The 144,179-nt window shown below is 36.4% G+C and overlaps 5 protein-coding genes across 11 annotated transcripts in view; 1 reads left to right on the top strand and 4 right to left on the bottom strand.

Annotated features, from left to right (window-relative positions):
* Positions 1 to 1,384: 1,384 nt before the first annotated feature.
* Positions 1,385 to 45,339, bottom strand: LOC123561571 (vacuolar protein sorting-associated protein 16 homolog). Its single transcript, XM_053553085.1, has 23 exons — positions 45,180 to 45,339; positions 38,109 to 38,197; positions 37,561 to 37,661; positions 35,041 to 35,169; positions 33,981 to 34,125; positions 33,214 to 33,332; positions 27,849 to 27,968; positions 26,633 to 26,688; positions 25,913 to 25,987; positions 25,028 to 25,122; positions 19,967 to 20,043; positions 19,347 to 19,472; positions 18,414 to 18,541; positions 15,811 to 15,955; positions 14,411 to 14,545; positions 13,480 to 13,588; positions 12,544 to 12,641; positions 9,482 to 9,586; positions 8,012 to 8,089; positions 5,649 to 5,818; positions 3,387 to 3,483; positions 2,561 to 2,664; positions 1,385 to 1,942 (listed from the first exon to the last, which is right to left on the bottom strand). Exons 1-23 carry the CDS (start codon positions 45,221 to 45,223, stop codon positions 1,795 to 1,797), a joined length of 2,493 nt encoding a protein of 830 aa, XP_053409060.1. The 5' UTR covers positions 45,224 to 45,339; the 3' UTR covers positions 1,385 to 1,794.
* Positions 45,340 to 55,423: 10,084 nt separating this feature from the next.
* On the bottom strand, positions 55,424 to 70,947 carry LOC123561569 (uncharacterized). Its single transcript, XM_053516915.1, has 9 exons — positions 70,713 to 70,947; positions 66,021 to 66,222; positions 65,567 to 65,666; positions 62,762 to 65,260; positions 62,040 to 62,323; positions 60,920 to 61,121; positions 60,246 to 60,338; positions 59,390 to 59,586; positions 55,424 to 58,509 (listed from the first exon to the last, which is right to left on the bottom strand). Exons 2-9 carry the CDS (start codon positions 66,141 to 66,143, stop codon positions 56,968 to 56,970), a joined length of 5,040 nt encoding a protein of 1,679 aa, XP_053372890.1. The 5' UTR covers positions 66,144 to 66,222; positions 70,713 to 70,947; the 3' UTR covers positions 55,424 to 56,967.
* Positions 70,948 to 76,001: 5,054 nt separating this feature from the next.
* Positions 76,002 to 101,291, bottom strand: LOC123561568 (uncharacterized). Of its 4 annotated transcripts, none has more exons than XM_045354040.2 (9): positions 101,225 to 101,291; positions 97,667 to 97,873; positions 97,132 to 97,237; positions 93,869 to 96,817; positions 93,442 to 93,725; positions 92,969 to 93,173; positions 87,798 to 87,890; positions 85,136 to 85,308; positions 76,002 to 79,405 (listed from the first exon to the last, which is right to left on the bottom strand). In XM_045354040.2, the coding sequence occupies exons 2-9, from the start codon at positions 97,787 to 97,789 to the stop codon at positions 77,531 to 77,533; spliced, it is 5,808 nt and encodes a 1,935-aa protein (XP_045209975.2). In that variant the 5' UTR covers positions 97,790 to 97,873; positions 101,225 to 101,291; the 3' UTR covers positions 76,002 to 77,530. The 4 variants fall into 4 exon arrangements, with proteins under 4 accessions (XP_045209975.2, XP_045209976.2, XP_045209974.2 ...); XM_045354041.2 differs by lacking the exon at positions 101,225 to 101,291 and adding an exon at positions 101,014 to 101,218 and having other exon boundaries at positions 97,667 to 97,868; XM_045354039.2 differs by lacking the exon at positions 101,225 to 101,291 and adding an exon at positions 101,014 to 101,218.
* Positions 101,292 to 102,907: 1,616 nt separating this feature from the next.
* On the top strand, positions 102,908 to 114,996 carry LOC123561567 (uncharacterized transmembrane protein DDB_G0289901-like). Of its 3 annotated transcripts, none has more exons than XM_045354038.2 (7): positions 102,908 to 102,998; positions 103,209 to 103,812; positions 104,124 to 105,566; positions 107,009 to 109,302; positions 109,543 to 109,720; positions 113,464 to 113,747; positions 114,812 to 114,996. In XM_045354038.2, exons 2-4 carry the CDS (start codon positions 103,236 to 103,238, stop codon positions 107,038 to 107,040), a joined length of 2,052 nt encoding a protein of 683 aa, XP_045209973.2. In that variant the 5' UTR covers positions 102,908 to 102,998; positions 103,209 to 103,235; the 3' UTR covers positions 107,041 to 109,302; positions 109,543 to 109,720; positions 113,464 to 113,747; positions 114,812 to 114,996. The 3 variants fall into 3 exon arrangements, with proteins under 3 accessions (XP_045209973.2, XP_045209972.2, XP_045209971.2); XM_045354037.2 differs by lacking the exon at positions 102,908 to 102,998 and having other exon boundaries at positions 103,090 to 103,812; positions 107,009 to 107,715; positions 109,064 to 109,302; XM_045354036.2 differs by lacking the exon at positions 102,908 to 102,998 and having other exon boundaries at positions 103,090 to 103,812.
* Positions 114,997 to 120,240: 5,244 nt separating this feature from the next.
* LOC123561566 (splicing factor U2AF 35 kDa subunit-like) overlaps positions 120,241 to 144,179 on the bottom strand; it is a 24,060-nt gene continuing 121 nt past the window's right edge. Inside the window, exons 2-8 of one of the 2 annotated variants that reach the window (XM_045354035.2) lie at positions 134,515 to 134,602; positions 134,156 to 134,222; positions 126,779 to 126,852; positions 125,307 to 125,378; positions 123,620 to 123,753; positions 122,819 to 122,920; positions 120,241 to 120,784 (exon numbers count right to left, since the gene is read on the bottom strand). In XM_045354035.2, the coding sequence (XP_045209970.1) occupies positions 120,670 to 120,784; positions 122,819 to 122,920; positions 123,620 to 123,753; positions 125,307 to 125,378; positions 126,779 to 126,852; positions 134,156 to 134,222; positions 134,515 to 134,602 (652 nt within the window). In that variant the 3' untranslated portion in view covers positions 120,241 to 120,669. Of the gene's footprint in view, positions 120,785 to 122,818; positions 122,921 to 123,619; positions 123,754 to 125,306; positions 125,379 to 126,778; positions 126,853 to 127,544; positions 127,622 to 134,155; positions 134,223 to 134,514; positions 134,603 to 144,179 lie in introns of both variants that reach the window. The other variant, XM_045354033.2, reaches the window with a different exon arrangement.

Here is a 144,179-nt window from a genome sequence, read left to right on the forward strand (position 1 = left end):
TGAATTCGTTAATGATTTCAGAATTGTGTTGACTTACACGTCAGGAGACATTTAAACCCCGCTTTGTTGACGATGCTATTAATCATCACCCAAATAACCGCTACAGCTAAATTTCTCAGTAACTTTTCAAGGTCAAATAGGTATCATCTTCGTTCAAAATAGTTTGTAGCATAGGTCCTGTAGTAAGGTCCTGTCTAAAGTTTTAGACGACGCCAAAGATACAAACAGAAATATCTTTAAAACGACTTCTTCACTTGTACTACTTGATTTATCTTTGCCGAACTTGGTCGAATGGACCTCATTTAGACTTATTCAAATGGTTCTGGTGGATCCCATAAACAAATTATACTTCTTCATATTAACGACCAGTGTATCTTCAACACAGCTGACTGGTAGCATCATTGTATGGATTGCCGTGTTTGCATAAATGTTTCAAATTACGTGACCATTTCAAAGATATAGGCTAACTATTATAGTCACTAAAGAAAACATCTACATCATTGAAATGAAAACCAAAAAAATAAAAGTCCATTTTGTAGAAGTTTGGCAAAAATTGAACCATGATTTCACATACATCAGACTATTTTCCTAAATCGTTCTTTTCACTCAACCAGGATCGATTTCTCTTGTTTGATACGATTAATTTATATGTTGGTCACTTTCGGTAATACGTTTTTCCAATCTTTATCCAAATATTACAATGTATTGAAACCACACATTTTGAAATTGGCATTTTTTGCGAAACTTCTATGCATTGGACTTTTAAGTTCTTAAAACATGAAGAAATGTGACAAAATAGCTCTCATATTTGAACAAGTGGGTCATGATGTAATATGAGCCACATGTTTAAAATGGCACAAAGATTTTTAAGGTTTTTTCCTATATAAGTCTATGTAAAACCTGTGACCCCAAGGGCAGGGCCTCTTTTCACCCCAGGGGCACAGTTTGAACAATCTTCACAGAGGACAATTAGATGATGTCACAAACCAAATAAGAAGGCTCTACGCCTTATGGTTTTGGACAAGAACATTTTAAAAAAATATCCTTTCGGTTGCCATGGCAATCAGAGTTCTGAAAGGAATTCAATTCTTTGAACAATATGAAAGGGGGCCACCCAAGGATCATTCCTGTGAAGTTTGGTGTAATTCTGCCCAGTGGTTTTCAAGAAGAAGATTTTGTTAGAAATTGTTGACAGATGGACGACGGACATTGAGCGGTCACAAAAGCTCACCATGAGCCATTGGCTCAGGTGAGCTAAAAATTCCAACTGACAGGACAGAAGAACATAATAAAGCATTACATTCAAATTTATTAAATATACATCCATACATAACAATATTGCACAAGTATTTTATGAAAACTGTTTGACATTACTTCTGACTAAAATAGTAAGCACTAGATGTTTTGTTTGTTTGTTTTGTTGAATTTTATTAATATCTATATGAAGGTCCTTTGGAAGCACAGAATGCAACCAAGCAAAATAACAGCAGACTCGGTTTGACTGAGTCTGTTCATGAAAGGTAATGGAAAGTGCAACACCCCTCACACCTCCTAGCACAGGCTTAAACGGAACTCTATTACATAGATATTGAATGCACTCCATGATTCACAGATTTTTACTAGTGACAGAAAGCCTTATGCTTCTTACATCCACTGACAAAACCAAATTTTGTACATCACAAATGTTCCAAAATCAACAAGACCTAATTTCCATCATAATCATAACGTTTCCATAGGTTCTAGATACATCTTTATAAATATGAAAACAGTGAAATTATAAAGAACTAATGTCCACTATCTCCTTCCCCCTGCTAGCTGTTGTTTATACCCCTTTATCTGGTCCTCTACTGCTCTGTCAGCTAATGTGCATTTTCTCAACACTCGGTTTAAATCATCCTCATTTCTATTCTCAAATGCTGCTTCTGCAGCTAGTCTGAGATCTCTGCAATTAAAATAAATTGTTTCTAAATCCAAATTTGCAACTTGCCTGAGACTATGTAAATAAACACCCGACAAAAGTGAAAATCAAATTTTCTTTTTCGTTTCAAAAGGATCTTTGTGCATGTAATACATTTTAAGGATTTTTCTATTTTTATCTCTAAAGGTTCATGTCAATATGTGTAGGTTTGAAATTTAGTTTCAGAGAAAATGTCTGAGTAAAATTAAAAACACAGGAAGATGGACCATCAACCTATATTAATTTGTTTGGTTAGGTTAAGAGTCACATCAACAGTTTGTCACATGGTGACTTTTTTCAGCTTTGATGGTGGAGGAAGTCCCTGGGTGACCCTCCTGGCCTTATTTAATCATGGGTGGGCACCTGGGTAGAACCAACAACCTTCCATAATAAAGAATTGTACACACTAAGCAGCTATACTAATAGCTCAACCTGAACCATTGTGAGCTGAAAGTTCAGATGTATTTTTACTTTATAATTGTTGATTAAAATTTTGGAAATATAAGTTTACCAACATTTTTATCAGTATTTCTTTTCATTAGGACTGTAGTCTTTCTACAAGAATTTAAACTCAAGACAGGAGTATTTCTGAGATTTACTTACCCCATTTTAATGAGACACTGTACTTTTTTATCTGGTACTACTCTAGGAATGTACTTCATAGCTTCTCTTTTATTACCATATTTTAAACACACTTCAACAAATGCCTGAAAATAATAGGTGCAAATAAAGTAACACCACCTTATCTTTTCCAGTCTGTAAGTCCGAAGTGCAAACTTACAATCAATTTCTGGTGGCATATAGAGTTGTTTTAACCATCCATCTGCAGCAGTTAAAGCTATAAAATTCTTTTAATTATGGAAAAAAGATCTGGTTAGAAGGACCCAGTCTATTTTCTTACTAAAAAAGATAAACATTTGACATTGTATTATGCTTTTGTCAGTTTGCACATCAAATGTAGTAAATACATCATAGCATAGTGCTGACAAAAGTTAAATTTTTGGTGGATGTCATTTTAGTATTGAAATATAAATTATCTCAGTGATTCTTTTTGCTGAATAAATTGTTTATTTTTTTGCCTTTCATTATATTACTTGAGCTGTGACATATTTCCCTCTAACTATGTCCTCAAAATCTAAGTCCTACACAAACTATTATTTTATCTATTGATAAAATCACTGTTTTGGATATATCATTTCTAAAGCAATAACCTTACATACATGTATTTCTATTTTTTTAATGGGAAAAAACATAATTAACCATACAAAAACAAAGTAGAATACATGATCAAACACCAAGAGTTAATAACTGAATTTCATTTATTCCAACTAGTTTCGATCTGTTTAAGCCCTTAATCAGAGTACATTTGAAAATAGCACTGAAAAAAATCATGTAATATCTCTGACTTGGTTTAATACTCTGTTCTTACCTCCATGCCTAACTGTGGTTTCTTTGTCTTTGAGAATTTGTCTAGTTCCATCCACTCTCCAGCCTCTGCCAGAGCATCAATTCTCAACCACCAGTACCTGAAGTATATTAGAACAAATTTATATAGCACAATTTTCATGATTAATATGTTCAGGTGCTTTACATTCATACATAAACACACTCAAGAGCATGAAATTCATCTGCTTCAGACCAGTGTCAATTAATCAACAGAGCAAGACAAAACCCTCCAGTACAGGGAGATAATCTTTTTTAGATAAAGGTTATGTCCAGCTAACTTAGCTTTGCCCTTTGTGAATAGAGGGCCTGGTTCTTTAGCATGCCTGGTGCAGAGCACTGACATACATAGTCTAGTTCCTGGGAAGAACTGATACTGGAGTCTTAGTTTGGTGTGAGACGCTCAAAAGCACGTCAGAATTTCCCAGTGTCTGGACACGTCTGGAATGAGACAATTGTGTTACCACTACACCACCAAGCTAGGACATATTTCTTGATTACATCATGTGGGCTTAAAGTATAACATAACAGTAAGATGTTAACAGTTTAGGATAAGCTGAACATACAGTCTGACTGGACAAAATAAAAATAACAATATTTGAAGTCCTATCATTCAAGATGAAGAACCTGATTGGGTTATCATAAGGTGTTAAATAACCTTTAAGGAAATCATATTGTTGATCTGAAACCAGTTTGCAGATTAACTGACTAACCTGAGTAAAGCTATAAACCCTATCTTCTTCAAACAAGAGGGTAATGATGACCCTGAATCGCTCACCTGGGTATTATGAGCCACATGTTTCAAATGGCAAACTGATGCAAAAGTATTAGAAAGTAGGTCAGTAGGTCAAGTTCATGGTCACTGAAAGTCAGTTTTGAGATTGGTGTGCAAAACTGTACATGTCATCCAAATTTCAAGGCTGTAACTTAAAAAACAAGGAAGTAGGTCAGTAGGTCAAGGTCACAGTCAAGTGACTCCTAATGACTTAGGGTGATCAGGTAATTATAATTAAACAGTCTAGGAAATATGATCTGATAATTTTTGAAGTATTTATTCCTATATAACGCACATTACAAGTGACCCCCAGGACGGGGCCTCTTTTCACCCCAGGGGCATAATTTGAACAATCTTGCTAGAGATCCACTAGGCAATGCTACATACCAAATATCAAAGGCCTAGGCCTTAAACTTTCAGAAAAGAAGATTTTATTTTTCCTATGTAAGTCTATGTTAAATTTGGGACCCCCAGGGCAGGGCCTCTTTTCACCCCAGGGGCATAATTTGAACAATTTTGGTAGAGGAACACAAGGCAATGAAACATATCAAATATCAAAAGCCTAGGCCTTGCAGTTTCAGACAAGAAGATTTTTAAAGTTTTTTCCTATATAAGTCTATGTAAAACTTAAGACCCCCGAGGCAGGGCCTCTATTCACCCCAGGGGCGTAATTTGAACAATCTTGATAGAGGACCACAAGGCAATGCTTTATACCAAATATCAATGGCCTAGGTCTTGCAGTTTCAGACAAGAAGATTTTCAAAGTTATTTCCTATACAAGTCTATGTAAACTTGGGACCCGTGGGGCGGGGCCTCTTTTCACCCCAGGGGCACAATTTGAACAATCTTCATAGAGGACCATTAGATAATGTCACATGCCAAATATCAAGGCTCTACGCCTTGTGGTTTTGGACAAGAAGATTTTTAAAGTTTTTCCTTTTGGTTGCCATGGCAACCAGAGTTTAGCATGGAATTCAATTCTTTGTACAATTTTGAAAGGGGGCCACCCAAGGATCATTCCTGTGAAGTTTGGTGAATTCTGCCCAGCGGTTTTCAAGAAGAAGATTTTTTTAGAAAATGTTGACGGGCGCACGACACACGACGGACATTGAGCAGTCACAAAAGCTCACCATGAGCCTTTGGCTCAGGTGAGCTAAAAAGGCACAGTGACAATCCCTCACTTAATACAATGTACTTATCATGCTGGACATAACTGATTCTGCCTTTGCAACCAGCGTCGATCATGATCAGCCTGCACATCCATGCAGTCTTATCAAGATCTGCATTGTTTCCCATTCAGTATTTTTTTTTGGTAAGCACCCCTTTTAACAGTTAATGGTACTGTTCAAATTGAAAGTATTTATGTCTAAATTTTCTATGTTTAGATTGCTGAAAGCCCTGGATAACTTTAGCATTCCACTCATTCCTTTGTAACTCCAAGCAATCCATGTTTTACTGTATTTCACATTTTACCTTTTTTCTGGAATCTTAAACTCTTTACGCAGTTGTTCAGCCATTTTGTTACTATTGTCCACAATGAGTTTATGTACTGTTTGATGTAATGATAGATCCATGTAGGGCCTATGAAGCTCTTCCTCGAGACGACGCTGATATTTCAATAGCTTTATCTCATCATCAACTTGCTGAAATATTTTATATAAAAAACCCTCTTGCATTAATACTATATGATTTTTAAATCCCTGAATAATTTAGTGACATTAAAAATCACTTCATAGCACTATTCAATTTTGAAAATCGCTTCTAAAAAAACAAGAGCCATGTTAGACATGGCCAATCCCCCCGCCGGGCATATTATAATTGAAGGCTAAAGTTCCTGGCAAGTTAGTGTCTGAAAGTATTAATTTTGGGGAAAACTTTGAAGAACCGTTTCGTTGTGGTCCGCATCAGGGGTTTTAAAGATGTGGAAGAAAGAATAAGTCAGTGGTGAGGTGGTTTACTGCTAAATTTTATTAATTTTCATGAACAGTATAGCTATGATGTTTTTCTATATGGCTACTGTAAAAAGAAGGAATGGAAAGCTAACAAGGAACAGGAGTGCCAGAATGTCACAATATACACCCGTCACAGCAAATTTCTTTTTGGAATTTTAATTTTGTGGTTGTTTAGTAATCATTGTAAGTCTTTTGTTTTTCTAAGTCCACAAAAAAACTCCTTACCAGGTAGAGATATCTTAAAATAGACCTAAAATTGGAAAGTAACATCCATGTTGTACCACAGAAAAGTGGTCTTGTTTTTTCCCTATGGTCAATTATAAAAATGTTACAATATAAGTTATTTATAGTAACAACTAAGGGAAGTTAATCTTTTAAAAAAAAAAAAAAAAAAAAAAAAAAAAATTGTAAGTCCACACAAAAACCTTTACCAGGTAGAGATTGGTCAAAATACACCTCAAAATTGGATGTAGCATGCATGTTGTACTACAGAAAAGTGGTCTTGATTTTTCCCTACAACTAGTAATGAAAAAGTTACAATAAAAGCTATTTAAAGTAACAACAAAGGGAAGTAATTCTAAAGAAGGGAACTGCGCATGACACTTCGTCTCATGATGGTGTATAATTGTGCCAAGTTACATCAAAATCCCTCCATGCATGAAGAAGAAATGCTTCGGACAAAGTCATTCTTGTATCTGACCTTTGGCCTCTAAGTGTGACCTTGACCTTAGACCTAGGGACCTGGATCTTGCGCATGACACTCTGTCTCGTGGTGGTGAACATTTGTGCCAAGTTATATCAAAATCCCTCTATGCATGAAGAAGAAATGCTCCGGACAAGGTTTTCATTCTTGTATCCTTTGACCTCTAAGTGTGACCTTGACCTTAGACCTAGGGACTTGGTTCTTACGCATGACACTCCGCCTCGTGGTGGTGAACATTTGTTCCAAGATATATCAAAATCCCTCCATGCATGAAAACGATATGCTCCGGACAATTTTTTTTAAGAAAATATGATAAAGGGGAATAACTCAAAAAATAAGCAAGGTAGAGTTATTGTTCTTGCACACTGCACTTCCTCCCAATATGTTCTATCAGTGTATGAAGTTTGAAGAAAATCCCTCCAATACTTTGGAGTTATGCTCCAGACAAATTTTTTTAAGAAAATAAGATAAAGGGGAATAACTCAAAAAATAGGCATGGTAGAGTTATTGTCCTTGCACACTGCACTTCCTCCCAATGTGTTCTATCAGTGTATGAAGTTTGAAGAAAATCCCTCCAGTACTTTTGGAGTTATGCTCCGGACAAATTTTTTTAAGAAAATAAGATAAAGGGGAATAACTCAAAAAATAGGCAAGGTAGAGTTATTGTTCTTGCACACTGCACTTCCTCCCAATGTGTTCTATCAGTGTATGAAGTTTGAAGAAAATCCCTCCAGTACTTTTGGAGTTATGCTCCGGACAAAGATCGTTGCGGACGCACGCACGCACGCACGCACGGACGGAGAGCATTTCTAATATCCCCTTCGCCTTTGGCGGGGGGATAAAAAAAAAAGAGCATGTTATAGCTCTCTTATTCCTTTGAATCACTAGATCATGTGAATTCAAACCTTGCTCCAAATGAACTGTGTTATATGATCAAGTTGGCTTGTTAACTGTTGACTGCTTGATCTAGATGCGCATTCAAGTGTTTTCTAGATAGTGCCTTACGGGAACTGATGCTTTTCCTTCACTATTACAACTTAATGCAGACCTTATGACATGCACTGTCTATGGCAATTTTAACTCAGAATAAATGTAAGCAGACATGGATTTTCATTTTGCTAATGAAAATTTTTCAATATTTGACAATACAACTGTGTGTAATGCACAGTAACAGATCTCACCTTTGCAGCAAATTCATTCCTGGCTTTGGTGTAACTTTCTTTGGCATTATTTAGCACTTGCAGACGGTCTTCTAATCTCTGGGGAAAAAACATAACTAAACTATATTGTTAGACTGTTCAAAGTAATAATTCATAACAGAATCAAATCTGGTTGTTTTCTCATGAAATCATGTATTAGTATAATCAGTAAAACAAATGCATAGATGCTAATTCAGTTAGAATGAAAGGAAGTGTCTCTATTGGTAAATGAGATCTCATTAGATTGTCACAAGATTATGGGAAATTTCAAAGTATGTTCTGTCGGAATTTCCAATCTGTTTGATTTCATGGACCTCTGGGTTTGTTGTTCAATTTTACCAAGTTAAACTATGCTTCCAAAGGATCTTTTAGGTTTTATTTACTAGGCATATTCACATATAAATCCACCAGAGGCAGGGGAGCAACTTACAAAGGCCCTTAAAAAATTCTTTTTTTTTTTTTTTTTTGATGGAGTGACCCCCAAAAACAGTAGGTGTCATCTACTCTGTAATTCCTATCATCCTATGAAGTTTGAAGGTTCTAGGTCAAATGTATCTCAAGTAACTGACCAGAAACGGAATTCCATGTTCTGTCCTCTGCAACCTTGACCTTCAACAGAGTGACCCCAAAATCAATAGGGGTCATCTACTCTGCATGTCCAATCGTCCTATGAAGTTGCAACATTCTGGGTCAAGTAGTTCTCAAGTTAATAATCAGAAATGGTTTTCCATGTTCAGGCCCCTGTGACCTTGACCTTTAATGGAGTGACCAAAAAACAATAGGGGCCACCTACTCCATAAGCCCTGCCACCCTATGAAGTTTGAAGGTCCTAGGTCAAATGGTTCTCCAGTTATTAATCGAAAATGAAGTGTGACATACGAACGGACGGACACAATATGTCTTTGTAGTATGCGTTTGTAATAAAAAGATTATTAGATGTGCATCAAGAAATATGCATTAGTTCTTTTGTGAAATGATATTGCGCTCCTAAAGTCTCCCAATATTTCAGCTGCAGAACTTTTGCATATTTCTCGATACAGATCTAATAATCTATTATTACAGCACTTTCACAATGCAGGTATTCAGTTTGATATTACATTCTTTTTAATTTATCTTTTAATGAAAATACTGTGGGTGAGAACGAGAGTAATTTATTAGGGGAAGGTAATCATGTATTAGTCACACAGCCATCCTATACTGCTCCTGTGTACTATCAGTTTAAAGAGTCCTGTAAAAACTTTCAGACATGTAGAAAGGACAACTGACTTTTGATATCACTATTTTCATTCAATCTTCATAAGAAACATCTGCTTTGCTAATGGATTAATCTAAAGACAAGTGGAATAGTTGTCCGTCACAGAACATGCTGTCTGGGGCATTCACATAACAAGAAGGATGCACATTCATAGCACCAGTTTTCTAGCAATCTAAATGAAAAAACATGTTACACACCTCTTGTTTAAAGCTCTTTTGCACCTGACAGGTCGCCTCATCCTGAAAATTATCCTCCTGATAAAACAGCTGCTCCATTAGCTCTGGATTCTGCTGTCTACAGTACTGAAACATACATCGTAATTACATACAATTGAAACTTGGTACCTTGCATTCCAAGGGGTCAAACTTTTTAAACCGAGATAACCAAACTTCAACTTCAAATAATAACTTGTGCACATGTTTTCAGGACGACATTTGAAAGCGTCTTCCAGATATCTGGAATTTTGAGATAAGCTAATTTGAGATAAAGAGTTTCAAATATATATATTTATAAAGAGTACACTAAGAACATCATCAAATGTTCACACAGACAAATACTACAATGAAGACTTTTTCATCAGTGTATTTTGTTTTATCTGATCATAACATAGAATCATTTTCAAATTTGGTGGACATGAAATTGTGTGGATAAAAAATTGTGTATTACGACCTTTGAATGGGAATTTTACTATCTCTTTGGGATTAAATTTTGTGGACTGAAAACACCATGAAAACTAGTCCCCTACAAAATTAATGATAACAGTATCTGAACATTTTCAAATTTTTATACATCCTTTTCAATCTACAGTTTTCATACTTCAAAGATGGTAATAACCACAACTGTAACATTATAACCAAATACTAATTTATAAAACAAGAGGGCCATGAAGGCCCTGTATCACTCACCTGACCTATTGACCTAAAGATCATCAAGATTAACATTCTGACCAAGTTTCATTAAGATATGGTCATAAATGTGGTCTCTAAAGTGTTAACTAGCATTTCCTCTGATTTGACCCAGTGACCTAGTTTTTGACCCCACATGACCCAGATTCGAACTTGATCTAAAGATCATCAAGATTAACATTCAGACTAAGTTTCAGGAAGATAAAGTTATAAATGTGGCCTCTAGAGTTTTAACAAGCTTTTCCTTTGATTTGACCTAGTAACCTTGTTTTTGACCTCACTTGACCCAGATTAAAACTTCACCTATAGATCATCAAGATTAACATTCTGACCAAGTTTTATTACGATATGGTCATAAATGTGGCCTCTACAGTTTTAACTAGCTTTTCCTTTGATTTGACCTGGTGACCTAGTTTTTGATCCTACATGACCCAGATTCAAATCGGACCTTGAGACCATCAAGATTAACATTCTGACCAAGATTCATGAAGATACAGTCATAAATGTGGCCTCTACAGTGTTAACAAGCTTTTCCTTTGATTTGACCTGGTGACCTAGTTTTTGACCCCAGATGACCCAATATTGAATTCGTCCAAGATTTTATTGAGGGTAACATTCTGACCAAGTTTCAATAAGATTGAGCCAAAATTGTGACCTCTAGAGTGTAACAAGCTTTTCCTTTGATTTGACCTGGTGACCTAGTTTTTGACCCCAGATGACCCAATATGGAATTCGTCTAAGATTTAATTGAGAGTAACATTCTAACCAAGTTTCATTAAGATTGGGCTAAAATTGTGACCGCTAGAGTGTTAACAAGCTTTTCCTTTGATTTGATCTGGTGACCTAGTTTTTGATCCCAGATGACCCAATATCGAACTCGTCCAAGATTTAATTGAGAGTAACATTCCGACCAAGTTTCATTAAGATTGGGCCAAAATTGTGACCTCTAGAGTGTTAACAAGCTTTTCCTTTGATTTGACCTGGTGACCTAGTTTTTGACCCCAGATGACCCAATATCGAACTTGTCCAAGATTTTATTGAGGGTAACATTCTGACTAAGTTTCAATAAGATTGGGCCAAAATTGTGACCTCTAGAGTGTGAACAGTCAAATTGTTGACGATGGACGACGGACACAGGGCGATCACAAAAGCTCACCTTTGAGCACTTTGTGCTCAGGTGAGCTAATATACCCTAAACAGAAGCTGTTATAATGCCTCTCTGACATTAACCCAAGTAACTAACTTTTTGTACACCAATAAATTAAAAGAGAATAAACAGGTCTGAATCACAGTGACAGCTGATCTAATATTTTGTTTTTATTGGGTTCTAAGTCACACCAACACAATTTAGGTCATATAGCAACCTTTTTTTAATTTTTTATTTGTGGAGCAAAATCACAAAAAGTGCTCCTCAGAGAATTGTTACAATAAACCTGCTGAATGACCGCCACACATAAGAGAATCTATACCCCAAGCAAGATCTTTGCTGAGTTTAATGTTACATTGACACAATTTAGGTCATATAACAATTTTTCCAGGTTTTGATGTTACAATAAGACCCTGGGTACCCACCTCCGAGCAATGCTTCAGCCTGAATAAAGTTAGACTGTAAACCAGCTGGATTGCTTCTTCACTTGAAATATTCTACACTCAAAGTAAGGTTCTAAACCTACATCAGAGGGGAGGGGAAGGGGGAGGGGGTCACATGCTTCATCAGAATGTGTGCATATTTGGGTGGTTCCTCCACAAGACAGTAAATAGTTTAAGTTGACCAACAATACAAGACACAGAAGATGCTTCAGCATGCTATCATGAACAACTTTAGAACATTTCATTAGATCCTGGTGTCATACTAAGACAGTATCAACACTGGACTACTGTGTCCGTTGCATTTTGACAACAGGATTCAATACTATGTAACGAAATTGACGACCTTTCACATTACTCCGATTGGTTGGTTCTGAGCTCAGTCTTGAAACTGACCAATCACACGGTTGCATTTTGACTGGTCTCCTATTTCAGTTTTTAAACCTTGGAGTCAGGACAGGTTGTAAATCCAGGAGGATTGTGCCTTGTAACATTTAAACCTTTACCCTGCTAAATTTCTTTAATGAACTTGTCCATCTTTCAATTTGGACAGTACCATTAAATGTTAAAAGGGGTGCTTACCAAAAAGATACTGACTGAATAACGAACTGTGCAGATCTTGATCAGACTGCGCAGATGTGCAGGCTGATCATGATCTACACTGGTCACAAAGGTAGAAGTAAGGACTTTCTTTAAACAAGCAAACAAACTATAGGGCAACTTCAGCACATGTTCAAACAACAGAAACATTGCTGACTTGTGCTTACCTGCAGAAAGAGTGAAAGAGCTACTGGTATATTTCTTATTGCCATAAAGAATTCTCCTTGTGGCATAGTGTCCTTCAGCCTCATTAGCACAAAGTATACTGAAATAAAAATATTTGAAATAATATAAAGATAAACAATAGGGCCATGATGGCCCTGTATCGCTCACCAGAGTTTATCTGGCCTACTGACCTAGTTTTTGACCCAAAATGACCCAGTTCCCAAATTAACCTAAAGATCATCAAGACAAACATTCTGACCAAGTTTCATACAGATTGAGCCACAACTGTTTCCTTTAGAATGTTCACAAACTTTTCATTTGATTTGACCATGTGACCTAGTATTTGACCCCAAATGACCCAGATTAAAACTGGATCTAAAGATCATCAAGACAAACATTCTGACCAAGTTTCATAAAGATTGAGTCACAACTGTGGCCTCTAGAGTGTTCATAAGGCAAATCTTGATGGACACCGGACAACGCACGACATACGACGCTCAACGGAGGCCAGACAATGACTGGTCACAACAGCTCACTTTGAGCACTTTGTGCTCTGGTGAGCTTAAAACAGTAGCAACAGACTTTATTTACATCAAATATCAAAATTTGATTTTTGTGCCCCCTAAAATTTTAATTTTTCTAGTATTTTTGTTTCCAAGACTTGATCTTTCAATTTATCTACAACAGTTTTGTTTTTTTTTCATTTAAAGTTTAATATGCTTCTTGATTATTTGTTTGTTTGTTTTGGGTTTAACGCCGTTTTTCAACATATTTCAGTCATGTAACGGCGGGCAGTTAACCTAACCAGTGTTCCTGGATTCTGTACCAGTACAAACCTGTTCTCCGCAAGTAACTGCCAACTTCCCCACATGAATCAGAGGTGGCTTCTTGATTAACCATCTAGTTTTAATCTATTTACTAAGATAGTAAAAACATACTTAAATCAGTGTCACCACTGTCGATGGCCTTGCTGAGTGCAATTTGTTCCTTCTTCATCTGTAGTAACAGTGGCACCTGTCGAGCAGCCTTTGGTTCATAATCCAACAGCTAAAAATATCAACGTTTTTTTGTAACACTTTTAATGCTGTTCATTCTGTGTCACTTTATATATTTACATAGCTCTATTTTCACTTAGGAACAGTTGCCACTGAACCTGTCAACGTTCCTTGAAGTCCTAACAATAACACAACTTAAAATATTGTTTAGAGTAATGTCTCAAATTTTTATCTATAGGTAGGAAGAACGATTTTTTACTTTAGTTTCTGAACAGAACACCTGAAATGTCAGTAAGGTGGATCGAAAACTAGAATTGCTAGTGTTATACTACCTATGAGATGGCATTGACAAATCAGTTGTCCATTTGCCTTTTAACATTCTTCCTTAAAACCTTCTTTTTGTTAACTGATGAAATTTTACTATAAAACTAAAAAAATATACAGTAGACAGGTGGCCCATATAAAACTTACCTTGGTAGATCATTTTATGCCTTGTTTGTTTTCCTCAATATAAAGAAAGTAGGCACTAAACTTGATCAAGCAAAACTTTTTCTGTGATATCTGTCACCTTACTGACAGGGTTGGCACAGATTTATACATCCAACTCGTTATAGATTGTAAATATCACAAATGGCATGTAGTTTCTTTATCTCTTTATAAGTATCAATTTACAGAGTAATAAACTATTTCATGCATAATGCTTTTTTTATAGATCTTATATAGAAAACATCAATTGTGGAGGAGAATTTCATGGTTAAAATAACATGTACATTGTACCTCTACTTCTATTTTTCTCAGCAAATAGAGGAGTCAATACTAAAGTACGTATTTCATGTTTCATAAGATGAATCAAACTACATGTTACGTTACATACCCTAATTGCTAGATCAGTTCTGCCACATTCCAAAGCCTTACTGGCTATATCCGAGTATGACACTCCCGGCGTGTCACCCATCTTGTCTCGTATGGCATAAGCAACCTGCTCATCATCTTCAGTTTTCTGCAACACCTGTGTTTGAAAAATTTAAATTTAGATATATAATATGTACATAATCCTCATAGTATTTGTAATAAGCTCAGCACAACCAATAGTCTACTACCTCAGAAAATGTGACTCTACCATACCCATTTGTTATGGGCAAGGAAATCTCACCTGGGTCTTCAAACAAGATTATACTATATTTTTGACTTCTCCTATACCTGCAGTGAGATTTCTCCAACATTACAACTTCTGACAATTATTTTTATGTTCAGATATTCTAGTTTGTATTTCAGAACTAAAACTCAGTTGCTGGATATTTTCAGAAATTATTTATGTAATAAATCATAATAAAACAGATATTTCATAAAGGTCTTGAATGCTTTTACACTGATGACCCTTGGTATAGCAGCTTTTACAACTATTGTCTGATATCAGAGTAGTTCAAAATTCATCCCATTACCTCAGAAATCAGAATGGACTTTTCCCTAAACACCCATGAGACAAAAACCATATATGACATACATATGCCCCGATGATGGCTTCTCAGAGGTGGCTGAAGATTTTTCATTTTTTACCAAATTCAATATTGTAGAGTGATTTACACGAAACGATTTTCAGCATCAATGTCACTATAACCTTTGAGCTAATTAGGAAAGAAATGTTTTAGTATTGACAGGCAATCATCTTATAGCCATTTTTATTGATCAAAAGCTATTTTTACAATATTAAGTAACTGTACCCACAGATACATTTACCATAATTATATCATTCAAAGTCATCTACAGACCATAAAGCTCTAGTATGGCAGCTGTAGGGCTTAGTGTTCTCCACTAGAAGTTAATCTGACTGTAATTGTTGACCTATATTAACCCTAAATAGATAATGGTTATCTTCTACAAAACAAAAACAAAAAACTATAAAGTTAGAGTTCTTTAGTTTGTGATCAGAAACTGTTTTAAATCTTGAGGTCAATGATTTTGACTCTAAAAGGAAAGGGAAAATCTACTGACTACAAGCAAATATCTTAAAGTGCACTAATAAAGCTTAAACATACTATGGCCCAGTAATGAATAATACAAATGCAGTCAACATGATCAAACATCTGTAACAAACCATGCATTTCGTGACATTTATGGACAATATACTCATTGTTTAAGCTTTTTTACCTTCTTGCATGGGCTTGGGCACTCACCAATCCTTTATGATTCTCCAGATGTTATAACAAAAAACAATATGCATTACCTCTCAATTATTACAATCTTAAGAATAAAATGAAGAAATTATTTCCCTACCTTATAGCAAGCCCAGTGGGCAAGAATCCTACTGGCTCCCTCAGACTCTGGTAGTTTTAGGTACTGACATATCCTAATAGCTAGGTAAAAGTATTTCCTCAACACAAGTCTATCTATCAATACAGGCATGGTCAGATGTTCTAACCTAAACACTGTTCAGGATTTTCATAATTTGTTTACAACATATTAACAGCCATCAAAGAAAGAGATAACTATAAAAATAGTCTAAGTGGAAGATTCTGAATCCTCAACAGATAGGCTTTTTGCTATTGTATTATGCAAATTGTGTTGATATCCCATAATAAAGACATAATTATTAAAGATAGATTGTGTGTTTGTTTCGTGTTGAAAACCATTTTTCAACAGTATTTCAGTTATGTAATGGTGGGCAGTTAACCTAACCAATGTTCCTGGATTCTCTACCAGTACAAACCTGTTCTCTGCAAGTAACTGCCAACTTCCCAACATGAGTCAGAGGTGGAGGACGAATGATATCAGACAATGTCTTTTATCAAATCGCCATGGAGAACATATGCCTTGCCTAAGAATCCAACTCACAAACCCACAATCATTAGATATGAGCTCTCTCTATTGAGCTAAATGTGCAGGCTGACATATTAAAGACAAGAGGACCATGATGGTCCTGAATCGCTCACCTCTTCCCACATGACCCAGTTTTGAGTATGACGTCGTTTTTTCTATTATTTGACATAGTGACCTAGTTTTTGAGCTCATGTGACCCAGTTTTGAACTTGACCTAGATATTATCAAGATAAAAATTCTGACCAATTTTCATGAAGATCCACTGAAAAATATGGTCTCTAGAGAGGTCACAAGGTTTTTCTATTATTTGACCTATTGACCTAGTTTTCGAAGGTACGTGACCCTGTTTTGAACTTTACCTAGATATCATCAAGGTGAACACTCTAATTATCATGAAGATCTCATGCAAAATATGGCCTCTAGAGAGGTCACAAGGTTTTTCTATTTTTATACCTACTGGCCTAGTTTTTGACCGCACGTGACCCAGTTTCAAAACTGACCTAGATATCATCAAGGTGAACATTCAGATCAATTTTCATGAAGATCCATTGAAAAATATGGCCTCTAGGGAGGTCAAAATATTTTAATAATTTTAGACCTACTGACCTAGTTTTTGATCGCAGTTGACCCAGTTTCAAACTTGACCTAGATATCATCAAGATGAACATTCAGACCAACTTTCATACAGATCCCATGAAAAGTATGGCCTCTAGAGAGGTCACAAGGTTTTTTTATTATTTGACCTACTGACCTAGTTTTTTAAGGCACGTGACCCAGTTTCAAACTTGACCTAGATATCATCAAGGTGAACATTCTCACCAATTTTTATGGAGATCCATTTATAAGTATGGCCTCTAGAGAGGTCAAAAGGTTTTTCTATTTTTAGACCTACTGACCCAGTTTTTGATCGCACATGACCCTGTTTCGAATTTGACCTAGATATCATCAAGATGAACATTCAGACCAATTTTCATACAGATCCCATGAAAAATATGGCCTTTAGAGAGGTCACAAGGTTTTTCTATTATTTGACCTACTGACCTAGTTTTTAAAGGCATGTGACCCACTTTCGAACTTGACCTAGATATCATCAAGATGAACATTCAGACCAACTTTCATACAGATCCCATGAAAAATATGGCCTCTAGAGAGGTCACAAGGTTTTTCTATTATTTGACCTACTGACCTAGTTTTTGATGGCACGTAACCCACTTTCGAACTTGACCTAGATATCATCAAGGTGAACATTCTGACCAATTTTCATGAAGATCTCATGAAATATATGGCCTCTAGAGAGGTCACAAGGTTTTTCTATTTTTAGACCTACTGACCTAGTTTTTGACCGCACGTGACCAAGTTTCGAACTCGACCTAGATATCATCAAGATGAACATTCAGACCAATTTTCATACAGATCCCATGAAAAATATGGCCTTTAGAGAGGTCACAAGGTTTTTCTATTATTTGACCTACTGACCTAGTTATTGAAGGCACGTGACCCAGTTTCGAACTTGAGCTAGATATCATCAAGGTGAACGTTCTAACCAATTTTCATGAAGATCTTGTGAAATATATGGCCTCTAGAGAGGTCACAAGGTTTTTCTATTTTTAGACCTACTGACCTAGTTTTTGAAGGCACGTGACCCAGTTTCGAACTTGACCTAGATATCATCAAGGTGAACATTCTGATTAGTTTTCATGAAGATCTTGTGAAATATATGGCCTCTAGAGAGGTCACAAGGTTTTTCTATTTTTAGACCTACTGACCTAGTTTTTGGCCGCACGGGACCCAGTTTTGAACTTGACCTAGAATTTACCAAGATGAACATTCTGACCCATTTTCATAAAGATCCCATGAAAAATGTGACCTCTAGAGATGTCACAAGGAAAAGTTTACGCACGGACGGACGGACGCATGTACGCACGGACGACGGACGACAGACACTGCGCGATCACAAAAGCTCACCTTGTCACTTTGTGACAGGTGAGCTAAAAACAATACTTTATAATAATTGTGTTACACTTAAATCAGGTACCATCACTCCTGAAGTGAAAGGATACTGTGAATAGGTGAGTGGAATTCCGATGCTAGGGTTTCGTACTTGATTCAGTATTCGCAACATCTGGCACATATTGAAGAATGGTTCTGGATTATAGTCAGTCAGAAAACACTTCCCAAATGAGGCTGCCTGTAAACATACACATCAAAGACACAGTCTTTTCACTGTTGGTTTGTTTTTTTTCTTCACAAAAATTAACTGAATGAACCTCTTACTTAAACAAATGACCACAGCACAAACATAATGCATGGGAATAATTTCAATTCTTTATGTACATAGCAGAGACATTATGTTTCAAAATGATACAGACATCTTTACTAGCTAGTTTTCAAGTTAAGGCTTCATTCTACATATTTTGTAAACAAAGCATGTAGTTATGATATAAAGGTTTGACTGTAATACAATGTGACTTGATTAGGCAATTATGTTTACATAATTGCTTTGAGCCTGGTATGAAATGTCATCAAAAATTAAGAAGAAAAATCAGATAAACAGAATGAGACATTAAGGTTGAAATTATGACCTTGAAAACTGACCAAGAATCACCATCTATCATCTAAAGAAACAAGTGACTAAGTATTCCAGTGGCAATACAGAGGTCCCCTTACAGTGACATTGACCTTTAAACAAGCATAGATCATAGATCATTGTCTCATCATGGGGAACGTTTATGTGAAGATAATCCATCAATGCTTATAAAATTTTTGGAGCAGAAACAATTTTTTTTTGTTTGACCTTCAATTACCAATGTATGTGTTGTATGGAAAAGATTCATGCAAAGCCTTATAATATGCCAAGTACTCATCAACAAACAGACAATCAAGAATTATGTAATTTGACTAAACAAACCAGCAAAAATTTTATTGTTTTAGTTTCAAATATTTACTGTTATGAATATAACCATTCCTTTTTGCTTTGAAAAATGAAAAATTACCTTCAGCAGTGCCCTTTGTTTAGACGGTTCTATTTCATGTCCAGCCGCCTGTATACACTGTGACACCGCTACATCTAAATTATCTTTGATTGTACGAATATACTCATCTGCCCGCTGACTTTCTCTCTGTTAAAACGTACAAATTGTCACGTCAGAGCAAAAACTGCATGTCATTTCTATTCATTACAAGAACTTTCCCTTTTAGAGAATTTTGAAGCATTGTAATCTATAAGCTTTAGTTCAAAACTTTAAAAAGTTAAGTACAATCTATGTATAATAAAACAGTTGCAAAATTTTATACTTCAAAGTATATGTTTTAGTAACCTTCTCTGACAGTTAAAGCTTATTAAAAAATCTTTCATATTCTGGGATTATGATTAACTTTTAAGAGAAATCTCTGCTGAACTTTAGCCTACAGGGCAACTCCTTGTCATCTGGATTACCAGTTTAATTTTAAAAATTTTACATTTACATGCATTGTGATAAAAAACCACAGGTGTAAAAAGAATCCATGATTTGGCTCTGCCAAGGTTGCCCTTTCTAAACAAGTTTGACAGTAACTTAATTAAACTGCAAAATTTAGCAAAGCTAAACTTTCCTTATAGAAATACAAAATATACCTCAAATTCTCTGGAAGCTTCAAATAACATAGCACCAGGTTCCATAGATGCTATCTTAAATATCTGCTCTGTAACCACTGAATTGGAAAAACATTTCAGTGAAAGAAATAATACAGTATTCTCCAATTAATCCCCGTTTAATTTTAAAGCAAGGTAAAATACAGTTAAATAGGAAATGGCTGAAAACCACGTTTATTGCTTGAGTTAGTCCTGGTACACAAGTCATCGATATGTCATGTCTCAAAGTGCTTCTAAAATTAAATCTTAAATGCATTTAAAGGTGCAAAATAAAGACAAATGAATAGACATAAATCTTAAACAAGAGGGCCAAGATGGCCCTAGGTGGCTCACCTAAGAAACACACCATAACAGGGTAAAACATGTTTGACCTAGTGATTTCATGGAAACAAATATTCTGACCAATTTTCATTAAGATTGGACCAAAAAATTGGTCTCTTGCGATAAAACAAGCATTTTCTTAGATATGACCTAGTTTTTGACCCTAGATGACCCATGTTCAAACTCGACCTAGATTTTATCAAGGCAATCATTCTGACCAAAATTCATGAAGATCAATTGAAAAATACAGCCTCTATCACATACACAAGTTTTTTCTTTGATTTGACCAAGTGACCTAGTTTTTGACCTCAGATGACCCATATTCAAATTCGACCTAGATTTCATTAAGGCAATCATCCTGACCAAATTTCATAAAAATCAATTGAAAAAAACAGTCTATCGCATACACAAGATTTTTCTTTAATTTGACCTAGTGACCTAGTTTTTGACCTCAGATAACCCATATTCAAAGTCGACCTAGATTTCATCAAGGCAATCACTCTGACCAAATTTCATGAAGATCAATTGAAAAATACCGCCTCTATCGCATACACAAGGTTTTTCTTTGATTTGACCTAGTGACCTAGTTTTTGACCCGAGATGACCCATTTTCGAACTCGGCCTAGATTTTATCAAGATTATCATTCTGACCAATATTCATGAAGATTAATTGAAAAATACAGCCTCTATTGCATACACAAGGTTTTTCTTTGATTTGACCTAGTGACCTAGTTTTTGACCCGAGATGACCCATTTTCGAACTCGGCCTAGATTTCATCAAGGTTATCATTCTGACTAATATTCATGAAGATTAATTGAAAAATACAGCCTCTATCGCATACACAAGCTAAATGTTGACAGACAGACAGACGACAGACGACGGACGCTGGACATCGAGCGATCAGAAAAACTCACCTGAGCATTAAAAAAACCTACACATTTTGTAATATAGTACTAAACATTATGATAGCCGTGCAATATTCCCTTGAAATCAACACAAGAAAAGAGAAACAAATGATTGTTTCTGTATTTTCTTAGACTGACATGGGGGGTCATTTTGTCCTACTTTCATGTTTATCGTTTTTCCGCAATCGGTTGGAAATTCTTCGGGATCACTTGATTTTAAAATTGTTTCAAACGAATATCCGTTTAAAGATGCGCGACAAAATAACTGTATTTCCATGATGGTAATTAAAAAACAACTTGCACGAAAAATATGAAATGTACAAAATTTATGTTTAAAACTGACAGTGATATATTAGGCCAAGACAATGTGTTTAATGTCTAAAATCTTATTAAATTAATGTAGCCATATGTACATAAATCAGTGTATTTAGGTAAATTTCAATCACATTTTGTTTCGGCAGTGAAAGACAGTTATTCATTTATATCCTTAAAACTATACTGAAAAGAGATTAACTGAAAACGTTTGCAGACGAAGTTGTAAAAACACTTTTATTCGGGAAGGGCCTGAATTGTCCTTCCGCAAACTTGTAGTATAGCTGTTTATTACCTGTATTATAAGAATGATTTTCACGAAGGTTTTGTGAGTTACAAAATTGTTGAATTACATGTGCAAAGTTTGTAAAAATCACGTTATCATTAGGGCATATAATATATTGTGCATCTATTTATAAATTATAGCCTCGTTTCGGAGGATTCTTCCGAAAAAATCCGAAGATGCTCGACGGGTTCGTAAGCAGTCGGAAAACATACTTTCGGTTTGACATAGGCAACATTTTTTGTTTATTTGTTAGTTATTCTTGAACATATTCATGACTATTTGGTCAGATCTGATGCAGTGAGCCATATTTTCAGTAAATAGGAAGTCTCAGCTACAAACTCTGGTTTTCATATAATACTCGTTCGGGTTTTAGTAATGGACCTTTAAACAATAAACATGAGGTAATGGTTATGATATTTTACCTGTTTCTATGACAGATGGTTATAGAAGGAAATGTGGGGTGGTAAATGAGCACACTGTAAGTGAGGTAAATGAACATAGATAGGTGAGGTAAATGAACATAGGTAGGTAAGGTAAATGAACATAGGTAGGTAAGGTAAATGAACACCTGGCGGGTAACTATTTACAAACTACAGTTTTATCAAAGCAGTAATGATCAAAGACCAAATTTGGCAATGCCTAGAAGCCTTGTGAAAAACAAAATAGGTAATTCTATGCATGTCCGGCTTAGATATCTTAAAATCCCAAATAACTCACGACAAGAAATTTTCAAGTTTGTCATTAAAAGCATAATTCCATAAAAATATTTTAACCATATAGAAATTTAGTCAACCTAGTGATTTCAATGCAACATGATGTTCTTTGCTTTGGATCTCCAACAAGTTTCCATAATGGCAGTCTATGGGAAAATTATAAATACATAAAGAATCATATACAATGTACTATGGATTTAAATGAGACTGTGTATGTTCTAAAATACACATTAACAAGAGCACCGCCATGCGGGTGCTGACACTCATCTGATTTTTTTGTATAATAGAAATATTGTCCTACCCATGATTTTCTAAGTCTAAAAAGGGCCATCATTCTTGCAAAAAGCAGGATAGAGCTATGTTTCTTGATGTACAGCGTCTGCTTATGATGGTGAAAAACTGTTGCAAGTTTTAGAGCAATAGCTTTGATAGTTTATGAGAAAAGCTGACTTAAACATAATACTCAACCAAGAAAACTGATTTTCTAAGTCCAAAAGGGGCCATAAATCTTGCAAAAAGCAGGATGGAGTTATGTTTCTTGCTGTACAGGGTCAGCTTATGATGGTGAACAAGTGTTGCAAGTTTCAAAGCAATAGCTTTGATAGTTTAAAAGAAAAAGTTGACCTAAACATAAAACTAACTAAGAAATCTGATATTTTCAAAGTCCAAAAGGGGCCATATATCTTGCAAAAAGCAGGATGGAGTTATGTTTCTTGCTGTACAGGGCCAGCTTATGATGGTTAACAAGTGTTGCAAGTTTTAAAGCAATAGCTTTGATAGTTTAGGAGAAAAGCTGACCTAAACATAAAAAATAACTAAGAACAAGAGTTGTCTCCGTAGGATGACACATGCCCCCGATGGCACTTTGAATGAATAGTTATGGCCGATGTTAGAGTTTAGGACCTTTGACCTAGGGACCTGGGTCTTGCGCGCGACACATCGTCTTACTGTGTCACACATTTATGCATAGTTATTTTAAAATCCATGCATGAATGACAAAGATATGGACCGGACATGCCCATCAATGCACTATCATGAAAAATGATCTTTAACGTCTAAGTGTGACCTTGACCTTTGAGCTACGGACCTGGGTCTTGCGTGTGACACGTCGTCTTACTGTGGTACACATTCATGCCAAGTTATTTGAAAATCCATCCATCGATGACAAAGATATGGACCGGACACGCCCATCAATGCACTATCCTTTAACATCTAAGTGTGACCTTGACCTTTGAGCTACGAACCTGGGTCTTGCGCATGACATGTCGTCTTACTGTGGTACACATTTATGCCAACTTATTTGAAAATCCATCCATCGATGACAAAGATATGGACCGGACACGCCCATCAATGCACTATCCTTTAACGTCTAAGTGTGACCTTGACCTTTGAGCTACGGACCTGGGTCTTGCGCACTGCACGTCGTCTTACTGTGGTACACATTCATGCCAAGTTATTTGAAAATCCATCCATCGATGACAAAGATATGGACCGGACACGCCCATCAATGCACTATCCTTTAACGTCTAAGTGTGACCTTGACCTTTGAGCTACGGACCTGGGTCTTGCGCACTGCACGTCGTCTTACTGTGGTACACATTCATGCCAAGTTATTTGAAAATCCATCTATCGATGACAAAGATATGGACCGGACACGAAAATTGCGGACAGACCGACAGACTGACAGACCGACAGACAGACAGACGGTTCAAAAACTATATGCCTCCCTTCGGGGGCATAAAAATGATTTTCTAAGTCCAAAAGGGGCAATAATTCTTGCAAAAAGCAGGATGGAGTTATGTTTCTTGAAGTACAGGGTCAGCTTATGATGGTGAACAAGTGTTGCAAGTTTCAAAGCAATAGCTTTGATAGTTTAGGAGAAAAGGTGACCTAAACATAAAACTTAACCAAGAAATCTGATATAAGTCCAAAAGGGGCCATATATCTTGCAAAAAGCAGGATGGAGTTATGTTTCTTGCTGTACAGGGTCAGCTTATGATGGCGAACAAGTGTTGCAAGTTTCAAAGCAATAGCTTTGATAGTTTAGGAGAAAAGCTGACCTAAACATAAAACTTAACCAGGCAACGCTGATGCAGACGCAGACGCCGATGCCGACCAAGTGACGACAATAACTCATTTTTTTTTTTAAAAATCAGATGAGCTAATAAAATGATGTTTTGTGTTATAATTATATACATGCGGTAATGTCAAGTTAACTGTAGAATACATGTATTATAAAATCATTTTAATTTGTCAACATTTTAATTCTTATATTTACATGTAACCTTTGGAAAGCCAGATACTTTGCCTGTTTTACCACTTAAGAAATATGTTGCCATTATTCTGTAGTACACTTTACATTTCTATATTCCTTAATATCTGGACTTCATATAAGGAATATAGAAACGTAAATTTATCCTGACAGAAGATGTTTCGCTATTACTTACAGTTTTCAAATGTGCAGAACTACCTTAACAATCTCAGACATGTTTCAATGAAACTTACATGGCACTTTACGGAAGAACTCGACATTGTCACGTCCTACTATACGTACACCATCTTCCTCTTCTACTAGACTGACTGCTGAGTCATTCTGGAATCTACGACAAAGTCAAGGCAACTTGTACAAACTGTTTTGTAATGGTATTCACCTTACCCCTTATTCAGACCTATATCCATTAATTATAAAATTCAAACTTTTTCCTCATCCTTTTGAATTAATCAGCAAATTTCATCTGTCTTTTCTAAGCTGTATATACCTTTATCACCTGTGAAACAGAATATTCTGAAGAAAAATATCTAGTATATGAAAAAATCTTATCTAGCATCCCTCTGTCTCACACCAGTTAGAGTTCTACCTTCACACTAACTGAGTGACGTTGACACCACACAGCTCTGTAAACATCAGTTAGTGTCCAACTCTCACATTGAGTGACGTAGACACCACACAGCTCTATAAACACCAGTTAGTGTCCAACTCGCACACTGAGTGACGTAGACACCACACAGCTCTATAAACACCAGTTAGTGTCCAACTCTCACACTGAGTGACGTAGACACCACACAGCTCTATAAACACCAGTTAGTGTCCAACTCTCACACTGAGTGACGTAGACACCACACAGCTCTATAAACACCAGTTAGTGTCCAACTCGCACACTGAGTGACGTAGACACCACACAGCTCTATAAACACCAGTTAGTGTCCAACTCTCACACTGAGTGACGTAGACACCACACAGCTCTATAAACACCAGTTAGTGTCCAACTCTCACACTGAGTGACGTAGACACCACACAGCTCTATAAGCACCAGTTAGTGTCTTACTCTCACACTAACCAAGTGACGTAGACACCACACACTCTATAAGAACGAAAACTGAAAAGGATACGATATATAATCTTTGTCTGGACCAATCACAAGCATCAACTTTTCCCACAATGCCACCACTGCTCCAGGTCCACTCCTTCAGAAAATAATATACTAACATTATTATTCATTACGAAAGGACAGTTTAACAATTTTTCCAAAACTGTCTTGATTTTCTGCCCCAATTTTAATTATTTTAAAACAAACTTTCCTTCTACTATGTAAAACATTACCTCTGTACCTGCTGTGCTATTTAATTTTGCTCTTAATTTAAGGAAAGGTTATTCTCTCAACCAAGATATTGATTATTCTCTTACTGAGTAAATAAGGTAATAGCTTTTTATGCTCCCACTCAAGTTTATCATTATAAATTATATATTCTGTATAGTGTTTCCTTTAACTGAAAAAGTCTGTGTGCAAATTATTGTTGAATGTTGTTTTTCTTTTTTCCAAAAAAGAAGGTTAAACAAAATTATGACAATTCATCATACTTCAGGTGTGGACCATTGTCACCCTGTCATATCTGTCCCTTTCAGATTGCAAATAAAAATGTGAGATAGACGACCTATTTGTCTAAAGCAGGCAAACAGTGATGACATTATCAATTTTTGAGTATTCAATTACAGGCATATCACTGATAATCAGGAAGTTTATACTAACGTAAAACTTATTTGGGACTATTTTCTCTGTTAAAAAAAATTGTGACTACTTTCTGTGAGCTAAATTTCAGGAGAGATCTTACCAAATGAATTGTGAAGGTCTCTGATGGGACTTAGTGTTGAATTCACAATACTTTTTCTGAAAGAAACAAACGATAAAGGTTAAAAAATGTAATTTTCATGCTCTGTCAACATGTTCTTGTCTTGAAATGACAATGCTACAAACATTAAACTTGTTCCTCTACTTAACTGAAAAAAGAATTCTTGTCAGTAAGTAAATGTTTTCTTCTTTAAAGAGATATTGCCACCAGATGAACATAAAATTTTCAAAACTCCTAAAACATATACTGTGAAATCATTAATATTCATGGGGGACTAATATTTGTGGATTCCGTGGTTGAGTCAATCCATGAAATTTAATCCCAACAAACAAGTAAAATTCCTATTCATTTTATGTTCAAAAGCTGAAATCCATGAATTCATATCCCCACGAAATTGCCGTTCTGACAAAAACCACGAAATTTCATGCCTAAGAAATTAAATGATTTTACAGTAGCAACTTACTTAGTAAAACATGTATTAAATAGCATTCTAGCATGGCTAAATTGTGTAATTCTATTGTCTGACTGAAATTTTTGGGAGCTTTTTGACATATTTTAAAGACTACATGAACACATTTTAAAATAAACAGATAATTGAATTACTTTAATTTAACTTTTATTAGCAGCTTTTACTAACACTGAAAACTCTGCTTGAATTTTGACAACAAGATCTAACAAGATTTATCAGAAGGCATGCCCCTGTAAACAAAATAAAATTACCAGGGTGACATGCTTTATCTAGTCATTTGCAAAAATCTGATTAAAAGCTGACACAAACCAAGATTACTTGCTTGTTAATTGTTACTATGCTGGACATGACTGAGTCTGTCTTTGCGACCAGAGTAGATCATGATCAGCCTGCACATCCATGCTGTCTGATCAAGATCTGCACTGGGTTTTTTTTGTAAGAATCCCTTTTAACAGTTAATGGTACTGTCCAAACTGAAAGATGGACAAGATTGTTATAGAAATTTAGCACGATAAGGGTTAAAAAGGGAATCTGGTTTGGTTTTATCTGTTGATTTGAAGTCACACTGACACAATTTCATGTTCAGCGGTGACTTTCCAACTTCTGACCGTGAAGGAAGATCCCAGGTGCCCCTGTTTTTACTTCAGGCCAGGCCAGCTGGATGGCTTCCTCATATAAAAGAATTCTACATATTCTGATTATTCCCTTTGTACAGAGAATTATAATTACCTTTAGATCAGCGGACCCTATCCAGACTATTCCACTCTCTGTAAACAGTGCCAGGTACTTGTTATTGAAAGAGATAGCCATGTCCATGATAGCCTCAGCAGGTACAGATACATCTATAGTCTGCAAGTAAATTATTTCAATTATACCAGCTTCAAAATGGAGATTGAGATCAACTTGTAGATAACATGAGTTCATAGAATATAGAATGCCCCGCTTGATGCATTCAGTAATTGCAAAAGGAACAAAAATCATTCGGTCACTTTGCACTGGATGTTTGACATACTGACCTCAAATCAATAATTATGAGTCATTTACCAATCATAAGTAAACTGTGTATCAAATGTGATCTTAGACCAAAGCATTCTCCATTTATCTGGCAAAAAAAAGTTCTACATGATCTTGACCTTTGACCTACTGACCTCAAAATCAATAGGGGTCATCTGCTGGTCATGACCAACATCCCTATTAAGTTTCGTGATCCTAGGCCCAAGCATTCTCAAGTAATAGTCTGGAAATTGTGTAATTGTTACAGGTCACTGTGACCTTTGACCTACTGACCTCAAAATTAATAGGTTATCATCTGGAAACCGTTTAACTGTTCCGGGTCACTGTGACCTTGACCTTTGAGGACCTGACCTCAAAATCAATAGGGGTCATCTGCTGGTCATGACCAACCTTCCTACTAACTTTCATGATCCTAGACCCAAGTGTTCTTGAGTTATCATCCAGAAACCAATAGGTCTATGGACCGACTGACATACCAACCGATATCTGCAAAACAATATACCCCACCTTCTTCGAAGTGGGGCATAAAAATTAAAACTGTTCTTACAATTTATTTCGTTGACTGAGGCAATCACAGAATATAAGTGAACAAACAAGAGCAGCTCCGGAGACACACATAAAGGCCTGTTTGAGATAACTGGGTGTGTAATTTTAAAAACAAGTACAGATATCTTGTGGCCTTGACCTTTGGTCTCATGACCCCAAAAATTATATAAGGTCATTATATCCTATGAAGTTTGACCATAGTATGACAAAATCCTATCGTATGAAGTTCAGCCTTTGTACTGAGCCCAATTTGGACAAAGTATTCTCTTCTGAATGGATCTACTTTTGGACAAGTACTTTTGCTTGTTGTTGGTCAGTCAGTCAGGTACACAGCAAGCAGGCAGACTGACTAATAATAAGAAAATCAACATACTTCTCTTTTTCTATGGGGATTCAAAATAAACAGTAGACAGTCTCAGTAGCTTAGTTGCTAAGCAGCCACTTGAAAGTTCAGAAGGTTGTACCCCCAGTTCCCTCCATAGCAGCATCATACCAAAGGAGTGAAAAATGGTGCCAGATGCTGCCTTGCTTGTCTCAAAAAGTGAAACTGGTTACTCTTATAACCTCATGTGCAATCACAAAATTTAAGTTTTAAGTTTCCACTATATACATACAGGGATAAGTGACCCCCACCCCTGGCGTTCATGTTTTTTTGTTTTTTTTTGACAAATTAGAATAATTTGAACAATTTTGATATTAGGTTACACAATAACTAATTTTGTTAAATTATGTCAAAATCCTGCCATCAGTTTCTGCAAATGAGAAAGTTTCCACTACCGGGTATATATATACAGGAAAAGTGACCATGCCCACTGGTGGCCATGTTTTTTTATGAATCAGAATACTTTGCACAGTCACTGTAGATGGTCACACAAAGACCATTTGTGTGAAATTATTCCAAAATAGAACCATTAGTTTAGTGGTTTATTTTTAGGAGGAGACGTTGTTTGAAGATTTTTATAGGTTTGGCTCTGCTGGCCCCTATGTGCAACCAAACGGAACCATTTGTAAAATTTTGATAGAAGACCACCTATGGAACATCCAGGCCAAGTTTCATCAACTTCCACCAAATGGTTTCAGAGGAGATGTTGTTTGAGAAAAGTGTAGACAGACGGAGGGAGGGACGGACAGATGACGGACAGTGAGTAGTAATAATAGCTCATCCTGAGCACTTTCTGCTCAGGTTAGCTAACAAGAGGGCGACGATGGCCCTATATCGCTCACCTGTTATCATTGCACTTGAGGACAAGAAGGTCCTCAGAAAAAATATCTAAGTCCAAAGGACAGGAACAACAAAGGGAAGAAATTTAACCAAAACGAAAAAAAAATCTTACAAAGTATTGATATGTTAAAATGCACCTAAAAATTGAAGGTACCATCCATATGTACCACAGAAAACTGGTCTCGTGTTTTCCCTACGGCCAATAATAAACAAGAGGGCCATGAAGGCCCTGTATCGCTCACCTGACCTATTGACCTAAAGATCATCAAGATCAACATTCTGACCAAGTTTCATTAAGATATGGTCATAAATGTAGCCTCTAAAGTGTTAACTAGCTTTTCCTTTGATTTGACCCGGTGACCTAGTTTTTGCCCCCACATGACCCAGATTCGAACTTGACCTAAAGATCATCAAGATTAACATTCTGATTAAGTTTCATGAAGATACAGTCATAAATCTGGCCTCTAGAGTCTAAACAAGCTTTTCCTTTGATTTGACCTAGTGACCTAGTTTTTTAACACACCTGACCCAGATTTAAACTTGACCTATAGATCATCAAGATTAACATTCTGACCAAGTTTCATTAAGATATGGTCATAAATGTGGCCTCTAAAGTGTTAACTAACTATTCCTTTTATTTGACCCCCGTGACCTAGTTTTGACCCGACATAACCCAGATTCAAACTTGACCTAAAGACCATCAAGTTTAACATTCTGACTAAGTTTCATGAAGATATAGTCAAAAATGTGGCCTCTAGAGTGTTAACAAGCTTTTCCTTTGATATGACCTAGTGACCTAGTTTTTGACTCCATCTGACCCAGATTTAAACTTGACCTAAAGATTATCAAGATTAACATTCTGACCAAGTTTCATTAAGATATGGTCATAAACGTGGCCTCTACAGTGTTAATTAGCTTTTCCTTTGATTTGACCCGGTGACCTAGTTTTTTGACCCGACATGACCCAGATTCAAAATTGCCCTAAAGATCATCAAGTTTAACATTCTGACTAAGTTTCATGAAGATATAGTCATAAATGTGGCCTCTAGAGTGTTAACAAGCTTTTCCTTTGATATGACCTAGTGACCTAGTTTTTGACCCCACCTAACCCAGATTTGAACTTGAGCTATAGATCATCAAGATTTGACCAAGTTTCATTAAGGTATGGTCATAAATGTGGCCTCTAGTGTAAACTAGCTTTTCATTTGATTTGGCTTGGTGACCTAGTTTTTTATCCTACATGACCCAGATTCAAACTGGACCTTAAGATCATCAATATTAACAATCTGACCAAGTTTCATGAAGATACAGTCATAAATGCGGCTTCAACAGTGTTAACAAGCTTTTCCTTTGATTTGACCTGGTGACCTAGTTTATGATCCCAGATAAACCAAATATCGAACTCGTCCAAGATTTTATTAAGGGTAACATTCTGACCAAGTTTCATTAAGATTGGGCCAAAAATGTGACCTCTAGAGTGTTAACAAGCTTTTTCTTTGATTTGACCTGGTGACCTAGTTTTTGACCCCAGATGACCCAATATCGAACTCGTCCAAGATTTTATTGAGGGTAACATCCTGACTAAGTTTCATTAAGATTGGGCCAAAATTGTGACCTCTAGAGTGTTAACAAGCTTTTCCTTTGATTTGACCTCATGACCTAGTTTTTGACCCCAGATGACTTAATATCGAACTCATCCAAGATTTTATTGAGGGTAACATTCTGACCAAGTTTCATTAAGATTGGGCCAAAAATGTGACCTCTAGAGTGTTAACAAGCTTTTCCTTTGATTTGACCTGATGACCTAGTTTTTGATCCCAGATGACCCAATATCGAACTCGTCCAAGATTTTATTGAGGGTAACATTCTGACCAAGTTTCATTAAGATTGGGTCAAAAATGTGACCTCTAGAGTGTTAACAGTCAAATTGTTGACGACGGACGGACGGACGGACGGACGGACGACGGACGACGACGGACGCCGGACACAGGGTGATCACTAAAGCTCACCTTTGAGCACTTCGTGCTCAGGTGAGCTAAAAAGTTACTAGAAAAAAAAAGCTATTAATAGTAACGTAAAAGAAAGTAATTAAAAAAAAAATTGCAAGTGGACAAAAGAAGGATCTGCCAAATAAATCTGTTGACATAAATGAAATTTCAGATCAGTATCTTCATTAGTTATGGAGATATAACAATTTTAATTTGAAATAAAGGGAGGTAATTTGACATAAATCAGTCCACAGTTATCTACCCTGATCATCTCAGTCCAACTATTAACAATAATGAAATTTCAAATAAGTCCTGTAAGTACTTACTGATATAAATCCATTTTGATTAAAATCAGGGGAGATAATCAGATATAAAATAACTCTGGAACCTATGATTGGATCTGATTTGTCATGGAATCCAAGATTTTTTGTTGTTGAAGATATTTTAGAAGTTTGTATTAAATAAAACCATAAATGAAGTCTCTATATGGCTGCAAAAGCCAAAATAGCCAATTCTGGACCTTTAAGGGGCCATAACTCTGGAACCCATGAAGGAATCTGGCCAGTTGAAGAAAGGAAGCAAGATCTTGTGGTGATACAAGTTTTGTGCAAGTTTGGTTAAAATCAAATCATAAATGAAGCTGCTATTGTGCAGACAAGGTCAAAATAGCTAATTTTGGCCCTTTTCAGGAGCCATAACTCTGGAACCCATAATGGGATCGGGCTAGTTCAAGAAAGGAACTGAGATCTTATGGTGATACAAGTTGTGTGCAAGTTTGGTTAAAATAAAATTATAAATGAAGCTGCTATTGTGCAGACAAGGTCAAAATAGCTAATTCTGGCCTTTTCAGGGGCCATAACTCTGGAACCCATATTGGAATCTGGCCAGTTCAAGAAAGGAACCAAGATCTTGTGGTGATACAAGTTGTGTGTCAATTTGGTAAAAATCAAATCATAAATAAAGCTGCTATTGTGCAGACAAGGTCAAAATAGCTAATTTTGGCCCTTTCAGGGGCCATAACTCTGGAACCCATAATGGGATCTGGCCAGTTCAAGCAAGGAACCGTGATCTTATGGTGACAGAAGTTGTGTGCAAGTTTGGTTAAAATAAAATCATAAATGAAACCACTATCGTGATGACGGACGAAGGGTGATCACAAAAGCTCACCTTGTCACTATGTGACAGGTGAGCTAAAAATGAGCTATCAAGAGTGATTAACACTAGCTTTAGAAACTTATCTCACAATCTACCTGAAATAAATTATGTATAATTTGAATGATTTCAAAGAATCCTAACAAAATTTACTTCAGTCAATGCAACATACTTGTTGTTGATACTGCCCACCATGGTCAACAAGGTACAGTTCATTTTGTTTGGCCACTAATGCCTGCGACTGACCATCCATAGTAATAATACCCCAAGCTGTTGGTGAACTGTTTAAACCTGTTAAGAATCATTAAGAAGTATTTAAACTCAAAACTAAATTGCATTAAAATAGTAAATTATATTAAAACATTTTTTAAATATAAAACTGACAAAATCCTGGATTATTCAACCATTCTGCCTACTGTCATGCGATATTTGAGGATCAGAGTTTTACTGTAACCATGTTTACATAAGTATCACAGCAAAATGGAGATTATTTTTTGTGTTCTGAATTAACAAGAGATAAGATGAATCACAAATGCGTTAATGTTACTGATCACTTGTTCAAACAATTTATTCTTGCAGTCACAAACAGTAAACTTCCAACCTCCATGAAGTTTGCTTTATGAAAACCATGCCTTTTGGTTGTCCAAATTTACCAGTATTGCTAAATGACACATTGTCTGGTATAATCTTAATACTGAGTAAGGCAAACAGAATATTACTGCAGATAAAAATTTTATGTTTATAACAAGATCGGCAACTTACTGTATTTCTGTAAATAAAATGACTTTTCTTTGGCAACTTGACTGACACAAAACTTACTCTCTTAATATTAATGAGTTCAAAGTACTAAGAAAAAATTTAGTTTAATCAAACTCTACATTGTATTGGCCCTAACATGCACAGCTACTTTAATTTATGCACTTTTCATGCAATGAATACCTGGTACTTCTGCGAGTCTCCTCACCCTCAAGTCATCTATACAGTTAACCATGAAGATTCTGTATGAACACGTTAGGACAGCTATACCCGTGCCTTTGTAACTCCGGAATATACGTACATCTAACACTTTAGTGTCCTTTGCCTCCTAAAAACACAATGTTTATATTTCCTTAGACCAAATATATATGAGACACATATTATATGCTTCATACTATATCGCCTATATATGTTTTTGTTCCATGCAAATCACTTGGAACAGGGAAGATAAACTCTAGTTCAAGCAAAACATCTTAATTCTTTAACCTTTAGCCTGTTGGCGGTAAGAGATTCTGCCTTTGCGATCTGTGCAGACCATGATCCTGGTCTACACTGTTCACTATTCAGTCAGTAAATTTTCAGTGAACACCCCTTTGAATAGTAAGTGGTTACTACCCAAATTCAATGATAGACCAGTTAATTTTAGAAATTTATTTTTGATGCAAAACGACCATCTTTGTTATATATCAAAATAACTTTTATGATAAACCGTCATTTTCGCATATTGACTTCAGCACAGTACAGATATCACAAGACTGCTTATCTAAATGCTGCAAGTTCAATTCATCTGCAAGGTTTAATGTCCTCCATATTAATCTGAGAATACCATAAACAACACATTTCAAATAACTTGTGCTCCACCCTTGCTTCAAGTATCGAAGGGGTAAGTTATTTACAGTAAGAACACTAGTAAGTCGAATTAAACATTTTTCCATTACTGGAATACTATTGAAATATTAGGACATGTTTTGTTGTTTCTGGGTTTAAAAGTTTAGAGTCATGCTGAGACACCTAAGGTTATATGGTGACTTGGTGGAGGAAGACTTAAAGTTACTTGTCCTGTTATTGATGTTATAAGAGTAGTCGTAGCTGAATGACTTCCTCGCATTAAGAGCTCGGCACCCAAGCAAAGTTTCAAACCCACATCGGTGAGGGACAAGTGAGTCAGCAACTTTACCATTTGGCCCCTGAAAAACTAGGATAAAACCATTTCAAACCCAGAAACAAAAGGTACATAACCTACCTGACCTAAACCAAACTGGCGTTTGAAATTGAGGAAGATATCATAAACAAGAACTACACCATCATCTTGTACACATAACAAATCCTCTGTGGTGGACCAACCCAACTTCTTTATACGTCCACTTGTCCACTGAAAGAGAAAATCATACTAGTTCCAGTCTGTGCCTCCCCTAGGTTCAGAACAGTGATCAGTTTCTGTAGATATTAGTGTTTAAGGCTGAACAACAACTTTTGTTGTCAATTCGTTAAAGCTAGCCTTTCAATATACAATTTTCAAGCAGTATGAATTTATCTTGGAAATAAATCAAATGGCACAGGAGGCGCTCATAAATCTAAATGTTTCATACAATAATTATAATACATAACATGTCAAATGAACCTTTTGCTCATAAAAATGTGTAGGTCATGAATTATTCATTGATAAAATGTGCATAGCAGCCTGATTGTAGCTGAGAAAAACTCAGATAAAGAGTGGTAGGTTAGTTTAGAAGGATGTAAAGACCCCTTCATTCAACCAACTCAGAAACTGATAAGTTCAGTCACCAGGACAGACTAGTTTTTAATCAATGTTTATAGCTTTATGTGTTATCTCCCCTCCACTGCTGAACAATGAAAGAAAGCTGCAAGAGACTGACAGAGAGAACAAATTAGTGCTAATAGCTGTCATTACTACTAAACTATTTGACTCATTAACTGTAACAATGTTCAATATAACTGGAAATATTAGATAAATTCTAATAAAAAAAAAAGATACAAAATGCAGAAATTTCATGAAAACCAGGTTTTTCAAACTATGCATAACACTATCATGTTCTGCTTAAAAAAGGTCATGTTCTGTTATACATATGTGACTGCATCCAATCTTGCTATTCAGAATTACAGATACAACATGCGTAGATGATGAAGTTCTGTTATGAAATGGAACATAATGAGGCTCTAGATTATGGTGCATATGATGTAGATTATGGTACACATTATGTAGATTATGGTACACATCATGTAGATTATGGTACACATAATGTAGATTATGTTACACATGAAGTAGATTATAGTACACATTATGTTGATTATGGTACACATCATGTAGATTATGGTACACATCATGTAGATTATAATACACATGATGTAGATTATGGTACACATTATGTAGATTATGGTACACATGATGTAGATTATAGTACACATGATGTAGATTATGGTACACATGATGTAGATTATGGTACACATGATGTAGATTATAGTACACATGATGTAGATTATGGTACACATGATGTAGATTATGGTACACATGATGTAGATTATAGTACACATTATGTAGATTATGGTACACATTATGCAGCCAGCTCTCTATAAGAAATAAATCAACATACACTCCTCACACCATTTAACTCAAGTTACTGAGTGGAAACTGTTTTCATATTTTTCAAAATGGTGACCCTTATCTTGACTGTAATGGCATCATATGCAATCCAAAACCTACAAACCAAGTTTCATTGCCATATGTCATTCCTGACAGAAGATTTTGTGCAGAAACCATTTTTCTACTCTTTGTTCAAGTGGCTTTGATCCCGATCTTTAATAAGGAATCCTGAAATTTGTCTCCATGCAAACTTTGTACCTACCAAGTTTCACTGACATGTCCTTCTGACTCAATCTCTGTAAAGTTATCTATGTACCAGGTTACTATCAGTCACTCCAAACTCGAGTTATTGAGCGGGCAACCAAAACCTGACACTGCCTATCTGCATACCCTGTCAATGACATTCTCAAATGAAATAACCAAACTTTTTGAAAACCTGGTTAAACAAGAGCGCCGCCTTGCAGGTGCAGATGCCCATCTGATTTTGTTGTCTCTGTTTAATAGAAATAATGTCCTACTCACTAGGTCAATGTCAAGGTCAAAGTTTTCTTTGGTACACGAAACTATGCATGTGGCCAAAAAAGGGCCATAAAAGCAGCACTGAGTTATGTTTCTTGCTATACAGAGTCAGCATATGATGGTAAACAACTGTTGCAAGTTTCAAAGCAATAGCTTTGATAGTTTAGGAGAAAAGTTTACCTAAATATAAAACTTAACCAATAAATCTGATATTTTCTAAGTTTAAAAGGGGCCATAGTTCTTGCAAAAAGCAGGCTGGAGTTATGGTGATTGCTGTACAGGTTTAGATTATGATGGTGAACAAGTGTTGCAAGTTTTAAAGCATTAGCTTTGATAGTTTATGAGAAAAGCTGACCTAAACACAAAACTTAACCAAGAAATCTGATTTTCTAGGTCCAAAAGGGGCCATAATTCTTGCAAAAAGCAGGATGAAGTTACGTTTCTTGTTGTACAGGGTCAGCTACTGATGGTGAACAAGTGTTGCAAGTTTCAAAGCAATACCTTTGATAGTTTAGGAGAAAAGCTGACCTAAACATAAAACTTAACCAGGCAATGCCGATGCCGACGCCGATCAACTTCATCAAGTGATGACAACAACTCATCATTTTTTTTCTAAAAATCAGATGAGCTAGAAACACATACTCTGAGCTGAGCAATAGGTCTCCCAGATGAAGTGAACACATGGATAATTGGTTTCACAGATGCAGATATATTTGGATTGTTGCTATCATCTCTCAACAATGCTGAAATATAATAGAAATTCTTGGTTGATCAGACAGACACACCTTAGCAAAGGAACTGCAAAAAGCACCTACTTGCTGTCTCCTAACTTTTATCATGCCATTATTATAACAACTGCATGTGAAAAGCAGCCTTTCTCAAGTCAATGACCTGAGGACACTTTACACTGTGCTAACCTATGATAAAGTCCATGGAAATTCTTTAATAATTTAAAGTACATGTATATGTACAAGACTCAAATAATTAAACATTTATAATTACCTGAAAATAGCAAGAACATCCTTTGTGTTACTCAGTATTAACAACATACATGTATTGTTAGCTTTAATATTTAAGCAATTCCTTTAGCTTTTTGAAAAAGTATTACTTAAATCTTCTGCATTATCATCTGACAGACTCTCTGGTACTGTAAATTCAGTAATAACTATAACAAGACATTATAACATTACCTACTGGTCCGCCATACGGAGCTGCTGCCACAATAAACTTAGACAGATCAATCTGGTCTCCCCACTCTAGAGAATATAACTCAAGCTTCCTGAAATTTGGAGGAGAAAAATGTGAATTCTGTTTATCTCTGATACTTCTACTATCAAACAAAAAAGTACCTGTGCCTAGAGTTACCAGACTTAGCCTTAAAATGAGCCCAAACCCTAACCAAAATTGTAAATTTTAGGGATATTTTGGCAACATATGTTTAAATGCATTCATTGCAAATAACCCTAAACACTGGTGTTTTTGTCAATTTAATGGTACGGGTAGATTTTCTGGAAGCACAGCTCTGAGCACAATACAGCTGATTATTGTGGAATCAAGAATTAGCACCCACATGAGAATGCACTAAAAGCACTAAAGTTGGACTCCTACTAATAAATCTACATTTACAGTATACAGTGTGTACCAAACCTCACTCATAATAAAAAGGAGAAGTGGGGGTGCATAAAAGTGTGTGGCTAAATAAAAGTGTGTGGGGAGAACATGGAAAGTAACACCACTAACTTTTAGCCAGCTCTTGGAAAACAACTGTGTGATATAAATTAAAGATACTGTATCTATACAATGCTGCTGGAGAAACATTTCTGTTCAGGTGGGGAAAATCGTCTTTTTTATAACATGACAAGAACAAACAGGTTGACACAATGATATTGGATTTCAGCAAGGCATCAGACACCATCCCCCACCATCGACTTTTCCTAAAGCTCAAGACCTATGGTATCCGTGGCCCTTTCCTTGACTGGATTGCCAACTTCCTCAAACAGCGTGAAATGTGCGTGGTAGTAGAAGGTGAGAAGTCCCAACATGTCTCAGTAGGCTCCAGTGTACCCTATGGCATGGTGTTAGGGCCACTGCTGTTTCTCTGCCACATCAACGACCTGCCCGAGAGGGATAAGTCTCACATATGCCTGTTCGCAGATAACTGTCTGTTATACAGAACCATTAACTCCTTCAACTTGACCTAAAAAATCTTCAACAACGGGAGACTGGGGCATGAAGTTCAACACCAAGAAATGCTATCTCCTCAGCACCAACAGAAGTCGCGCTATTTTCATACCATCAACGGCAAAATTCTAAAGCAATATCAAGAAAAACCGCACCTCGAAGGACCTGGAAATGGCCCCACTACAAGACAGAAGATGCCACTTGCGGCCGACGTTCCTATAGAAGTTGTTGGAAGGGCATGTACCAGCTATCAATACTGAACACTATTTAAAACCCCTTAGACCTAAAAGAACAATTAGACCTGAGCAATATGAGGACTATATATACAATAACATGACTGCAAACCAAGTGAACAATAATACAAAGTGCTTCCAATTAATCCAGGCAAAAAAGTGACACTTTCAAAAACTCTTTCTTTCCAAGAACATTGATTGATTGGAATAAACTTAGTGAAAGTATCGTGAACCAGAAGACCATTGAAAGCTTTAAATTGTGAACTAACATCATCAGTCTAATTTTTGGGCACACCTCCCTGTTGAATAAAAACCAGTATTGGTTATTTTTATGTATCAACTCAGATTCAGATGTTTTTAAACATATTTAAGTCCAAAACCGATCAGGGTTTCAGAAATCCCATGTCCGCAGCCCGTGGGCTACCAGAAAATTTTGTCAGGCTACTAAATTTTTTCAGTGCGTGCCTGCAAGGCTACCTTGAAACTCCACAACACGTAGCCCGGAAATCAATAATTTAGTCTTCAAACATTTTGATAGTTGTTTGTAATCCCCTTGTTTATCGTGAGATACACGCCCGAGGTTTAAATTGTCTTACCACCTACTGTCACAATCAGTAAACAATTAACCGTTTAATAGTACCCGCAGGCAAATGTTTACAAAACCATGTGCATGCACGTGAGATTTTAGACTGATCCAATAACAACAAAGTCGCTGATGGGTATAGTTCAAAACAATATGCAAAGCAGTCTTAAAATTACATCATTTTACCGCCACCTGGCAAAGTGTACTTTCAATTTTGCTGACCTCAATATTTATCGAGCAATCAGAAAGGACATTTGATTTGGAGGCTGCAGGCAATTTACTGCTTACACCGAGTTTATGCTTTTCAATTAAAATACTTGCCTAACATGCAAAAAAATCGACCATGATTTAGCAAACAAGAGCTGTCTCCATAGGATGACACATGCCCCCGATGGCACTTTGAATGAATAGTTATGGCCGATGTTAGAGTTTAGGACCTTTGACCTACGGAGCTGGGTCTTGCGCGCGACACGTCGTCTTACTGTGTCACACATTCATGCGTAGTTATTTAAAAATCCATGCATGAATGACAAAGATATGGACCGGACACGCCCATCAATGCACTATCATGAAAAATGACCTTTAACGTCTAAGTGTGACCTTGACCTTTGAGCTACGGACCTGGGTCTTGCGCACGACACGTCGTCTTACTGTGGTACACATTCATGCCAAGTTATTTGAAAATCCATCATTGGATGACAAAGATATGGACCGGACACGCCCATCAATGCACTATCCTTTAAAGTCTAAGTGTGACCTTGACCTTTGAGCTACGGACCTGGGTCTTGCGCGCGACACGTCGTCTTACTGTGGTACACATTCATGCCAAGTTATTTGAAAATCCATCCATCGATGACAAAGATATGGACCGGACACGCCCATCAATGCACTATCCTTTAAAGTCTAAGTGTGACCTTGACCTTTGAGCTACGGACCTGGGTCTTGCGCGCGACACGTTGTCTTACTGTGGTACACATTCATGCCAAGTCATTTGAAAAGCCATCATCGATGACAAAGATATGGACCGGACATGCCCATCAATGCACTATCCTTTAATGTCTAAGTGTGACCTTGACCTTTGAGCTACGGACCTGGGTCTTGCGCGCGACACGTCGTCTTACTGTGGTACACATTCATGCCAAGTTATTTGAAAATCCATCCATTGATGACAAAGATATGGACCGGACACGAAAATTGCGGACAGACTGACAGACCGACTGACCGACAGACGGTTCAAAAACTATATGCCTCCCTTCGGGGGCATAAAAATGGCTAGTTCATATCAGAAAGTATAGAGAATTTCGGACAAACATAAATTCGGATAAGTGAATACACAGTGCCAAGAAACTGAGAGACGTTATGTAAGCGGTTCTAGTCCTTTTATTTAAGGAAACGTTATAAGATATTTAGAATCAGACATAATTATTATGTCAACTTTAAATAATTTTAAAATAAACTACAATTCATACTGCTCTATTATGAGGTATTTGCAAGTTTATAAAAATTGTTTGGCATATTCTTTTTAAATTGCCATGTTGCAATAATTATCAGCTAGGAGAAGATTTCTCAGTTTAAATACATGTAATTTTATCTTTTAAAAGGAAAAAAGAAAAATGAGTAATGATAATTGCTATTTAAGAGAACAAAATTTATAACGGTGCGTACGGCTAAAATTATGAAACCCTATATAATTAATTTAATCATTTCATCCAACTGTAGTATAAAAGCACATTGTAAATAAACCAAAATGGTCATTGCAAAATAAATGTTCAGGCTACCAGACAAAAATATTGGTAGCCCAATGGGCTACCAATAAATTTGCAGATTTCTGAAACCCTGCTGATGCTTTTAAATTTGATGTTTAGCTTATTTAAGTCGTAATTCTTTTGGAAAATGTGTTTCATCATTTCTGTAAAACATATATTGACCACATTCAACTTTGGTATCTTGAGTTTTCATTAAAATCTTCAATAAAGTCAAGACTGGGTCTATGTGGACAAACTGATTTGATATATATGGAGTCTGTAATAATATATGCAGGCGCTCCAGTCATTTAGTGGTGTTCAACCTATGAGGACCTGCACTGCAATTATGCATTTAGGAATAAGGTCAGTAATTCGGTCGAAAATGTGCTTCCGTGGTGTAGTCGAAAGAAGTCCATAATAAATAGATCCTAATTTTCCCATTTTCTGCGCAAATTCGTGTAGAACGAGTGCTTTAAGGGGACGCATATTGCTACATTCACAGTTCATACAGAAATGCGGAAGGGGTGCATATTGAAGAAATCGATGGTGGGAAAATAAAAAACATATTCCTAAACTGATATAATACTGATGGACACCTGTAATATTCAGTATTTTGTGGATAAGGATGTGGTACTATGAATGTAATAGGAAAACAGAGGTGTTTGTGAAAGTACATTCAACACAAAATACTAAGCTTTTGTATACAGTGCTTTAGGGTATAGCGGATAGCTAACTAATTTTTCCTGCATTCCAATTCAAAGAAATGAAAATAGTAGTTTTTATTCAGTATATCAGACAGAAAACATCTATTCTTCTTAAAACAGTCAGATTTTCATAGAAATTCATATGTTTTTTCTCTCCACGCCATTGTTTACATATGAGCTGATTTAGGGTGTACAGGATAGCTTTGGTCATTTTTTTACATTATTAGTTTAAAATCCACATCTTAACAAACTTTCCAAGATTTCTTTAATATAAATCAGAATAATAATGTATTCTCTTTTCAAAAACATTCAGCTTTTTAAATTTCTATCAAATACTTTTCATTCACTGACGTTTTTACATATACACCAATTTAGTCTATAGGGGATAGCTTTATTTTACATTTGATGACATATGAAAAACAACACAACAAGAAAATATTTAAAATGTATGTCAGAATGTCTGTTTGCATGCCAGTAAAAGAATGATATGAAAATTTATACAATAATTCAAGTCTAAATATAAAATTTACCAATCTATCCTCTATACCCTAAAATCCGCTATACCCTAAAGCTCTGTAAGGAAAAAACAGGTTTTTTACAAAAACAGTGTTCCAAATAATGTTGAAGGGATGAGATTTTCTTTCTAACACACCAGGTTTGCTTAAACATGTAAAAATTTAACGCCACGTCATTTCAGCTCGGGATGGACACAATATTTCTCATTGATAAAAATGTAAACAAAAAAAATCTGAGTGGGATTAACATTGCAAGGGCATAACATGACATTCTACACAATGAATACCTTAGAACAGATATCTAAGATGCTACACAGGTCAGGCGGGTTAAATGCATAATGGCGATCACTTGAAATTCATCTTGAAACTGTGGTTAATTTTAGTTTATTTACATGGTTTTTAATTTTCCCACGACTTCTCGGCGATTCACTGCAAATGTATTACTGCGCCGGACGAAAGGTAACTCTAATAAACAACGGGAGACAACTTAGGTGTCAGCACGTGTACGATTTTTAAAAAAAACATGTCGATGGTTATAATTTCTTATCAAATAATGAATCCTATTCAGATATTCGTCTTTAATATTAGGAAATTATTCATTTCTGTGGACATTTGTCAAAAAATATTACTTACATTGGACTACTTTGCGCATCAAACTGGTTTCCGCTTCAGTTGTGAGGCACTTCCGTTATACTTTTTGACAACAATAACAAAACACAAAACGAATCAATAAAGTCACTTATAAACCGACTGCTACTTAAATCAGTGTAAGTAAAGTTGTTGTTACAACATTATACATGTTCGTTACGTTATGAGATAAAGTTTATCTTGAATTGCATATTCCATTAATTACGTTTAGATGATATTGCATTTACAACTTATTTGACCCCATTTTTTTACGTGAATGACAGCATTCTCGTGCAACTCGTGCAAACAGAGTTATGAAAAGTATGGTGGAGAATTCAAGGACAAAATATAAATGACATTAAAGTGAGGATAAATGTATATTCGTCCAGTTTTGATCATTGACATGCCTGCTGTGTATTAGTAACTTATGTGAACAAGATTAGAATGTTACTTTTGCACATAAACACATTGATTGGACCTCTGAACCAAATTTCATACCTTATTTTAGGGATTTTTAAGACAATACATTTTCAAAAGTTTGTTGAATGTGTTTTGATATTTAAGTGCATTGTAGTTCATGAATACCAAGTTAAAAATTACTAATGGCAACATTTCTAGGCCCTTATTGTAAGCCACTAGACTTCTGTAACGATAAATGTTTAATATATCAAGGGGAATATACTCTTTTAGATTTGGAATGTGGCATTCCTTGACCACCGTATCTTTTCTTATGCACTACTTTGTAAACAAACTAAATAATGTGTTTTAGCTTACATATGCGAAATGAAAAGCAAGACAGTGACCATATTTCACATTATTTCTTTAAATTAGAATCTGTAGGACATTGATAAATGTTTGGACAAGGTGAAGCACTATTATTTTCGCACCAAAAAGTCGTAATTGTTGACTTTGAATGTACACAATAAGTCTTATGTAATTCAACAATAACTTTCTTGTTTCAGTTTTCTCATTTTTATTTTAGTGAGCAATCCTTTGTGTACTTATAACAGTTGAAACAGTATCCACTTCATGTACCAAAACCTTGTACTTTTTTGCAGGTAAATTTTATCATACCCCACCCACTTTTTTCTAATTTCAAAGTATGCGTCCCCTTAATCACACTTTTTCGCTACTAGAATACATTCTGCATGAAATGAGACGGTTTTCATGTTCATACAACCCACATGGCAAGTTTTGCAGATCAAAACCGGGAGTAGGTGTTTATTGCGCGGAGGAGAGCAAATATGCACCATTTTTAGGGTAGCAGACCACAACTGACTGGCATTTCACTAGGAACTATTCAACCCCCTATTTTTTTTTCATTTTTGCATTAAATTGGGATTGAACTTTCATGAAAAATTGGTGTAGGAAAAAGTGATGTTCTGTAAAGATTCGTAAAGACGACATGAAGTTGTCGTTTTTTATATGAAACAAAGAAGGATTTGAATTACTCTAGGACGCTTTGTAATAGAGCGAGTGATAACGTAAGTTTAGCTGTGCAGTTTTATCATCAAACTTTTGTTTGTCATTCTGAGACTCTTTCGCTGTGCATATTTAAAAATGCATATTTAAAAATGTTATTGTAATTTTAGGATATGATCTATCCGATTTCTACAACACTTCTCGTAAACGTCTGAATTTACAAGGCAATCTGCATGTTTCCCGACACTTACTCGTAATAAACATGACCAAGAGGTAGCCAATTAGCTGAGGCCATTTTTCATTTTCTAGTCAATATATTTCACAAGATTTGTTCAAGATAAAGTTCATTCGCTTCCTCCCTTCGTATTTAATAAAGTCGAACTTGAGAAGCCTAAATGGTTACAGACGATCAATGCTTTATAGGCTAAACACTACTAAATCTGGCTTTTTTTCTATTTCATTTAAAATCCACGTTTTCTTTTTCGACATTTTCTTGCATATCAGATTTATAGAGACTTATATTCCCACAAATAGCCTAACTTTGTCGCTACTATAGAAAAAGAAAAAAAGGATCTGAACTTTTATATATAAGAGAACTACTGGTTGGGAACCATTTTCCGGACACATTTTCATATTTGGGCTCCATTATTCCCTAAAAAAAATATTTGACATAAATAAAGCTCACACTGCACAAACTTCAGCTCCTTCCACATCCGATGTTGTAATCAGCATCGCGTTGTGACGTAAGATATGGGTTCCATGGGGCCACAAATGGGGTCACTAAAATGAGTTATTTTTCCCGTCAGGTAAACCAGTTTCCGGACAAATATTTTGATAGTGTTTTGTTGTTAATTTGATATCAAAATAAGTAATTAAACTACTTCTACACATTTCTTTATCATTCATCTCTTCAAAATTGCGCACGAAACATAACTCGACTTTCAATAGCAGCTAAGTTATTAATAAAACCCGGCCCAAACCACGGAAATAGCCGATTCCGATTGTGCGGAAACCACCGGAAACTTACGGACGGAAGGCTAATATAATTATGAATGATATCAACTTACATATTTAGAATTTAGTAAAAAAAAAACAACACTGAACTTTGTGATGCCCGCGAGGAACTTCTTTGATGAATGGGTTAAAATTGCGTGTTCTTTCTGGTTGCAAAAACGTCTTAATATAATTTGTAAACTTGTACACAGGAAGTCGTTATACATAGCGTTGTTTTGACGAGCCTTCTAATTAGTTCCCGAAATTTTGTATCGTTATCATTATATACTATTTTATAATCACGTTTTGTCCAAAAAGTTGTTATATTTCGAAGAAAGGACTTCCTCTCGGGCCTCAAAGAGTTTTTGTTTCACCTGTGCATTCCCAAAGCCTAAATAATTCTTTGTGTCCGGTAACATGCCTAAAAATAAGTAGTAAATAGGCAGGATTTTTTATACTTTTTTATTCAATGAGACTTTATGGAAATTATTTTTATGTAAAAAAATGAATACGAACAATTTCTAATATCACTGTCAATTTTTAAAGAATAGAATGAGCAGTTTTTTAAGACTTTTATTAAAATGCTTATAATCTCTGAATAAACTGACTTACTTAAGTTATATTCAATTTAGTTCAAAACTATATAGAGTAGAATCGAGATACAAATTTTAACTTTTTTCATTTTTGTACAGATGTCTCGTAAACCGGAGGTCGCGGAATCGAATCCTGTCAGCGGATTTTGACCGTGACTCCAACAGTCCCTTCTTTCGGTGCGAGTACTGGTTGGTTTCCAGGAAGTAGTCATCGAGTGTATTTCACATTAGTTAGTGAACCAAAACTCAACGCGAAAAAGAAATCTTTTAAATGGGAACAAAATTACCATGTAACTGCACTCAGTATACAGAACGATTCACACTGTTTCGTGAAAAAAGACCAAGTAAAGACTTGTTAAGGTTCGTTTGGATATTTACCAATGTTCTACACTTTCAGATTATGAACTTAGATACTTCAAGATTAAACTTCAATGGTTAGACATATCTTGCAAAACTTTGCAATTTATTTAGGTTGATTTGATATATTATTATACACAGAATGCATTTTCAGTCAGTTTGCTAGTGCTCGGCATTTTTGATACATAACGACTGAAGAATCGTTTGAGCACGCTAATCATAATTATTTTACAAATAAGTCTGGAAAAAGCAAAATAAAACTTTGAATGAATCTTGTTTCTTCAAATCTCACAAATTTCTTCATTAAGATTTTTTTTTTTTTTTTTTGGTAAATTTATCAATATCACAATGTACTGCAGACGATTTACTCTAACATTGCTTACTTTATTATGGTCACGTGACCACACCGAAAGTGAACTGTACTTGTAGCTTTAATGCTGTCGCATTCTGAGACCTTACGTTTTGTGAGTTTTTCATTGGTAGAACCAAACCTATTGTAATTATGCAAATAAAACTATTGCTCTTCTTTTGTATACAGAGTAACTGTACGATAGTTTGCAATTTTTACGAGAGGTCTGAGTGTAATTCTCCAGCTAAAATGGTTTGTTAAACTGCCCATGTGTGGCCAAATCCATAAAGCATCTCAGAAAAGTTTTAACCTTACAAATTTTTTCAACTTTACGGTAAAGAAAGTGTAATGAGCGGGATTTTCCAAAAACAAATTGCATCCTTCATAACTTGTTTAAATAATAGTAAAAATTGATCTTCACCAGATATTACATTGTATTGAAAAGGTAACATTCGTACTCCTTCCGCAAATCGCGTCGAGAAATCACATTTTAGCTCAACCCTAAATATATATAGTTGTGACGTTTCTGTTTTTACGGAGATTTAATTTATTTTTGGGGTTGTCCATTATATCCGAAAAGTAATTATGTTTCATTTCTATATGTTTTCAGATGGAATGACTAAGTAGTGTGTTCTTTTTTTTTTCACAAATACAATTATGATAAAAAAATGTGAATTGTAATATGAGCGAAAAATAAACAGGGGTCTCCTTCTTCGTTTTCGCGGTATTGTCTTAATTTTCTCCTACCCTATTTTCACGCGCAGCTATTGCACACTCAGTTTTTACATACAAATGCTTGTATCTAAGGGAAAAATAAGTTAATCACCAAAAAACAACAGCATAAATTTCATTTTAATTATATTCTTATTTTGTTAGCCATTTTCGATTTCTTTCCGATCTTTATTGTTATGCGTGTATCCCTGAATACATATGTTACACGCAAAAGCGGCGTAATGAAAAACATAATATAGTACTTCTTACTAAACATTTTACTGATCGTTCGCCACTTAGTATGCATCTTTTATTTTCTGAAAATGTTCCTGAAATGTTTTTGAATGAATAGAATTATAAAACGACTACTAGGTTCATTTTCATGCTGCGGTGCTAGGAAAATTTTGTTTGATTGTGCATATCAAAGTCCCGACCAACTTAAAAGTCAGAATTAGCCGGGAAGAATTATTTCCTGTTGTGGCCTTTTAGGATTTTAAGCCCATTTTCGTCAACATTTTATTATACATTTACATTTTAAATACTAAACTCTTTCTCTACAGTAACTTACAATTGTCGCATTGAAAAATATTAGTCACGGATAGAGTTATTTCGAGGGATCACCCTCTCAGGAATACATTATTTATTTTATTTTACCAAAAAATGAATGAAATGGTTTTATTTAACATTAAAAAAGTTATTACTTACCAAATAATGAAGACAGAATTAAGGAGGCTTTACTAGTAAGCACTTAGAAACTGTCGCGACTTTGCTGTATAAAAATACTTTTTGATAGGTATGGTCTTGAGGTTACATAACGCTGTATTTATTGGCATACTTCAACAAAATCAGCAGCAGTAACATTCGAAAAACGGCGATAACTACGGAACATATAATGAGAGCACTCATTTTCTTAGTAGTTAGTAGTTAGTTAATTTCCAATCTGATGGTGATAGTTTCAGTTTAGTATTTGATGAAAAATTGTTTTCAAAATGTTGCATGTAGAACAAATCATTCAAAAGCAGAAAAGAAAAATAGGCCGGGTTCACACATGTATGAACACAAGATAAAGTAATTTAATCCTATGTATAAATAAGCGCATCGTCTTTTAATCAGTACGAAAGTATCGATCTCTCATAGGGAGACATGAAAATGTAATATCACATGCGCGGAAAAACAAAATAGCGTTGTTGCGCATGTGATATGAAATTATTGTTTTTATCATTAAATCTATATTTATAGTCCTTTCCATTGTTCTAGATGTAGTCACACGTTCAACGATAAAAAGTCGTATTTTCTCGAAGGCGGAGCCAAACACACATATTGACCTCCAGCTGTGACGTCCACACGTTATTACGTTAAAACAATGCGCCGTCGTATACAGTTAACCACGGAAGTTAACCTAAGGCTGCAGACATTTGTATCTAATGTTTATACTTATGAGTAGGCTGGATTTAATAATAAAACATTTGTCGCCTTTTATGTGTGGTCGATATGTGGATTTATCGACCCGTTAAAGCGATATCAAGTCGATAAATTCGCCCGAGGTTGATATTGCTTTATCAGGCCGATAAATCCACATATGAGCCACGCCATGAGAAAACCAACATTGTCTATTGCGATTAGAGAAACCGTTAGCAAACAGCATGGATCCTGACCAGACTGCGCGGATGTTGGTTTTCTCAAGGCGCGGCTGATATCGACCTCACCAAAAGGCAATTATTGTATAATATCACATGCGCAGAAATTGAAAATAACGATTTTGCGCACGAAATATAAAAACGCTTATGATATATTATTCAAATTAAACTAATGGGAAAATTGCACTGGACATTGTGTGGAGTATAATAATTTAACATTTGAATTGCACACATATGTAATCCATGCTTTAAAATGTTCATTTTAAAACAGTTAACATTGTGTAAATAGTTGTATAAGCGTAGCATAAGCATAGCTCGTAGTCCGACCGGACCGTTTTTTTTTTAATTCTGTGTTAAAAAGATATGCTAGTATTATTTCAAATATAAAAGAAAGAGAAATCAAAAATTAAATAATCTAAAAACAAAAATAACGTTAGCAGTAAATTGTTAAAACACGAAAGTTCATTGCTGTCACTACCCTCCCATCTCCATACATATCACCCGGTTTTGTTTAAAGCTAAATCATATGATTTATCATTTGAGCAACATTTTATGATATTTTTTTCTTCAGTTTTCTTGTATTTCAGGAACAAAGACCTATTACATAGAGTTATACCTCTTCTGGAAATGTTTACTTTGATATTTTTTTATGAAATTTTGTAACTGCCTCCCTTTAATATGAAAAAAAATGTAAAAAGTGGACTATTTTTTTAGCTTTTGATATAATTTATTAGTTTATTTAGTTTTATACTCAAATTTGAATACTTCAACAACCTAAAACAAATGGCAAGTATGAAAACAGCGCATAGCTTCGAAATTCATCTATTTTCGATCTATCTTGGTTGCGCAACTGAGATAGGCAAAAGGAGTATAATAATAATTTCATAAACTTACATTTCTAGTTAATTTTCGCAAAATGTGTACTTATCAATGCAAATTTTTGATAACCTTAATATAAGAGTGTTTATATTCATATGTTCCCTAAGGCAAGATATTTTCATTAAATTAATACTTAATATGCCAAAACGCTATCTTGGTCGGGCAACCAAATTTTATAAATACTTCCAGCGCACGGTATAGACCCCTTCGCCGTACTACACAATCCAATGTCACATCGTTAGGTGTGAAATAACGACGTACCTTTAACTAGCCTGTCCAGTTCTGTTGAAAGTATCCTGCAAACTGCTATCTCGTGTCTGTCCGGTACACAAAATGACACATCGACTGCCAAACGTATTACTTCTTTGATTAAGTGTGATTCAAATATCTTGTAATTTTAGGTCTTTGCTTATGTCAAGTGCAATACTTCATCAAACATACGTATCATCAATATTAAATACTTTGCTTCTACTTTTGTAATAATGAAATAAAATACACATACACTTGCCTTGATTAAGATGACGGTATCACCATTCGTAATTATATTAGCCTTCCGTCCGTAAGTTTCCGGTGGTTTCCGTACAATCGGAATCGGCTATTTCCGTGGTTTGGGCCGGGCCGGGACGGGTTTTATTAATAACCTTCTTAGGTTCGCTAAGAAAGCAAACCAAGGTTGACTATAAAAAACTCGATTTTCGTCTTATACGAATTCTCGATAATTCCAATAGATATAGAATAAAATTAGTGCAAAAATCGACAGTCATGCATCTTACGTAACTTTTAGCGTTAAATTAAAAGTAGAACATGTTATCAGCAGACAATCATTATGTAGTTTGATTATTTCTTCCCCACTTGATAACTCGGCATGTGTGAACTACTGCGCATGCGCAATGCTATCTTCATGCCCCGTTAAGACAGAAAGTTGTTTTGTAAACGCAGGTGAGTTATCATCAAAAACCCAAACATTATACAGCCTTATAAAATAGTGGTTTGCTGTAGACATGAAGAACAAACATCAAAATGATCTAGATGAAACAATTACATGAATAGCAACGAAATAAAGCGGATATTACATGTGTCCGGAAACTAGTCCTGTCCGGAAAATGTTTCGCAACCAGTACAGTTCATTAAATATACATTAGTCAAAATATTTCTAAAACTCGAAAAGTTCCCCCAAAAATCTGGAGATCTTTAGAAAGGCGAATAGTTTGGATCTTGCTGAATAAAGCCGAAATTTACGAAAAAATCTGTTTATGGATGTTTTAAATCAAACAGTTAGACAGATTTTACCACGTCAAAACAGTGAAAACTATCGACCAAAAAAGTTTATTTTTTATAGCTCTTTGATCGAACATAGAATGCCAAATATCATTGTAAATGCAAATGACAAATGAAATACCTCAATGAAAGTAGGTGCTAAAGCTCACTGGTACTGTGTTGCTATGATAATAATTGTATTTTGTCTCGTTTTTCAAGTCTTTAATGATGTTTCCTTATTGTTCTTCTTCCTTCTGCAGTCATTCGGTTATTGTGTATTTAGTTTATCAGGATTGTTAATCTCTCATTTTCTTCGTAACATGTGCGACAGAGTATCGGGTAGTATCCCATCTCTGTAAATCCCTTAGGTGAGAAGGTTGCAATTGTTTATTTACCTTCCCTTTCAACGGCATTTAAATAATGTATTAAGATGTACTGATATGTCACGGTATAGGACTAAAATATGAAAACGGGGAGAAACTGTGTTCGGTGGAGCATCGGAACGGTAATCTGAGGCCCAGGGTTCGAGTCCCGGTCTGGCTGCATATTTTTCTCACCCTGTGACATTTGGTGCGTAAAATGTAGTTACTCCGGGAGAACGAATTTCATATAGCGAGGGAGTGTATCACGGTATAAAAGTTTCTGCTTTTTCATTCCGACCTTTGTGCGTCCCTCGTACATTTTTTGTTTGAAGTATTTGTCAGTAAGCACTCACTGGAACTGAGCAAAACTTCATAGGAAGCTTTAAAAAAGGAGATGCGCATATTGTTCCGATCAGATGATTTTTCAGTGAGTTATCATTGCTCTTTGCTTTTTCAGCATTACTGTACAAGAGTAGGATTTATTGTCCGAAGTATTCCTCAGCAGCAATTGCTGGAATTTAGCGAAGCTATACTCTAAAGTGGAACTGCATAAATTGTTTTCTCAATCTGGTCGGAGGATTTTTCACTGAGTAATTGCCCATTGATTATTCAACATTACTACACTATAGCACCATTTCTTGTCTGGAGTGATCCTCAGCAAGAGCTTGCTAGAATTCATTGAAACTTCATAGGAAGCTTTACTCCAAAGAGGAGATGTTCATTCCTATTTTCTTTAGGCCATCTCGAATGAATTTACAGTGAGATATTGCCCTTTGATTATTCAGCATTAGTACAGTTCAGTGCCATCTTTTTCCGGAGTATTTCTCAGCAAACTTTAGCTGGAATTAAACGAAAATACAAAGTAAGCTTCACTTAGTAGAAGAGCTACTCACATTATCTTTATGCTCCAATAAAAGGAATTTTCAGGGAGTAATTATCCAATTATTATTCAACTTTAGTAAAATATAGCATCATTTCTTGTCCGAAGTATTCCTCAACTGTTTTCTGGAATTTCAGCGATTCTTCATAGGAAGTTTTGACATTCCCAAGAGGAGATGCACTTCTATCTTCATATTCCGCCGGTCGTCTGATTTTTCTTGATGGTCTGATTATTCAACTTAGTATACAATAATTTTATCATTTTCCGGAGTATTTCTCAACAACCTTTGGCTGAAATTCAGAGAAAGCTCATAGAAAGCTTCACTCTCGTGAGGAGATACACATGTATTTTCATGTTCCGGTCGGATGATTTTTCAGTGAGTTATTTCCCTTTGATCAACATTAGTAAACTATAGTGCCATTCTTGTCTGGAGTATTTCTCGATGAATTCCGCCTTTGTGGTTTTAAAATGCAGTTATCATAATTATTTTGGGGAGCATTCATCGATTTTACCGATATTTTCTTGTTTTTGGTCGAGTGGTTAGGGTTGCCGACTTCATATCTCTTGCCCCTCGAAATGAGTTTGAAACCTAACTCGAGGCGTATTCTTCATGTGAGGACCCCATCCAGCTGGCTTAGGAAAGGTCAGTGGGTTTAATACAGGTGCCCTGAAGAAATAATCCCGAGTGCGGAACTTGTGATCTTCCTCCACCATACAAAGGCCGAAAAGTTCCCATGATTTAAGTTTAATGTTGATGTGACTATACACCTATACACCAAACATAACAAAACAAATTGTCTTTCAAACTATGTTCGCTATTTCTTTATTTTTTTTATTTTTTTTTTTATTTTATTAGGAATGTCAAACTTCATAGAATGTTCGTGCGCAGTTAGAATATGAGCCCTGTTGTTGCGGATGTTTGTAGGTCAAAGGTTATGGTCAAAAATTAAAGTAACTGATATTAAAAACTCGTGTCTGAACAATATAGTTTGAGAGAGCTTAGGCCTGTTACAAATCAAATATCGTAGCTTTATTGTCTATGGTCAGAAAATGACTCCTATTATTTTAATAGGTCGAAAAGCAAGGTCACAGTGAACATTTTTCCGGTCACTTACAGGATAATGTTTTAGACTTTGTAATGGTCATTAAGTGATGGCTTGTTTTGGGGGTCCATAGGTAAAACTTCAAGGTCACAATGACGTTTAACCTGAAATGGTTTCTTATCTATGGTAAGTAAATGAACCTTATTGTTTCGTTGGTTTAAAGGTCAATGTCACGGTGGCTTTGAGACTAATTATAAGATGCTATATGATGAAAAATGGAAAACAAATACGCCTATAGCCATCAAACTTCTTAGCATGCTTGTCTAATGTCAGTAAATTTGGGTCAAAGGTCAAGGTCACATTGTAATTCAGACTGAAAACTACACACATAGTTACCTCAGGTATGACCATCACAGGGCAATGAATTTAAAAAAAAAGATATTGGTTTTGTGCAAAGCAAATTTAACGTCCCACACGACCTTAAGACGAATGGAAAGGAATTTCGAAACCTAAAACCTGATTTTACTGGTGGAAAATGTTCCATGACTTTCTGCTCGTTACATTTTTCGGAATTGGCTACAGATCAAATTTTGACATAAAAAACATACAGGAATGAATAATGAAAAGGCAAGATTTACTTTGAAGTCGGAAAAAAATGCAATTTATATAAACTAATCCCGTATTTATCATTACCCTGCTAAATTTCTATAATGAATTTTTTCCATCTTTCAATTCGGACAGTACCATTTACTGTTCAAAGGGATGTTTACCAAAAATATACTGTCTGAATGGCAAACAGTGCAGATCTTGATCAGCCTGCATTTAAGTACAGGCTGATCAAGCTCTACACTGGTCGCAAAGGCAGAATCTATCGTGTCCAGCATGATAAGGGTTAATCAACGTCTTAATGTTGGACAATATTATACATGTACTAAATTTTCTTTTCGCTCTGTCATTGTTACATTTTGATGAAAGGTATAGGTATTTGAAGTACTAAAAACTTCAAAATATACAAAGTCATTTTAATTTATTACCAACATAAAATACAATAAACATGATAAAAGAAATGACGTCAGCATCAAACGACTTCAAAATTTAATAAAGAATTTGGTGGAAAATTCATAAGCAGAATCAAAGTATGATACATAGATACTAGTGAAAAGCAGTGTAAATGCAATGGTTAATCAAAGACACCACTCGTAAAAACGAATTATGAAACGCAACATTAATATATGAACCGATGCTATGAAGAATAATCATTACTGTATTGCGATCTCAGAATGTCTCTTACAGCTGTTTTCAGGTATACAGCGCAGTCTGGATGGTATCCATTGTTCGCTAATGGTTTCTCTAATTGCAGTAGGCTTTAAAAGCGAACAGCATTGATCCTGACCAGACTGCGCGGATGAGCAGGCTGGTCTGGATCCATGCTGGTCGCACACCCACTATGTTGGTTTTCCCATGGCACGGCTCATATATTGTATAAAACAGATGCATATTAAAGACATTAATTCATTTCTTATTGAACGATACATCCAGAATGTCTCTTTTACAAGCTTTTTTCAAGGATTAATAATATCATAGGCATAAAACAGAAATCCTGGATGGTATGCCATTTGTGAGTCAAAATGTTCAGAAACGTTAGTAATTATTTCTGGATAACTAAACATTTATTACATGTTATTAAATGTACATCATCAGGCCTTACATTGTAAAGAGATGAATTAGCAGTACTAGAAAATGAACATTTAAAACGTGGGTACATCGACGTCTGTGATATTTACATACACTACCATTTTCTTCCTCAGTTTAAAATGAGCCAAAACATCTCGAATATTCTTATGTCTTTTTTAGGCAATAACATTTTTATAGTCATATAATTGTCTAACACTCTCAGTGTTGAGAATAGTCAGGCGATTCCAGTATTGGTTTATTATTAGGCAAACTCTTAAATGATCTGACATCAAAGCAACGTTTACGGGACCAGCACATACGCATTTGATTTGTATAAATGCAACAGGATAGGTTCAGAAGGAATAAAATTGAGCCGTGCCATGAGAAAACCAACATAGTGCGTTTGCGACCAGCATGGATCCAGACCAGTCTGATTAGGATCAATGCTGTTCGCTTTTAAAGCCTATTGCAATTAGAGAAACCGTTAGCGAACAGTATGGATGCGCAGGCTGGTCGCAAAGCCACTACGTTGGTTTTCTCATGGCGCGGCTAAAATTATAATTGAAGTCAATGAAGATCTCTGCTAAAGTCAGTCATCCCAACTCTGTACAAGTATATAATGCGCAACTAAACATTACAATAATCGCGAAAAAATCATGCAACTCTGTTCAAATAAATCGTCTGGAACATTCTGACGGTTATTTTCCCTAGTACTACATTAACTTTATTCCTTAATGTAAGGGGAGATCACTGTGGAGATTGTCCGGCAACATGCGTAAGTAGACTTGATACAGAAAATTCGTGCCAAGTTTGAACGTGATCCTATTGAGAATATAGACGTTTGTCCAGAGACGTAATTCGGGACATCAGGCAAATCAAAATGCATCCAACCTGAAGGAGGAAGGTGAGAGGGGGTACATATTTGGCCTAAATTCTCACGCGTTTAAATTTCACTCTACTGACGTTTACGCAATTTCAAAACTCATACGTGATATAGAAAGGGCCTCTGACAGTTTTAGTATGAATTTGCATGAGCATTTATGAAAATTAATTGTTCGCATGTTCTGTACATTTTGCATTGTATTGGCAAAGCATTATTTTCTGAAACATTATTTTCTAAAATGCATTCAATGCAGTTCTTTTGTGTAACTCATTTAAAAGAGTAGGCAGGATTTTGTACTAAACTGCCAGAATACCTTTATTGAATACAAATTTTTTAAATTAAGGTATACATTTTTTTTTACACATTTTACGGAAACAAATAAAAATACACACGTACAGTTCTTTAGGATCTTCTGTATATTTTAGGTTAAATATATGGCTTTGCTTTTATACGGCCAGTGCAGAAATGCCGTTACACGTTTTAGTTCCTGTGGATCTTTAGGTAACTGAGCGTAAATGTTAGAACTTATCACACGTTTATCTGTATCGCCAAGACTTAAGTACATGTGGCAGAGACAATTGTATACCCCTCTTGTATGTATTCTTTCAACTATGGCATCCACAACTCGCATCACAGGACGGAAAAATTCCAGCTGCTGTTGTTTCTTGTACACCGTATACATGGCGATGTAAATATCAAACATCGCCTCGTCAGTAAAATCCTCATTTGACGGTTGCTCGTCGTTTTTGCTGTTTGTAGAACGGTGGGATTTTGTATCTTCAAGCTTCTTCACAAAAAGTTCGTGGCAATGGTAAAGGATTGGGAGAATCTCTGAAAGTTTGTTAGTTTGGAAAAGAAACTTTGCGAAGTCGTGGCAAAATGCGCAAATTCTTGCCAAGAATTCAGCAGGAACCTCGGTATTTCCGTAAGATCCGACTACATCGGCTGGAAGAATGTCATTTATTCTGACTAGGTGCAAATCACCACATGTTTCCCTAACTAGGGACTTAGAGATTTGGCCTTCCAACTGCCTATCTGTGTAAGCAGAAAACCAGACCAGGGAATCAAGGTCAAGCCCGCTGACGGCTCCCGTAAGGAAAATCTGAAACGGCACTGAATCGTCGCATGTGCTGACTGACAAACGCTGCTGAAATGCCTGTGACAAAATTTCGTATCCTTGCTCCAACGAACGCATTCTGATGTAATAGTGTGCCGTATCAATTGTTGCTGGAATGAATACTTCTAATGTCGACCTTTTCAAGCTTTTATGCTCCTTGAACTTCGCAATATCATCGGAGATTTTGTCGATTACCGTATTTCCATGTGGCAGCATGAAAAGAGTCTCATTTATCTGCCGAAGAAACAATACAAGCTGTGATCGTAGCAGGATTACATGTTCTTCTATTTCTTTTAAATCCTTTTCCATGAGATGGTCTATCATATTATTATCATGAACGAAATAATTTGGCAGATCTTTTGCTCTTACATAGCGGAGCAACTCATTCAGCATATAAAATACGCATGCGCCAGGACAGGACTCCCAATATTCCGCAGGTATTCTCTCACAAGCGTAAAAGAATACGCTTTTAAAGTGGGATGAGCTGATGGACTTCAAATGGTGCATCGTGTGTGTGCAGAGGGCGTAAAACACAATGTAACAATACTTTTGGTACAGTGAAAGTGCATCTCTGAACAATTTTCTCTCGCAAAGAGTGAATGAAAACTGCCACTCAAGACTGGGACTTCTGCTTTCTTTATGGGCATTAGGCAAAAGTAAACATCCCTCGGATTCAATCGATGATATGCAATCCTTTGAAGGCCAACCTTCTCTGCGTACACGTGAAATCCATGATTTAGCACACTCCGGCCAAACTAGGCATCGTAATGCGCAATACTGATTCCAATAAAGGCTAGAAAGACTTTCATCGGACTGTGGCAAGTTAATTTCACTTGAGGCAAATATCTGGTTACAGAAAACTCCTGTATCCCTTAGTTGACCAGTTCAAACTAGTGTATAATATGAAATTTCAACAAATCCTATAAGTACTTATGAATACATCCATTTGACTACAATAGAGGTAATCCGATTCAAACTCTGCCACGATTGATCTGATTTGCATGAATCAACAAATGTGTTGTTTTCTTTGAAGTAGAACAAATTAATACATACAATGACCGTCTTAATGTGGCTCAATAAGCAGAGCATTTGGACCTCTTGCTATAATCTCGAATAAATAATCTGCCAGTTCAAAAGAACAAGCTGTGTGATAAATGAAGTTTGGTTAAGTAATAAATCATAGAATTTTTTGTGGCAGACAGTCATTATATTTTGCACAGTTCGGGTCTAACTTGAAGCCTTATGATTATGCGTTAACTAAGCTCAGATTGTATGCACACTTTTGTGATTGAATCAAATCAAAAATCTTGTAAAATAAATGCTAAATGAACCCTAAACATAAAAGATTATAGTGTCATTGTTAATTCTCTTGAATTGTCTCTTACAATCTTAACATAGTCTCATATCAAAAACTTATGTTCTGGTATTTAAAATTATTGTTGATGGTAAGACAGCTAACGATCTCCTCTCTTCAACATTTTGATCGATTCCAATCAAAGATATTTTCATGTTAAAACAAGAACCATATAATTAAACACTAAAATGCTTAAAAATGTTGCCAGATGATATTGAAGAGATGAACAAGTGAATAATTCCTGAATCAACCATTTATTACGAATAAGTTGCTATATCATTCACTTGCTTTATGATAAGACCAGTCAGGAACATGTCTCAATGCGGAATCTGTCGTAAAAATCAGAGTCTAGAATGAAAGTAAAAAAATGAAAAGTACCATTTGCGAAACTCTTACCGGAAACAGATCAGGATTACGTACGCTATCCATTCGTTGTGACTGCACGATTGCCGCCGTGTTAACCACTTTTACAGGGATGACATTTTTCAGTAAAAAGGAAAAGTGAGCGGACGGCAAATCGCTCCAGGTGTCTATATAGTCCTCACGGAACATCTCAACAGTCTCCGTACCTGCAATAATGTAAACTTTCTTATTTTGTGTGTTTGGTAAAGACTTTGCTGCTCTGAGCGCACTCTCGTCTATTAGAGATACTGCGCATACGGATTTCATTCTAAACCATTACCCTGCTTACTTATCCATCTTTCAATCTGGACAGTACCGTTAACGGATGTTAATGCAAGGATGTGCAGGCTGATCTTGGTCTGCACTGGTCGCAAAGGCAGAACCACTTGCCACCAGTAGGCTAAGGGTCAAAAATAGGATTTCTAATGAATGATTAACCTATTTTGTTAGTCAGTTTCTTTCTTTCAATACTAATATTTTCAGGTAAATACTTTGGTTTTTCAAAACATATTTACTAGCTTTGAATTTGACCATTAAGGTTAATCTTAATTGTATTTCTCCTATGAAAAACATATTTTTGTCATAATTTAAATAAATTGATAAACAATAATCACTAAATTCAAGACGTCGAATAGAAATACCGACATCAATATTTCTAAAATCATGTAAAAACTATTCCACCTCGAGAAAACAAGAAAAACAATAATTACGTCTCTGAAAGATAAAATTCCGTTAGATCAACCAATTCTACAATTAACTAAATTAACTAAATTAAAACCCATCTTATAGTCTAATATTATATTATTGATGTTTTACAGTCACCAACCTTCAAGTGCAAGCTGTTCACCGTCAAAGGTGAGGAAAAGATCTTCTGCTGTCGGAGATACTGGAGCTGGGACAAACGAAGTATTTCTGTCATCTGAGAGAAAGAAAAATACAAATTAAAAGTAATTCCGAAAAGTATGATAGTAATTCGTGTAACTAATGGCTCGCTAATTAGCTCCTTTCTTTCGTTGCCACAAAATATAACATCTCACTGCTAGAAATCAGAGACAGCAAGGCGATGTGTTCGAGTCAGAATAGATTTACATCTTGGTCATAAAGATGAACATGAAGTTGGTAAACATAATTTCCCAAATATAGAAACAAGGGGTATGAGAAGGAAATACAGTATATAATTACAATGCATGTTAATATGAGGTTATATCGTAAGATCACAAATAAAACACAAAAAAAGAAGAGTGTGTGTGTGGGGTCGGGGGGGGGGGGGGGACTGTGATACTATTTCGAGTGAAGATCACATTCTGTTCAAATAAAATAAAATAACATAAACTGAATTAACATTGATCAATACTTCGATCTAAATCTTTTTTAGAATATGGCGATTGATCTAAGGGATCAGTACAAATTTCTTTTGCTACTTTAGCTTAAGTCTATTCAACTGCTATCAATCTGTTATCAATACATTTTACGATTCCTATACTCGTAAATATGATATACCTGCTGGTCTAAGGCTTGTGTAGTGAAACTCTCCAAGATGACCTAGAACTAAATGCATCCCATCTTTAGAAGTAGCGGATGCTGGCTCAAGTACAGTATCACGTGCCTCTTCACCGCTAACGTTAATTACTTTTATAGTGTATCCAACGACTTCAACAATAGCTCGTAAACTCAAATGATCACCCCACTCCCCTTCAACAATCTACAAAATTTTTCGAAAGTGTCTTATCAAAGAATACAATATGATGTCGATTTAATGGCTGTCGGTGGTTCGTTATTTTATCGTGTACCTATGAACGTTTTATAAAAGAAAAAGTTTATTGATAATATCTCGATTGTACAACTGTTTTAGGCACATGTGCAACTTGCGACACAAGCCTGATTAATGTATGTTCAAACAGGCTGAAAGATCCGTTTGACGCATAGATTATAACCATGCAAAGAAATAGCAGGATCAGTTGAACCGAGTCTGTACATCGCTCTACACTCCATAGCAACAGCTTAAGACGGTGTGTAACTCTTCATGTATTTTATTCACTTAAATACTAAATTATTTTTGTCTTTGTTTATTACATTTAGAAAGTAGATAAAACTATGCATTTTTTGAAATGAGCTGCGTCATGAGAAAACCAACATAGTGCGTTTGCGACCAGTATAGATCCAGACCAGCCTGCGCATCCGCGCTGTCTGGTCAGCATGCATGCTGTTCGCTTTCAAAGCCTATTGTAATTAAAGAAACTGTTAGCAAACAGCATGGACCCTGCCCAGACTGCGTGGATGCGCAGGCTGGTCTGGATCCATGCTGGACGCATCTGCACTATGTTGGTTTTCTCATGGCGCGGGTCAAACGTCCTTTAAAATCTCTAGTGAGACAAAAGAAAACATATAGCAGAAGTTAACATCTTATGACTACTTAACAGGTATAGGTTATGAAAGGGAATAAAATTTCTCACAAATCATCATTTTTTTTCATCCATGGATCTGCGCTAAAGGTAACCCAGTATACCCAAACATTTTACTACATTTTACAGAATATTCCCTGATTAAGAGAATCGTATCAATGGTATGGTGACTGATTTCGAAATGGCAGAAATCAGCCACCATATATGACAGATCGTACCATTCTCTGCAGATAAACTCCCCAGTCTTCAGACAAAAAGCTTGAAAAGGGGGTACCATCATCACTATCTGGATGGTCAATTAGCCAAGAGACGGCGGCTTCCCGGAGAGACTTTGGTCCGAATCTGTAATCTCCATACAGCTGTAGCTGATCAACAACAGCAGCAAACATACAGTTACCATCTGGAATAACATCTCGTACTTCAAAACCAGCCTGCTTTGCCATTTTTATCATTTCTTTCATCTTCCTTATATTATGGCCTTGACATTCTGGGCTTCCACAAGCTGTGAGAAAGAAATTATCAATTAAACGTGGTTAGATACTGTTTTTATCAATTGTTGTATGGTTATGAGAATACTAATCGACAAAAACAAGAAAAAAACATCTTCAAAGGAAGTGCCCTATACAAATTCTTTTAGAGAAGTCGTCTGCATAATTTTGGTATTTTTGATATATACTTTAATTTACTCCAGATGTCTACTGCATAATTTATGTCAATCTCTGAAAAACATTTTTAGTCCATAGATATAAATTATTTTACGCTACGAATATACGCAAAGGAAAATATATGTCGTACTGTACTGTTTGCACGTTTTGTTAATGTACTATGTTTATGCACATGCCAAAGACACATTTCTGCTTATTTGCAAAACAAAAATTTACATTAATTTTCCTGATAACATGTAACCTGAAAACAATGAATAGAAAAAATGACTTCTTACATGTACATTTCAAATTGTCCTCTGATTGCGACGTTTTTAGTTTTTTGAAAGCTTTGTGTCTGTTGTCAGCAATTTTAAGCAGCGCCTCATGGTTCTGTATGCCACTCGAACCCGATACCGGAACGACTTTAGAATCATTATCTTCTGTATCTTCTTCACTGTCGAGTTGCTTATTTACTCCATAGTCATTAATCGAAGGATCTTTTATATCTTCAGTACGATGAGTCAATCCGTCAAAACATTCTTGTTCTTGTTTACTTACTGGAGACACATTTTTATTCTTATTTTTCTTCACCAGCTTTGGATGTGTAGCATCAGCTCCTCCGTCATATATTTTGGCTGTACCTTGTTTAGTCTCTATCGGTAAGTTACCAGATGTTACTCCAAAAATATCCCTGACCGCATTAAGAAATGAGATGGGTTTGTCATATGCATTGCCGGAACCAAGTTTCGACAATGCCCCCTGCAAAGATTTCCTTTCCTCTGCTCTTTTCTTTGCTTCTCTAGACTGCCGTAGAAGACGCATTGCTATCGGTTCCACCAAGTTTTCATCAGTATTATCAGCATGTTCCAAAGACTTACGGAAGAAGCCCACATGTTTTATCTGTCCCTGCTGTTTTTGTCTCCTCAGCAATTTCAATGCGATCGGCTCAACCTCTTTGTCATTCGTTTCGGATGGAGCCTGTAAATCAACTGGATGAGTATCGTGTGCACTAGCTTCCAGAGATTCGCCTGTCTGGTGCTGTGTATTGTCACCCTTCATGTTCGGGACGTTTGAACGAAAACCTGATTTATGGATTGCATCTGAGTGTAATGTTACTCCCCTGTCACTGTGCTTCTTTGTTGTGCCCCGAGCGTTAATTGTGTTACAGTTTTCTTCAGTCGTCAGTTGCTTCTCTCTAATGAATCTATTATCGTCTCTATCTGCTCGTTGATTTCCGTGATACTCATTTACTGACTTTTCTTCTTCGTCATTTACAAAGTCTACCTCTTTCGTATTCGCAAACGAAGCTGTTCTATTCTTTTTATCACTAATATGAAATGGTGATCGTTGGCTTTCAATGTCTTCATCTTTTTTTCCACACTCAGCACTAATATTCATAGCATCATCACATTTTGTGTGATCAGCTACATTAGATATTCTTTCTTCAACTGCTGGTCTTAAATCTTCGTTCCTATCAAATTTATTAGCAACTTTAAGTATGTCAGGGTTGCCTTGATAAATAGATTCGTTTCCAAAGTCAGCCGCTGCGTTACCTATTTCTTCTCCATCCTCCAATTTTACTTTTATAAGGTCTAATGCTACTTGTTGCCTTTGTTTTTGTTTGGCTCTCAGGAGTGTTTTTCCATCAACTGACCCAGCCATGATGAGAGCGTAGGGTATTTCATCATAAGCCGGAATGTCATCAAAATCATTTAAGTCTTCAATACTCTCAACACCAAATGGATCATGGTAAAATTCGTCTCTTTCCATCTGTGACGAAAGACGAACACTTTGTCTTTCGGTGTGAGATAAAGCCAACCAAGGTTCCCCTAGATCCTCTGCATTATAACTGCCATGATACTGTTGATAATTGTGTCCAGTAGTCGTAATCTGTCCTACACGGGTTGGAGGATACACTCCAGTTGCATTAGGGTATGTTATTGTGTTGTTATAAAATTGGCTGTTTTGCGAAAATGTCTCCGGAATTAAGTGAGTATTCTTCTGGGCAGGATGATTTGCATTGTTTTTCAAATATATTTCTGGCTTTTCTGTAACATTTTCCTGCCTAGCCTGGCTTGTGTTGCCAAAGAAATGAACATTTTGCAAGTGTGTCTCTGATTCTGAATGGAGCACTCCCTGTTCAGAATGGATTGCACTGTTCTGTAAATGTTTTCTTCTTGCAGCCACGGCTGAATCACTTTGATCTGCGTTTTTAAATGACTGTTTAATTGTATCATTTCGCTCATTACGATGTTTAGCCTTTTGAAATGCATGATGTTCTTTGTTCATTTTTGAAGAACGCAAACCCTGATTTGGTCTTTGTGGCATCATAGATCTTCTAAACAATGATCCAGTAAATACATTACCCATTGTCATGTCCTTCGTTAATGCTTTACCTTTGTTCTTTTCCGTAGTGACAAGATATATATATCTATTGTCTATTTCGTCTGACACGTCTGACTTCGAGCATAGACCTCGTTCATTTCGTTTTCCTCTAAAACGGTAAGTGTTCCTTAAACGAGGTTCCTTATTTTGCTTTGAAATGGGTTTAATATATTTTGCCTGCAGTTTTAAGTCAGATCTATCATGCAAAATGTTTCCGCCATTGTTCGGTACAGCTCCATCATTGTTTAAAAGCGACGTATGCGTGACGTTTTGAACATTCCGTGGTTTTACTTGTGCAACTTGTGGATGTTTCACAGGAGGTATAAGTGTTTGAAGACTTCCCTTTGAAGAAATGTTGCCTGTGTCTGCTCTTTCATTCTTTTTTTTATCATCTGAACTTAGTCCCTTCTCTGAAAAAGTAAAAGCAGTAAATTTAAGAAAGGTGCAAGAAGTGTCCCAAACTTGTAAAGACAGTCAGAGTAAGGTATCTCAACGTTGCATGTTTGGTTGGATATCCAGCTTACCAAAACAAAAGTGCAAACAAAGTGGATTATAAAGCAATGCAGAATATCAAAAAAATTGCAAGAAAGGACACGTGCACCTTTCACCCACACAATGGAGCTTAATGCACAAAAGTAACACCATATCAGAGGATAGACAGATCTTTGATTCAAAGTCAATATGTAAAACATTAAGTACTCTTAAAAGAGACATACTTAATGTAACTTCGTGCTCATCCGTCGCACTGTTGGAGAGTCTAGCTTCAGATGACAAATCTGGTTTCATGTCCCGACTGTAGCAACCGACACAACCTTTCTATAATAATTTTAAAGACAATTGTTTATTACTTATTATAAGGTTGCTGAAACATTATCAGATGTTTTAATTCAGACTTGCCTAATTAAATATTTGAAGCATCAGTACAATAAAGTAACATTGGATTATCGTGGTCAATAGAAGTCTATCATTACTTTAAAGTATAATTTCTAAATATGTTGACGTTCGCTGCATTTCTTCCTTCATACAAGCAACTCTCATGTTTTATGTTTTTTTAGGTTTGCCACGTCATATAGGTTAAAGAAAACATTCGATGACGGCTTAACATGGAATAAATATATTAAAAGTGTTTCTCATACACCATTCATTTTAAAAGTAACAGTCCAAACTTACACTGGTACATTTTGAGCATGCATTGCCTTCATGAACTGCCAGCTGACTAGAACCGACACCACAGGGGAAACAAGATGATCCGAATCCCGTCTGTCCTTGCTGAACAACCAACTTATCTGCCATCCAAGTTTCTATCTTGAAACCTTTCGTGCAAGACACTTGTCTTCTTTAAGTCTTTCTATACAAGTGAAACATCAATGACCTAAACTGACACAAATACAAAGGGATATAAGGCCCTGTGGTTTATATATATATAGATAAATTAGATGTGTGTCCATCAGACACTGGCACCTTCCGACCAACCCACCTCCATTTCCACTCACTACACGCTTATTTGTTATTTGTTGACAATGCAAGACTCACAAAACTTTGGTTGGGGTGTGAGTCGTGTGGGGACAGATACCACAAAACATCATAAAAAACAAGTAAAGATAAAGAAACTTTTAAAAAAAACATTTTCACTGGGAGTTAGGTAAAGGTGTGGGAAGAGAGGTGGTAGAGAGGTTGAACTGGGAAAACAGGTGCATAATTTCACATGCAGAACCATAGTTCTATTTGGTACTTTTACTCTAGGTAAAAAATTTTTTTATATAGGTGCGATACAAACATTTAAGCCCTTAATGTAGGAAATGGAACCGAACATACAAACTTCAAGTAGGTACTCCCTATCTTGTTCGACTTTTCACCATTATTGTTTCGATTTTCACCATCGTACTTTCGACTTTACACTATCGTAATGTCGGGTTTTCAGAATCGTAGCATCGCCCTCTTGTCGCTAAAGCGCCCATTGCAGAGGTTTGTTTACCATTATACAAGGATAACCTCTGACAAACCCAATGATTACAGAAAACAACTTCATAATTTCTCTGTACGTGTAACCTTCGTGGAAGTTTCTTTTAATAAATTCGTCCACTGTTTTCAATACTTTGGGCGTGTGTAACAGAAGGAATTAAGTCAAAACTATGATAATGAAAAGTCGAAAGTATGTTATTTTAGCTGAAAAAAATGACTGGGTCAAAAATTCGCATAAATGGAACAACTCCACTGAAACATTATTGCTGTCTTAGATGACTAAGTCTCTATTATCTCCTGTAAACCATGCTCTTTTACCTCTAGCTATGAAAAAAACATGCATAATTACTACAGTGGTCAGTGATCTGAAAAGACAATTATGTAAAGATGAAATCAAGAACTGCCCTGGGAAAAGTTTGACATCCTTGTACTGAAATTGTCAACAAACTTATTTCTAAGACAGTTTAAACCCACAGAATTTCATAGGGTAAAAACGGTTGAAAAAGCTACTGCTGGAAAGAGAACAATCTCTGCTACCTATATATATACATGTATGTGCGTCAAAGTATTGGAAAATATATAGATACATGAGAATTTCAAAGAAAGCAATTTCTGGGCTATTTGATGAATGACAGTGTTATCCTGTATTGCAGGTAACCTAGATAAATTACTTTTCCTTTTCATTGATGTAACACGGACAGGATTAAGATTGACAAACGATGTTCACCAAACTATTCTACTCTACAAATAGATTGTTTCCTTGTGTAAAGTGGTTATATGATTAGCCTCTACTTAATTTTATAGTTTTTACTAAGTCAAAGGTCATTAACTCCGGTCTGACCCGCCCGCTTAGCTCAGTAGGTAGAGCGTCGGTCTACAGATTGCGAGGCCGTGAGTTCGATCCTCGGGCTGGGCGTATGTTCTCCGTGACTATTTGATAAACGACACTGTGTCTGAAATCATTAGTCCTCGACCTCTGATTCATGTGGGGAAGTTGGCAGCTACTTGCGGAGAACAGGTTTGTACTGGTACAGAATCCAGGAACACTGGTTAGGTTAACTGCCCGCCGTTACCTGACGGAAATACTGTTGAAAAACGGCGTTAAACCCAAAACAAACAAACAAAATTAACTCCGGTATGGATCAGTGATACCTCGAACAAAACCCTAGCTCTCAACTTTACATACGGAATAGCAATCCTATCTGGTTACATGACAATAGGTGAAACACGTTTTGAGGTTCATGTAACACAAACTTTTAGGTCTTTAAGTCAAGGGTTATATCTCTAATTCTGGTTCCTTAAAGGGAAAGGCAATGTTGTTCTCGTGTTAAAAATATCTGCTAGGACTTCTTAAATCCTTTAAAGAAGTGAAATAATTTTCAAAATCGGTTTAAGAATGAGAAAGTTATGATCATTTAAATATTTTATCAAATCGGCAGCCATTTTGTTTCTATGGCAACAAAAACCAAAATGGCGGACTTATTAAATTTCTAAATACATATCTGAACTCTATTTACTTATTTCTATAAAATAGTTTCTCTACTTTTTCCAGCTATAATGGAAGAAATTACCATGTTTTACATCTTACACTCAAGAAACATATGAACTTAATCTATTTAAAAGGTTATTTGCTAAATAAAGAATTCAGCAGTGTGTAAATGACGCCATAAGATGGCTACCTCCTTTATCAGCCATTTTCTTAAATTTCAAACTGCCATATCTTTTTCAATAGTGATCCGATTTTAAAAATTCTTTTGACAGCGTTATGATAGGCTTGAGAGTGGTTTTCATATAAATTTAACTTACTGTCAGGCTTTCCTTGCTCTTTAAAATTCTAAACAAAACCCTGCATGCATAACTTTATATGCTTAATAACATACCTTAAAGGTTTGTACATCGCATTACCTCTCATGAACAGACTCAGTCAAACCGAGTCTGCTATTATTCTGCTTGGTTGCATTCTATGCTTCCAAAGGATCTTTGAACATATTTTATTAACTAACACAACAGCAATCTTTAAGTACCGTGTGGCGGCTGTAAAACGTCTCCCTGTACTTTGATTCAATGTTGTTATATTTTCTATGGAGTTCATTCAATAGATGTGTAACATAGTTCCACTTAAACCGGTGCTAGGGGGCGTGAGAGGTGTTGCACATTTCCGAATACCTGTCATGAACAGACTCAATCAAACCGAGTCTGCTATTATTCCGTTTGATTGCATTCTATGCTTCGAAAGGATCTTTTAACATACATTATTATTCATGACTCTAAGTCAAACACTTTTTGAGATATATGCGACACAAACTTTTAGTTTAGACCCTTTACTTTATGTATATTGACTGTCAATGCCCATAGCTCCTGTTTTACCTATTGAAGTCACAAAAAAATGACATATGATGTTGAATAAAAATCCCTTGATGTTTGATGACTAGGGTCAAAACTTTTTGAGATATGCACTACACGATTTTGGCTTTGTGTTGCTGAAGGACACATAAATCCGCATAAAAGCCACCACACAAGTCTAAAAAGTCACACAAACCCAAAATGTACTAACCCTAATAGCATCTAGCATCTTTTCTTGCAGCCAAAAACAAAAACATAGTGTGAGCGCGGACATCCGGACAGACAGACGTATTTACAATGGTAAATCTTAGTACTACAGTTCAACTAAATCAATGGAAAAAATGCCTAAATTTACGGATATAAAACCAAATGAGCCGTGCCATGGGAAAACCAACATAGTGGCTTTGCGACCAGCATGGATCCAGACCAGCCTGCGCATCCGCGCAGTCTGGTCAGGATCCATGCTGTTCGCTTTCAAAGCCTATTGCTATTAGAGAAACTGTTAGCGAACAGCATGGATCCTGACCAGACTGCGCGGATGCGCAGGCTGGTCTGGATCCATGCTGGTCGCAAAGCCACTATGTTGGTTTTCCCATGGCACGGCTCAAATCTGCATTATGCTTCAAGTCGAAAAAGTCGTGAATAAATGCCAAAATTTCTAGTTCGTATGTTTTACTAATTGAAATATCTCAGTAACGATTCATATGCAGATCAAGTAAACGATGGGATTGATTATTAATATATGATACGCATTTTCGAGTGAATTTAATACCAATGTACATTGTAAAATCTTTCATGCCTCCAAGGATATCACATAAATTTCATTGGTTTCTTTCATATTAATAACGGCATTTTTCCTACAAATGGTTTTATTTTACCATTAATTTATATAAGAAAATCCACATTGTATGAAGTACTTAAACGTGTTTGAAGCATTTCCTGTTTTGATAGTCACCACAAGTCGTCTTCAAGGTAAGACGGAAACAAAGTCATACACGGAAGATTTTGTTTTCCTTTTACTTTAATAGGATACAATGAAAAAAATGTCCGCAATACTTCATAATACGTTTTACCCTTACACAGTTTAATTTCTATTGTGAACTTGTTAATCTTTCAGTTCGGGCAGTACCATGTACTATTCGAAGGGGTTTTCACTAAAATTTACTTTACTGACTGAATAGCGAACAGTGCAGATCATGAGCAGCTGATTTTTGTCTGCCCTGGTCGCAAAGGCTGAATCACTTGACGCCAGCAGTCTAAGGGTTAAACAAATTCTTGATAACAATTTCTTAATTTTCCAAATACAAGAAAAAAATATTACTACCGAAAGATTTGACTTTATCATTTTAAAAAGTGTTTGTCAATCAACCTTATTTTTAAGATAAAGTTTTATGATAACCACTGCCTAATATAATCATCAACTTTATTGTTGTTTATATAAAATCATATTTTCGTAAATCTAAAATGCCAATCCGTAGATCGGCAACACAATTTCGAACGTATCAAAAGAAAATGTCATCTTATTTCTTTAATTTCTACAATGATTTGCTCTCTTACCTTATAATCGGCGAAAATAACTATTCGGCGCAGGGGTGGAGTGACAAAATTCTTCCTCCTAGTTCAATATTATATATAGTCAGTCCTTAACTGTTTAAATATTCACTACTAATGAAATTCTGTTCATTTAGTTTCACAAGATTTAAGTAGGAAATTTCCAACACGTCACTTCAGCAACTAACAAAAATGTCCGTGAAAATACAACGTAAAAATTTATTTCCTGATGAAGTTTAAACCTTAGCCTGCTAAATTTCTACAATTCAATTTGGACAATACAATTTATTATTCGAAGGGGTGTTACTGATTGAAGAGATATGAAGGCACTGGTCGCACAGGTAGAATATCTTGCCACTAGCAGGCTTAAGGTTAATAAGACTTGTGTTTGTTTAACTGGATCAAGAACACTTGTGGTTTGTCAGCAAGTTTCTGTTTGAGCTGATGATGTGATGAGCGTAATTTTTTTTTTCTAAGAACGAATTCGTGACCGGGGCTAACCCATGCCACGTGACTTAAGTTTGCAAATCAGATTACTTGATTTATCAAAATGAAAGATTTATGCAACACACTGCCTGATTGGACGAGGGTGTCGATTTTTTTCACTCTGCGGATTGTGCAACGCTGAGGGAAATGTCAGACAAAGCGTTTATCCTTACAGTTTTAAAGCTTCATTTCTCTCAGTATATTTAGCAAGAATATTGATATATCTAAATTGATAAGTAAATATAATAAAAACCTGTTCAAATACCAACAGACATCATTTTACAGACAGAGCTGAATACTGTCTGTGTATCACGAATACGCGATTAAAGTCTTCTGGGTAGAGAAGCACCGCGGAGAAGAAAAAAAAAAGAAACGAAATTACATCCCTACGAATAACACAAATGATATCTACTTTTCTTATTACTATTCGCCCACCACCTTTTTAAAGATATTTCTTGTTAGTCCTTTTTCACAGAGAAAATTGTGTGCAAAATGATGACTTTTACCAGAAATAATATAATACAAAGCTTAAATCAATCCATGTGTGAAATAATTTGTACTAAGAGTTTCTTTCGTAGATTGTTTAAATTTTGCTATGCAACTCGGGCATTAGGACCGCATAATTGTATAATTGCTGGTGGCATCATTTAAGGGCAAATTTGTCTTAATCATTAAGAAAAGTGGTCACGGTAATACAATAATTAAACAATTTTTGCCTATTTCTTCAAACAAAAGTTTGCCGATATTACAGTGATACTAAATGAGAGTACTCAAGGTTCAGTTAGACGGTTTAGTGTTTTTTTTAAAACGTTTGTATGACCGCTGAGTCAAAGAGGTCACGACAATGATACAAACGCACATTTTGCTTAAATGTATAAATATTTGAAATTTATTCAAGATCTTTTCCTTTAGATAGAACCATGTAAAAGTTTAGGTAAGTGTGACACGGTCAGTGCACGGAGCAACTAGGAAATGGTTAGCATCGATCAGCTAAGCGTGGGTTAATTGTATTCGATTTTAACTCGGCACATAATTATTGAGTTAATAACTTAATTAAATAAACGCCAAGATTTTACATGAAGTAGATTTTTTTGCAAGTTCGAAAACACGGACATTTTTGTTTGTACTTTGAAAGTGGAAAATACTGTGCTGTATTTAAAAGAACTTATGTACGAGTAGCCGGACAAGCGATAAAGCTCAAGATGGAATTTTAACTTTGTTTTTGTTTTACTATAGTTGTTCCTGGTAGTACCTAAAACCCTTTCACATAATCTGCTCCAGAACTTCTCTTTCACCAAGTGATGCAAGAATTCTGGTCTGACTTCAAGTACATCGTTTTTAATGTACTCGGTCCAAGCATTATAAAGTTTATAAAAGTCGGTCCTTTTCAGCTTTCTAAGTGCGTTGCTTGCGCGACAATATGAGGCGCACCATGAGAAAACCAACCTAGCGCGTTTGCGACCAGCATGGATCCAGACCAGACTGCGCGTCTGGTCAGGATCCATGCTGTTCGCTTCCAAACCCTATCGCAATTAGAGAAACCTGTAGCGAGCAGCATGGCTCATATGTATTATGGAGTTTCTGGACTAGCTGGATTTTTGCTTTGAGCAGCCTCTGCATAAAGATAAGAAGTTGCACATATAACGCTAACACTGTAGAATGCAGTTTTACTCAATGGCATTATGTAGAATGACTTTGATCGATGACTCGTCAAACTCATTCAATTTAGATTATTCCAATTTGGTGGAATGAGGGATATCAGCTTCTTGACCGTTCATCAGAGTTGACCGGTAAGAGTTTCTAGAGTATCATTCTGTTCGCGTTAGTTTGAATTTAATTCCTTTAGAATTAGTGCTAATATTTCGGAAATTATAGTTATCCAATCGCACACGCTCATCTGTGACGTCATTACCAAAGTCCCCCAGCTTTCTGTTTAACAGTGGCAGCATGTTAGTGCTGAATGAGTATTGTGTATTCTCTCTTTGATGAGCTATCGCATGGTTTCGATCAGTCCGATATCAGACAATGAACAATAATTGACGCTGCTTTTGCACTCAGATGGCAATTTATAACTTAGCTACGTTTATAGATAAACTTACCGGAAGTCATTTTATTTGTAAAAGTGAACTCACCACAAAGAACCGTTAATTAAAGGCCTAGATTCACTACTATATAAGTGCCCCCCCCCCCCCCCCCCCCCCCACAAATCCAATATACAACTCCCATCTTATCTGCTGCTTATCAGCGATTATGTAATAGCAACTGATTAGAGGGCAATTAGCACAGAAGGGACACCAACTAGACCATGAAGATGTGTGCAGTGGAGTTGAAATAAATTAATTTTACTTCAGTAAATGTGGAATGATAAATAATTATTTTGATATTACGTAGATGATAATAACTATTACTTTAATGTTATAAAAATGATAATATTAATAATAGAAATAATCATAATCATAATTATTATTATTATCATTATTATTATTATTATTATCAATGGTATATTATTATCATTATTATTATTATATTACATATAGGATGAAAAAGATACAGTAATAATATTGAAAATAATAATGATAATAAAACACAAGTATAGTGAAAACTTCCTGAGAAATTGGAAATTGATTTTCCTGTATTCATGTAATCAACATTATTTGAATATAAAATTATTGTGTTCCATCTATACTCAATTTTCATTTTCAGTATGTTGCCAAAAGGGACTTTTTTCATGCTTTGCTTTGTAACTTTGAAAATTCACATTCTGTTTTCAATTTAGACAAATGTTATTTACAGTATTCTGCAAGCTTTATATGAGTGAAAGTCACATTTTGTTTCAGAAATATCACAATTCATCAGACAGAATTTGAAAAAAATAAAAACTTGCATGTTTCTTTAAGTAAGTTTCTGATTATTTCATTATTGTGAAAATAAGTTTCTGATTATTTTATTATTGTGTTTGATCAACAAATATTTTTTTACACAGAAATGCAAAAAAAAAAAACTAGTATAACTTTAAAAGTTATCAATTATTCATTAATTTAAAATAAATTACATTGTTTCCCCTTCTCACTAATAGATACACTTGTAAGGTAGACTGACTCTCCAATAAACAATGACCCTTGTTTATTGGAGCCATACTGTGATGGTCATTACCGCCCAACTGTGCTGGTGAAGACAAAAATCCCTTGGCCCACTGCCAAAATCTAGGCCTTTAAGACCAGAAAGAGTTTTAGATAAAACTAAATTGTACGACTCTGGTGCCAAGTAATTTTAAATTGGCTGGTTAAATACAGTCGGTGGGTGGTCGCAATCGTGAACATCACGCCGACGAAGATCGCATTCTTGCGGATTGTCGACCTATCACTAGTGACTCGTGTTCGGAAAAGACAATTATAATACTAAAGAACACTGCATTTGAATTCAGGAAAATGTTTCGAAAAAAATGATTAAGGTATTAACATTGAAACATTGAAAAAAAAAACTTCTTTGCATTCATCACCATTTTCATAACAAGTATTACCGCAGATGTGTACTGCATCAAAATCTTTTTATCAAGGAACCACGGATTTCATATGTTAAGACTCGAGGGACTACAGCAGGGACGTAGGGGCTACAGCAGTCTTTTTATTACATTAAGAGTACTGTCCTGCTGTAAACTTTTAAATTGCTAGGTTCTGTAATATTTGTAGACAATTAAGCTGATTATTTGTTATGCAATGCAAGAGTGCGAAGTGTAGATAATTTCTAACAAAGTCTTTGTTCCATTGTTTGCCACTTCCTTCGATCACTATCATAAAAGTGATAAGATCTAAAGAAGACTGTATAAGAATAATTTGCATCATTCGAATATACTGGTTGTAAAGATATTAATCTGTGATTTCATTGGTTGAAAATTGTAAATTGAAAAGATAAGAAATAATGCAGCATCCAGGTAAAAAGACAGTTAGTTAGTTAGTGGACATCCACAGAACAAGCGTGTTAATTATACTTTCATGTTTAATTTCTTGTTAGTTCGGTTAACCGACGTTAAAAGTGACACTAAATTTCTTATCTAATTATATTAACTGGATAATCAGTGTTCAAAAGCTGACTACTTATTTTGTTATAAATTTATACCTTTTGTTAATTTGAACTATTATGGATAAACAAAAAATAGTAAAATTGTACAGAAACGTACGTTCGTTGTACATAACCAGACATCCCAGAATTGACGGCATCACAGTACTGATAATTTTAGGTTATATTTCCAGATTTGATGATAGAGGCAGACCTAGGTTCCCCTTCGGATACATTTTCATCATGCTGGATAGAACCATCGGACATCCATAAGCCAGTTGGTCGACTTCTTCGCATGAAGAAAGCGAAGCGAAGTTTCGAACTCAGATCGGTGTGGGGCAACTGATTTTAAGTCAACGACATAAACCACTCGGTCACGGAAGCCCCCGGTCTACAATAGTGCTAATATTCAAAATTTACTGGCTCCGCTTTACACGCACATTTCTAATATGAAACGATATGGATCTTTTGCTTGCTTTTTTGTGTGAATATTTGACAGTATTTGAAGTCTGAAGGTATAATCTTATGATCTAATTTGGACTGTAAAATAACATCCGACAAAAATTTATTCATCAAGTGTGTACTGAAAATCATCTCCTATATTTTAGCACAGAAATGTTCTGTTTTTTTAATTAAATCGAAAAGAGTACCATATTGAAGCATAGAACGCAATCAAGATATTTGTTTTACTCTTTCAGTTACATTTTAAATGAATCTGAAATAAATAATAATAAAGAGAGAAAACACTGCAAATGAAATGTAAAACCCTTTATTAACGAACATATACAAACAGCTTTGAAGTGACAAAATAACAATATTTAACTCACTATTTTCAACAAAAATGAATAACAATAATCTTCTAAAACAAAACAAAATCTTGAATAATTAAAGTCTTATAACTAATAAAATACGTAGCATGAAACACGTTGACCCCGCTACCGAACTACTGTAACTCCGCTTAATGTCGGCCAACTAGACGATCTTCAAATATGCAAAAATACAGTCTACAATGATAAATTTCATTAAATGAGCCGAGCCATGAGAAAACCAATATAGTGCATTTCCGACCAGCATGGATCCAAACCAGCCCGCGCATCCGCAGCTTGGTCTCGATCCATGCTGGTCGCAAAAACACTATGTTGGTTTCCTCATGGAGCGGCTCAAATCTGAAAAACTGGTGAAGGATGTAGGAGGAACAAACTATTATTACATGTTTTTTCAGAAAATTATCGAAATGTTACTAAGAAATATATGTATGAAAATATAAAGTTAGTCAGAAGATAACTGGTAAGGCTATATATATAAATTTCTCGGAAGCACAGAGCACTACAAACACAGGCTAAAAGACACGCATTTGCAAAGGCTCACATCAAAAGGAAGCTCTAACGGAAAAATATAATATTAAACAATTATATCAAAACATGAAATAAAAAGAAAAATTGTTTTACATGCAAGACAAAACTATCTTTCACTTATGAACATTTTATCTTACATTTACGCCACTCGTAGAATTACTGCATCAGGTGTTCATTAGAGAAAGATATTTCAATCTTACGCTGAAACAAACCAATATCCTCTACGTAAGGAAAACAATAAATATTCTAAGTTCAAATTATTATTTGACGTTTCGAAATCTACATAAAAACGCTTAAATGTAATTTTAAAAAAGCTGGATGTGGAATATCATACAATTCACAATAAAACAATACTATGGATACAAAGTACATATCATAATATAGGCACATGGTATCACATATATTAAATATACACAACACGACCACATTTTAATATTATCTTCGAAATTAAAATCTTTTTCTTATTTAGTTCCAAAGGTGTTACTAGCTCTTAATATTTTGTCACACAAACACAATTATCTATACAGTATATCGGTTATATCGGAAATCTCCAGCTTTTCATGTTGGAGGAAGACCCTAGATGCCCCTTCGATCATTAATTTATCATTACAGGCAATTCGGTAGAACCACCGACCTTCCGTAAGTCAGCTGGATATTGAGAAATCATTTATTTTTATCGTTGTTTTGGCCGAAGCGGTCATTTCGTGGGGTTTTGAATTGGAATATTTCAAATTAGAAAATAAAATAAAATAAAAAGGGACTTTGTTTCTTTTTTGAGATTTAATTGCAAGGGTTTGTGCAAGAACCACATCTTTGCAAAAACCTTCCTCCAAGTACTTATAATAATATCACAGTAGCTTCTTTATATGAAAGAGATGCTACACCAAAGCGGTGAATGTTAGGTGAACCGAAGTCAGGAACCTTAACTTACACGGTACTATAAACGCTGTATGTTTTCACTTTACGCGGCCAGTACAAAAACGCCGTAACACGCGTTTGTTCCAATGGGTCTTCAGGTAACTGCTCGTAAATGCTTAAACCGATCGTTAGCTTTCCTTTATCGCCAATACTTTGGTACATATGGCAGAGACAGTTGTATGCCCATCTTGTATGTATTCTTTCAACTAGGGCATCCACAACTGGCATCACGGCACGGAAAAATTCCATCTGCTGTTGTTTCTTGTACACCGTATACATGGCGGTGTAAATGTCAAACATCGCCTCGTCTGTAAAATCCTTACTTGCCTGTTGCTCATCGTTTCTGTCATGCGCTGATTTTAAGGATTTCGCATCTTCCAATTTCTTCACAAAAATTTCATGACAATGATAAAGGATTGGGAGAATCTCTGAAAGTTTGTTCGTCTGGAAAAGAAATTTTGCAAAGTCGTAGCAAAATGAACAAAGTCTGTGTGAGAACTCAGCTGGGACTTCTGTATTTCCGTAAGATCCGACTACATCGGCAGGAAGAATATCCTTTATTTTGACTAGCTGCAAATCACCACATGTTTCCCTAACCAGAGATTTAGAAAGTTGACCTTCCAACTGTCTATCTGTGAAAGCCGAGAACCATACCAGGGAATCAAGGTCCAGGCCGCTGACGGCACCCGGAAGGAAAATCTGAAACGGCACTGAATCGTCGCATGTGCTGACTGACAAACGCTGCTGAAATGCCTGTGACAAAATTTCGTAACCTTCCTCGAACGAACGCATTCTGATGCAATATTGTGCTGTATCAATTGTTGCTGGAATGAATACTTCTAATGTCGACCTTTTCAAGCTTTTGTGCTCCTTGAACTTCGCAATATCATCGGTGACTTTATCGATTATTGTATTTCCATGTGGCAGCATGCCAAGGCTTTCATTTATCTGCCGAAGAAACAATACAGGCTGGGATCGTAGAAGGATTATCTGTTCTTCTATTTCTTTGAAATCTTTTTCCTTGAGATGGTCTATCATGTTATTGGCATGGACGAAATAATGTGGCAGATTTTTCGCTCTGATATAGCGGAGCAACTCATCCAGCATATAAAATACGCATGCGCCAGGACTAGACTCCCAAAATTCCAAAGGTATTCTCTCACACGCGTAAAAGAACACATTTTTAAAATGTGATGAGCAGATGGATTCCAAATGGTGCATCGTTTGTGTGCATAAGGCGTCAAAGAGTATGTAACAGTATTTTTGGTACAAGGAAACAGCATCTTTAAATAATTTTCTCTCGCAAATGGCAAATGAAAATTGCCATTCAATATCGGGACATTTGCTTTCTTTGTGGGCATCTGACAGAAGCAAACAGCCATCAGCCTTAATCGACGATATGATATCCTTTGCCGGCCACCCCTCCCGGCGTACGCGTGAAACCCATGATTTTGCACATTCTGGCCAATCTCTGCACCGTAGGGCGCTGATTCGCCTAAAATGAAGACGTGGCAGGTCACAACCTCTAAGACAACGGTCTACATCGCTGCCATCATTCTGCGTTTTGATTTGTGGAAGATACCTTGAGTATTCTTCAAGTCCACCAGAAAGCCACTGTGTGCTCAAAAGTTTCGCATAACCTGTATGGACACCAGTTGTATCCACCACACATTCCAGTCTTCCTTCACCAAGAACAGCTTCTGACTTTTGTCCGACGACAATGTATTTCTTCATTATTCCATACACATCTAAGGTCACAATGTCACTAACGCTCGCATCTTCACCTATTGTTGCCTTCAGGTGTGGAACATACACGCCTTCAGCCACGCTACCCCCGAACTCAGTATCCATTTCAATAGGAGTACCAGTTGAAGATTCAACCACCTGCAAGAATAGAAAAACACAAAAAATATATTTATTTAAAAGTGACTTAATGTTAGTGATAATGAATAACATCAGTTTCCTCTACCAAGCGATATGTTGTCTGTCATGAATTCGTTAACGTATGTTTTTTACCTTCTAATTTGACTTCTAAGTGTTGAATTAAATATACATATATTTTTTATTTAACGTCGCACCGACACATGATAGGTCATTTGGCGACTTTTCAGCTTTAATGGTGGAGGAAGGCCCCAGGTGCCCCTCCGTGCATTTTTTCATCACGGGCGGGCACCTGGGTAGAACCACCGACCTTCCGTAAGCCAGCTGGATGACTTCCTCACATGAAGAATTCAACGCCCCAAGTGAGACTCGAGCCCACATCGATGAAGGGCAAGTGATTTGAAGTCAGCGACCTTAACCACTCGGCCGCGGAGGCCCCTTCAATTAGATACAGGAAATTGTGTGTTGTACACGTAACTGAATTAAATATAGGAAATTGTGTTTTGTAAACGTAACAGAAAGAGTAGGGGTTTACGAGAGAATAATTAGGTCATTTCGATAAGGCGTAGCTACCGAGATATGACGTTATTATTCGACTGGCCCCTACGCTTTCTGTTTTGTATCTTGGTCCAATAAGAACAACGCATTCGGCTACTAATTTTGATTGACAAGTTAACCTCCAACTTCCAGAAATTTACACCTAAATCATTACACAAACAAAACCATTAATACCTCCAACAATATCAAGACATGTTCTTAAACTAACACACGGGCTTTGAATTAAGGCCCCTTTTATCATTTATAGTACACTAATTACAATTTGGAACGCATCCATTTTGATCTAGGATAAAGATGTAGAACAAGAGTGTCAATGACACTTAAGCCCATCTGTGTATAAGGCTTTAAGGTAGTTCTGCACGTTTTGATCGAAATTGTTTCTAAAATGTAGAATTTGATTAAACTATGATTTTTCAAAACTTCAGAATATACCTAAAAAATTCAGCAAATAAAAAAGATAGAGTCGTGTGTTTGATCTTTTGCTAGACTGATTTGAACAAGAGCTCGTCGAACACGAAATGCCCCGCCCCGCTCCGCCCCCCCCCCCCCCCCTCTTACTTTGATGCATTCAGTAATTGCACAAGGAACAGATATTATATGCTCGCTGTAAACAAAATAAAAGTTTTACAGTTCAGGTTCGGTGTTACCTTGACCTTTGACCTGTTGACCTCAAAATCATCTGCTGGTCATAATCAACCTCCCTACTAAGTTACGTGATCCTAGGCCCAAGTGTTCTCAAGATATCATCCGGAAATGGTTTAACTGTTCCGAGTTAATGTGGCCTTGACCTTTGGCCTACTAATCTCAAAATCTATAGGGGTTATCTACTGGTCATGACCAATCTCCATATCAAGTTTCATGATCCTAGGCCCAAGCGTTCTCACGTAATTGTCTGGAAACAGTTAAGATATTCCGGGTCAATGTACCCTTGACCTTTGACCTACTGACCTCAAAATCAATACGGGTCATCTGCTGGTCATGATGAATCTCTCTTACATCTTTCATGACCCTTGGCCAAAGCGTTCTCAAGTTATCATCCAGAAACCGTTTAACTGTTTTCTGGCCAATGTGACCTTGAATTTTGCCCCAATGGTTTTAAAAAACAATAGGGGTCATCTGCTGGGCATGACCATTCTCTCCATCATTTTTTCTGATCCTAGGCCGAAGCGTTCTTGAGTTATCGCCCGGACACCGTTTTTCTGTTCCTGGTCACTGTGACCTTGACCTTTGACTTACTGATCTCGAAATCAATAGGTGTCATTTGCTGGTCATAACTAACCTTCCTATCAATTTTCATGATCCTAGGCCAAAGCGTTCTTGAGTTATCTTCCGGAAACCGTTTAACTATTCAGGGTCACTGTGACCTTAACCTTTGACATACTGACCTCAAATCCAATAAGGATCAACTGCTGGTCATGACCAACCTCTCTATCAAATTTCATGATCCTAGGCCTAAGCGTTTTTGTGTTATCGTCCGGAAACCGTTTAACTGTTCAGGGTCACTGTGACCTTGACCTTTGACATACAGATCTCAAAATCAATAGAGGTCATCTGCTGGTGATGACTAACCTCCCTATCAACTTTCATGATCCTAGGCTCAAGAGTTCCATAAACGGACTGGTCTACATACCGACCGACCGACAGACTGACCAACCGACAGACAGACTGACCGACATCTGCAAATTGAAGGGGGCGGACATAAAATAGGGACCTCACGCAATACCTCATAACGCTGGTCTATGGGCAAAAAATAACATTCATAACATTTTCGTATATAGAAATTTTTTCTACAATGTAGATTTTGATGAAACTGCTCAGAATTGTAAATAAACACATGGCCTATGATTTGATAAATAAAATGTATAGATCTGTGTGCTTATTTTTGAGATATTTGACCATTATTAAAGTAAACCGGACATTTCGCGCTAATTTTAAGACATTATTTTGAATTTTTTTAACGTGTGATATGTTTTAATATCATATTTCTACTTCATAAATATAGCAAAAGAGTCACTGTAATAAATTTACTCACAGGTTGCGATTAATCCATAAAATGATTTTCATTACGCCGAATCCAGTCTTTATACTAAGTTTTCCGGAAATATGACGTTACGCCATCACTTCCGGTTTATCAAACGTGCAGAACTAAGGGTGTTTGTATAACGTAATGGTAAAAGTATTGCTAGGTTTCTTCTGTGTAAGCCGTCAAAGACATTCTTTAACCAAGGGCAATAGTAAGACAGTGCAACCCTGATATCATACGCCAAAAATCAAGGCCCTAGCTATTATTGATTCAGAGAAGATTTTCAAAGTATCTTATATAAAAGCCTATAGTAAGTACATGTCACATACAGGGGCGTGGCCATTTTTTTACCTTAGGCCAGTAATTTGGTCACTTGTGGTAGAGAGTTAAACCCTTATATCACATGCCAAATATCAAAGCTCAAGAGAATAAGATTTTTAAAATGTGATAGCTGAAAACCTATTTTAACCAAAAAGACCCATATGTTCAATGTACCGAAACTATTTGAACAAATTTTAAAGAGGAGAACTAGATGACGTTTGTGTAAAGTTTCATCAAAATCCATTCTGTGGTTTTTGAGATGTTGTTTGAAGAACTTGTTGATGAAAAGTGACAACGTCCTTTGGCCGCCATCGGAGTAAATTTGACCTATATTGGTAGAGGGTCACACAAGGACCATCTGTGCAAAATTATTTTAATATCGGGCCAGCAGTTTCACACAAGAAGATTTTTAAGTGTTCACTATACATGTGTATACATATAGGGAAAAGTGACCACGACCTCTGGCAGCTATGTTTTTTGACGAATTGGAATAATTTGAAGAAAACTTGCAAAATTATTTTAATATCGGGCCAGCAGTTTCACACAAGAAGATTTTTAAGTGTTCACTATACATGTGTATACATATAGGGAAAAGTGACCATGACCTCTGGCAGCTATGTTTTTGACGAATTGGAATAATTTGAAGAAAACTTGGTAGAGTGTCACATAAGGACCATTTGTGTAAAAAAATTAAAATTGGATCTGCAATTTCACACAAGAATATTTTTAAAGTTTCCACTATAAACATATAGTGACAAGTGGCCACGCCCTCCGGTGGTCATATTTTTTCAGGAATCAAAATGATGTGAAATTATTTTTAAAATTGGGACAGCAGTTTCACACAAGAAGATTTTGTTTTTAATTTCCACTATATACATATAGGGAAAAGTGACCACGCCCCCTGGCGGCCATGTTTTTGACGAATTAGTACAGTATAATTTGAACAATCTTGGAAGAGGGTGACAGAAGGACCATTTGTGTAAAATTATTTCAAAATCGGACCATTGGTTTAGGAGATGTCGTTTGAATTTTTTTCTATTTTTAGCTCTGGTGGCCCCTATATGCAAACAAGCGAAACCGTTTGAACAACTTTGGAAGAGGACCACTCAAAGAACATCCACGCCAAGTTTCATCAAAATCCATTCAGTGGTTTTTGGAGGAGATGTCGTTTAAACATAATTGTTTACGACGGACGACTTGGCGGACAGACGGACGACGTACACAGCGTGATCACAATACCTCACCATGAGCACTTTGTGCTCAAGTGAGCTAAACAATGGCAAAATTATGTGGATTCCTGGCGTATATGTATCTACGCGCCTGGCAATAAACGTGCATATAATTTTAAATTGACAGCACGAACAAATGAAGAAGTATCCCGCTTAGGAAAGACCACAAGTGACGTAGGAAGATTTACACGAAAGACGAGAGCAATCAGCCAGTATCTTTTTTGGTAAGCACCCCATTTTTACAGATAATGGTACTGTCCTTTTTGGAAGATCATTAAAGAAATTTAGCGGGGTGTACAACAGAGCCAGTCCGGAAGGTGATTATCACCTCCCGGGCCGGCTCTGCCGTGTATTAACCTCTAAGTAATATTAAAATCCTGTCAATGATTGTTGAGTTACAGACCGGATAGGAAAAAAGCCCCGTTGACCTTTGTCAAACAAAGTCCATCATTCAATTATCGGATGTCTTCGGATTTTATCGCTGATATCAATGTAACTGTTCTTAAGATAGAACGAAATACTAAAACTTGACGGATATGAGACAACCTACGGGCGCAGCTACTCAATTTAGGGCTATTTTAAAGAAATTTAGGCCCGAAGTTTGGCAGAATTAGGGATTTTAGGGCTTTTAATGCAAATTACGGACATCAAGAATTCAAGGCCTTTTCAAGGCTGTGCGAACCATGTAAAATTGACCTCCAATTGTTACCTTGATCTTTGAGCTAGAGGTACGGGTTTTGCGCATGACACGTGTCTCATCATGGAAAACATTTTTGCCAGGTAATATTAAAATCCTTTAATAAATGACTAAGTTATTTACCGGACATGAAATTGTGGACTGGTGGACGGACGGAATGGCGGACGTTCCTATATGGGTATCTTTTGTTCTTTGAGCCACGTAAAAGAAAAATAGCCACATAAAAGCTTACGGTATGACAGCAAAGAAAAAGTACAGTTACCACTCCAAAGTATGCAAATGTTAGCTCAGAATGACGGACGGACAGAAAAGCGAAATCCTATAGGAGAGATCGTGTTTGTATACAAATCTGTTGTATATTGTATTTTCAGAAATGATAAGAGAAAGATCGGGTGGGCAGACGCCAAGCCTCCATGTTTTTTGTTGTTGTTGTTGTTTTAACGGCTTAAACTTTCTTAAAACACAAATGATATCAATAATGTTTGATCAATGGAAAGGATTTAAAACAAGCAATTTATTGATAACTTTTAATTATTATTTCGAAATAAAATGCTTAACTTATAGAGTTTTGTTTCTAAAAGTTTTGAGCATCGCTACGCCGCTATTAGAATCATATGTCATTTAAAACGGTTATTCATTTTCAAAAGATATTTGAACAAGAAAATATGAAAATCAAAAGCATTTCAAAACTTTTTGACTTTTAAAAATCCATAAATGAATGAAAATGTTATTTAAAATTAATATTTCCGATCCCATACAAAAACGATTGTTTTGCCCACCACCAGATAAACAGGTGTTGATGCGTGACGTCAGGGCGATCTTTAGTATAGTCCCCGAAACTGGTTTTCAACCATTGTGGGATTAAAACGAATTTGTAATGATAAATAATATAAGCCAACACTTACCCGGAAATTAACAGAACCACTTAGATTATCCGTAAACTGTGACTGTATGATCGCCGCCTTGTCAACAACTTTTATAGGAATGACATTTTTCAACAAGTATGAGAAGTGAACTGACGGCATGTCACTCCACGTATCTACATAGTCTTCACGGAACATTTCAACTGTTTCCGTACCTGCAATTATTTCATCAAAGTCTTTCAGTGCAACATACACATGTACATTTCCTCTAGGCGGGTAAAATTTCACATCTTGCACGATATAGTTACTGTTTTTATTATAAGCATTAATTGCAAGAACTAGGTACTGGGGCAAATCTGGTTTCATTCTTGCCAAGTTAATATTTTATAGAACAACATACTAGTACATGTGTATGAACAATTTTGCCCCATTACCGTTTAATTCAATCAAATTGATAGATATATTTGTAATACAAGACAAGAAGGTAGAATAAAGCAAATTTAGAAAAATTATATCTTTGAACCAAACAAATAAATAAGTTTGCCTAAGATACAAAATATATGTAAATATAAAAAAAAAATTCAAGGATATGAAATTCCTTCTTTGTAAGAATTCTTATTCTAAATTATTGAATTTGTTTTGAATTTATTTTAATTTATAACAAGAGATCAAAGAGTGATCTTTGCGCCCACCATTGAGCCATTTTTGAATGTTCCAAATTTCAAGACTAGCTCAAGGTCAAAATCAAGGTCAAATTTCATTTCGATGCACAACACTGTGCATGTGGTCCATGCATGTGGTCCAAATTTGAAAGCTGTAGCTTAAGAAATGTGAAAGTAGGTCACTTGATCAATTTCAAGGTCAAAGTTCATTTCAGTATACAAAACTATGGCTTGCTTCAAATTTGGAGGTTGTAGCTTGAGAAATGTGACAGTAGGTCCTTGATAAAAAACAATGTCAAATCAATTCAGAACATAAAAATATGTGGTCCAGATTTGAAGCCTGTAGCTTCTTAAATGTGAAAGTAGGTCACTAGGTCAATCTCAAGATCAAAGTTCATTTCGGTACACAAAACAATGCACGTGGTTCAAATTTGAAGGCTGTAGCTTGAGAAATGTGAAAGTTGGTCACTAGGTCAAAAGCAAGGTAAAATTTCATTTCGGAACATAAAACCATGCATGAGGTCCAAATTTTGAAGCCTGTACCTTCAAAAATGTGAAAGTTGGTCACTAGGTCAAAAGCAAGGTAAAATTTCATTTCGGAACACAAAACTATGCATGTGGTCCAAATTTGAAGGCTGTAGTTTGAGAAATGTGAAAATAGGTAACTAGGTTAAAATCAAGGTCAACTCATGTCAAGGTTCACCTTGCCACTCAAATCTATACATGTGGTCTAAATCTGAATGTTGTAGGTTTTTGACAAGAAGATTTTAAAAGCTTTTCCCTATATAAGTCTATATGAACCATGTGATCCCCGGGGCGGGTCCATATTTAACCCTACGGGGATAATTAGAACAGACTTGGTAGAGAACCACTAGATGATGCTACATTACAAATATCAAAGCCCTAGTCTTTGTGGTTTGGACAAGAAGATTTTCAAAGTTTTTCCCTATATAAGTCTATGTAAACCATGTGACCCCCAGGGCGGGGCCGTATTTGACCCTAGGTGAATAATTTGAACAATCTTAGTAGAAGACCACTAGATGATGTCACATAAAAAATATCAAAGTCTTAGGCCCTGTGGTTTTGGACAAGAGTTTTTTCAAAGTTTTTCCCTATATAAGTCTATATAAACAATGTGATACCCGGGGCAGGGCCATATTTGACCCCACGGAAATAATTTGAATCGTCTTGGTAGAGGACCACTAGCTGATGCTACATACCAAATATCAAAGCCCTAGGCTCAGTGGTTTTGGACAAGAAGATTTTCAAAGTTTTTCCCTATATAAATCTATGTAATTTATTAAAATAAACAAAGGGCCAAAACTCACTCAAAAATTGTTAAACCAATCTGATTTTCAGAGGGACATAACTAGGGTACCAATACATCATTCTGACAAAGTTTGGTCAAAATCACACCCCCCCCCCCCCCCCCCCCCCCCCCCCGACCCTCCACCCCCCAAGTAGTTTCTGAGGAGATGCGTTGGTTGGTTGTTTGGGCTTAACGTCGCACCGACAGAGATGCAATAACGAGAAATTGTTAACGGGCGGACTGACCGACGGACGGACCACGGACGCAGAGTGATTTGAATAGCCCACCATCTGATGATGGTGGGCTAAAAAACTGTTATCGTAAACTTTCCCGGGTTTAAATTTTACCATGTTATCGTAAGCATCCCGATAACTGAATCCAAGAGAAAAACTTGACTTATTTACTGTCGTTGTTTAAATGGTGTTAAGAACACCTAAGACAAATAAATGATTTCATTCTAATTGTAAGTCACGAAATACGATGTCAAAGAGCCGACTTCTCTGTAAAGATATTTCCTACTGTAATGTTAAAAGAATTTAGCTTCAAATACCAAACATACAAAACACCAGCTTTTTTGAACAGCGCAGCAATTTTAACCATTAAACAATAGAAAGAGACATCCAGAAAATATGAAAATTGATGAACTTTCCAGTCCGCGGCATTTAACAATTCAAAAATTAGGATGTAACACCCTACACTATAACTATTCTCTAGATGCCTTGCAGTTACCAACCTTCAAGAGAAATTTGCCCATCATCATCGGCGACCTGTGCATCTTGAACTATCGGTGACATTGGAACTGGGACAAACGAACCGGTTTTTGCATCTAAAATGGTATGGGATATAATGAATTGTATAAGTAAGTTACATGAAACAACGAAATACAGTAAGCTATGGTGGCTGACTGCTGCTATTTCGTGTATTCGTGATTTCGCCCCGCCAACACAACACGTAAACAAGAAAACTCGACAAAACCTAATTTGTCGAGTTTTCGGAAAACACTGTACAGATTTTACGTGAAAACTCGACGTTTAAACAGTGCCGACACGACAAATTTATCTGTCGACCTTTGGTGTTTGCGTGTATAAATAATCGTGTCGGAGCCCTTTATTTGTCGTGTTTTCGCGTTTTTGCCCCGCCAACACGACAGCAGGAAAACTCGACAAATTAGATATGTGTCGTGTTTTCGTGTCGTCGTGTTTTTGCCCCGCCACGTCTGTCGAGTTTTCGTGTTGTCGTGTTTTCGCCCTGCCGACGTAAAAACACGACAAATTAGGTATTTGTCGAGATTTCGTGTTGTCGTATTTTCGCCCCGCCGACATGACAACACCAAAACACGACAAAGTCTTTTCAAGTTAACTCCGCCCTGACAGTGGAGTCACAGGGTCTTTCCCTTATCATTTTTGAAATTTAGGTATGAAATAGTGGTCCCTGCAGCATTTTGTCCATTTGAGATACGTTAGTGGGTCATGCCCTCCTATTTAGGGGGTTAGAGGGTATCCTCAAGGACAATTTTAAAATAAAGGAATGAATTGATGGTCTCTGCTGCATTTTTTGGGTCTAAATTGTGAAAATAAAATCCTTTGCCAAAATAGTTGGGTTTGGTACAACTTTGACGAGTACAGGTAACTTTGGGGGTTGGGGTGGGGAAAACAGCACGGCCATCGGCCCCGGCCCAGGACCCGAGCCTGTACAAAAAGAAAAATAATTACGTATATGCGTTGACCTCAATGAAGATTAACTTACTCACACGAAATGCCCCCGTTAACCCCCGTACCTCAAAAATGCAACAGAGGCCACCATTTTATACATATATTTCAAACATTTAAAGGCAAGAACGCCCTGACCCAACTAACATTAGGGGCTACCCCGTTCCGTACCTAACACGAATCGACTCGCCGATGCCGACTTCATCCTTTAACTGTTGCCGCTCCCCGCACCCCAATGAAATATTTCTGGAGCCGGGTCAGTTATACATACAATTCGTATTCTTAAAACGATAACTGACATCTGATATATTATTGTACTGTTTTATGATCTCAAATCTCCCAATGCAGCTTTAGTGAATATAAATAAATTTTGAATTGACGGTTCGTTCGAACAGAAAGAAAAATGCTTCTAAAACCCTTTGCCAGTACTGGCTTCAGAATAATTCTACATTTTATAAGAGATGTCTGAATTTTTTCCGTGTTTTCGTGTCGGCGGGGTGAAAATACGATAACACGAAAACGCGACAAATCATGTATTCGTTGTGTTTCGTGTTGTCGTGTCGACTGGGAGAAAACACGACAACATGAAAACATGACAAATATCTAATATCTATCGGCAGGGCGAAAACACGACAAATAATGGGCGCCGACACGACATATTTATACCCGCCAACACGAAAACTAGACAGATAAATTAGTCATGTCGGCGCCGTTTAAACGTCGAGTTTTCGCATAAAATATGTCGTGTTTTCGTGTTTTCGCCCCGCCGATACGATTACACGAAAACTCGAAAAATGAAGTTTTTGTCGAGTTTCGTGTTTTCGTGTTTTTGCCCCGCCAACACGAAAACACAAAATGGCAGAAATCAGCCACTATAGTAAGCAGGTACTCTCTTCCCTAACCACTAGTCCAGCATCTATGACAAATGAGCCGCACCATTTGAAAACCAACGTAGTGCATTTGCGACCAGCATTGATCCAAACTATCTGCGCAGTCAGGTCAGAGTTTCCATGCTGTTCGCTAACGGTTTCTCTAATTGCAATAGGCTTTGAAAGCGAACAGCATGGATCCTGACCAGACTGTCTGGATCTATGCTGGTCGCGAACGCACTATGTTGGTTTTCCCACGGTGCGGTTCAAATGTTAAAAAACTTACCAACACAATGTAGTATATGGGGTCGAGGCAGTCTATATCTTCTTAAAAAGAAATTTCGGAAAAAAAACGATTGATGCTCCCCGAAATATGATTAACGACCGCAGATTTCACTGACTGGGAACATATAGCTTAAGCTACAATCACACTGCCCCGGATAGGTTTGCGGATGAGCTCATGAAAGCACCCGTAACGCATCCGTAGAACTCCTGACGTATTCGTAAGTCATCTGGTGTATCCCGTTCAGAAATTGGGGGAATCCGGGGGCAAGTATGCAAAGTTTTGAACATGTTCAAAATTTTGCCAAGGATAATATATCCGTAAGGAATCCGTAATAAATCCGTTACGGTTCTGAAAAGATCGTAAAAGATCTCAAAAGATCGTAACAGTCCAGAAAACAATAACTGTGGTGAAATAATACGAGCTGTTACGTAAACGATATTATTCCGGTTCTCATAAGATTTATTAAAGTTCTGTTACAATTGATTTAGAGATTTATAACGTGACAAATTCGCCAAACCCATTTTTTCTATAAAAATTGGGAGCAGTCAGGGGATGGGAATCCGGAACTAATCCGCAAGCCCATCCGGGGCAGTGTGATTCTAGCTTAAATTCTACTGCTGAATATCATCACATTGAAAAAAATGAAGATAATATGCATACCTCCTATTGAGAGTGAGTCCTATGAATTTTTGCTGAATTCAAGCAAGCGGTTGCTAAGAAATACTCGCTATAAATTAGTGTTAAGTAATCAAAGGACAATAACTTAGTGAAAATGACCCAACCGGAGCACTTTTGGGAGTAAAGATTACTATGAAATTTTGATGAAATCTAGCAAGTGGTTCCCTAAGTGTGACCTTGACCTTTCTGATAGGGGCCTGGGATTTACGCGTCGCACTCTGTATCACTGAGGCATACACTTATGCCAGATATAAATAAGATTGTTCAATGCATGTCAAAGTTATGGCATGGACAAGCTCTAATATGACTTAGACCCCTTACCTTGACCTTTGAGATAGGGGGTCTGAGTGTTGTGTGGGACACTCTTATTCAGGCAAACAATTTATGTCAAATAAAACAAGTGAATGAAGTAAAATTTTGTATTAATAAAAACCTACAGTTGTTTTCATATGGAATTTTTATTTTGGCCGATTATAAAAAAGTTATCATATATAAAGTTATTTATAGTAACAACAAAGGAAAATCAATCCTAAATATTCTATATAATGAAAGTCCAAAAGAAACTCTTTACCAGGTAGAGATAGGTCAAAATACACCAAAAACATTGGATGTAATATGCATGTTGTACCACAGAAATGTCGTCTCGAATTTTCCCTACGATCAGTAATTAAAAGTTACAACATAATCTATTTATAGTAAAAATAAACTGATGTAATTCTAAAAACAAGGGTGGCTCATGGTGGTGATCATGTGTGCCAAGTTACATCAAAATCCCTCCATGCATGTAGAAGAAATGCTTCGGAAAAAGTCATTCTTTAATATGACCTTTACCTCCAAGTGTGACCTTGACCTTAGACCTAGGGACCTGGTTATTGTGCAAAACAATCTGTCTCATGATGGTGAACATTTAAGCCAAGTTACATCAAAATCCCTCCCAGTATGAAGAAGACATGTTCCGGACAAAATCATTCTTGTATCTGACATTTGGCCTCTAAGCGTGACCTTGACCTTAGACCTAGGAACCTCGTTCTTGCGCATGACACCCCGACTCATGGTAGCAAACATTTGTATCAAGTAATATCAAAATCACTTTAAGGATTGTTGAGTTACAGACTGAAAAGAAAAAAAAAACATTTGACTTCCAAATGTGACCTTGGCCTTTAAGCTAGGGTTCTGGGTATTGCGCATGACACGTTTTCTAATCATGGGGAAAATTAATGGCGAGTAATAGTGTAATCCCTTGATGGATGACAGAGTTCTGGATCAGACAGGAAAAAACACCATTGACTTTTGACCTCTAGTTGTGACCTTGATCTTTAAGCTAGTGGTCCCAGTTTTGCGCACGACACGTCGTCTCATTATGGGGAACAGTTGTGCCAAGAATGTTTAAATCCCTTCATGGATGGCAGAGTTATGGACCAAACAGGAAAAAAGCCTTGTTGACCTTTGACCTCCAATTTTGAGCCTGACTTTTGTGTCAGAGGTCCGGAATTTACGTAAGACACGTCGTCTCATCATGGGGAACATTTATGCCAAGTGGTATTAAAATCCCTTAATGGAAGCCAGACTTATGGACCGGACACGAAACAGACCCTGTTCATGCCACGTTCACATTTGACTGCAAAGTATGACCTTGTCCTTGCAGCTAGGAGTCTGAAAGTTGTACATAACATATTGCCTTATCATAAGGAACATTTGTGCTAAGTAATATTAAAATCCCTCCCTAGATGGTACAGTTATTGACAGGACAGGAAAACAGCCCTGCCAGCCCTGTTGATGTTTGATCTCCAACTGAGACCTTGACATTTGAGCTAGGGACGCGAGTTTTGTGCTTGACACGTCCTCTCATCATGGGGAAATTTTATCCCAAGTAATATCAAAATCCCTTCATGTATGACCGAGTTATGGACAGGACACGAAATTGCGGACGGACGGATGGACGGAATGATGGACGGAGGGAAAAGCGCATTCCTATTGTCTCCGAAACTGGTTTTCAACCAGTAGGGGACTAAAACGACTGCTTTATGCATGGCAAAGTTACAGCCCGCACAATCTCTGAAATTATCTTTAACCCCTAACTGTGACCTTGACCTATGATATAGGAACTGCGGTCTGCACATGACACGTCGTCTCACCGTGGTAAACATCGATGCCAAATATAAACAAGATTCCTTTATGCAAGTTACATTAAATGACTGTAACAAGTAAGACAAATAGCAAACACGCTCGTTGACATTACCACGAATGATGGCAAACTTAATGGTATAAATAATCCCAGTCGTTTACTAAGATAATCTATACATAATTTTCGAAAACATCTTAAAACATTTAACACCTCTTATAATCTGAAACAAAATCCAACCTGCTGGTCTTAGGCTTGTGTAGTGGAATTCTCCAACATGGCCCAAAACCAAATGCATTCCATCTTTAGAAACATCAATAGACGCTGGCTCAAGTATTGTCCAGTGTGACTCTTCACCACTGACGTTAAGGACTTTTATGGTATGGCCAATGGTTTCCACGACAGCTCGTAGAATCAAGTGATCACCCCATTCCCCTTCAGCCATCTTGAGAAATATCAAAAATACGATTCAGTGTCTTGTTGATCATTACAAAGTCATAAACCATACAGTTTCTAATGTCAAAAGGGTTCTGACAAGTACTGTAATTATGCACGAGGCAACACAATTTCAAATAACAGGCAGTGACTCCTTTTTGATCGCAATGTTATTTAATTACACCTTTTTGCATCTATTTCGGTAGCGAATGAACCACTGAAAATAAAAATAATTTAAAGAAAAAATCTAAATATATTATTTCATTTATGTGCCATACCATTCTTTGGAGATAAACTTCCCAATCTTCGGCCAAAAAGCTAGAATAATGGGTGCCATCATCACTAAATGGATGTTCAATTAGCCAAGAGACGGCGGCTTCCCGGAGAGACTTTGGTCCGAATCTGTAATCTCCATACAGCTGCAGCTGATCAACAACAGCAGCAAACATACAGTTTCCATCTGGAATAACATCTCGAACTTCAAAACCAGCCTGCTTTGCAATTCTAATTATCTCTTTCATCTTCTTTATATTATGGCCTTGACATTCTGGTCGTCCACACGCTAAAACAAAGAATCGTCATGAATAAAATAGTTTGTAACTAAGTAGCTACAATCGTCATTAGTTGTGAAGTGAAATTTCATCGACAAAATACAAAAGTCTTAACTTAAAGGTCGAAATGAACAAGTGAAATAAAACAACTTACATGTACATTTCAAATAATCCTCAGACTGCGACATTTTCAGTTTCTGGAAAGCTTTGTGTCGCTTGTCAGCAACTTTAAGAATCGTAACAGGAACACTTTGGAATTCATTACCGTTGGTAACTTCTTCATCATCGGGTTGCTTATCAAGTCCAATGACTAAAAGGACACGACCTACCGTGTCTTCAGTACGCCTTGTTTCTCCTACAGAAGATTCCACTCCTTTTTGTAACGGGGACACATTTTTATTTTTATTTTTCTTCAACTGTTTTGATTTTCTTGCAGTATTTCCAAAATCAGATATTCTTAGTGTGCTACTTGTATCTCCCTGCGTAATGCTACCAGGCTTCCCGCCAAACAGCGCATCGAGTATTGGTGATATACTGGTCTGTGACAAGCTTCCATCTTTCGTTTCCTTCCGCTCGCTTCTTTCTTTTGCTTCTTTAGACTGCCGTAAGATACGCATTGCGGATGGTTCTACTAGGTCTTTATCATCATCATCAGGATGCATTACAGGCTGCTGCTTACTGAAGTAGCCCGAATGTTTCATTTTTGTCTGTTGGTTTTGTCTCCTTAGCATTTTCATTGCGATCGGCTCAGTCTCTTCGTCGCTGATATCTCTGTCGCCTTCAACGTCATGTATGCCAGATTCTTTTGATGTACCCTTTAACTCGACCATATTTTTTATATCTTTTTCTTTATTTCCTGTAAAGTTCGTGTTACGCTGTGGTATACCCTTCCCGGTGGGCTCATCTTTCGTTGTCTGAAGTTTCGTTGCTGATGGCTGTCCATCAGGTTTCTTATCATTTCTTGTATTTGAAGCGCTTGAAATGGATTTCATTTTGGACGGAATATGCTGTTCTACTGAATTATTTCTACACTCAGTAGCTTCTGGGGTATCATCTTTCTTCTGCTGTGGTTCATTATCACTCATAAAATTCGGAACCTTTGAACGAAAAGCTTTCGATTTCACGGGTTTATGCACTATATCAGAGTGAAATGTTACTTCTCTGTTGTCGGGTTTGTGTTTTTGTGTTATCTCTGGTACTTTATTAACGCCACTGATTTCTTCTATCTTCAGTTTCTCGAGTCGCTTCTCTCTAATAAATTTTTCCTTCTCTGTCTCCGATCGTTGTTTCTCATTAACTGGCTTCTTTTGTTCTTCATTAACCTGCTTCATGTCAGGCCTTGTGACAAAATTAGATGTTGTGTCTTCCATTTCATCAGCAATATGAAATGGTGACGAAGATCGTTCTAGATCGCTTTTTTGTTTTTCAATTTCTACACTTCCTTTAAAACTAATCTTCGTTACATTTGTCACAGTTTCGTCTGAATTGGTTTTACTATCCTTGTTTAGGATTCTTGCTTCATCCGATGGCTTTTGCGTTTCATCATGACCAGTTTCTGTAATAGTTCTGAGTCTATTCGAGCTGCTTGTATCAATCGTTTGTTTTTGAAAAAATTCGTTTCCTGACTGAGAAGTTGTATCCTTGTTATCTACACTGTTTCTCAGATGACTTTGAAAGGCTTCCCCTGAGGGATGTGTTCTGTTCGCTAGAACTTGTTCCCTGTATGTTTCTGTCCTGGTCCGACTACTCTTCGAAACAAATGGTCCTTGGTTTTTATTTTTATTCATTTTTTCACCTGCCTTCAATTTGCCAGATTGTCCTTTTATTAGATCTAAAGCCATTTGTTGCATTTGTTTTCTTTTGGCCCTAATGATCGTTTTATCATCAAGCATCCCAGTAATAATTAGAGCGTATGGTATGTCATCAAAAGCCGGTACGTCATCAAGGTCATCAAAGTCTTCAAGATCGTCTTTTCTGATTGGATCGCCGTAGGGTCCGTAAGTCTCGTCTCCAGCAAACTGTGCAGAAGGACGAACGCTTTGTCTTGAAGAATGTGATGATTCCCAATGATATGCAGGTTTATTGCGCCGATAACTATTCTCTGGATCCCCCGAATTGTAACTACTATGATACCATTGATTGCTGCGTCCAGTTGTCGCAGTCTGCCGTCGATCGGTGTACGGAACCTCTTCAGGCGATTCTGGGTATACTATGGTCTCGTTATAAAACTGACTGTTTTGTGGAAATTCCTCTGATTTCCTGTGTTCAATTACTTTCTCAGATTGATTTTGACTGTTTTGTAAACGCCTGTCTGATCTTCTTGCACACTCTTCTTGCATATATGGATTTGTGTTGTCAAGCAACTTATTTTTTCGTGGATATTTCTCTGTTCTCCAACTAACCTCTCCCTCTTCTGATTGCGTTGTGTTGTTTTGTAAATGTCTGTCTGGTCTTCTTGCAGTCTCTTCTTGCCTATAAGAATATGAAGATTTAAGCATTGGATCATTTCGTGCATATCTCTCTGGAATTTCGTTGTAAAGCCCCTCTTCAAATGCATCATCAAACTTATCACTGTGTTTATCGTTTGGAATCATCTGATATTCTCTGTTCAGTTTGGAAGAGTGTATGGCCTGAGGCAGGCTTTTGGGATTTTGAAATGGTGTCCCTCTAAAAGAATTTCTTGCTGCCATGTCTGTCGTCAATGTTTCAGCTGGAATCATGTCTTTTCTGCTAAGGAAGTAATATCTGTTATCTATTACATTTGGCACATCCGACTTCGAGCATAGGCCTCTTTCATTTCGTTTTGCCCTGAAACGGTTATGACTGCTGAAATCAGGTTCATTGAAATGCTGTGCAATGGATTGACTACATTTTTCTAATTCTTCTACGCCGGACGCAGACATGCTACAAGCTTGAAAATTGGTAGGGTCGATATTTGAGGTCGATTTGTTTATATCATTTCCATCGTTCTGTAGTTTTTCTTGTGCGACACGCGGAGGTTTCACCGGATGAGTCTTATTTTGCAGTTTTTCTTCTGAAGACATGCCATTTCTGTGTGTCCTTTCACTTTGTCGAGTCTCATCACTTCGACTAACCCCCATTTCTGAAAAAAAGCAAATACTCACAGAAATAAACTGAGGGCCATCACCACAGCTTAAATAGGGGACAGGGTAACGTATATATCTGAGAGTTGCAAGTTTTGGTTTGATATCCATCTCATGAATGAAATTGCAGACAACCTAGACAACACGGGGTTCAAAAGCTTTGTAGATTGTTTTGAAAGATATAAAAGGGATGATCATATCTCTCTTCAGTTAATGGTGATAAATGCATATTTCGAGGATAGACAGAATTCCGATTTAAAACGATATTTAACGTAGGTAAACAATGTGTTCTCTATATTCAAAAAGGACATACTTATTTCAATGAGTTGTTCACAGGTTTCGCAGTGATTGGCGGACGGTGTAGAACGAGTCGACAAATCTAGTTTTATTTTGAGACTGTAGCAACTGGCACAAAATTCCTACAAGATAAAAAGCACAGTTTCATAAATGCATAATGTTTTATTTCAGCAGATAATGCTATCAGGCAATGCCCGTATTGTAATCAGATATTAAATAAATATTTACCTTAAAATTCAGAAGTCAGAACTAGTATTTCAGACATCAAAAGTCCACTTATACTAAAGCAGTATCAGTATCAGTTTGAGTATAAAACTAAAATATTACAAGCGATTTTCCATTAATTTCTTACATAAACAAATTTTATCATAGTACACGGATATCAGGATTCATGTACATACTTCCGTTTTTTATACAATTAACTTTACGTTTGACGGAAGCGATGCGACAGGGTGGCGGAAGTGTAGATAACCGCTGTATAAATATTACAAAAAAGAAAGTTATAATTTTTTTACTAGAAATTTTGGAAATTAATGAAAAAGAAAACGTACTCTATCACATTTTCGACAAACACTGCCTCCATGAACTGTTAGGCGGTTAAAGACAACACCACAGGCGGAGCAAGCTGATCCGAATTTCGACTGTCCTTGCTGGCTAACCAAGACATTTGCCATCAAAGCCTCTGTATTAAAGTCTTCTGTACAAATGTTTCATTTATATCAGACTCTTTTGTATGACTGAATCGTCAGTTACCTAATCTGACAAAAAATACAAAAAAAAAACAGCTAAAGTTATCAACAAATTTGATTAATACCCGATATACCCCTACGTTAAGATATGTTTTCGATAAATTTATGTAAAAGTTGTGTTTGAGGTCTCATTGGAATCTTTTAACATTTACCTTGTTAAATTTCTAAAATGGACTGGTCTATCATTTAATTTGGGCAGTACCATTAATTATTCAAAGGAGTGTTCACTGAAAATTTATTGACTCAATAGCAAACAGTGCAGACCAAGATAGACCTGCATGGATGTGCAGGCTCATCTTGGTCTACACTGGCCGCAAGGCAGAATCACATGCCGCCAGCAGGCTAAAGGTTAACAATATGGAAGTAGCCTGCTCCATAAACTGTTTGCAATGGACCGAACCACTATTTATACATCAAAAGTAAACCACTCGTGAAACTTTTGTACATAACAGAGATCTGTTTCCCTAAAATCTCACAAGAATGCAGGATTTAGCGTTTGCAACAGTTTTTCTAGGGAGGCCATACTACCATATGCGGGAGGGAAGTCCTCCTCGCACACGTTTTACCGTACCCATCTACTAAATATGTAAACGTTTCTACATAGTCATTGACAACTGATCAACTAGATAATTGAGCCGCAACATAAGAAAACCAACATAGTGGCTTTGCGGCCAGCATGGATCCAAACCAGTCTGGTCTGGATCCATGTTGGACGCAAAGCTACTATGCTGGTATTATCTGTGTGATGGTCGTCAGAAGATGCTCATATTAACCTTGGCTAACACCTCAGTCAACATTGCCTTCTTAAAATATCAACAAAATATACAGTATCGAAGTTTCTACTAAAACGAATATTCAATGTCAGGTGTCATTATAATCAGCGCTTGGTTTATCCAACTTTCTACACTATTACTAATTATAAGCGGGTTAAACTTGCCAGAATAGTGTATTTAAAATAGTTTCATTGTCATCACTCATTTATTGCATATTACATTTAACGTGTATGAAAGCACTTCTAATCTACTCTTGAATATTAAATTGATAACCGTATACCGATTTATTTTGTACCGGAAAGTTATTTATCGTTTAAATCAATCTTCCTGAAAATGACAATCATTTAAAGGTAGCCTACTGTTTGTTTACCATTCAGGTATTTAAACGTATATTATAATAACGTGGCACTGTTCCTAAATACATGCCGTTTGTACAATGTATGTACTTACATTGTTCATATTATCATTTATATTTCCATAACAACTACAATGTAATATTTGTATTAAACTATTAGAAAGATTTGCTGTGCTACTTTTTCTGGTTAACAAGACCTGGAATGTTATATGGGTTGATTAAATGATAATTTGCAGGCCGGGATCCAGGGCTGCCCCACACTGTTGACTGAGAAGTGAACTATACTCATAAAAGTTGAACCCAACTACTCTGGCAAACGAGTCTTAATTTCTTAAGATTTAGACCAAAAAACACACCAGAGGCCACTATTTCAGACTTTTCCAGGACAGACTTCCTACTCCCCCATCCCCCTAAAAAATAAATAAAAGAGGGGAGTACCCCGTCACATACCACCAGAGGCCAACATTTCATACCTGTATTTTAACCGTTACCCTGCTAATTTTCTATAATGAACTTGTCCATGTTTCATTTGGACAGAACCATTAACTGTTAAAAGGGGTGTTCGCTGAAAATTTACTGACTGAATAGCGGGCAGTGCAGACCATGATCAGACTGCACGGATGTGCAGGCTGATCTTGGTCTGCGCTGGTCGCAAAGGCAAAGTCACTTGCCGCCAGCAGGCTAAGGGTTAAAAGACACCTCTGACCGTAGTCCAAATAATCGCACGTTTCGGGACACAGGTGCACGGCGCGTGGCCATGACTTAAACTACTACCCACCTCCCCCTCTACAACCCCCTAAAACCCTTGTACACATCAAATGTATTCTAAAATCTATTAAACATCATCCAAACACCATAACTATTGGCAAAAGTCAATTATATGAACCAGCAAAAATTTTATACTCTTTAAACACGCAAGGTATTTGACTCTACATTCATTGTCTAAACGGTGCAATCAGATCTCTGCCTAGTGTCATTTTTGACAGTTTGAGGCTGAATATTTCTGGCGACGTGTAAATAGAGGAATTGGCAGTTGTTTTTCCTTAAAGAGCTTTTTTTTCTCTAAGAATTGACACCAAGATTGTTAAGATCGGTGAAGAATTGATGGTTTTATGTGATGAAACTCGAGATGACTGTATTTTTTCCATAGACAATGAATGTAGAGTCAAATAGTTGTAGAGGGGGAGGGGGGTAGTAGTTTAAGTCATGGCCACGCGCCGTGCACCTGTGTTTCGGGATAACTTTTGACTATCGCTGTCCCGTTAAAAGGGATGGTAACTATAAAATATCAAATCATAAAATAAGTTATCCCGATAAGCCAAGTTAGTAAGGCTACTCTGACAGAATAAAGGCGGGGAGTACCCTCTACCGTTCCTTAAAATTTAAACTAAAAATGAACCAGAGGCCACCATTTCATGCCTGTAGTTGACATTTTTCCAGGGCGAAACGGCTCTGACCCAAAAAAAGAGGGGAGTACCCTCTCCTGTTTCTTAAAGCATATATTTCAAAATTTCTCGTGGGATGGGGTGGGGGGCTGGCCCCTTTAAGTTTAACACGAGTGGCGGGCTCCAATCCCAATTAAATATTTCTGTAATCGGGCCTGATTTGTTGATATTCGTCATCAAACCAGAGATGAAATATTCTAGTTGCGGTTAATCTCTTGGAATTTACTAGTTTCGATTTTAAATTTCGATACCTGGTGTATCATTTGTCAGTGTATTTGTTCATTAACTGTGGTGTACACAATTTATCGAGATTAAATTTTAATAGTGAAAATGTAAAAACTAAAATATATTTTTCTGAGGCACAATTTTGTCAATGTATATTTTATTTCGTTTTTCATGAACGAAACAGTTCAGTCATACTCATAGTCTTAAGACTTTTATAAATGCGGGAAAAAAAACACACACACACACACAACGATACTTTATCCATAAAAATATGTCCATATAAAATCCTTTCCTTTAAAATCTTAATTAAGATTTTTTATACAAATAACAAAAATGTCAGTGTTAACAAACCTGTTCAATCATCAACAAGAGCCCCGGAAATACCAATCTAAATGTAGATCACAGGTAAGTAACAAAATAAAAGGAGAGAATTCCTATTTGACATAACTTGAACAGCATTTATATGCTATATCCCTGCTCCAAATACACTGTTTAACAAAGTTCAACGAAACAATTTGATTTTAGTGCTATTGATTATGATATCGAATCTCTCTTTATTTACCTTCATTCGTTAAGTGTCTAGTTTCGTTTTCAAAAACGAAAGTAGGTGTAGAGTTTGGGGATTTCCCATACGTCACATTTCCGATTCCATTGTGTACACACTACGGTAGTGTTTTCATACCAAGTAGTGACGTCACGCTAGCATGCGCGGATGCAGCCAATTTTCTCAGGGGTCCTTACTATGACACATATGCTTAATAATTTGATGTGATTTATACATTAAATAATTTGATGTGGTTTTTGTGGGTGTTAGCCGGCTGCTCCTAAGTAGGCGGCCAGCTAGGAGGCTCCGGGGGCGGAGCTCTGGGGGTATGCCCACCGGAAAATGTTGTAATTCAGGGCTTCATTTCCTGCATTCTGGATGCATTTTATAAGCATTTAACAACACCTTTTCCATTGCAATTTTATATACAATATACCCCCTATCTTCACATTTCTCACCTGTTAAATTTGGGGAAAATAATAAAATTAAGCTTTCTTAAAGGTTAAATTCTTTGTTTCGTTTGCATAATTAACATAAACATGAATTAATTTGGGGTCGTATGTAGCAGCTTGAATGCGGTCCTAATGTTGCCTTTTTGAAAAAACAATTTTTCCCTTTTTAGGATTTTCCAGGAAGGGGGTCCTGACCCCCGGACCCCGCTCTGGACCCGCGAATGACGAGTAGTCAGAAAAACGACGAAAACAATTCAATGTTCAGCTAATTGACGTTAGTTTCTGGATAAACATCATAGAAGAGCTTTATTTGTTACTTAATTCTGGGCCAAGTACAGACTTCATATAAATATTTATATCAGAATGGTTACTCCTTAATCCTCCTACACAAAATATATTAATTACAAAATTTCTGTTTGAGTATTGATAAATATAAAAACCATGAAGACGATGTTTTAAAAAAATTATTATACAAACTATAAGAACTATACAACTGTTCTTCAAGAAGTTATTTTTGGAAATGGAATAAGTTTGCGTGCGTACGTGTGTGTGCGCGCGCGTGCTTTCTATTTGTCTTTTATACTGAACAGAAGTAAATAAAACAAACAGTTAAACATGCAAACAGCCGCTTTACTAAACTTGGTGTAACTGAACTCTACGGTTAAAGTGTAGCTGGTTAATCAGTGTCCATCAACAAACAGTTTTTCTGCGGTTATAGCTATACTGTATCGTCCAAGGATCAAAGTGCACAGAGTACTATTATTACAATGTTTATGCGTTAAAAAATTGTTTGTTTCCGGTATCCCAACCTACCCTAAATGTTTGGCCCGACCCTAAGTGTTTTATAGCTTTGGAGATTTTTTAACCTTTTAAGAAAAGGTTGCAAATATGCACTTTTATGCTTTAATTAAACATGGTCAGAGATGTTAGAAATCAACTTACCAATGATGCTCTAAAGGCAGAGTCGCCTTATTTTTATTCACTTTCTTGACATAAAAATAATTTTCGAAAACTCACTTAATAAAAAAAAATCCAAAAAAAAAAATCCAACCTCCCTTCCCTAATTTTTTGGAGCATGTTACCGGAAACAAAGATTTTTTAGGCCTTATGGTCTTCATAATTATGGTTTAAAGGTGTGAACAGGCACGTATCTTATGCAGCAGGTGGAAAGATTAGAACCTTTGTAGTATGGTCAAGATCGAATTGACGTTAACAATTTGTCTGATTACAGTATTTCTCTTTCACTTCTATCAGCTAGGAAGTCTTTTTGGTGAAATAAAATTCTACATTTTTTAAAAAAAAGAGTAAATAAAGTAGAAGAGCGGAATAGAAAATAAACGGTGAGCTGCCTTGATTTTTATCACTAATCAAATAGTTACTAAGTATCAAGGAAGCTTTATTCGTTGATTACTTGATTACATGCTAATATTATAGTTAGTCAATCGACATGTTTGAAACTGAGTGCTGAAGGAAAATAACTGCTATTGTTTTTCACTTAAAACTCCCAACAAGTAGTTTTGATAAATAAGTATTAATTCTTTTTTTTACAGTTTATTCTCTTGTGTCTCAGCTGAACTATGACTCTCCTAAAAAATTCGGTTCTTTCCTTTACTTTAATCTGGATATCTTTGTGTACATCGAAAACGTTCAAGATAGACTATGCTAATGGTGGAAATACCGGCGGAATGGCAGCGTCGGGCCCCTTTGTTGGTGATTCCGGAGGAAGTGGTAGGGGGTTAGGAGGTGAATTGCCAAATGGCGGCGGAGGAGGAAATGGGAACGGAATGGGAGTCAATCCTTTTGCTAGCATATCAAAGGGCAAAGGAGGTAGTCCATTTGCAAGCGCGGCTGGTACAGGAGATGGAAACGGTTCTGTAGGCATGGGTGCTGGGTCGTTTCTTGGTGGAATGAATAATGCTGGTGGTAGTGGTGGAAGTTTAAGTGGCGGCGGAGGTTCAGGTAGCAGTGCTGCTGGGATGGGAGCTGGGCCATTTACCAGTGGTCCTTCGGGAAAAGGCAGCAGTAATGGCGTGAGCCCATTCGCATCAGCTATGGGCAATGGAGGTGGTGATAAGGGCAGTGGGGTTGGTCCATTTGCCGGTGCTGTATCTGGAAAGGGTTCAAGCCCATTTAATGCAAATATGGATACTAGCGGTAAAAATGTATATTGATTCTCTTAAAAAACATACCGGTTCAGTTTACCTTTTAGAAGTATATATGTTAAAGCATATACAATTTCTAACGTTAATTTGATACATGTAGTTCATGCTGACGTGCCCATGGGCCATGACTAGCAAAGATTCAACATATTTTGAAGAAATAAATTTATTTTCAAGCGTCTTCGTAACGATTTGAAACTTGCAAATTCTTTAGTCAGCTTTATTTCAGAAGGATTCTCTATTCCATTGAAATCCGAAACAAAACGTTTTTAATGTTGTGTATGTTCGTTGTGCATATATTTACAGGTGGTATGACAGGTGTTGACTTTTCGTCACTAATGAATTCAGGACCAGGTGGACTGTCGGGTGGGGCTTTTATACCTAGCAATGCCAGTCATCTAATGGGACATGATTTCTCCAAGGACTTGGGCAACTACGATGGCCAGTTTGGTGAAATGAATCTAGGCCAAGGTCAGGGAGAAAATACAGTTGGAGTGGACAACTCGAGGTTTGATACAACAGCATATCAACAAATGCTTCAGCAGCTCTTCAGCGCCGGCAATTCTGGCCAGGAGCTGAAAGATATGGGAACTCCTTTTGACGGAAGCTCGTATACTAGTAACTACAACACCGATAGCGGAGAACATCACAACACAGCAATGGAAGCAAGTGTCGGTTCTTTTGCATCGGCTGATATATCATCATATGCAGGGAGCAGCAACACCGCAACGGGACAAGCAATCTCTCAGTTTCAAGGAATGCAGAAAGGAAACGCTGGACACTACACAGGAAGCGGAAGTGGTAGTTATTCAGGAGGGCCTAATGTAGCGTCTTCTGGTTCAAACAATGACGGCACCTATTCAAGTCCTTTTGACGTGAACAATTATGACGTTGGGCATATGTCACCTAGCTCGGGCGGGGCAGCTGGGATGGGTTCGGGTTCAGATATGAATAAAGGACAAAATCCGTTTGAAATAAATAACTACAGTACAGGGAAGAACATGTTTTCCTTGAATAGCAATTATAATGATGCAGGTTCGACTTCCGGTAATGGCATTGGAACGGAACCTGGACCATTTGATACATCTAAATTTGGAATGTTGGGACAAAACTTAAACAAACAACCCGGAAGTGGGCAAAATCCTTTTGATACCAACAAATATCAAGATAGTAGTGCACTAAGTAATATGATGGGGAATCAAAAATATCAAAACATTGGAAAAGGAAGCGCAGATTTCAACCAAGGACTCGATGAGTACGGAAATGTGAATTTCGGAACACTTTCGGGATTATCTGGCAACACAGTCGACCCTGGTGCTGCTGGAGGTTTAGGTATGACAGGAACTGGTTCGTATTCTGCAGGACCAAAAGGGTCCAGCTCATATAATGGACTTCAAGATGAGTCCGGAAACGGACAATACAGAGCAGAATATACCGGAATAGGTTCGACATACAGCGGCGCAGGGACCGGATATGATGCAGAGTCTAAGAGCCAGTATGAGACGCCATTTGAAGCAGACAACTACAATGATCTCCTTGGCAATCCATTTAGATCAGATTCTTACTTTGATACAACTAAACAGAATTTCAAACTACCTTACGAAACGAACGGTAACTTACAACAGAGTAGCTATAGCAATTCAGGTCCATCCGCAGGGTATAGCGGGAATCGATATGTAGGCTCGGGGCCAGCGGGAGACCCCTTTCACCAAGGCGGCAATTCAATGAGCGGCTCGAATACCATGAGAGGTAAATAATGCATTATTTTTACGTATTGCGTACATTTAACCAGGAAGGATTCTACATTTATGACTTGAAAGGGCTTTTAAAGTGGGATTGTTTCAAAACTACTTAAAGTCTATTTCTGAGATGTCGAATTTGCATACGAGTACTTATATTCGTGCATAAAAACTACTTTTTCACTGGATCCGCCTATGTATTAACGGGGAAAAAGGCGATTCATGTGCTGTTAATGCATGAGATTTTTTGCTGTTTTGTTTTTTTAATGCTTTGTCAGGAACGGACATAATTATATCCTTGCTCAGATAGACATCTGGTTTTTGCGTGTTATTTTATGCATAATAACCTCTATTTGTATCAAGAAATAGTAGCATGAAATATGCATTGTCAATTTGGCGGGTGAAAGGGTGCTGAAATCATTTTCAGGTCGATTATGAAATAATGATGGCATTGCTGATAAAAAATGCAATACAAATGATGCTTAATACGTAAAATAAAAACACCAAGACAAATATGAAGCGAAGGTATATGATAAAAAAAGTCAATAAACGGCTGGTGTGTGCCTTCTTGCCATAACGGCATACCTAAAGACTATAGTTTCATAATAGCCCGAATATACTCTGGGTGTGCCATTAAGGCAAGAAGGCACAACCAAGCCGTTTAACCTCTTAATAATAACAGTTTTAAAAATAATGAGAATCATTTATACGCGGCAATGTCAGGAAACTCCAGGCAGATATTGAAGAGCACAATTGCCATGTATTATTAAAACTTAGTGCAAAGAAATTGTTAAAAGGCAGATATATGCATTTTGTATTAATGCAGAACATTTGTTTGGGTTATTTTTTTTAGTTACGGTATAGCAGAATATCGCAAAACAACAGATTTTTTTAGTAAACAAGCAACATCTTGACAAACAACTTATCTGTCCAATACATGTTTTACTGTTCTGTCCCATAGAATTGGATACTTAGATATTCTAACGGAGTTGTAGACCTACCCCTTTAAAAAGAATGCCATTTATAAAGAAATAATTGTAAACAATTGTCAAAAACGATGTTTTACGTAGTTATGTTACGTTTAAATATTGGTACATTGTTGCAAATGCATCAAAACGAAAAAATGTAACAGCTTTTTAAAAATAATGAGTTTTCAAAGGCGCTGAACTGCCCAGAAGTGTGACCCCTTCATGCAGTCCCTTTCCGGAATTCAATACATATATGAGTAAAATTGACAATGGTTTTGTAGAACAATAATATATGCTTAATATGCTGTTTAATTTTCATGTAAAACAATGCTTTCTTTCCATGATTTGGTGATGTTCGAACTTTTTTCTCCGAAACATGGACTTAACTCAAACTCAACTTTAAGCAAAAGTAAGTACCTCAGCTTTAGTTACGATAAAATTGTATGTATATATACGATAAAATGATGTTCTTTTCCTGTTACAGGACGACGTTCAGTCCAGAGACAACCTAACTGAATCACTGTTATTGGATGGAGTTTGAAGTAAATAAATCCTCACCAAAGGAGAGCGTTGTTTCTTTTCTTTTCTTTTCTTTTTTATTTGAATTAATCTCATTGAAAAATTTTCGGAGGTAATGTGGAGCAGAATTTCTTTATTACAAACTACATTTTGTGTATAATGCATTTTCCTGAATGCACTTTTCGGCGCAGATAAAAGTAAATAATCTAAATATTGAAGTTGGTTTGGAAAATGGGCAATAACACCTGAAATTATATACTGAAAGCCTTTCGGGCGAGATTTTATATCGAGGTCCAGTTAATAGAAGATCTTTTAATATACTAGGTGCAGCTCTAAAGTATCAATATTATATCGCATATATATACAAGACCGTTCGTAATTGAGATTGGCCTGCTATATTTCATGGTTCGCAGACAAGATACTAAATCGTATATATAGTCAATATTGGACATTTGGTGAGCCAAAAACGCAATAATCAATTATCGTGTCTAAAGTGTGGTAAAATGTCCCGTTCCTATATCGATTATCGCATTGTGTCTGCTGACTCCGAGAAAAGTGGGGAGAGCACAATTTACAGTGAAATCGATAATCCAAGAGAAATCGCTTTGTTCGAATCATTTGTGAATATAGCAGACGAAAAATTTCCACTTTGGATAACATCGTTCACTTCAAGTAAGTGTTTTACATTTTCATTTTAAATAGCTTCTCATCCACTGCGTTCTATAATAGTCATCGGCATCATTTAGTCTAAAGAAATCTGGAACATTGCCAGCGTGGTTAATAACTTAATAGGCCAATTAGTAAATACTAATTAAGCACTATTTAAAGCATTAAGTACTTGGAGATGCAGGGTTAGCTGTTCCTACCATGTTTCTACAATACTTACAAACATATTAAATTATGACAATTTTAATGTTCATTTTTACATGACTGACAGCTATCCCTTTTGCTGCACACATACAGAAAAAACTCCCGTCAATGATTCCATACATAAATTGCGGTCCATGGTTTGTGCCGTTGGTCAGTTAAGGACGTGCGCTAGAATTCCCTGTATATGAGATGGGCGGAATTTTTCCCAATAATAGAATTTCTTCAAACTTTAAATATTGAAGGAAAATCATCTAAGAAACAAAAATATGCAATCAAAATGATAGGTCACCGGTATTGAAAAAGCCCTTGAAAACGGCATTTTTGGGGAAAATTCTAAGAATGAAATTATATTATTGGGAAAATTTTCGCCCCGAATTCTAGCGTACGCCTTTAATATGCCTAGTGCTACGCATGGTAAGTAATTGAGGAAAAACTTTGAAATTAATTAATCACAGCATGTAATAAAATGAATGGATTGCTGGTTCGGACCGAGGCCTGAGTATTAATTGTTTGGAGTATTGACCAGAAAGCTATTCAGTAAGTGTGTAATGCTTGATATAGATCTACCAATTCTAAAAACAAGTTTCTCTCTTTTTTTTTTGCAAGACTCTAATATAGAATGTCTAGATCTACTTCGCTTAAAAATTATACTTTGTGAAGATACATAGCAAAACTGAAGGGGGCCTACTAGTGTTAAAATTATCCCATGAAAATTTCGAAATAAAATCCCCGAAATTATAGATTGTTATTCTCAGTTTGACAAAGGAAATATGAAAATCTCATCATGGATCATGCAAAACACGCGGACTGTTTTTTATTTATTGAGATCTATTTATTTATTTATTTATTTATTTTAAATATTTACTGATAGATCTAGAATCTAGCCCAAAAAAGTCTTCTAAATCTAGATTATCTACACAAGAAGCTCAGTCTCTTACAGATTAGGCCTAGATCTGTTATTTTGAACTGATTGCTGTTATTTTGTTGTTGTTGTTGATGTTAAATGAAAGAATAAACCAATTTTCTTTAGATGGCCTATTAACTGTGATGGGTCTGTTGTGTTTAAAGTAGTCGTTCACGGTGCGGTTCTTTGAATTTCTACGTCATCGTCTTCATGACGTCACACTGCAAATTCTTCTTAATATTACAGGACTTCTTGACAACTTCAGCATAGACTTCAGAGAGATGATTCGTATGGTGAGATCATGTGACCGTTCACAGCGACGTCTAGCTGTATTTCTTATCGCCGTGGTGACGTTAGAAGTGACGCTAATAAGCTCAATCATCAAACATGAACACAAGCTTGCACACGGCGACTGGGAAATGAAAGGAGACTCAAACACAATGTCGAACAAAAACTTGAAAAAGAATGCAACTCAATTTTCAGAGGTAAAGATTTTAACATAAATTTTCAAAACTTAAGATCCAGAACGGATTATTTGTATTGATTTATTCTTTACGTAGGTAATTTGATAAATATCCTAAAGTTCTACCGACGTTATAATAAAATACGTCAGCACGCTCGTGACGTTTAGACGTTACAGTCATAGTCACCAAAAATAAAAGACTTGTGAGTAGCCTAAAAGAAAGTAATAAATTTTAAAATATATCCATATTTATGTACTTCAGCTTTTATTGAAGTGGGATGACAACAAGTCAAAGAACTGGAAACCATCCGACGACCTCCCATTTCACGTTAGGAAACGAAGAATGGAAGCCCGTGGCCACGTACAAGTGTGATTTTGGATGTGCGAGAGCATTTCCTACAACAAGGATGGAGAAACAATTACCACCACCATGTGCAGAGGTAATTTCCGGTGTAACGAAAGGTTTAGATGTAGACCTATATAGATCTACTAATGCTATGATATTATTTGATCCATCTTTTTCCGTAAAAATAGGCCTACTTTGTTTTTTTTCCGTAAACCATTTGGACCACTGTTTACCGTTGATTTCTCTTTAAATATAAGGCAATATCATGATATAATACATGATTTAAATGAACTCCGACGGTAGTACTAGCAGCTTTTAAGTCTTTGAATTTCTCATCAAAAACGATTGATATGGGGTTATATTCGATTGTTAATTTCGGCCTTTTGTTCACCATTTTCTTACTAGATCTAGAGCTCTACAGTATGCCTTTTTTTTTTTAAATGAAGTGTTGTAAAAACTTTAAGGATAACTTAGTTAGCGTAAAAGCAACATTCCAAAGCAAACATAGAGCGGGTGTGGGTATTTCCGAACAGTTAAGCAATAATGTTGAATGTTCGGAAATACCCACTTATATTGCCATTTAGAAACAACTTGTTTATAGAGTGATTCCAGCTGATTTAGTGTGTATAATTCCGAACTATATAAGTATACAGATATTGTCAGTATAGTGTATTGAAGATATTACCTATTGGACGTGTATTTCCGAACAGAGGGGGTAATTCCGAACAACAGTGGGGCTAATTCCAAACAGTTCCAACTTCTTAAAAACAGAACGTTTGTTTGTTTACAATGATAAACACAGACATTCTTTACGGCATTACTTGCATTTTTAACAAAGAAACTTTATAAAACAAAACATATAACTGGAATTTACAGAGCATCTGTATCTAAACCTAAATTTGCAGAAGCACAGCACAACATCTGTGACAACTTTCTACATGATTAATGTCCGAAAACTGAATATGGTATTAACACCCTTATACATGATGCAGTGTGCAGTGTTAAAAATGTCTTAGAATCTGTGTTTAAATCAACAGTATTTGCATTCAAACGGAATTCGTCTGTATAGCCCAGTAATTCATCTGCCACACATTTAGGGTGAAATCTGCATCCACAATTGGTGCATGTAGGTTTTTCACATGCATATCAGTAACGTGGACCTTGTCGTGCAGGGTTGTCTTGGCATCCAAAATCTGCTTGCAACTCTTGTCAAGCTCATGCTATTGCTACACCAGTCGCCGCCTCCTCTACCACAGACGGATCATATTTCACATGTTTAAAACGAGCTAATATGAATGAAAGAAAGTTGAACTCATTTTACTAAGTAGTAGATTTATTTATTTGTTACTGTATCTTTTTTATATAATATATTTATTTATCTACTTATTTATTAATTTATAGTCTAGCTCTAGTTATTTGCTTCAAATATAGTATATTATTAAGTCTTTATATATACTTATTTTGGATAAACTGTTCCTCATACATTGATTGTTTGGAATTAGCCACACATTAATTAACAAGTGTGTCTAATTCCGAACGGCTTCTTTGATCTTTCAACGTTTTCCTTAATGAGAAATGCAGTTAACTCCCTTCCCACGGGACACTTGTGATGTAAGAATTCCATCAAAACATTGTCAGCGGTAAAAACCAATACTTTTAGATCCTTACATACTACTTACATCAAAATACGAAAACAGGTAAGAACGACATGCATGCAAGCTGTCTTATAAATTCTAGTCTATTATTTTGAAAAGGTGCGCGACAAAACTTTGCATTCATTGCAATATGATATGGAATTCGTTGTTATCCTGTATGTGACGCCGTAGATTAGACTGATGCCTTTCAAGAATACAAAAATGTCATTGGAAAAATTTGTTCGGAATTACCCCCCTGTTCGGGATTACCCACACCCGCTCTATGTAAAACTGTTTAAAAAATCTTTCCAAAATTGTGACTTTGGCAGGATTTATTACATTTTGGCCATATGGTTGGCATTCTTAAAGATATTTAAGAAATCTAAAAAGATCCTATCAACATTTTTGGAGACTTTTAGAATGATATATAGACTATAATAGTAAACAGGCAAAATAATCGCGAAGATTCAAGAACCCTGTTACGGATTATGTGGATCAAACCACAGGCACTCGGCGAGTGGCCTGGACCCCACCCCACCCCACTCCCCTTAGCCCCCTGTGCTACGACCCTGGAAAAAACTGCACCAGCTTGTTTTGTACCATATAATTACATGAAATAATAAAGTTCTATGAGAAAATATCATTTCCTATATACCCGAGTACTAAGAAAAAATACATATATATAATATTTTAGTAGCCTACTCGGGTATATAGGATATGATGTAACTATAAAGGGAAAAAAAACTTCCAAGGCCATAAAAAATACTTAGGGTCGGGCCAAAAATTTAGGGTAGGTCGGGATACCGGAAACAAACAATTTTTAGGCCTAAGTAAATTTTGGTAAGCCGGTATAGTTAGGTTGTGTAAGTAAATTTTGGTAAGAGTTTAGATTTGGTTATGTAAGTAAGTTTGGAACAGATGGTTTAGTTAGGTAAGATCTGGTTATGTAAGTAAGTTTGGAACCAATGGTTTAGTTAGGTAAGATCTGGTTATGTAAGAAAGTTTGGAACCAATGGTTTAGTTAGGTAAGATTTGGTTATGTAAGTAAGTTTGGAACCAACGGTTTAGTTAGGTAAGATTTGGTTATGTAAGAAAGTTTGGAACCAACGGTTTAGTTAGGTAAGGTTTGGTAATGTAAGAAAGTTTGGAACCAACGGTTTAGTTAGGTAAGATTTGGTTATGTAAGAAAGTTTGGAACCAACGGTTTAGTTAGGTAAGATTTGGTTATGTAAGAAAGTCTGGAACAGATGGTTTAGGTATGTAAGATTTGGTTATGTAAGTAAGTTTGGAACAGATGGTTTAGTTAGGTAAGATTTGGTTATGTAAGTAAGTTTGGAACCAACGGTTAAGTTATGGTAAGATTTGGTTATGGAAGAAAGTTTGGAACAGATGGTTTAGTTAGGTAAGATTTGGTTATGTAAGTAGGTAAGATTTGGTTATGTAAGTAAGTTTGGAACAGATGGTTTAGTTAGGTAAGATTTGGTTATGTAAGTAAGTTTGGAACAGATGGTTTAGTTAGGTAAGATTTGGTTATGTAAGAAAGTTTAGTTAAGATGGTTTGATTAGGTTAGGTTTGGTAAATGTAAGTAAGTAAGTTTGATTAAGATGGTTTAGTTAGTCTAGATTAGGTTGTGTCAGTGTAACTTAAGTTAAGTTTTGTTAAAATGGCTTGGTTTGATTAGGTTTGGTAAATATAAGTAAAGGTTATATTAAGCTGGTTTAGTTATGTAAGGTTTGTTATGTAATTAAGTTTTAGTTAAGCTGCGCTGCTATCCCTACTACTCGCGTGTGGCCTGTCACTTAATTTTTAACTTGGTAAGTCTAAATCACCTGACGAGGCGAATGCGATTTGCCTGAAGGCAGTCGGGTCTGAAGTCTTTCGTCCTTCAGTACTGATTCATGGGTCGGAGGAAGTTGTCAGTTAAATACGCAATATAAACAAATCCAGAATCTGTTGAAAAATGAGATCAAATCCATATAAATCGGTCTATCAATTTTAATTCTTAGTCATTTTTAATTTTTATCTTGCATACTGAATCAAAAGAGTATCTTGAAAAGTGAAAAAAAAAAACACTTCTCCCAAAGTAATTACTGCTAGTAGAAAGACCGACATATGGCGTCTGTACTGCGCGGCAGGTTAGTTCTAGTATTCTGTCAAGAACCTGTACAAAGTCGACTTTTAAATATATGTATTCCATTTAAGGTAATACCAAATGTTCCTGGGGCAAATGCGAGAGAAAAATGGGCCTCGTCAACGATGCGGGATTTCGGAGAATTTGGTGAAAACTCCCGTAAACAGGTGTACCAAGAAAGTAATACGGCGTTCAAGAAAAACAAAGCTTTACAATCGACGGACCTAGGGCTGTTACAGGAAAATTTTAGGATTCCTATGACAACAGTGTATGGGATTGACTTTAACACTAGTATGTGCAGAGCCCATATACCAAAATGTACAAGGATGAGTAAGGACTTCAATACGAGCAGTTTGTAAGTAAATATTTTTGTTGCTTTTTTATACCTGGATTGTAATATGTCGTTGAAACCGGCCCTCAGAAAACAATTCAATTGAAGCTGCACGCTTCCAGGAATACATTCGTTTGTATTCGGGAAAAAAATGAGCCATGCCATGAGAAAACCAACATAGTGGCTTTGTGACCAGCATGGATCCAGACGAGCCTGCGCATCCGCGCAGTCTGGTCAGGAGCCATGCTGTTCACTAACAGTTTCTATAATTGCAATAGGCTTTAAAAGCGTACAGCATAGATCCTGACCAGACTGCTGGTCGCAAAGCCACTGTGTCGGTTTTCTCATGGCGTGGCTCAAATACAGTTGAATCTCGTAATCTCAAATTCTAAGGGATCGAGCGTTTTACTTCGAGATAACCGAAATTCGACCTGAACATGTTTTCGGGATGGAACTTGAAAATGAATTCGAGATAGCTGGAATTTTGTGATAAGCGAGTTCGAGGTATTAGTTTAAACTGTATAACAAAGTGAATCAGTGAATAATAACGATTTAAAACTGTTTACTAGTAGTTTGTAAACGGTATTGAAAATACCTCTTCTCGTGTAGCATTGTTGTCAGAAAATATTACCTACTTTAATAATGTTATCGTTGCAGTCTAAAAGTTTTGATATTAATATTTTGCCTTTTCATTTTACGGCGCAATGCACAGCACAAGTTATATAGCGCGAAACATTACTAAGTTTTGGTTTCACATCTCAATTACATCGACATTAAAATATGAGGTATGGAATCAAAACTTTTAATACTTGCTTGAATCACAGAGATACAGTAAAACCAGGTATTCAGACCTTATTAGTCGCCTCTTATGATCATGCAAGGGTAAGGCTGTTGTTCTAATTCTTTTCACACACAAGATGTCGTCCCAGAAGCACATGGGCCACTAATATTTTCAAATACAGTTTAAAATGCATTTAGAGGCACACTTATTATGTCAAGTTTTTTACTCGAATATGACAGGAGCTAATGCTCATTTCAAATGCAGTATTCAGTCTATTGTTTTGGCATTACATTTTCTTTTCTTTCAGATCCAGTGGCTATGACCAATTCATCACCGAAGCCCAGTATGCTTTCAAATGGCCATCAACCGATCGCTTAAAAGTACCACTGCATTTCCAACGCCCATCCCTTCCGAAATGATATGTTATTTAATAAGCTTTAACTTTTGTGATTTACAATCTGAGGAAATAAAACTACACAATATTAAACAGTTTCCCAGTTTCTGTTTCCTGATTAATTTGTTAATTTGTCGCTTTAAATTTCCTAACCTCGAGTATCTAACCGTTTGCTATAACTGATGGTACAGTTTAGGCCTTCACAATGTATTGGGCGGATAAAGATTGCGAAAAGCCGGATGGGAGTGCCAGCACCATCACACCAGTTAGCATGACAGTAAGCACGACTTTTGACTAAGAAACCTTAAGATTAAAGAGTCGATGATGAATAGAAGTTGTATACTAGCGGTCTCTGTAACAATGGCCAATTGTCTTCAAAATCAATAGTGGTCATTTACTGCTTGCAGCCAATGTGCTTGCCAAGTGTCGAGGGTAGTCGCGCTCAAACTATTAAGGGCAATGGCTTTAACAGTCACAGTAACCTTTCCCTTTGATCTCAAGATCGATAGATGTTCTCTATTACCCACAAGCAATGAGTCAGCCAACTTTCGGGTATCGTTGGCCAAGGCTTCCTCTAGATATTTAGCAGAAAAGGTTTTCATACTAACAGCTTCCTTAACATTAACCTTTAAACCAGCGAACTCGAAATAAATAGCATATACTATCTATTGCCCACGAGCAATGTAGGATCATATGTTAGGGGGTTCTCGAGACATTTAAACAGAAAGTTTTTACACTAGCAATCTCTGCGACATCGTATTTTGTTAATTTCTGTCCATGAACAACGTGCCTGACAAGTTTGAGGATCGCAGAACTTTAGGCTTTATTTAGGGACCTCCGTGGCCGGTCGGTTAAGGTCGCCGACTTCAAATCACTTGCCCCTCACCAATATGGTTACGAGTCTCACTTTGGCGTTGAATTCTTCATACAAGGAAGCCTTTCAGCAGGCTGCGTAAGGTCGGTGGTTCTACGCAGGTGTCCGTCAGTGATGAAATAATGCACAGACGGGCACCTGGGGTCTTCCTCCATTATCAAAATGCGAAGTCTCGATATGACCTGTTATTGTCTGTGTGACGTTTAACCAAAAATATAACAAACAAGAGGGCCATGATGGCCCTATACATCGCTCACCAGAGTTAATCTGGCCTAATGACCTAATTTTTGACCCCGCATGACCAAGAGTTGAATTTGACCTAAAGATCAAGACAAACATTCTGACAAAATTTCGTAAAGATTTGGTTACAACTCTGGCCTCTAGAGTATACACAAGCTTTTCCTTTGATTTGACGGGTGACCTAGTTTTTGACCCAATATGACCCAGATTCGAACTTGACCTATAGATTATCAAAACAAACATTCTGACTAATTCCCATGAGTTTCAAACTTAAATTATGGTCTCTAGTGTTGAAAAGAATTTCCTTTGATCTGGCCTTGTGACCTAGTTTTTGACCCCACATGACCCAGATTCATACCTGACCTTGAAATGATGAAGACAAACATTCTCACCCAGTTTCATAAAGACTGAGTCACAAATGTGGCCTCAAGTGTTCACAAGCTTTTCCTATGATGTGACCAGGTGACCTTGTTTTTGAACCCACATGACCCAGTTTCGAACTTGACCTAGAGATCACCAAGACAAACATTCTGACCAAGTTTCATAAAGATTAGGTCAAAAATGTGGTCTCGAGTGTTCAAAAGCTTTTCCATTGATCTGATCAACTGACCTAGTTTTTGACCCCACATGACTCAGTTTCGAACTTGACCTAGAGATCATCAAAACAAACATTCTGACCAAGTTTCATAAAAACTAGGTCAAAAATGTGGTCTCTGGAGTGTTCACAAGCTTTTCCTATGATTTGACCTACTGACCTAGTTTTGGACCCCACATGACCCAGTTTCGAACTTGACCTAGAGATCATCAAGACAAACATTCTGACCTAGTTTCATAAAGATTGGGTCAAAAATGTGGTCTCTAGTGTTCACAAGGCAAATGTTGACGGACGACGCACGTCGACGGACGCTGGACAATGACTGGTCACAATAGCTCACCTTGAGCACTTTGTGCTCTGGTGAGCTAAAAAGAACTAATATTTAGCAAAAACGGTTATCATACTAACAGTCACTATGTCCTTTACAAAAATTAAGGGCCAGTGTTAGGGCATTTAAGGCTAAAATTAGCATTTTGAGGTCGGTTTAGGGGCTACTTATATGGGTTAGGGGTTACAAGGCAGTCTGAGACAGCTATATCCCCCACCGCTGTTATGGGATGGAATTGGGTGGAAGCATTGACTTTGTTAAGTATATTTTATAGTCCTTGTATGACGACATCAATGAATTTGTTCAAAACCTTTGACCTAGAGTTGGTTGCGACATTGACCTGAGCCGACGTGGCTGAGTTCTGCACATCGTCTTGATAAGGTGATCACTTGACCAGTTTCATGAAAATCCTTCAAGGGGTTAAGGAGAAACAGAGCGGACACAAAATGGAAGACTCAAACCTTTGACCTGGAGATGTGACTTTGACCTCCAGTCGACATGGCTGACTCGCGAGTTCTGCTCATCGACTTGATGAGGTGATCATTTGACCGGAGATTCATGAAAATCTTTCATGGGATTAGACACAAAATGGAAGGTTCAAACCTTGACCTAGCGAGTTCAAATATGCCCTCCTTTATAGCCCACAGGAGAAAAGTAGGTATGTAATTTCTTTATGATGTGACCTTCACCTTCGACAAATTAAACTCACTAGATGATCTACTCAGCATTACCAATCGTCCAGTAAAGTTTCAATGTTCTTGGTCAAGCGGTTCTCAGGTTACAGATTGGAAACGGTTTTCCATGTTCTAGGCCAATCATACCATGAAGTTCCAACATACCAGGTCAAGTGGGTCTCATATTTTTATTGATCGGAAATAGTTTTCCATGTTCTTGCCCCGGTGAATGGGGATCATCTACTGTGCATGACAATTCATTCAATTAAGTTTCAACATTCTGGGTAAAGTGATTCTCAAGTTAATACTTGTAAACGGCTTTCCATGTTCAGGCCTTTGTGAACATGACCCCCGCCCCCTCCCCACCCCACCAAAAAAACAAGAGGACCATGATGGTCCTGAATCGCTCACCTCTTCCCACATGACCCAGTTTTGAGTGTGACGTCGTTTTTTCTATTATTTGACATAGTGACCTAGTTTTTGAGCTCATGTGACCCAGTTTTGATCTTGACCTAGATATTATCAAGATAAAAATTCTGACCAATTTTCATGAAGATCCGTTGAAAAATATGGTCTCTAGAGAGGTCACAAGGTTTTTCTATTATCTGACCTATTGACCTAGTTTTCGAAGGTACGTTACCCTGTTTTGAACTTATCTAGATATCATCAAGGTGAACATTCTCACAAATTTTCATGAAGATCTCATGACAAATATGGCCTCTAGAGAGGTCACAATGTTTTTCTATTTTTATACATACTGGCCTAGTTTTTGACTGCACGTGACCATGTTTCGAAACTGACCTAGATATCATCAAGGTGAACATTCAAATCAATTTTCATGAAGATCCATTGAAAAATATGGCCTCTAGAGAGGTCAAAAGATTTTAATAATTTTAGACCTACTGACCTAGTTTTTGACCGCAGTTGACCCAGTTTCAAACTTGACCTAGATATCATCAAGATGAACATTCTGACCAACTTTCATACAGATCCCATGAAACGTATGGCCTCTAGAGAGGTCACAAGGTTTTTTTTATTATTTGACCTACTGACCTAGTTTTTTAAGGCACCTGACCCAGTTTCAAACTTGACCTAGATATCATCAAGGTGAACATTCTGACCAATTTTTATGGAGATCCATTCACAAGTATGACCTCTAGAGAGGTCACAAGGTTTTTCTATTTTTAGACCTACTGACCTAGTTTTTAACCGCACATGACCCTATTTCGAACTTGACCTAGATATCATCAAGATGAACATTCAGACCAATTTTCATACACATCTCATGGAAAATATGGCCTTTAGAGAGGTCACAAGGTTTTTCTATTATTTGACCTACTGACCTAGTTTTTGAAGGCACATTACCCACTTTCGAACTTGACCTAGATATCATCAAGATGAACATAAAGACCAACTTTCATACAGATTCCATGAAAAATATGGCCTCTAGAGAGGTCACAAGGTTTTTCTATTATTTGACCTACTGACCTAGGTTTTTGACGGCACGTGACCCAATTTCAAACTTGACCTAGAAATCATCAAGGTGAACATTCTGACCAATTTTCATGAAGATCTCATGAAAAATATGGCCTCTAGAGAGGTCACAAGGTTTTTCTATTTTTGACCTACTGACCTAGTTTTTGACCGCACGTGACCCAGTTTCGAACTTGACCTAGATATCATCAAGATGAACATTCAGACCAACTTTCATACAGATCCCCTGAAAAATATGGCCTTTAGAGAGATCACAAGGTTTTTCTATTATTTGACCTACTGACCTAGTTTTTGAAGGCACGTAACCCAGTTTCGAACCTGACCTAGATATCATCAAGGTGAACGTTCTGACCAATTTTCATAAAGATCTTTGAAATATATGGTCTCTAGAGAGGTCACAAGGTTTTTCTATTTTTAGACCTACTGACCTAGTTTTTGACCGCACATGACCCAGTTTCTAACTTGAACTAGATATCATCAAGGTGAACATTCTGACTAATTTTCATGAAGATCTTGTGAAATATATGGCCTCTAGAGAGGTCACAAGGTTTTTCTATTTTTAGACCTACTGACCTAGTTTTTGATGGCACGTGACCCAGTTTCGAACTTGGCCTAGATATCATCAAGATGAACATTCTGACCAACTTTAATAAAGATCCCATGAAAAATGTGACCTCTAGAGTGGTCACAAGCAAAAGTTTACGGACGCACACACGCACTGACAGATGGACGACGGACACCGCGCGATCACAAAAGCTCACCTTATCACTTTGTGACAGGTGAGCTAATAAAGGTTATCTACTCCATAAGCTCTATCACCTTATGAAGTTCGAACGTTCTAGGTCAAATGGTTCACTAGTTATTTTCGAGGCATTTTTTTTTTAATTATAGAGCTGAAACCATTTTCAGTCTGGGTCACAAGTGACCTTGACCTTTGAAGTAATGACTCCCATAATGGGGTAATCTACTGACCACTATCAATCATCCTATTAAGTTTAACAACTGTAGGCCAAAATTTTCTTTAGTTGCTGAGTGGAAACTGTTTTCAGTCCAAAGGTCACTGTGACTTTCTGATCCATAAAAGGAAAGTTGGCTGTGGGCTTACAATATACTTACACATAGCAACAAGCAAACATATATTCATATTTGGTCTTTATTTACAATTTTTCTGTTTTAACAATACATCAAAACAGGCTGATGAAAGCAATAATATTCAGACCCACAAAAATCTGTATCATTTATAAAAACTTTTCTGATTGGTTTATTGACCTTTCAATAGTATTTTGGTAGAAATTCTGTACTGATGATAAAGAAAAAAACTGAATAATTATTTGTCTGGATCTTGTGTAAGAGAAATAAAAGGAACTTATATATACACAGCTAATCAGAATAAAGCAGTACTGAAAGTTCATATCTATATCATTTGTAGTACCTCTTGACCAATACTATCAGTCTTTTGCAACTCAATGTATAACTGCACAGATAAATTTATCGATGTCTTTTTTGTACAAAATGATTCTGTTATAAATGAAACACTGGAAAGGTGACAAAAATGGATGCATTTCTTCAGAATCTACCACGCCTGTCACGTGACCTTGACCTCCTCCTTTCACGACTACCAGATCTCCTCTTCCTCTCACGACTGCGAGAACGACTGCGTCTTGTGGGAGGTGACCTTGACCTGTAAAAAGGAGACTCATTCAAATAATCATTTCTAACATAACTTTGGTATGTACAAATTTGAAGTAACATTAATTTTTTATGTAACATAGGTCAAGAGTGCCCATTTGTTGACCATACAAGGGTGTTAAGGACCAAGTTTAAAGGACTAAGTTTAATGAACAGCCAAGCTGTTCAAGGGCAAAACTATTTCTACTCTTTGCTCTAGAAACCCCTGAAAGGGCCAATCATCCCCATTTGAAACTTTAAACTGATGACATTATAAGAATGTAATAGAGCAACTTCAATGAAGACCATCCAGCAACTCACAAGAAAAAATTGTAGAATTATGCTACAGACTAATTTGATGAAAATCTATTAAGTGGTTGATGGAAAGTTTTGCAAAGATTCTATTTTTAGCTCTAATGGCCCCTTTAAGGTTTTCCTCCCCCCACCCCGTTGAACAAACTTGAGAGACGACTTTCATCATGTTACCAAACATGTTTAATGACGATCCATCACAAGGGTCATAAGAAGTTGTTTAACCTTTACCCTAATTAATTTCTAAAATGGACTGGTCATCATTAAATTTGGGCAGTACCATTTATCATTTGATGGGTTGTTCAAAGAAAATTTACTAACTGAAAATTGAACAGTGCAGACCATGATCAGACTGCATGTATGTGCAGGCTTATCTTGGTCTGCACTGGTCACAAAAGTGGAACAACGTGCCGACAGCAGGCTTAAAGGTATTTCTATTTTTAGCTGAATAAGTTTTGTACAGGATCTTACGATGACGTTTAAAGTGGCTCTTTAGAAAAAGTAATTTTTCTATTTAAAGTTCTAGCTGCCCCTTTTAAGCTGTCAAGGGGAACCATCTGAGTAAACAAGGGTTATGCCTAAATGCTATAGACCAAGTTTGGTGTAATTCCGACCAGTAGTTTCAGAGAAGATGTTTATGTAATTTGTGGCAACAGAAGACAGGCTGTAATTAATACCACAATTACACCTCTATTAAGGTAGTTCTGCACGTTAGGATAAAAAATTTTTCTACAATGTAGAATTTGATTAAACTCTGATTTTTCAAAACTTCGGAATATACTAAGAAAATTCAGCAAATAAAAAAGATAGGGTCGTGTGCTTGATTTTTTGCTAGTCTGATTTGAAAAATTTCGACCTCACGCAAGTTTTCATAATGGGAGTCATTGGGAAAATCGCAACTTTCAGAACATTTTCGCGAATAGAATTTTTTCTACATTGTAGATTTTAATAAAATTTCTCAGTCGTAAATAAATATATGACCTATAACATGGTGAAATAAAATGTATAGGTCCGTGTGCTTATTTTAGAGATATTTGGCTATAATAAAAGTGAACCGCCTATTTCAAGCAAATTTTAAGACATTATTTTGAATTATTTGAAGTGTAAGATGTTTTGATATCATATCTTAACTTTAGATAGTATCAGTGCAATTTTAATAAATTTACTCACTGGTTGCCATTAATTCAATAACTGATTTTCGTTTCCTTACACCGAATCCAGGCATTATTCTACGTTTTCCGGATAAATGACGTTACGCCATGACTTCCGGTTTATCAAACGTGCAGAACTACCTTAATAGTAACTTCTATTAAATTTTATAGTAAGGCAGCTTTAAAGCAACAAAGGGATGTGTTGATAAAATCAGATGTCAGCCAATCGCGAAAGAATATCTCATATTCTTCAATGGGAGTTTTCATCTTCTTTTTTTTGTATTCTTGCTCCAAAAAACAAACTAAATACTGTGTTATATATTTATTTGTTAGGTCAACAGTATTTCTAGTTTTATCATTCATTTGCATTTTAAGCAATACATTAGCTGATACAGATAGGGATACTAAAACTTAACTCTGAGAAACCGGATTGTGATTTCGTTGACCACAGTCTTGGAAGTTAGCTGAAGTATTTCAGCCAATTTTGACTACAAATGTTAGATCTTGTGTTTATAGCAAGCTATTCATCTTTGCAAATAATCAACACAGAAATTTTGAGTGATTCAAAACAGTGATGAACTTACCTTCTCTTTGATCGACGAGATCTCCCATACAGTTCCCTCCTCAATTCTCTGGAGATTGGTTTCAAATGCATGAAGTTGCAGAAGCCCCCTCTTGTACATTCGCTGAAAACGAAGTACCTTCTACTTGAAACAATTATAATCAAAGAGTTATTTTAAAGGAAAGTTTGAAGAAAACAAGAGCACTGCCTCACAGACGCTCATCTGATTTTTTTTGTCTCTGTAAATAGAAATCTTGTCTTGGCATGATTTTCTAAGTCCAAAAGGGGTCATAATTCTTGCAAAAAGCAATGTATAGTTACGGTACTTGCTGTGTGGAGTCATCTTTTAATGGCAAATAACTCCTCCATGTTTTAAAGAAATAGCTGACATTTAAGGAGAAAAGTTGACCTAAACATAAAACTTAACCAAGAAATCTGATATTTTCTAAGTTCAAATGGGGCCATAATTCTTGCAAAAAGCAGGATGGAGTTATGCTTGTTGCTGTACAAAGTCAGCTATTGATGGTGAACAAGAGTTACAAGCTTTAAAGCAATACCTTTGATAGTTTTGGAGAAAAGCTGACCTAAACATAAAACTTAACCACGCAACGCCAACGCCAATCAAGTGATGATGATAACTCACCTTTTTAAAAAAAAAAAAAAAAATCAAATGCGCTAAAATGACTTAAAACATTCCTGAGATTGTGTGTACAGGTTTAAGTCTCTACAGCAGAAATGCAGCTAAAGTCATTATGCACAATGCTTCAATCATGACCTTATTTATTCTCGGAACATTAGAAATAAAGTATGTTTAAGAATTTACCCCATCTCATACTGCCTACAGCAAGCTTCTCTGAAGTCTGTAACTGGAGACAATTCTGAGTGAATTGGTCGTCCATTGAACCAACGATTGTTTAAATCATTAACAGCTTTCTCTGCATCTTCTTCGTAACGGAACTGAAGAAAAGGAAATTCAATTTCTTTGCAAAATTTGTAGAATAAAAATAGAATATTTAGTATTTATTATAGTCTACTAATAAAGCCCCTAAGAAAGAGAATAAAGAGCATTATCCATTAAATACTAGTATCTGAAAATGACAATTAGCTTTTCCCCTGAAATTTCCAGATACATTATAACATTTAGATCATTAAACCAGAGGGTCACTGATCCTAAGGTGCTCACCTGTGTAAAAGGCTTCAAGTGTGTTTGTATAAGTACAGAGTTAGGTTTCTTCTATGTTAGCCTATATTACATACATGTCACACATTTTTGAACCTGGGGCAATAATTTTAACAATTACGGTAGACATTACAAATCTGATATCACACGCCAAACAACAGGGCTCTAGCATTTATTGCTTCAGAGAAGATTTTCAATGTTTCTTATATAAAAGCCTATAGTAAGTACATGTCAGACACAGGGGCATGGCCATTTTTTTTACCTTAGGGAAATAATTTGGACAAGTATGGTCAAGAGTCAAACCCTTATATCACATGCTGAATATCAAAGCTCTAGAAAAAGGCATTTTTAAAGTCTGATAGCTGAGAACCTATTTTTAACCAAATTTTAATAAACTGGAACCATTTGAACAATTTTGAAAGAGGGCTACCCAGATATCATTTATGTAAAGTTTCTACAAAATCTATTCAGTGGTTTCGGAGATGTTGTTTAAAGAAACTGTTGATGAAAAGTGACCAACCTCTCAGTGGCGGCAATGTTTTTTGACTAATCAGAAAAATTTGAACAATATTTGTAGAAGGTCACACAAGGACTTTCTGTGTGAAATTATTCACAACAGTGGGTGTTAAGTGCTGTGTGGCGGCCACAAAAAGTCGCCCAGACTTCATTTCAGTGTCGTTATATTTTCTGGTCCTTCTGGATCATTGATTTCAACTCGTTTAGATTTGAAAATTGAATACTGCTTAAGCCGGTGCTAGAGGGCGTGGGCAGTGTTGCATTTTCCATTACTGCTCATGAACAGACTCAATCAAACAGGGTCTGCAATTTTCACTGTTTGTATTGTTCTCGGTGCTTCTAAGGATCAACTTTCTAGATAATATTTACTTCACAACAGGGGGTATTAAGTGCTGTGTGGTGGCCGTAAAAAGTCACCCAGACTTCATCTCAGTGTTGTTATATTTTCTGGTCCTTCAGGATCATTGATTTCAACTCGTTTAGATTTGAAAATTGAATACTGCTTAAGCCGGGGCTAGGGGGCGTGGGCAGTATTGCATTTTCCATTACTGCTCATGAACAGACTCAATCGACTGAGTCTGCTATTTTCACTGTTTGCATTGTTCTCCGTGCTTCCGAGGGACCAATTTTCCAGATTATGTTTACATACAGATGACTCATATTCTCAATAGCACCCCTTTGCCTTTTGGACTTAAGTGATCTTAGAACGAGTAAAACTTGTATCCTTGCAATGAAATACTTCTGCCAGATCAACTAATTACAGAAATACATTTCTGCACAATAATATAGAATTTCTATAACAAAGCAAACTGACCTTAACATATACATTTCCCACGAGATGGTCACCCATGTTGTCACATACATTCATTTCTTCTATCTCACCATACTGAAAACATTAAAATTATACATGTACCATAGTAATTCACTTACATTATTTGAACGGTATTACTGATTCATGAAAGACAGTAAGTTACAGAAGTACCCAATTACTTAACTGTTATTTATTATATATACAAATGTACATATGAGAGAGGCAATACTACTTTCAAATGCACATAAATAATATTATGCGAGTCCTTCTTTACAATCTTTCAAGACAGTTAAAACAGTTTAATCCCCGAATCATTTATAACAGATTACACCAGATATGTTAGATGTTGGTTGAATTAGATTCACCTAAACACATTTTAAGGTCAACATTCTAGAATATTTTACATTCTGTATTTTGAAATACAATTCCCTAATACAGGATCTTAAAATATTAAACAGAAAACTCTTGAAAATTAATATAGTAGCAAAAAACAAGACAAAATCAAATATGTCTGACAAGATATAATAAAAACACAATGTACAAAACATAATAAAAATTAACTAAAACACACTACACCTTACTAAAGCAGGGTGGGCAAAAAATAAGAAATACAGAAAATGGAGTGAAATAAAATATTTACACAACAACTTAAAATAAAATAATGTAACAACAACAACAGACATTTCAGCCAACCATGTATGTAATTAAAAATATGAACTTCAAGTATTCCTATGAAATGGACCAACATTAGTAAATTACATTTTACCCTAAACATTTACATGAAAAAACTACTTTTCAGGATAAACTACTGATACTTGTGAGTTTTAACTGGGTATAATATTCTCTAGTTAAAATCAGTTTCCTTCTTACCAAAATCTTTCAGAAATATCACACTTGTGGCCTTGGACAAATTGCACTCCTCTACATTAAATTTGTTTATGAATCATTAACAAAATCTTTACATTCTAATTTAATACACTGACAAGAATGTATTTTCTGAGTGTCTTTAAGTAATTCTCAGAGAGGGAGGAATTCAACAATGCTGTTTAAAAAAAGTGGAAATTCATAAACTGTATAAAGAAATATATTACATGTATTATGTTTAGTTAGAAATTGTGATTTGTAGCTGAGAATTAAATGCTTCAGAAATGTATCATATCAAGTCCAATGACAAAAATAACCAAGAACAGACCACAAAAACATGACAAGCTGTTTTAGAAACAGCTTTTACAAAATTTAAGTTAGTAAAGTATACATGTATTTTAGTTTTCTAGCAGGGGTCGAAATAAGAAATTAAAATTCATGCATGGTATCTTCATTTAAAACAAATAAGATTATTTTCCCATCTATTTACAAATACCATTCATAGAGCACCCAAAAATTATTACAGTAAAAGCAAGCGAATAATATTTTTCTATGCATATATTATATCCATCTGAAAATTCTTATTTCAAACCCTGAGTTATGCTATTTACCTTTTCCATTTCAACATAAATTTCTTCAAAGAACTCATCATAGTGCTGTTGTATTTCTAGTTCATCCATTTGGACTGAGGAATAGAAATAGAAGTATTGGAAATTTCCATCACAAAAATACAATATGCAATGGAATTTTTCACCACATTACAAACACTAGGTCAGGGTATCTAGATGGAGTACATGGAAATTTTCCATCACATTATGCAGCAAAGGAATTTTCCATTATAAATATGTTTTGGGCAGGTAAATTTCCACCATGTGTTGCTGTGGAATAAAAATTTGTTAAATTCAATGCTATACATACATCTTACCTGTTTTCCATTTTAATGGCTGGCTGAAAGTCAAACTGAGTTAAAGCTGTACAGAAAGAAAATACATCCCAGAGAAAAAGCCTGTTTCAAACACAAAATTACTTTCTTCCATATTTGCTGATACACATACTATTTCGAATTATCTTAACTGCATGCTTTTTTACTTTTGTGATGTAAAACTAATTTTATAGTTACTGCCTTCAGAGCTAAAACATTTCCTCCTAATGCTTTATCTGCACATAAAGACTGTTTTGCGATCAATCATTAATTTTATTAAACAGGTTTTGAAGTAAAGATACCACCATGTACAATATTATTAAATTTTAATCTTATATCATGTTTCTTGTAGAATGGTAAGGCCTATATTATATCGAAGATAATAATAACAGTAACTTTGGAAGGTTGCAACAGACTTTTTATAATATCAAACTACATTGACGGATGTAACGAACCTTGTCCTCAAGTTCGGTAAAGACTTCCTCGAAGAAGTCATCAAAAGCTTGTTGTGCTTCTACCTCATCCATAGTTACTGAAAGAAAGCATTTCTCATACCATTTTCGATAAAGGGATTATATTTAAGGCCCAAAAGCTGTCGTACAATTTGTAGTTGTCTGTCTGTGCAGAAGTGTAGCATACTGTGGACTGTGGTTGTACTGTATAAATCTATCCTAATAGAACTATGACATACACAGGCTGTTCTCAAACATTTATGGAAGCATTCAGTATACATCAACAAGAGGGCCATAATGGCCCTGAGTCGCTCACCTGACCTTAATTGTCCAACCTTGAATATATGTTATACTAAACTGTATTATGGAAGTTTACATTTGTATTTAGAACATAATAAGATGGACTAAAAGTTTCATAATGATCCATGAACGAGTGAATCATAAACTGGAATTGAATCTGAACTAAATGCAAGACTAGACTAACACTCACTAATCTATAATACCTTTAGACTCCAAAATAAATCACTTTGGATAAGTCTGACTATAGTTTAAATATGCCATATAATGGTAGAGGGAATAAAAGAAACAAGGATAAGACAGCAAACAAAATGAAAATACATGGGAAAAAACAACATATAAGTAACTTATAAATGCTGAAAACTGTGTGAACTTAAGAGTGGATTTACTTAAAACATCTTGTGACTAAAAGGCAGTATCTTATATGAATATTTTCTATCCAGATTACAGTTCTCCCATTTTACAAAGCCAGGCTGTCTGGCTTTAGTCTAGCCAACAGCACATTAGGTACACTTTAGTACTACTTAGGCATTTAAGCATAACAGAATCAAATGTTGTCCTGAAATCTAAATACAAGTCATAAAATTCAATACAATAAAATACTTAAAAAGAACCTGATAAACTTTTGAAAATTATAAAAATAATATTGTACATACGAACAAGTTTAAAGAAGGAAGGAGTATAACCTAAAGGAGTACACCAGGAATAGTAGTTCACATGCTGTAAAATAATCACTGATGTTTATGACTGTAGGTCAAATACATTTTGAGATATATGGGTCTTAAACTTAATGTCAAAGGCCATAACTCTGGTCTTGCAAAGTGAAATATAAAACAAGAGGGCCAAGATGGCCCTAGGTCGCTCACCTAAGAAACACACCATAACAGTGTAAAACATGTTTGACCTAGTGATTTCATGGAAACAAATATTCTGACCAATTTTCATTAAGATTGGACCAAAAAATTGGTCTCTTGCGATAAAACAAGCATTTTCTTAGATATGACCTAGTTTTTGACCCTAGATGACCCATGTTCAAACTCGACCTAGATTTTATCAAGGCAATCATTCTGACCAAAATTCATGAAGATCAATTGAAAAATACAGCCTCTATCACATACACAAGTTTTTTCTTTGATTTGACCAAGTGACCTAGTTTTTGACCTCAGATGACCCATATTCAAATTCGACCTAGATTTCATTAAGGCAATCATCCTGACCAAATTTCATAAAAATCAATTGAAAAGAACAGTCTCTATCGCATACACAAGATATTTCTTTAATTTGACCTAGTGACCTAGTTTTTGACCTCAGATAACCCATATTCAAACTCGACCTAGATTTCATCAAGGCAATCACTCTGACCAAATTTCATGAAGATCAATTGAAAACTACATCCTCTATTGCATACACAATGTTTTTCTTCGATCTGACCTAGTGACCTAGTTTTTGACCCCAGATGACCCATTTTCAAACTCGGCCTAGATTTTATCAAGGTAATCATTCTGGCTAAATTTCATGAAGATCAGTTGAAAAATACAGCCTCTATCGCATACACAAGGATTTTCCTTGATTTGACCTAGTGACCTAGTTTTTGACCCAAGATGACCAATTTTCGAACTCGACCTAGATTTCATCAAGGTAATCATTCTGACCAAAATTCATGAAGATCAATTGAAAAATACAGCTTCTATCGCATACACAAGGTTTTTCTTTGATTTGACCTAGTGACCTAGTTTTTGACCCCAGATGACCCATTTTCGAACTCGGCCTAGATTTCATCAAGGCAATCATTCTGACCAATATTCACGAAGATCAATTGAAAAATACACCCTCTATCGCATACACAAGGTTTTTCTTTGATTTGACCTAGTGACCTAGTTTTTGACCCGAGATGACCCATTTTCGAACTCGGCCTAGATTTCATCAAGGTTATCATTCTGACCAAAATTCACGAAGATTTATTGAAAAATACAGCCTCTATCGCATACACAAGGTTTTTCTTTGATTTGACCTAGTGACCTAGTTTTTGACCCGAGATGAACCATTTTCGAACTCGGCCTAGATTTCATCAAGGTTATCATTCTGACCAATATTCCTGAAGATCAGTTGAAAAATACAGCCTCTATCGCATACACAAGCTAAATGTTGACGGACAGACAGACGACAGACGACAGACAGACGCCGGACATCGAGCGATCAGAAAAACTCACCTGAGCATTGCTCAGGTGAGCTAACAAGAAGCTGCGTTCAATAAACGCTTGATGCCCCCGGTGGCATCCTTGTCGATACAAAGCAAGGCCAAGGTCAAACTGAGGTCAGGTGATGTCTGAAGATGAGGAATGGTCACAGGTTACATCTGCATTAGTATCAAGTCATTCGAGTAAGGGGTATTGATGCTAGATGAAACGGTCCCATTTGGTTAACCAAGAGATGGCCCAAATAAAGCAACCTTAGTCCAAAATGAGGTCAAGGTCAAACTGAGGTCAGGTGATGTCTGAAGATGAAGAATGGTCACAGGTTACATCTGCATTAGTATCAAGTCATTCTAGTAAGGGGTATTGATGCTAGACGAAACGGTCCCATTTGATTAACCTCGTACGGACGGACAGACGGACGGACAGGACAATCACTATATGCCTCCCGCATCAGTAGATGCCGGGGGCATAAAAACTCAGGTGCACAAATTCACATGCTGGATAATATTCCTACACGATTTCGTAACTTTATGTGAAATATTTAAAAGTATATATGCAACACAAACTTTCAAGCACTTTAGTGTGTATTTTTCACTAAGTCAAGGACCATAACTCCAGTCTAAATCAGTCAAATCCTAAATAGACCGCCGTGTGTTCAACTTCACATTCCAGATAACAATACCCTAATGTTTTATGACACTAAGTCAAATATCAGGGTGTTCGTTCTAAAGGTTCTGAAACTCAAGAGTCATAAATTTTTAAGGGTCAAATACTTTTTGAGATACATGTGACACAAACTTGTATAACCTTTATGTATACTTTTGACAATCAAGGGCCATAACTTTGGTCTGACTGATCGAAATCTGGAACCAAATCCAAGGTGCAAGTTTTCAAATGCTGAATAATATTCCTATGCTGTTTAATAACCTTGAGATAACATGCAACACAACTTTTATGCTATTTTATGAGTCAAGAGCCACAACTCTGATCTAGTTGATTGATATCTCTAAAAAAAAAACAGATGCACAAATTCACATGCTGAATAACAATCTTGTAATTCTTAATTAATAATACTCGGTCAAATACTTTCTGAGATACATGTAACACAATCTTAGGCCTTTTATGCATATTTTTGACTATGTCAAGGGCCATAACTCTAGTCTGGCTGTGTGAGATCCAAATGAAAACCCCTGGTGCACAACTTTCCGTGCTGAAAAATAATCCTGTGAGGTTTGATGACCCAAGGTCAAATACTTAACGAGATATGAACGACAAAAATTTGGATGGACGAACAAGGGAAACTCTTAAATGCCCCCCCACCCACCCCCAAAATTTTAGAGGGCTCAAAACATAACCAAATCGGGATGCTAACGCAGACACACAGGTGAGTCCAATACCTTTACCTATGCTTCGAATAGTCAAGCTTAAAATATATTTAACTTGGCTGAGTGTGACTTCATGTATATATGCACAAATGCTATCTCAGTTAAAAGTTGTACAAGTATGTAGCATTAATAAGTAATAACGCTGTCATCGGGGTCCAAGGTTCGAGACCCGCGGATCTAGCGGGGTTAAATTTATAACGCGGGTTGATCGTATCACCGGTAAATGCAATACCCCACCCATCGGTAATGTATTAGACGTATTTTGGACGCTGTTTTATGTTAATAAGAAATAAGAATCGTATAAACAGGACATTTATTTACCTTAAATGCTACTGAAAAATACATTAAAAGAATTATAACGCTGTGTCATCTTCTCATTTTGTCGTGATTCTAAAAGAAAGTTGAAATTGTTTATCCCGGAAGTAAACATGTATAAGGCTGAACACCACTAAATCCAGCTGTTCTTTATTTCATATAAAATCCACTCACTTCATAACGGTGTTTCGACATTTTCTAGCATATCAGATTTTCAGAGACTTATATTCCCATAAAGAACTAGATCGCTACTTTAGAAAAACAAAAAGAAAAGGGGGTGTTAACTTTTATATAAGAAAACTACAGTTCGTTAAATACAACCCGCTGAATTTACTACTTTTCGCTTCTTTCAATTTCTCTTTTCGTGACATTAAATTCTTACGCCGCCATTTTTATCTAGCATGCGATAGGAACATGCCGATTTCATTACAATGCAAAGTGATACATACTGAAACGGGGTAGGGTAAAAGTAAGCACGCTGCTGCCGAGAAAATGCACTAGGAGAGGAAAAAAGATTAGTACTATTTATATTTGGACTACTTGTGACTAGACCTGCGGAGGCTTACATTCTATTTGGTAGTGATCAGCCTATAACGCTGTGTGAGGAGTGCGATGTCATGAGAATTACATACGCAATGCAATTACACTGGGGGTTTATGTAACTAAAAGAGAAAAAACGCGGACAGTCTTAAAACAAGAGCTGTCGGAGGACAGCAACGCTCGACTATTCAACATCCTTGTCAATTGAATGAATACAAGTTGAAAAAGGGGCATAATTTTGTAAAATGCAAAGTAGAGGTATTGAACCTCTGTACTGCATGTCATATCATGACAGTGAACAAGTGTGTGAAGTTTCAATCCTTTCCAATTTGTGGATACTGAGATACCAGCTTACATACAAAAACTTAACAAAAAAGTGCTAAGTCAAAGGGGCATAATTTTGTAAAAATGCCAAGTAGAGTTATGGGACCTTCACAGTGCATGTTAGATCATGACAGTGAACAAGTGTGTGAAGTTTCAATCCATTCCAATTAGTGGATACTGAGATATCAGATTACATACAAAAATTTAACCAAAAACTGCTAAGTCGAAAAAGGGGCATAATTTTGAAAAAAAAGAGAGTCGAGTTATGAGACTTGCTTAGTGCATGTCAAATCATGATAGTGAACAAGTATGTGAAGTTTCAATCCATTCCCATCAGTAACTACTGAGATACCAGCTTACATACAAAACCTTAACCAAAAATTTCTAAGTCGAAAAAGGGGCATAATTTTGTAAAAAAGCAAAACAGAGTTATGGAACCTGTGCAATGTAGATCAGTTCATCACAGTGAATAAGTGTGTGAAGTTTCAATCCATTCCCACAAGTGGTTACTGAGTTACCAGCTTACATACAAAACCTTAACCAAAAATTTCTAAGTCGAAAAAGGGGCATAATTTTGTAAAAAAGCAAAATAGAGTTATGGAACCTGTGCAATGTAAGTCAGTTTGTCACAGTCAATAAGTGTGTGAAGTTTCAATCCATTCCCACAAGTGGTTACTGAGATACCAGCTTACATACAAAACCTTAACCAAAATCGGGACGCGGACGCGGACGCCGACGCGGACGCCGACGCCGACGCCGACGCATGGGCGAGTGAAATAGCTCACTATTCTATGAATAGTCGAGCTAAAAATAATTTTGAATGCATGAAGAAAATCGATAAATAAGATAGAAAATTGTTAAATCGCCGTCGTTAATATACGATATTAAAAAGGGAGAACATTCTCAATATGGCTTTAAGTGCGTCGAATCTTCGCAAATTCCGACGAACAGAGAATGATGATTATGAAAAACGGCTGCATTTTATTACAAAACTGGGCCTGTTGTTCGATTTTTATTCACTCGAGTGTTAATGTCATCTACTTAATCGGTGCAAACTTAAACGGTTTGATAGTTGACTGACCAATCTTCCACGCTTGTTAATGCAAACAGTTTAATTTTGACACGGTACTGATTGCCTAATTGTCACAGGTCTACATGTATTGAAACTTTAACAAAGGCGATACGCAAACAAGTAAGCTAGCAGACGATAATTGATTTTTGTCACAGTTGTCATGGGAAGGTGTTAATGTACACGTACTTGATGTAGTTTTAACGCTGGTTATGATCAAATTAAATAACATCCGCAAATTTTTTATTTTTTTTTTTTTTTTTATTTTTTTTACCCTCTAAAATTTGGGAGCCAAGACGATACAGCGTTATAACGAATACCGCGGTATATTGAGAAGCGTTATAACGGGTTTCGAGTGTAACACTAAAACAGCCATTTGTTAAAATCCTTCCAACTGTCCAGGTTTTTTTTGTGCTCCACAAATTTACACGTAACTGCATTTAAAATGAAAATATAGATACTGGAGTATAAAATAAACAAATCACATACTGTGAGATCCATCAGCAGTGAGTGCTGCATTCTGTGGGTTTAGGTACAAGTTCTGTAATAACACAGTCTGGAAACATACAAAATGCAATCACAAATTAAATTCATACAGCTGTCTTATTAACTAGTGCATGTACTATACATTATTGTAACATCTATGTTCGCTGCATAAAAAATATTCTTCTGGCCTCTGTTGTGCTGTGTCAAAATGTGGCAACATTTTTTCCAACCATAAGGATATAAGAGTCAGTTACCAAGAGTTAGGCCAAAGTTAAAAACATTAAAAATGCAGGTATTAAGAAGATATATATTAACAAATAACCATTACTAATTGGTGTACATTATATAAATAACCACCTCACCTGACTAAATGTAGGTTTGTTATGAAGTCTTGAACATCTTTCACCATGACGACATGCACCGATTTTGAAGTAAAAGGAGCAATTTACTCTGAAATGAAAGAAAAAACACAATACAGTAAGTCAGTAACACATGTGACTGAGCAATGGAAGTCTATTCATAGAAGCAGTACATTCTTTCTTTCTGTTTAATTTAATATAAACTATAAAATAACACAAAGCTCTAAAAATATCACTATGTAGTCAGGGGCAGCATTCATTCTTGGATCGCCAATTTCCTGCACTGTCGCACACAACAAGTAGTCCTTGATGGTGCTAGTTCAGAAGTCTCTTCTGGTGTCCCACAGGGCAGTGTTCTTGGCCCTTTTCTCTTCCTTACATACATCAACGACTTGCCTTCGACAGTCAGATCAACAGTCCACCTTTATGCAGATGACTGTCTAATGTACAGACAAATCAGGAGCCTGGAAGACCCCAGACAACTCCCAATGCGATCTCGATTGATTGCAAGACAAGAAACGAGAGTGGCTCATGTCATTTTAATCCAGACAAGTGTGAAGTTATTCACATAACCAACAAACAAAATCCATTTGATTTCACATACAACATCCATGGAACCTGGCTGAAACCTACAAAAGACACTTAGTATCTCGGAGTCACCAGCACACCCGATCTCTCTTGGAAAACCCATATAAATAACATCACCAAACAGGCCAACTCCACCATGGCATACATCCGCAGGAACATCCACTAAAGTTCACCCAGTAACAAAGCAACAGCCTACAAGACATGTCCGCTAGTATGCTTCCACTGTGTGGTCCCCCTTCACTGACAGCCACATCAGCCAGCTGGCCCAAGATGGAGTATGCTTCCACTGTGTGGTCCCCCTACACTGATAGCCACATCAGCCAGCTGGAGATGATTCAGTGAATAGCTGCAAGGTTCGTCAAAAACAACTACCAATGAACAAATTCAGTCTAGAATATGCTCCATGAACTCCAGTGGGACACACTTCAGCACAGACGTAATATGTCCAGAGTAACCACGTTGTCCAAAATTAGGCATAATCTTGTCAACATTATTCCTGACCGTCCTCTATGGCAATCAAATCTCCTGTTGCAAATCTGCCTACCAACACAGCTTCTTCCCAGCCACTGTAGTCCTTTGGAACCACCTGCCTCAATGTGCCATAAATCAGTCTAAGCTAGAGGGCTTTAAGGTTGTTCTAGGCAGGGGGTTTTTTTTCGGCCGTTTTTATAGCCGGTATTCAGCTATATTCCCAATGCCAAAAGCTATGTATTTTTCCCAAAATGACTGCAAAAATTCCCAATCTACATTCTGAAAAGAATTTCATCAAAATTGCGCAAACATGGACCAAATTATGGACAATTTTGTAATGGAAGTATGTTAAAGAGGTTGTACAATGTGAAACAAGTGTATGAGAAAGTGCTTAAACACATCCTTACTGTATGCAATGGGCCTAAATATTTCCCAATACGTGTCAAAATTCCCAATTTTGAGGGTATAGGCTATGTTCCCAAATCAGCTAGAAAAAACCCTGCTAGGAAATATCAACACATTCTAATGCCAGTCTTTGTTTTATCAGTTTTTAAACTGTGTACAAATAGAGACTTTTAGTCTTTTAGATGTTTCTTTGTTTTTTTTTTGGTTGGGTTCAACGTTGCACCAACACATTTTAGGTCATATGGCGACCTCCAAGCTTTGATGGTGGAGAAAGACCCCAGGTGCCCCTCTGTGCATTATTTCATCAGAAGCGGGCACCTGGGTAGAACCATCAACCTTCCGTAAGCCAGCTGGATGGCTTCCTCTCTTTCAGATGTAAATAGTTGTCCCTTGCAGCTGCGCATCATGTACAGTATTTTTAATCAAATCGCGAGTATACTCTTCTAGAGTGAGGCAATCACTGAAAGTCATGATGGTTATCCACACAACTAGATACTTTGTTTCAACAGGTCCCAGAAAAGTAAAAAAGTAGCGGAATGATACTAATTTCACTTGGGTAATGATTACATTTTACTCGGACTTTATCGTTGACTCCCTGTGTAAAATCTAAAAGTTTTAACTAAAATAAAGGTATTAAATCGATATGATATTTCAATGAAACTTAGTTTTTTTTTTGTTTGTAGCATCATCTGAGGCATGTGCAGTGAAAAATCTTAATTTGATTTCTAAAACAAGAGCTGTCCGTAAGACAGCCAAGCTCGACTATTCGAAATATTGTCACAGAAGCAGGAAATTATTACCCAAAATGTTAAATATCAAAAGAGTTTTAAGTTCGAAAGGGGACATAATTTGACCAAAATACATATCAGAGTTATGGGACTTGATGTTATCAACTAGTTTTATAACCCCGAAGAAACATGTGAAATTTCAATTCAATATCTGCATTAGTTTTGGGGATAGTAACTTGCATGTTAAACTTTAACCAGAATTTTCTAAGTTCAAAAGGGGGCATAATTTGCTCAAAATACATGTTAAGAGTTATGGAACTTGACCCAGTGAGGTTGGTAATTGACCTTGAAAAAGAATAAATAAGTTTCAAAGCTATATGCCTTTTGGTAATAGCTGTATGTACTTGCACACAAAACTTTAACCAGGATTTTCTAAGTCCAAAAGAGGGAATAATTTGCCCAAAATACATGTCAGAGTTATGGGACTTGGTGCTATCAACTAGTTTTATAACCCCGAAGACACATGTGAAGTTTCAATTTAATATCTGTAGTACTTTTGGAGATAGTTACTTGCATGTAAAACTTTAACCAGAATTTTCTAAGTCCAAAAGGGGGTATAATTTGCCCAAAATACGTGTAAGAGTTATGGGACTTGACCCAGTGAGGTAGGTAATTGACCTAGAAAAAGAAAAAATAAGTTTCAAATCTATATGCCTTTTAGTAATAGCTGTATGTACTTGCACGCAAAACTTTAAGGCCTAAAAAAAAAATATGTTTGTTTCCTGTAACCCGACCGACCGTAAGTTTTTACCGCCGACCGCAATTTTTTTATGGGCTGAAGTTCGAGATTCTGATCATATCTTTATTGATTACAGGGATAATTTAGTTGCACCCGACCTCGTTGCGCATAGTCACGAACGTTCCTGGTTCTGTCGACATGAAACAACATGGCGAAAAGCCTGTTTGTCGGTAGACTCGAGGTTCCGGGTTTTCACCCTCGAAAATCGAGAAGTTTTCTTTGATGCATATTGAGTTCAAAAGTTCTGCCCCTAGTCAATCAAAATCTCGGTGAATTTCAATACTGTTCGCCGCCACAAGCGGAAGTATGGCAGTAGGCGGGGCGTCATATACTAATTAGCTACTGACAGATGTCAATCACGCCACGCGCCGACTGACACGTGGTTATCTTGCGGTTTGTATTTAGTACTTCATTATAAAAGGTGTTTATTGATCAAGGTGTAAACGTTAATTGATAAACAATTCGTAGAAGAGCAGTCTATTATCATGTTTGTACCACTTGTTCAGGGGTCACGCTGTCGGTTGCACTTGAGCCATTTGCGACAAAAGATTAATTGTGGCCCCGAAAATCTCTAATTGGCAAAAACGGCCCGAAGCTATGTCTGTCTGCAAAACTATGAACTTTGCCTGTTACACAATGTTTACTGAACGAAAGGAATCACTGTAGAAAAAAAAAACTTGTATGAACAACATCTGTTATTGAAAGGCGGGAGCAAAATTTTCAACAATTTTATTTGATTAGTAATTTAATTTATAACAGGCCTCGACCTTAGCGGTGGACCGTTGGACCGACGCCACCAAAATCGGCAGGTCCGCTATCAAAAGTTGGGTAGACCGACTGTTAACCAATTTTCAGTCACGGTCTGCAAATAAAATAAAACCCTTAAAAGTGGAAAAATAGGGGTGATGGGGGGTGGGGGATCGTACCCATATCGGCGAATTCACAAAGCGAAAGTTGATTTTGCCTTAGTACGGCATTCTACAGTTATAAGCATTGGCGAGTTTATGGGCTATATTCATAGACAAAACTCCAACACCACTCATTGAGTATACTCAAATAAATTGCCGAACGGTCACGTCTTCACTCAGGAAAGATTCCATTTGTATTCATAAAGGTGAGTGACAGTCGAGTCAACTCCCAAGAGTGAGTGACTGTTAAGGGAGGTCCTGGGGACCCTTGAGTGTTTCTCAAGGTCTCATAATGTAAGTTAAGATGATAAATTTACAATATTTAATTAATTTGAAGGTAAGATAACAGTGTCATTTAAAAGCGAAAGTTCATATTTGTGCAAGGTATTTTGGAAAAAATATATTTAGTTCTTTTTTTAAATGCATGTTGTTGAGGACGACGAAAACGTAAAATTACCCAACAAATTAAAAGACTGTTGAATTAATAAAAACGGTTAAAGATAGATACAGGAAATCAAATATACATCTACTAAACCTAATCTGACGGGGCTCATCAGTCACTCTCAGAAACACACGTCTTAGTAACTAATATTTACATTTCACAACCCTAGATATCGGTTATTTTTTCTTCTTCAATAATTCATACTGAAAAAATATAACAATTTAATGTCATGAAGAACCCATCATTACGGAAACATTTATTTTATAAAAGATATGAGCCGCGCCATGAGAAAACCAATATAGTACGTTTGCTGTCTGGTCAGGATCTATGCTGAGAATAGAGAAACTATTAGCGAACCGCATGGATCATGACCTGACTGCGCCGATGCGCAGGCTGGTCTGGATCCATGCTGGTGGCAAATTCATCAGTCAATCAAAAAAAAAAAAACACACGTCCTAGTAACAAATATTAACAAGCCTAGATATCTGAAAATTCATACTGAAAAATATAAGTATTTCCCTCCGACTTAATGTGTCATTAAAAAAAACAATATTCACCAAATCTCATTCGAAAACATTTATTTCACAAATGATATATATGTAATGATTGGAATTTACGTGGAATGGCTTTCGGAAACATCAACAGTTAAAGGCACGAGTATTATTCAGTTGTAATAAAATCTCAATACAGCAGGAAAAAAACTCATGTATTTTTAAGTATAAATTTTATTCTACTAACATGACTAATAATACTAATATTAATACATTATATAAAACAAATAGACGGACGGACAAACATTCAGACAGGCAATAAACGACAACTTCCGACTTGGCAAATAGATCTGCAAAAATAACGATTAACACTTTTGCATACCTTTGATGTTATTGTCATATATACCGTTATAATCCTATAAATATATTGTGTACAATGAAACCAATACTTGAGTTACCCTTCCGAAAGTTAAGATTGAGTGGGATTTATGAATATGACATTCGACTTCCACTCACACTTCCGCAAGGCCTACTCGAGGCCTACTTGAGTGATACTTACCCAAGTTTGAATTAAGTGTGAGTTTGTGTGGCGACTATGAATATGGCCCAAAGTCAGGATAGCACGAATGGACTACTCCACCGATCGGGTGAGTGGTTTTTACGTGGTAACTTTACCAAATTGAGTAATTACATCAGGCAAAATTACCTGGATGACTGGAATTTACCCGCGAATCGTAAAAATATCAAAACGTCATGCTGGTAATTTTCCATTCCACAAGCACGTGCGCCCTACGTAATACTTAATTTACATCGTAGTTACTTTTGACACAAAAAACGCGCGTAGTGCATTCATTTTTTTAATATATTCGCTTCAGATATTCAACACCGCTTGAGAACTAATACAGTTTGAATTCTATAACAATTTTAATAAGATATCGACAGGAATGTAGGCAAAATTCTTTTAAAGCGATCAAATTTTCATATAATGTTTTGTAAAATTTCAAACAGCGCGATCTTGATTATTTATTTCCTTTTTAAAGTAAATAAACGGTACATACTATGGTAATAAAATTCAGACTTTTGACCAGAAAGTACAAAAAACACAATTAAACAAGAGCTGTCGGAGGACAGCAACGCTCGACTATTTAACAGCCTTGTCGCTTGAATGAATAAGAAAGTCGAAAAAGGGGCATAATTTAGTAAAAAAGTAAAAATAGGGTTATGGAACCTGCATAGTGCTTATCAGCTCATGACAGTGGACAAGTGTATGAAGTTTCAATCCATTCCCATTAGTGGGTACTGAGATACCAGCTTACATATAAGAATTTAACCCAAAAACTCCTAAGTTGAAAAAGGGGCATAATTTTGTAAAATGCAAAGTTGAGTTATTGACCCTTTGCACTGCACGTCATATCATGAAAGTGAACTAGTGTGTGAAGTTTCAATCCTTTCCCATTAGTGGATACTGAGATACCAGCTTACATACAAAAACTTAACCAAAATTTCTATGTTGAAAAAGGGGCATAATTTTGTAAAAAATCAAAATAAAGTTATGGGACCTGCTTTGTGCATGTCAGATCATGACAGTGAACAAGTGTGTGAAGTTTCAATCCATTCCCATTAGTGAGTACTGAGATACCAGCTTACATACAAAACCTTAACCAAAAAATTCTAAGTCGAAAAAGGGGCATAATTTTGTAAAAAAGCAAAATAGAGTTATGGAACCTGTGCAATGTAAGTCAGTTTATCACAGTAAATAAGTGTGTGAAGTTTCAATCCATTCCCACAAGTGGTTACTGAGATACAAGCTTACATACAAAACCTTAACCAAAAATTTCTAAGTCAAAAAAGGGGCATAATTTTGTAAAAAAGCAAAACAGAGTTATGGAACCTGTGCAATGTAAGTCAGTTTATCACAGTGAATAAGTGTGTGAAGTTTCAATCCATTCCCACAAGTGGTTGCTGAGATACCAGCTTACATACAAAAACTTAACCAAATCGGGACGCGGACGCGGACGCCGACGCATGGGCGAGTCCAATAGCTCTACTATTCTATGAATAGTCGAGCTAAAAATCTTAAATAATGAAAAAGCGGCAGCATTTTAAATACATGGAGTAAAACGATTTTTTGGCAAACAGATTTCTGTTAGCACGGCAGAATAGGTTACGTGACCTCATGAACGTAAATAGAAATGTGGTTTTAAAATGAGGCAGTATGATGTCGTTGCGATTTTTAATAAGTTTTAAATGAGTCTTCGTACATATATTTTTTGACACAACACTTTGTTAGATATTCTTCTCAAACAATAATGTAAATTTCTTGAGGGCAAATAGGTCAGTATCGTTCACGATCTGACACATTTACATGTCAGTTTATTCGAGATATTGCACATTCGCTTTTAAAAAATTAAAGAAAAACTTTTTTACTGATTTCTTCTCAACAATTAAAGGAATCGAGAAAGTACGATCAGACAGTGATGTGTCACATGGCGCGAAAACATGACGTATTGCAATGACAATCTCGTGGAAACTATACCGCTTTGATCTCCACTGCAGATGCCACAATAACCGACACACTTCTTTTAGCTCTTTGAGGGGGTGTTAACTGATGATGAAAACGAGGTCAATTACTTAGTTTATCATCAGAATGATTACCGATAATAGTTGATTTTTTTTTTTTTCACTTTCAACACTGGTGCTGATTCTGTCCATATTTTGGGACACTTTTCAAAATAATTATTTTTCGGGATAACAGACTGCTACAGTCTTCCATTTTTAATTATTTAGAAATAAGTCCTGTTTCTTTGAGTCATATGAAGTTATGACGTCTACAGCATCACAATTTATGAGATAGAATTGGAGGTCCACTAAAGTCTGAGCAGGTCTACTAGACTTTAGCAGTTGGTGAACCTGCTGGCAACTGCTGAAGAAAGTTAAGGTTGAGGCCTGATTAGGCAGTTAATTGGCGATAATAAGGTTACTAAACACTGAAATGTTCTGACACCTACTAAAAAAAAAATAAAAAAAAATAAAAAAATTCCCTACCTACCGACCCCCATTTTTTTCAGCATGTTACAGGAAACAAACATATTTTTTTTTTATGCCTAACCAGAATTTTCTAAGTCCAAAAGGGGGCATAATTTGGCCAAAATACATGTCAGAGTTATGGGGCTTGACCCAGTGAGGTAGGTAATTGATCTAGAAAAAGAAAAAATAAGTTTCAAATCTATATGCCTTTTAGTAATAGCTGTATGTACTTGCACGCAAAACTTTAACCAGAATTTTCTAAGTCCAAAAGGGGGCATAATTTGGCCAAAATGAAGGTCAGAGTTATGGGACTTGGTGCTATCAACTAGTTTTATAACCCTGAAGACACGTGTGAAGTTTCAATTCAATATCTGCATTAGTTTTGGAGATAGTTACTTGCATGTAAAACTTTAACCAGAATTTTCTAAGTCCAAAAGGGGGTATAATTTGCTCAAAATACATGTCAGAGTTATGCGACTTGACCCAGTGAGGTAGGTAATTGATCTAGAAAAAGAAAAAATAAGTTTCAAATCTATATGCCTTTTAGTAATAGCTGTATGTACTTGCACGCAAAACTTTAACCAGAATTTTCTAAGTCCAAAAGGGGGCATAATTTGGCCAAAATGAAGGTCAGAGTTATGGGACTTGAAGCTATCAACTAGTTTTATAATCCCGAAGACACATGTGAAGTTTCAATTCAATATCTGCATTAGTTTTGGAGATAGTAACTTGCATGTAAAACTTTAACCAGAATTTTCTAAGTCCAAAAGGGGGCATAATTTGCTCAAAATACATGTCAGAGTTATGGGACTTGACCAAGAGAGGTAGGTAATTGACCTAGAAAAAGAATAAATAAGTTTCAAAGCTATATGCCTTTAAATGATAGCTGTATGTACTTGCATGCAAAAACTTAACCAAGGTGTGACGCCGACGCCAGGGTGAGTAGAATAGCTAGACTATTCTTCGAATAGTCGAGCTAATAACTTGTGTGATATTTATTTATAAAGTCACTTTATGTTCATTGTAAATATACTTCGTTATACCCAAGTGGAAACTGGCAGGTACTCGAAAATGCAGCTCTCTGATTGGTCCGTTAGAACCCCTAATGTACTCTGATGTCATGATAAAGTAATGAATATAGCTAAATCTAGCTATAAAACCAATAACAATAATGCAAATGCTGTCAAATTCAAATGCAAAATGGTAATAATTGCACCCAAGATGAAAGAAAATAATACAAAACTAAGATTTTTGCAGTCACAATATAAATAAATGCAGTAATATTTTGCGATATAAGTCATTCAAGAATGTGTCACTTGTGACAGAAAATAGCAACATGTATTGAAACTAAAATTGCATAGATCTCCATTTTTTGTAATCGTCTTTTGTCTCATCAACCATTTGGATGGGATAATAGGTGGATTTATAGCTAATTCTCGCTATATATAGCTAGATTTAGCTATTCTCAATATAGCTTAATAAATTGGTGAATTTTCTGCGACAGGTTCAAGAGTTTGTTCTACCACAGTAAAATATATGATAATTCAGTCTGGGAAAATATTTGAATTGACTTGCTATTCCTTGTATTATTAGTAAACTTCTTGTCTTCAACAGAGAGATAATCTACTCTCAGGAACTCGGTGAAAATTGATGGGTACGAACTTTAGTGTGTACGAAACGGATAACGTTGTGCGACGTTTTCCCAGCCATAAGATCAGCGACATATTTTGGTACTAAATTTAGTCAAATGAAAGATTAAACAATAACATAAGGAACGCATTGTTCATGTAACTGAAGCAAACAGGTTGT

Source organism: Mercenaria mercenaria, chromosome 10 (assembly GCF_021730395.1).
Source record: "Mercenaria mercenaria strain notata chromosome 10, MADL_Memer_1, whole genome shotgun sequence".
NCBI lineage: Eukaryota > Metazoa > Mollusca > Bivalvia > Venerida > Veneridae > Mercenaria > Mercenaria mercenaria.

Excerpts from the sequence above, each read along its gene's own strand:
- LOC123561567 (XM_045354038.2), top strand. The coding sequence starts at position 103,236 with ATGACTCTCCTAAAAAATTCGGTTCTTTCCTTTACTTTAATCTGGATA. Across the intron at positions 103,813-104,123 it reads TGCAAATATGGATACTAGCG|GTGGTATGACAGGTGTTGAC; the intron begins GTAAAAATGTAT and ends ATATATTTACAG. Across the intron at positions 105,567-107,008 it reads CGGCTCGAATACCATGAGAG|GACGACGTTCAGTCCAGAGA; the intron begins GTAAATAATGCA and ends TTCCTGTTACAG.
- LOC123561569 (XM_053516915.1), bottom strand. The coding sequence starts at position 66,143 with ATGGCAGATAAGTTGGTTGTTCAGCAAGGACAGACGGGATTCGGATCA. Across the intron at positions 62,324-62,761 it reads GGACAATTTGAAATGTACAT|CTTGTGGAAGCCCAGAATGT; the intron begins GTAAGAAGTCAT and ends TCTTTCTCACAG. Across the intron at positions 60,339-60,919 it reads CACAAGCCTTAGACCAGCAG|ATGACAGAAATACTTCGTTT; the intron begins GTATATCATATT and ends TCTTTCTCTCAG.
- LOC123561568 (XM_045354040.2), bottom strand. The coding sequence starts at position 97,789 with ATGGCAAATGTCTTGGTTAGCCAGCAAGGACAGTCGAAATTCGGATCA. Across the intron at positions 87,891-92,968 it reads CACAAGCCTAAGACCAGCAG|ATGCAAAAACCGGTTCGTTT; the intron begins GTTGGATTTTGT and ends ATACCATTTTAG. Across the intron at positions 85,309-87,797 it reads TGGGCAAATTTCTCTTGAAG|GTACGGAAACAGTTGAAATG; the intron begins GTTGGTAACTGC and ends AAATAATTGCAG.
- LOC123561571 (XM_053553085.1), bottom strand. The coding sequence starts at position 45,223 with ATGGCCTCAGCTAATTGGCTACCTCTTGGTCATGTTTATTACGA. Across the intron at positions 20,044-25,027 it reads GTTCTTCCGTAAAGTGCCAT|TGGTTACAGAGCAGATATTT; the intron begins GTAAGTTTCATT and ends TTTCCAATTCAG. Across the intron at positions 15,956-18,413 it reads ATTCCACTCACCTATTCACA|GTTAGAACATCTGACCATGC; the intron begins GTATCCTTTCAC and ends AACAGTGTTTAG.